This window comes from Enhydra lutris, unplaced genomic scaffold, assembly GCF_002288905.1.
Source record: "Enhydra lutris kenyoni isolate GAN:26980312 unplaced genomic scaffold, ASM228890v2 scaffoldscaffold64, whole genome shotgun sequence".
In the NCBI taxonomy this organism is placed as follows: Eukaryota; Metazoa; Chordata; class Mammalia; order Carnivora; family Mustelidae; genus Enhydra; species Enhydra lutris.
This window is the reverse complement of record NW_019154148.1, coordinates 5,467,566-5,572,479: the sequence shown is the minus strand read 5'-3', so window position 1 is coordinate 5,572,479 and position 104,914 is coordinate 5,467,566. Positions and strand designations below refer to the sequence as shown.

Here is a 104,914-nt window from a genome sequence, read left to right as displayed (position 1 = left end):
AGGAGAAGAGTCAATGAAACAAGATGGGATTGGGAGGGAGACAAACCATAAGTGACTCTTAATCTCACAAAACAAACTGAGGGTTGATGGGGGGAGGGGGGTTGGGAGAGAGGGGGTGGGATTATGGACATTGGGGAGGGTATGTGCTATGGTGAGGGCTGTGAAGTGTGTAAACCTGGCGATTCACAGACCTGTACCCCTGGGGATAAAAATATATGTTTATAAAAAATAAAATTCAAAAAAATTTTTTAAGTAAATAAATAAATAATGTTCCAAAGCTTGATGTATATCATCTCACACCATTAAAAAGAAAAAGACAGAAAAAAAAAACCTCAATTTTTCAGTGCCCTTCAACCGACAAATGGATAAGGAATATATATACACAACGGGATATTACTCAGCCATCAGAAAGGATGAATACCCACCATTTGCAACAACATGGATGGGACTGGAGGGGATTATGCGGAGTGAAATAAGTCAAGCCGAGAGAGTCAATTATCATATGGTTTCACTTACTTGTGGAACATAAGGAACAGCACAGAGGATCATAGGGGAAGGGAGGGAAAACTGAAGGGGGGTAAATCAGAGAAGGAAATGAGCCATGAGAGACTGTGGACTCCAGGAAACAGACTGAGGGTTTTAGAGGGGAGGGTTGTGCGGGAAAGGGTGAGCCTGGTGATGGGCATTAAGGAGGGCACGGATTGCATGGAACACTGGGTGTTCCATGCAAACAATGACTCATGGAACACTGCATCAAACACTAATGATGTACTGTATGATGACTGACAAAAAATAGAAAATAAACAAAAATTAAAAAATAAGAGCTGGATTTTGAAGAAGCTGTTGTTTTGATAACTCTATAGGTTTGTTAGCTTGTTGCTTTGTCTGTTTTGACAAGCTTGGAAAGAAGCACAAAATCGAATGGGAGACCTTTATTTTTTTAGATCATTTTTGATAAAAACAACGCTGGTCATCAATGGTATCCAGACCCACGGTGGCAATCACTCTGTAATGTGTATTAATATCAAGAAACTCCGCCAGACACCTAAAAGGAACCCAACACTGCATGCCAATTATTTTTCAATAAAAAATAAATAAAATTAAACTTAGAAAGTACAAATGAAAACACACAAAACCCCAAGATTTCAAAAAAAAAAAAAAACCCACAAAACCCAAGATGTCCCATAGCACGGAGAAAATCAATAGTTTGTGTTCCTCAGGGACTGGTAACCACACAGAAGTAGATTGTTAGAAGCTGTCATCTGAGGGACCTGAGGAAGGTTCCAGCAGAGATAATTTCCCTCATTTCCTCCCCTGATATTCAACCTTTGAATTTTAATTCATGGCGATCTCAAAGGCCTTTGGTTCCTTATGCAAACAGCAACAGGCCTTTCTATGGGCCTTGCCAACTATCACCTTGCCTTTCAGGAAGGATGCTTTCCAACGTAGGGTCAGGCCCCAAGGACAGAACTGGGACCAGAGGGGAGAGGAGACTTCCAGGAGGGCAAATACACATTCCTAGCCAGGCACCTCAGTGGTGTCTGGAGGCATTCCTCTTGGACCTGAAGCTGGGTAGAAAATTCCAGAATCCCGAGTAAGCTGACTGCTGAAGTGGGACTTGCCAGCTAGGATTAGGTCCACCTGAGGAGACATAGTATAAACAGGCACAGAAGGTCTTAACAGACCTCCTCCTTTGCAACCTATCAGCCTTTGGGGCCTCTACAGAATTTCAGGAACATACCCTTTTATTTTTTTTTTAAGATTTTACTTATTTATGTGTCAGAGAGAGAGAAAGACAGCACACGCAGGGAGAGCAGCAGACAGAGAGAGATGCAGACTCCCCGCTGAGCAGAGAGCCCCATGCGGGACTCGATCCCAGGACCCTGGGATCATGACCTGAGCTGAAGGCTGACGCTTAACTGACTGAGCCACCCAGGCATCCCAATAACTAAATTTGTAAAAAAAGAAAAATACCATTGACTATATTCTTGTGACTCATTCATTCTATAACTGGAAGACTGGAAGGCTGTATCTCCGAACATACTTTTTTGTTTGTTTGTTTGTTTGGAGATGCTCATGAGACAGGCAAGCAAGGGAAGAGCAGATGAGTATTTACATGTCTAAGGCTCGGGGAGAGGTCTAAGCTAGGAGCATAGATTTGGGAGAACATCAATTTATAACCAGCATGTACAAGGACGAGGCAGAACGGGATCACTAGCGAGTGAGTTTAAACAAGAAACCCAAGGACCGAGCCCGGTCGCACAGAGGAGACAGAAAAGGAATAGCCAGCGACAAAAGCAAAGCCCAGGAGAACAGGAAGCTGTGGAAAGCAAGAGAAAATGGGTTTCCCTGAGAAGGAAGCAACCCAGCCCTGAGAGGTAAAAGCAGGACCGATCCACGCTCCGTGGATCTGGCAACCTGCACCTCGAACAGTCAGGCAGCGGAAAAGAGAGGAGGTTGGAAATATACAGATCAAGAAACTCTTCGATGCAAAATTCATAATTATAAGCAGGCTATTCCTTCTCATCAACACATCGTCAACAATGAAAGTTCTCTCCTGTCAAGAATAGACTCGATAATGCTGTGAATACAATTATTAATATATGCTTTTTATTTCTTTTTGTAAGCAGATGATGCAAAATAGTGTCCCGGAGAAGACCTCCGTTTGTCAGGCACAAATCTGTAGCAGTAATACAAAAAACACCCAAACCTTGGGTAAGGCTGTAGGTCTTATGTATCCCTATTACCAACAGTAAAAAAAAAATAAAAATAAAAAAGTGATCAACTATGTTAGAGGCAAGACTAAATTATCCTTATATTCCCTCTTTAATTTATTTTTATTTTTTTAGAGAGGGAGGCAGAGAAGGGGAGAGGGAGAGAGAGAATCTCCGGCAGGCTCCACGCCCAACAAGGAGCCCCACTCCGGGCTCGACTCACGACCCAGAGATCATGACCTGAATGGAAGTCAAGAGTCAGTCGCTTAACCAGCTGAACCACCCAAGCACCCCTATATTCCCTCTTTAGAAGATAACTAAATTTTGGAAGATGAGGAAACAAAGAGCATGCAACCCAGAAACATAGGGGGAAAGTCATATAAAAGTATATCATGGGACACAATATACCACTGTTTTCCTGGATTTTGCAGTATTTACCAGCTTTTATTTTTTTAAATTTTTATTTATTTATTTGACAGAGAGAGAGAGATCACAAGTAGGCAGAGAGACAGGCAGAGAGGAAGGGGGAAGCAGGCTCCCCGCTGAGCAGAGAGCCCGACGCAGGGCTCAATCCCAGGACCCTGAGATCATGACCTGAGCTGAAGGCAGAGGCTTTAACCCACTGAGCCACCCAGGTGCCCATATTTACCAGCTTTTTGAAATTCGTAAGTTGCACCATTCATTTTCTCATCCCAAACACTTCTTTCCATGCCTACTTTTGCTTCCTAATTTGATATTCATTTTCCTACAGAGGCTACCCCACCCAAAAAAACAAAACAAGCAAACAAACAAACAAAAAAAACCTATAGAAGCTTCAGGTCCACAATGTCCACACCAGGCCTGAATGGAGGGTATGAAAGCCAGAATGGATCACGTTCAAGAAACAGGGGGGAGAACCAAGGAAATAGCAAGTATGGGAGCTCCTTAGTGGCTTGTTCTAGAAGTAAGAGTAAGGGTGGAAAAGTTCAATCAAAGAGGGGCGCGGGAAATGAGACCAGAGCGTGTTTCCCATAACTGTCTGCACATCCTCGGCTGTCCCATCTGGCGGGATTCTGTGATGGGTGAGGCAGCAGTGAGGAGCTTGGGAAACGCACCAAACACGACGGAACCACACAGAGGAACTTGTGTCTCAGCATCTCTTCCCGTGCCAGCCTTCCACTCTGCCCCCACATGGGCACCAGAGATAAAGAGAGGTTTGCATTTTTTTTAAGATGTATTTATTTATTTTAAGAGAGAGAAAGAGAGCACAAGCAGGAGGAGCAGAGGGAGAGAGAATCCCAAGCAGACTCCAGACTGAGCATGGAGCCCGACTCAGGACTCAATCTAAGGACCTTGAGATCAGGACCCTGAGATCAGGACCTGAGCCAAAGCCAAGAGCTGGGGGCTTATGTGAGGGTGCCAGCCAGGGTTTCTGAGGGAGGTTTGCATTTTAATGACCTATTCACCTATATGCTTTCCGTTAAATGACATTTGTCTTTTAGGTGGAAGAGACTGTTCAATCAAAATCCAATCGGCATACCCAGTGTGTATCACAGATACATACCTAGATTTGGTGTCTAGGGAGAGCTGGTTCCTGGTTCCTAAACAGCCCAGCTGTGTCTTCCCATGAAGGAGGGAGGGAGCTGGGGCAGCAGGGGTGGCGGGTGGGGGGTTATGGCGGGTATTTCTTCAATGAAAGCACTCCTATCATCCATGAAGTTTCTGTCCTCATGACCTAGTCACCTCCCAAAGGCTCTCCCTGCTCATCTGCTAATACCATCATCAACAATGCATCTTCGGGGGTGGGGGAAGACCACAAATTCAGTCTAGAGCAATCCCTTTCCTACATCATGCCCTCCAGCCTTAGTGAAGTCATCATCCCCCAAATAATTTTAATTTCCTACACCTCCTATGTCTTCCCCACTTCCCAAAGAGTCTCCCACACTCTGTCTCCGCCAGGGGACTCCCATGGCCAAGGTTACTGATTCATCTCGGGGGCTCTTCTCCCCATGAACTAGGAGGTAGATATCCCAGAATGCTTTATTCACGGTGTGTCCTCAGTCCCCAGCACCCACAGCTTAGCAGCGACAAGGACAGTGGTTATATTGGCAGATAGTGGATCCCTCTGAATGCTCTGTACTCTTTTTTAAAGATTTTATTTATTTATTTGACAGAGAGAGAGATCACAAGTAGGCAGAGAGGCAGGCAGAGAGAGAGGAGGAAGCTGGCTCCCCGCTGAGCAGAGAGCCCGATGTGGGGCTCGATTCCAGGACCCTGGGATCATGACCTGAGCCGAAGGCAGAGGCTTTAACCCACTGAGCCACCCAGGTGCCCCAATGCTCTGTACTTTTGAAAGGCATAGAAAACATAGTGGGTCTGTAGCCAACTTATGGACCCAGGAATCCCAACCACTGCCCAGTCCACCACCCGCACCACCAAGAGAGAAAGGGAGCTGTGTTTTGCCTTTGCCTGCTGACACAGTGTGAAAGTCTGTCAGTAGAGGGCGTGGGAGGAACACTGGCTGAGGCAGAGTTTTCTTCCAGGCTCCTCAGTGCTCCCCAGCAATCTCCTTAATGGACCCACAGATGCCAGGACTCCCTGCTCAGGGGGCATAGGGGGCAGGGGGCAGGCAGACAGCAGCAGCTCCCTGTCGGCTTCCTTGGACACCCTCTTTGGTTGGCAAGCAAGGCACCTCCTTTGGAACAGCTTCCCTGAGCACCCCCAGAAGACCTATTTCTAGCAAGTTCCACCAAGGTGGCCCTTCAATGATTTCTCCACCAGGGAATGGGTCATAGCTGCACACTCTCCGATGAGGTCTGGAACTCTGCCCAGAGACCAGACAAAGAGTGGGGTCGGGTGGGGGGCTTGGGGGCAGGGGAGTCTCTTTGATTTGCTCTCTCCTTGAGTGCTCTCTCAGCCCTGGCAGCACCGGCTGGTCCCTAGAGCTGCTTTTCCTGTATCCTTTAACATTTTCTTTAGTCCTACTAGCCAAGTTCCCTGTTACCTTGGTCCCTGGAAAGAGTTAATATTTAGGCTTAACATTTCCTTTTCAAATTACTGTCTCCTGGTCTCCTGGTTGGACCCTGACTGATAAGATGAAGCCCTTTTAACACACTCCCTCTTCCTGTTAATAAAACCCAGCTACACCTTTTGTCTGTCTTGTTTGCCAAGTTAAAAACACTGAATTCAATATCCTGAGCTTGTATACAGAATAGAACACCAACGATATTTAATACAAGGAACATAAAGATTATAAGATTATCTTCCAAGAAGGACAAAAGGTTCTAAATTCTAGAGGCAAGATTCACACAGCCATCAACCACTTATCCCAAAAGTGGAAAAAAAAAAATCCTGTGAGTCAAAACTTGTCACGGAAATGAGCGGCTACATCTAAAGGTGCCCCCATCTCCACCTTATACTTACAGAAAATTACAGTCCCTGGAACCACTCATGTTTGCTTTCCAACCAGTACCCAAAAGGGAAACAGTTACTGTTAACTGCAGGTTTCTATGATACTGTGTAACTACCATTAATTCTTTCAAGAACCCACAAACACATGGCACATCAGGGCAAGAGTCTAGCTCTTCTGGTCAAAATGTTCAACTGAGGTTCTGAGCTGGGACATGCTCCTGGCTAAGCTACATTCCAGCACTGGGGGGCGATGTCCTCATTGAGAATCTACTTGCCACGGACTCATAACCAATTGTTGCTGGTGCTCTAGTCCTCCCGATGACATCTGCCCCCTTAAAGAAAAGAATCCAAAGAGTACATAAAAGAAACTGACATGCCATTCGGAATTAACCTGGGCACTGCATGCGAAGGACCTGCTCTCCCACTGTCTTAAAAACCCCAGGAATAGTCACTTAATTAATCTGCTTTTTTACCTGCACTTTTAAAACTCGCGATTTCCCATGTGAAGGACTCTGTAAGCAAAAAACCCAAGGTCCCTATCAGCCTCTGCTGTCACTGGCCAATCACCTAACCATTGAAACAAAACTGGTTTGCTTTTTACCCCCAAGCGTGAATTTCGCCCAGGCACTGTGAATTCAAAAACTGGGAGGTAGAGTGAAGTGAAATTTCTCCCTGACTTCGTTAAATAGAATCACTCCACAGTACAGAAGGAAGTCAGGGAGTTTATTAACTAAGCTTCGTTACAGTAACTGCAAATCAAGTAAACCTACATGCCCCCATTGTTTGGGGAACACGTTCCCCTTTCTCTGGAGCAGCGGACCCTCCCTCAGGTCTAAAACTGCATAAAATACGGGTTTCTGGGCACACTACTGACCAAGGCAAGGTCGCTCTTGAGGAAACCTCTATCTTCAAGACTGATTACGACATTCATGGAAAAGGCAAAAATTCATGATACCAGGATCTACCCAGTTCTCCAGTAAAATGATTAACGTTTCTTCAGCATTTATGTTTCTGCAAAATGTGTCACTCATTTTACTGTCAAAGCAACCCGAAATTCCTGGACGTAGTAACTTGCTCAAGGTCCATTCGAGGGAAGGGAGTAGAGCTAAACCTGCCACCCAAACTCGCATGTTGATCTCTGTATTGGGCTCCCATCGGGACGTCTTAAGAGTCAGAGAATGTTCCAAGAAGAAGAGCTTTAGGGTGTCACCCTGCCCAGTGGAAAACCATGTCTTCAAATGAATTCTCATACAGAATTTTATATATATATATACATTTTTAAAGATTTTATTTATTTATTTATTTGACAGAGAGAGTGAGCGAGAGATGAGAGAGAAGCCAGGGGAGGGGCAGAGCAGGGAGCCAGATGCAGGGCTTGATTCCAGGACATCAAGATCATGACCAGAGCTGAAGGCAGATACTTAGCTGACTGAGCCACCCAGGCACCCCCAGAATTCTGTATTTTAGAAAAAATTTGGAAGGTAATGTCTTTCGTGGGGTGAAGTGAGTGGGTTGGGAGGGGAGGACTTCAGCACGGCCCCAACCTCATCACGTCCCATCCTGCTAACAGGAGCACCCTCATTCCCACATAGCAAAGTACACGCACACAGGTCCAGTTCCACTCTGATTTGAAAGATGAGGAAACTGTGGGGCCCCAGGGTGGCTTTGTTAAGCATCCAACTCTTGGTTTCGGCTCAGGTCATGATTTTGGGGTCATGAGATAGAGTCCCATGAGGGCTCTGCTCTCAACAGGGAGTCTGCTTGATAGTCTCTCTCCCTCTGCCCCTCCCCTCTATGTGCTCTCTAAATAAATAAATATTAAAAAAAAAAAAAAAAAAGAGGAGGAAACTGAAAAACAGAGAACTGCTATTCACATCCTCCAGATCCAACTTGGAGACCGAAGCCAGGGATCAGAAGGATCCCCATTCATCACTCTTTCCAGTAACACTGTATTTTAAAACACAGTAGGAGGGGCACCTGGCTGGCTCGGTCAGTAGAGCACGTGAGTCTCGATCTTGGAGTTCTAAGTTTGAGCCCCACATTGGGTGGTTATTGAAAATTTTTTTTTAATTTTTTAATTTTTAAAAATACCACCACAGTAGGGTCAAGCAAAGATGCTTCCTGTGGGTGGTGTAAAAAAACTTCTCTGGGGACACCTGGGTGGCTCAGTTGGTTAAGTGCCTTCCTCAGGCCATGGTCCCAGGGTCCCGGAATCAAGTCCCCTGTCGGGGTCCTTCCCCAGTGGGGAGCCTGCTTCTCCCTCTCCCTCTGCCTGCTGCTCCCCTGCTTGTGCTCGCTCGCTCTCTCTCTCTCTCTCCCCCCCCCTCTGGCAAATAAAATCTTTTAAAAAATTTAAAGTTAAAAAACTTCTTGGGCTGGGGGGGCACCGTTAGTTAAGCATCTGCCTTGGGTTCAGGTCATGATTCCGGGTTCCTGGGATCAAGCCCCCCATCGGGCTTCTTGCTCAGCAGGTGTCTCCTTGACTCTCTCTCTCTCTCTTCCCACCCCTGCTTGTCAGCATGCTCTCTCAAATCTTTTTTTCAAAAATATAAAAAAATAAAATAAAAGAATTAAAACTCAAAGAGGAGAGTTGAGCTCTGCTCAGGGGCTGCCTAGCTTGTTTTTCCAGAGGACAGGGATTTGGGTCTGCATCGTGGCAGTCACAGGAAACATCTACTGCATGCCAACCGCCAAGTTGGGGCAGAGTTCCCCAACTTATCTACAGAAGAGCAGTACTCAGCGCCAGGGGGTGAGGTGGGGCCAGAACTCAGCCACTGAGTATACGTGACACACAGTATGATGCCAGTTTGGGGCGCACAGCACTGGGACTCAGCATTTCTGGATGTGACAAAGTGATCATCACAGTAGTTCGTTACCAGCGGTCAGCACATGAAGTCGTTACAATATGAACTATATTCCCCAGGCTGCCTCATGCATCCCCACGTCTTATTTATTTTATAACTAAAAATTTGTATGTTTTAATCCCCTTCCCCTGTTCCACCCATCCCTGCTCCCCCTCCCCCCGCGCCTCTTCCTAAATCAACACAATGCCGCCATTGCTCACCGGGCTGGGTACCCTGCCCAGGCAGGGTCTGTGAGGAGGATGCCTTTTCTCACTCACACAAAAGCACCACATGGGCGAGCTGAGCCCTGGCGGTGAACATGAATTATACATGGCTTATCTTGTTTAATCCTCATTTAATCTCTCCCACCCTGTGGGGTGACTCCTGTCATGCCTACTTTACGGCTGAGGAAACGGTCTACTTCCAGATTACCCTTATCACACAGCCAGTGGATGTTAAAGAAGGAACCCAACTGGGACGCCTGGGTGGCTGAGTCATTAAGCGTCTGCCTCCAGCTCAGGTCATGAGGTCATGATCTCAGGGTTCTGGGATTGAGCCCCACATCTGGCTCCCTGCTCAGCAGGAAGTCTGCTTCTCCCTCTGCCTCTGCTGCTCTCCCTGCTTGTCCTCTCTCTCTGTCCCCACCTGTACCTTTCTCTCACCTGTGCTCCAAAATAAGGATATAAAAAGGAAACCAAATAAACTCGAAGACTGTCACGTTAGTTCTTTCGCTATGAAATATTACCTATGAGAAACACACATAATACAGAAGTACAGTTTAAGGAGTGAACTCAAGGGGGCGCTCCTAAAACCACCACCCCCTTGGAGAAATTTCCAGCCCTTCCGAAGACACCTCCCCTGCCATCCCTTCCCCCTCCTTTCTCCCTCATCCCTGCAGGGAACCCTCTCCCGACGTTTATGGTAATGGTTCCTCTGTATCTTTCGTAACCACATATGTATCCCTACACAACAAAGTCAAGGTTATTCAATATTCACTAGCATCTAATATGTGCTCCTCTCTGTTCTAAGCCCTTGGAAAAACAGTAATAAAGATCCTTCCCCTCATGTAGTTATGTTCTGGTAAATGCAGGTTGAATCTGGTTTTGAACTTGATACAAACGCCAGACAGACACAGAGCACCATATTTCTTTGGCCCAACGTTGTACGATTCATTTACTTTGTTGTATGTAGTCGAAGTTAATTTCCACGACTCTCTGTAGTATTTCATTGTACAAATGTTTCATTATTTTTTTTAAGATTTTATTTATTTATTTGACAGAGATCACAAGTAGGCAGAGAGGCAGGCAGAGAGAGAGGGGGAAACAGGCTCCCTGCTGAACAGAGAGCCTGATGTGGGGCTCGATCCCAGGACTTTGGGATCATGACCTGAGCCAAAGGCAGAGGCTTAACCCACTGAGTCACCCAGGTGCCCCAATGTTTCATTATTTATTTATTCTGTTCCTGAGGAAAATCTGGGTTGTTTCCAGGTCAGGACGATGAGCTTTGTTTTTTGTTTTTTTTGGTTTTTTTGAAGATTTATTTATTTATTTGAGAGAGAAAGAGCTTGCGCATGTGTGGGGGAGGAGCAGAGGGAGAGGGAGAATCTCAAGCAGACGCCCCACTGGGCACAGAGCCCCACATGGGGACTGATCCCAGGACGCGGAGATCATGACCTGAGCTGAAACCAAGAGTCAGACGCTTAACCAATTGAGCCACCCAGGCGCCCCACGATGAGCTTTCCAGTACCTGTATCCCGATGGACATGAGCATGAAATCTCTAGGACATATACCTATGAGGAGAACAGCTAGGTTGTTGGATACACAGATCTTCAGATTATTATCCACAAAAGGTTGTACCAATTTGCCCTCCCACTAGCAATGTACAAGTTCCTACTGGTCCATAGACTTGCAAATACTTTTTATTATCAGACTTTTTTTTAAGATTTTATTTATTTATTGGACAGAGAGAGAGAGCTCAAGCAGAGAGAGGCAGAGGGAGAAGGAGAAACAGAATCTCTGCAAGTAAGGAGCCCAACACGGGACTCGATCCCAGGACCCTAGGATCATGACCTCAGCCAAAGGCAGATGCTTAACCGACTAAGCCCCCCAGGTGTCCCTATTATCAGACTTCAAGTTTTTGGTCAATCTAATGTGTGATATATCAATGTTGTTTTTCCCTATCCCCAAATACGTACGGGTCTTTTGGATTTTCTCTCTCATAACATGTCTATTCAAGTCTTCCTTGCACTGACAGCAGAGGGAGTTTGGGATACAAGTGTACCCAAACCTGATCCTGAGTCTCTGTCTGATATTTTCGGAGGCTGCCAGGCTCTAAGTCTGGAGTTGCTGCCATGCAGATGTTAACGTGAGCATGGGGATCTGACCAGGCCGGGAATTTGCTGAGCACCTACTGTATGCCCATGCCAGGCAAGCTATGGAAGGAACTCATCTCAACACGTCCTTCAAGGTCACTGTTCGTAAAAGCAAGACAGCAATCTAAGAGCGACTTTCTACTACCCCATCCCATAGACTGGTCCAGTTCGAAAAATAAAATGGTTCAATGACCAGAAGAAAAAAAATCCTTTTTATCCTTCAAACATATTCTCTATTAACACAACACTTAGCACCAGACAAGAAGCGAAACAGGAGGAGGAAAAAAAAATCTTATTTCCCAAACCTACCAAGATCAAAGGAATGCCCGTGTCACTGAATAGAGCTGAGACGTAAATTCTGCTGGGTGACAGAATTGGAAAGAATCTTCTAGAGAAACTGGGGCTTTGTGAAGCTAACATTCATCGAGTACTTACATACACTAGGCAGACATTACTTCAAAACCTTACCCATTTTTGGATGAGGAATTCAGCTTTGAGGGGTCATGAAATTGTGCCAAGGTCACCCCCGGGTGGCAACATGTCTGCTGTTTGAGCTCAAGCTTCCCTCACTCCAGACAGGATCCCCAGGGGGTGGATCCAAAAAGTGGATCAAATGAAAACACAGTTGGCAAAAATCCAGGAGAGTGACTGAGGCAGGAATTAAGTGGCACTGAGTGAGGAGGGTGGAGAGAATTTACCAGAGAAGCCATCAGCCTTTACCTATAACTTATGAGGCTTCCAGAAGTGGTATAGAGATTTGCTGACAAAAGCTTCTGGTGCACTTGGGAGGAGGGATTGAAGATGGCAAATGGATGTTCTAGATAAGCTCTCTGCTACACTCTTCTTTTTTTTTTTTTTTTTAAGATTTTATTCATTCACTTGACAGAGAGAGACAGAGCGTGCACAAGCAGAGGGAACCACATGAGGAGAGAGAAAAGCTGAGCAGAGAGCTGGACATGGGGCTCGATCCCAGAACCCGGGACCATGACCTGAGCCAGACACTTAACCAACTGAGGCACCCAAGCACCCCTGCACTATTCTATCTTATAAAAGATTTGTAATAGGGGCACCTGGGTGGCTCAGTCAGCCAAGCCTCCAACTCTTGATCTCAGCTCAGGTCTTGATCCCAGGAATGTAAGGTCAAGCCCCCACATTAGGCCCTGCATTGGAGCCTACTTAAAAAAATAAAAGATTTTTTATAGCTTATCTTTTGATAAGAATCGCCTACTTGGCATGGGTTAAAAGCCCTGAGATAATGCACTTTGTGAGGTCCCACTGAGCCACACACATGTCCTTGGAATGGTCTACACCCAATTCCCGTGTGGGGGGAGGGGCTCTTCACACATCCAAGAGATTCTCTGGATAATAGCTGGGTGTCCCCCAATTCGACTCAATTTTGACACTACCCCCCAGACAAAGCATCAAATTCCAGAGCTGAAGGAGTTAAAAACAAAACAATAATGATAAAAAAAAATAAATAAAAAAATAAAAACCAGAGGCCCAAAGTGGTGTCACTTAGACCCAAGTTCCCATAATGTAATTGCATTTTTTACCTCCCCCAGAAATGTAGTCTTAATGTGCCCGAGTCAGGAATTATCTTTAACTAGTGTCAATGAGTCTGCCACTCAGGCCCTCTCCATGCCCCCAAAGAAGAGAAGAGGTCATCTGTGGGGGCAGGAGCCCCTGCTCCTCCCCCTAGAATCTTTCCCCTAGAAAGCAGCCTCACCTAGAACATTCCTTCTCTTCTGTGAATAATTTCCATGCCTCATGCTCCTTCCATAAAACCTTCCCATTCTGTGGGTGCCTGAGTGGCTCCATGAGTTAAAGCCTCTGCCTTAGGCTCAGGTCATGATCCCAGGGTCCTGGGATCAAGCCCAGCATCGGGCTCTCTGCTCAGCAGGGAGCCTGCTTCCCTTCCTCTCTCTCTTTGCCTGCTTCTGTCTACTTGTGATCTGTCAAATAAATAAATAAAAATATGTAAAAACCTTCCCATTCTGTACAGCTCCTCAGAGCTCCCCTCCACTTGCTGGGTGGGATGTCTCCCGATTTGTGAATCATTCAGTCAAGCTAATTAGATCTTCGAATGTGCTTGGCTGAATTTTTTAATTTAACAAAGGGCTCAGTCCTGGAAGGCTGCCTCCTCCCCATTTCGGAGGACCATCGCAAGTCCAGGCAGTCTCCTGTGGTTCTGACCCACTTGGCTATCCAGCAGAGATTCCCACGACCCCCTCCTTGGGATGATGAATTTGCTAGAGCAGCTCACAGAACTCAGAGAAACATTACACTTACTGGATCACAGGTTTGTTCCAAAAAGAGAGAACTCAGGAACAGCCAGATGGACGAGATGCATAGGGCATGGTACAGGGAAAGGGGCACGGAGCTTCCAAGCTCTCTGAACATGTCCCTTTCTCCAAAGTCCCATGTGTTCACCAACTTAGAAGCTCTCCAACCCCCTCCTTTTGGGTTCTTATGAATTCTTCATTACATTGACATGTTTGATTAAATCACTGGCCACTGGTGGTTTAACTCAATTTCCAGCCCTTCTTCCCTCCCTAGAGGTGGGTTGGGGAGGGGCTCAAAGTTCCAACCCTCTCATTACCTGGCTGGGTCCACTGGCAACCACCTCCCATCCTCGGGGAGAATCCCAAAGTCACCTCATTGACCTAATGGAGGGCATCTTTGGTGAGCTCTTCCCTTAGGAAGTTCCAAAGGTTTAAGAGCTCCATACCAGGACCAGGGACAAAGACCCAATGTGTACTTATCATAAACGACAATGTCACGCCACGCCAAATGGGTGGTTGTATAAATGGGGGTTGGGTCTCAGGGGTCTAGGCTGGAGACAGACTATGGAACCCTTGGCCAAGAGGTGGTTACTAAAGTCAAGTGCCAAGATGAGAAGATCTAAGGGCTGGGATAATGTGAGTTAGAGCTCCATTAGGTCGATAATGGAACTGCTGAATCCTGAAACCCTAGGAGCAAGTACAGATGGTCTAAAATTACTCAAAATTCTTTCCCAGAATGTCAGCATGAGGAAAAAAAAAAAAAAAAAGAAACGATCTAGATTCTCTAGCCTTTCTCTAAAGACTCAGCTCATCTGTGTAGAAGCGATCTGACCTGTAACACATTTCCTCACATGGGCCATCCAAGCTCCCTAGTAAAGACCAGGATGGTCAGCCTAATTTCAGGTGCTATTTTTACAGCACATATAAGTACCTACTGCTTCAGTCTGAGCTTGTCATCGGCACCCACCTCTTCTATTCATGTAAGAGCAGATTCCCCAGCTGTCTAGGTCCAAATGCATGGTCACCTGAAAGCCAAAGGTAGCCTATTGTCCTTATATCACAGGGAAGACTTAGAAAAATGACCAGTTGAAGAACAAACTGGGGAAGTGGGTGGGGGGATGGGTGAAACAGATGATGGGTACTAAGGAGGACACTTGTGATGAGCACTGGGGGTTTGACGTAAGTGATGAATCACTAAATTTTGCTCCTGAAACCAGCATTACACGTTATGTTAACTACCTAGAATTTAAAAAAAAATTTTTTTAAAAAGGCCAGTTTGGAGAAAAGAGTCAATATCATGGATCACCATAATCTAAGAATATTAAAGCCCATAAATTAAGTCTATGTCAGTGAACTACATTCCTAGATTAATTGGGAACTTATATAATGGACTCAAATAATTGAACTTTATTTCATGTATCTCTTTCATCAAAACATTTTGGACTAGGGAAGCTGGCTGACTCAGTGTGTAGAGCATGTGACTCTCGAGCTCAGGGTTCTGAGTTCAAGCCCCATGTTGGGTGCAGAGATTACTTAAAAATAAAATCTTAAAAAAAGATTTTTTGGACCATGTTCAATGTGATGATTTTTTCCTATGGCCCCTAAATCACTTATGGAGGTTAATACAGACTTTCTCATTTCCATAAATAACCTTCTCAAGTATCAAGTAACGTCAGCGGTCCAACTACTTACAAATGAACTGTGGATAGGTTGAAAACGTGAAGAGAGGTTTTTGTGTCTTTGGGCTGAATTAAAATGGATGAAGCAAAAAAAAATTTGCAGGAAGAGATTTCTCCAACAGAGCTCCGACGAGACTATTTGAGATAGGCAAGCTGAAGAGACTCCATTTTAGAGAGGTTCTATGTCCGCTGTTTTCCTGGTAGACCAGTGTACTCCTGATCCGTATTCTGCCTCTGAATAAGCCAAAGAAGCTATCAAGAAAGTTAGTCATGGTCTGAGTTTCATCCAAGGTCCCAAGCACCTGATAACACCTCAGAAGAGCCAGATGTCCAAATATGTTCCAGAACATTCCCTCCAAATTGTGGCTCGACTGGCATCAAGACCCCTACCTTCAGTAATGTACCAAATAACCCCCATTGTTCACCTGACACTCACCTGTGACCAGCACTTACCCTGACTTCCTGAAGGAATGCATTTCCTGGACCCTTTTCTAATATAAACCCCCTAACCCCGGGCTATGATAACACTTAGTCTTCTCTTGGTTCCCGAGTACCCCAGACACTGCCTATTCTCTCTCCCGCCATTAGATAAACTCCATTTTCCCTTTTCTGGTTCATGTTGGAGTTCTACCCTGGGGGAAGCCAAGGAGGCTCCTGGCTGGTCCTGTGGGACCCTCCCCTGGTTCCCCGTCCTGCCTGCCTCATAATTCACACATAAAAATCTTTTTCAAAGAGGGCTTCAACCACCTCCCTTTAGACTCAGACTTTTTTTTTTTTGGTTTTTGTTTTTTTAATTTTATTTTATTTAACCTCAGATTTTCTAATGGATTAAGGTCTTCTTTCCAGCTTATCTCTTATCTCTGCCCAAAGACCCTGCTGGTGAGGCATCCCCTGATGGGAACAAAACTCCTCGCACAAGCACTTAGGACTGTCCTGAGCCAGCAAGAACCACCCCCCCCCCCGTGACACACCCCAAGACGAGGGTCGAAGTGACCTTCACCACACACTCGCATGCACCTGACCTTTTTTTTCTTTTTTTGAAGGGGGGAGCAGAAGCAGGAGCAGCAGCAGACTCCCGGCTCAGCAGGGAACCCAATCTGAAACTCGATCTCGGATCCTGGGATCATGACCTAAGCCACCCAGGAGTCTCATGCACCTGATCTTTGTCCCACATTTTCCTTATATAAACCTTGTAGTATTCTCAGCGCTTTGCACACCGTCCTAGAGAGGTCACCCGCCGTCTTCCTCTTTTTGGTGTTGACCTCATTGCAATAAATTCCTTTGTTTCCCCACCACTCCTCTCTTTCGTCAGCAGCTAGCAGCGTTTTTCCCTTTTCTTTCTTTTTTAAGCAAGCACTATGCCCAACATGGCACTCAGAATCCCAACCGGAGATCAAGAGTCATGTGCTCTACCCAGCCAGGCGCCCCCTGGCGACACTTTCCAGAGCACTTTATATTTGAGGGAAAAGGAAAAGCATGAATTAAAACAGATTTGGGGGGGGCGCCTGGGTGGCTCAGTGGGTTAAATCCTCTGCCTTCGGCTCGGGTCGTGATCCCGGGGTCCTGGGATCGAGCCCCACGTCCAGCTCTCCGCTTGGTGGGGAGTCTGCTTCCCCCTCTCTCTCTCTGCCTGCCTCTCTGCCTACTTGTGATCTCTCTGTCAAAAAAAAAAAAAAAAAAAAAAAAAAATCTAAAAGAAAAAAACAAACAAAACAGATTTGGGGACAACATCACCAAAGTACACACATCTCTGCTACAGTAATTCTAGGTAAAAAACAAAAAAAACACAAAAGAACAAAAAAACAAAAAACCCATAACTCCATCCATTTCAGAATCCGTCATCTAGATCTGAAAATGGCCTATGAGTATTTCTTACCACCCAAAATCCTCGACAAATCACTCACATTATCAATTTCAGAGTACTGGTTTCCTTTGAAAATACTTAATATGCTGAGCCCACTAAAGAACTTGAAAAAACTGAGAATTTCTCATCTTCCCATGTCACTATACCTCCCTTTCGAAACTCCGAGCCCTGGGACGCCCGCCTGGCTCTGTCGGTGGCACAGGAGACTCCCCACCTTGGGGTCGTGAGTTTGAGCCCCACACTGGGTTCAGAGCTTATTTAAAAAACAAACCTGTGAGCCTTGAAAACCTCAAAGTCTTTCGGAGGCAGGGCAAATAATAATGGTGTGACGAAGAAAACCATTCAAGTTTTCCTTGTTGTTTTGTACGACACTGATATTTGTACACACAAGGAAACACATGCAGACACATTCCTCCTGGGAGTGGCCACTCTGAAACCCCTCTACCTTGGGTCACATTATAAAAGGAGGGGTGCTGTGTGGCTCAGTCGGTAAGCGTCTGCCTTTGGCTCAGGTCATGATCTCAGGGTCCCCACGACGTGGGGAAAACAGGCAAAAGAAAAATTAATAAAATTAATTCCCTTACTACCTACAGCCCATTGACAGGACCCTGAACAGGCAGAGTGACATTCCTCTAGGGACTCAACTGCCTTAAGGTTGACACTTTGCTTAGGGCAAAAGGCAATCCTGGCCGGACCCTCCCTGCCTCCCAGATTCTTTAAGTCTACTTTAATGTATAAAAATGCCTCTGGGAACTTCCTTTATCTCTACCACCACCCCCCCCCACCCAGGATACGTGTTGGCGATCCTCCCCCAAGCATATGACCCATTGTTATACATCTGAAGGGTCTCATGACTAAGGTTTTATTAGTTGGTAATAAATGACCTTTTCCCAACAGCAGCTTGCCCCAAGGTCCTGGAAACCTTGCTTCCAAAATTCCTTAGAGACTCACTCTACCCCTAAGCCCCTCCCAACTTGAAAGTGTATAATGGGGCACTCCTCAGGACCCCAATATAGCTCTTTCTGCCAGAGATCCTGTCCCCGTGCTTTAATAAAACCACCTTTGTGCACCAAAGACATCTCAAGAATTCTTTCTGGGCTGGGGGCTTCGAATCCCAAGGTTCTTTCCTACATCAGTGGGATGGAGCCCCGCATCCCATCGGGCTCCCTGCTCAGTGGGGAGTCAGCTTCTCCCTCCGGCCCCCCACCCCGCCTCCCGCCGCCCCCAGCCTCCCTGGCTTTAACTCCGTTTCTCTTAAATGAATAAAGAATCTTTAAAAAAAAAAAAAAAAGTATAAGACTAGAAAATCTATCCATTCAACAGTGAAATTCTATGCTGTCCTTAAAAACTTGTTTTTTTTTAATTTAATGATGGAAATGATAGTTTCCGTTGTCATTTTAAGGGGCTTAATACCCAATGAAACTGCTTTTCAGCCTCCCCCAGAAAGGTCTTACCCCATCAGTCAGTCAGGAATGTTTCAATCAATGCCTGAGAGTCTGCCATTCAGGGGGTTCCTCCCCACCCCCCCAAAAGATGATGAGGTCATCTACGTGACAAGACCTCTTGCTTTCCTCCCCTGTGGGAAAGCAGTCCTACTGGTAAAAACCCTTTTCTTCCGCTAGAAACTTTCTCAGCCAGCCTTCCTGCTATAAAAGCCTTCTATTACCCACTATCAGGCTCACCCAAACCCCCACACCCCCCTCCCCTCCAAAACCCTCATTGCAGGGAGCACTGGGTATGGTGCATAAACAATGAATCTTGAACACTGAAAAAATTAAATTAAAAATAAAAGCCTTCTATTGTTTGATAAAAGCTGCGATCCCCAAACTTACTCAGCTGGATTTTGTTCATTTTTTGTTTTTTGTTTTTTCAAGATTTTATTTGTCAGAGAGCACAAGCAGGGGGAGCAACAGACAAGGGGAGAAGCAGGCTCTCCGCTGAGCAGAGAGCCTGATGCGGGGCTTGATCCCAGAACCCTGGGAACATGACCTGAGCTGAAGGCAGAGGCGCAACCCACTGAACCACCCAGGTGCCCCAGTCTGTGACTCTTGATCTCAGGGTTTGGAGTTCAAGCCCCATCTTGGGGGTAGGAATTACTGGAAAAAAAAAAAAATTTTTTTTTTTTTTTTAATTTCACATGTTAAAGTTACAAGCAGAACTGACAACTCAAGAAATTTTACCAAGAAGATCATTTCTGGGCTACACATAGTTCCTGATCGTCAGACATGCTTTACCTGAAAGTGGAGAGATCATTTAGGGCAAACAAAATCGAAATGGGGAAACAAATTAAGGATGACAAAGTATCTTAAAACTCTCAAATCTCAAATCATATTGAATCTACTCACCATATACAATAAAAGTTCAATTTATAAGAGATTTTCCAAGACAGTGTCCTCAGCCAAGCACATACACATTACAACTCCATTACGAAAAAAACACAAAAACTTGTGTTATAAAGATCTGAAAAAAATACTCATTTTATGATCCATCATTGCAAAAATACTTTTTCTAGTTCCAAGATGGCAACGTCCTACCTGCCTTTTCCTCTTGAAAACTGTACCCCCTCCCAAAGGAAAAAACTATCCTAAAACAAAAATACATAGGAAACTGAAAAGCCGACTCCAAGCGCTACCAGTTGACCTGTGTAACCGTTAACGACACGGACATGAGAGCAGATGGAGGGGTGGTAAATGACCTGGTGGAGGAAAAGTCAAATCGGAAAGCTTGTACTGGGAAGACCCCGCAAGCTGCATTTACCCTCGCCAATCTCCAGGCAGGCTCAGAAACCACAGGGACCATGTAAGGGAAAGCAACAGAGGGTCCTAGGGCTGGTAAGCAGGAGAAATTCAATGTGCTGGGATCCAGAAGTGATAAAAACTGGGTACCTCTCCTCTCTTGGGGGCGCTAATATTTTAGAAAATGCAGACAAAAGTGAAATGTCTAAGAGCGTCAAGCAAACAACTCAAGCAGGGAAATGGGGAGTACGTTGTGTTGCGGGGCGGGAAGACACAATTTAAAGAGGAGTTACGGACACCTGAGCGTCTCCAACCCAGGAAGATCATCTTCACTGTCTACATCTCGAGAGAGCCTTTGCTGGGTGGTGGCCAGTAGGGTTTGGCCAATAAGTAGCACCAACAGATCCAGTGAAGGATGTTTCTACTCTCTCCGTGTCCTGGCACTAGTCTCAAGGGTCAGGTGAGCCCAACTCCCAGCAAGCAACCCTTCCTTAATGTCTCTCTGCCCCCAACATCTTGGAACACAATTTCCCCTTGCCTTCCTTGCTCTAGACACAGCAATGGCTTTGAGTGGTGACTCGTCTTTCCAGGGCCTCACCAGTTTCTCCAGGGTGGCTCACATCTCTAAGTAATCTTTTCCTTACCGTTTCAATGGGCCCTTCTATTGTGAAGGCTACTTCCCGCCAGAACCCAGGCTTCACCAGTTTGCCATCTCAAAGCCTTCTTGAGCTCCCTTATTCTCTACCCAGCATGCTCATCACTTAGCTCTTTGTAGGACCAGCTCATTCGGGGTGAGGTGTCAAACTTCTAAAGGGGCGTCCCTGACCACCCAGTCTAACAACCCCTTCCTCAATCACTCTTCTAGCACTTTCCTCAAAAGGAAGCTCCTAAGAGCAGGAACCTGGCTGGGCGGTCTTGGTCACCTTATAACCAGTACACAGCTCCATGTCTCAGAAAGAGCGGGAGTCGAGTCCCAGGAGAAACTTCAATTCTCAGGATGTTCATCACCATGAACAAGCTGGTGAAGTTCTTCTAAAATGAAGGCAGGCCTGTCTTGTCTTTAACATTTGGTTCTCCAGTTTCTGTAGCCATGCCAGGATTGATGGTATTCCCACACGGGACACACTCTAATCCGATGATGACCGGAGTGTGTTCAATGCCTAGGAGATAGCTCTGACTCCTCTTACTTTTCTGAAAGCAACTGCAACTATGAGAATTAAATTATACAGGATCATGGGAATAGCCTGGAATCAACTTTAAAAAAAAAAAAAAAAAAGGAAGACCCATCAAGCATGAACAACAACGTGTTGTGACCCACAACCAGAGCCCAATGACCCTAGAGTATGAATATGAACTGAAGAGTCTTCTGATCAAAATCTGATTACAGAGCAGAAAAGGAGCTGTCTCCTGACAATCTGATCAATTAGCTGAAGTAAACTAGTTTCACGTTAAGCTTTTCTAATGACCGCTTCGACAAGAATTAGAGCTAGTAAGTACATGCCCAAAAACCTTACGTAAAACCTTAGCTCTAGGGCGCCTGAGTGGCTCAGTGGGTTAAAGCCTCTGCCTTCGGCTCAGGTCATGATCTCAGGGTCCTGGGATCAAGGCCCACATCGGGCTCTCTGCTCAGCAGGGAACCTGCTTCCTCCTCTCTGCCTACTTGTGATCTCTCTCTCTCTCTCTCTCTCTCTCTGTCAAATAAATAAATAAATAAATAAATAAATAAATAAATAAATCTTAAAAAAAAAAAAAACCTTAGCTCTAAGTTAATATACTCAGCTGAACTTCTCTTATCAGTGATTTGTTTCCATTTTCCACATAAACAGACTGAGGATTCCCAGGATGTGGTCCAACAGTTACACGTATTTCAGTTTTTATTGAAAATGAAAAAATCCAGGAGAATGATTCTTATACAACTCTACAAGGTTTTATGCACCTTTCCTATTCCTCTTAAAGCTTTTAAAATGTCTACACGGTAGGGGCGCCTGGGTGGCTCAGTGGGTTAAAGCCTCTGCCTTCGGCTCAGGTCATGATCCCAGGGTCCTAGGATCGAGCCCCGCATCAGGCTCTCTGCTCAGCCGGGAGCCTGCTTCCCTTCCTCTCTCTGCCTGCCTCTCTGCCTACCTGTGATCTCTGTCAAATAAATAAATAAATAATCTAAAAAAAAAATAAAAATAAAAAAATGTCTACATGGTATGAGCTTACACAGGCTTGAGACTCAAACCTCACCGCACACAGGGCTTTAGCAGCCCGGATGCACAATGACCCACGAACACTGCGGAAATTTAGTTAGCCTACGTCGTAAAGTGCTATTCATTGGTGGGAAAAGAACAAGGCCTGCTCAATGCTGAACTTCACTGTGAGAGCTCCCACTTGCGCTGGTGACGAAAAAGCTAATTTGATGCTAGCCGCCTGAGGGACAGATTCCCATTTAAAAATATGTATTAAAAACATGGGCGCCTGGGTGGCTCAGTGGGTTAAGCCGCTGCCTTTGTCTCAGGTCATGATCTCAGGGTCCTGGGATCGAGTCCCGCATCGGGCTCTCTGCTCAGCGGGGAGCCTGCTTCCCCCCCCCCCTCTGCCTGCCTCTCTGTCTACTTGTGCTCTCTCTCTGTCAAATAAATAAAAAAAAATCTTAAAAAAAATAAATAAAAAAAATAATAAAAATATGTATTAAAAACAAACAAACAAGGAAACCAGGTAAGGCCAAAGATTTGGGTTGGTCTATCAAAATAGGTCAAGAGCATTTCAAAACCACGAGTGCTAAAGTGTACAACAGTCTAGCTTCTGAATATTTTAATGTCTAAAAAATACACAGTTTAAATAAAAAAAGCATCTAGGTAAGAGACAGCTTTTAAAAATGAACATAAAATTTCAATCAAAATATTAATTCTTCAAACAAGAGCTGTTAAAAGGGTACACAGTCACTATGATTTTTGTTATTACTCCTAAACAACCAGATTTGTCTTTTACTGACTTTTACAGATGCTTACTGCTAAACAATCGGCCACAGAAAACAACATCCAACTGACCAGTTACTTCACATTTTAGAATAATTTAATGACTTTAAAAATAAGTCGTGAACTTTCCAAACATGTAAACATAAACCAGGACAATCTAATATACAGTATCAGTGCCAAAAAGAAGAAAATCATAAAATCACAGGACACGATAGGAGGGCAAAAGAACCAATATGCTAAATATCAGTGAATCTTCACTAATATTTGTAAAAAATAAATTATTTGATATAACTCATTTCATAGAGTAAGAAAAACTGAAGACAAATTTTACATGAAGTGACAAGTTTCAAGTGTTAGCCAAGAACTTTGTGTTTCCTGCAAACAAACAAACAATGTTTAACTACACACGAAGGTGGGGCATTACAGCTAAAGGAACTCTTTAAAATATCCTTAAAAATACAATTTTTAATCTTAAAAGAAAAAAAAAGCAGTATTCATCTTGCAGGGAATATACTCTGAAAATCCGTTATACACCTCAAAATACATAATTTTCCATTTAAATATACTACCATTTCTCTGACCTTTTTAACCTATCTATACTTTTGTTCTCCTATGAAAAACATATGTAAGACACAAGCTAAGTACTAATTTCCACCCATAAGGCATCTAAAAAATATCTTAAGACATGAACATGATACAAAATGAAAAAAATCAAACACCAAAGAAATGTAGTAATAAATACTTTTGTATCCCTTCCCTCCCCCCAAAGAAAGAAATGTAAGTATCAGCAACAGGGCTGACATAAATAAATTAGATTTCCTGTTCATAAAAAAAGACAGACAATCCAGTTAGAGAGTTAACCATTTCAGAGTTAATTAACCAGGAGTGTCTTTACTCCCATGGCTTGTGAAAGGCAGGACAACAACAGGGAAGAGGCAGAACTGTTTCGGTTTTCCAACTTAAGAGGAAACACGCACAAAAACCACTGTGATCACAGACTACTTAGATGATATGTAATTAGTTACAAAGGTTAACACCAAGGCATTATTCTGCTCCCCTTTCTACCCTAAGTCACGTCAGATGCTTAAACTACATGTGCTCTTGGTATTCTAGGTATTTTGCCGTGATGGGTTCCTCCAGCTGGACTCCCCCGCTGCCCATTAAGGCAAATGCTGGGTACATGGTGTGCGAGCAGTCCACCTGGCGCTCGTAAAGGCATTTCATGTGATCCATGTCATAGAAAGCCACTCTGCCTTTGTCGTAGTCAAGGAAAATCCCTATACTCGTGGGCATGGGGAGAACTCTGTTCTCAGGCTCGTTGGCAGAAGTGGCTGACTTGGGTATGAAAAACTTCTTCATGCCGATGGTGACCAGTGTGAATGGCTGTGAGGAGTCAAAGCAGGCGTCTTCACTTCCGCTGTCATGGCCACTGTCTTGCTCGTATCTGGAACACAACGCATGGAGTCTTAGCTGGGGTGCCAAGCCACAGGCCTTCGGGGGGCCTCCAAACGGTTTCACGCAATGATATACATCGCTTTCAAATTAAACAGTACATCAAAACTTTTATTAAGACACAAATCAGTTAAAAACATGACGACTACACATGGCCATTTAGAGTGATACCACAGACTCAGCCCGAAATTCTTTGTCATGAACTATCATAAAATGTCTATATATATACCTGCAGATGAGAATAGTACTAAAACCCTATAAAATAGTTCAGGACTCTGGCCTCTCAGAACTGAAGTGGAGGAGGGGTGCCTAGCTGGCTCAGACTTTTGTTTCCGGCTCATGAGTTCAAGCCCCACACTGGGTGTAGAGATTGCTTAAAGTAAGTAATAATAACGGAAGGAAAAAACGGAAGGGAACGGTCAGATTAAATATTCATAGCACATAATCATACATAAAAAATACATATATATATAAAACCAAGATGTGTGCCCTAACACAAGGAATTGGCAAATTCAAGTAAAATACACGGGCAATGCAAAACAATGCAGGAGAAAAAGTCATGTTTCGTGGTCCTAAGAACCCTCATTCTGGACTGGGATTTCTACACGGTTCTATGAGGCAAGCAAACAAGAATGAGGGTTTTTTTCCCCCAACAAATATAGAACAGTAGCAGCTTATATAAATTTTGGATACAAAAGTCCTTCCATTTTCTTCCCGGGCAGAGTTCACTTCTTACATATTTGTGATTATGGTACATTGACACTTTTAATCGGATTTTTTCACTTCTAATATTTCTGATGTTATAAGCTTTTTAAACATTATGAATGCCAATTTTCTATCAATATTCTAGGTCTATGGCATTATGTTTAACTGACCATGTCCCAATTACTGTTTTCATCGTTTTGTCTTTTTTTTCACCCTTGAGCAAAAAGCTCTTCCTATCAACTCCAATTATTAATTTGGGATTCTGTTCACACAAGTGATCAAAAATGGACTGTGTGGGCTAGTAGACCTTATCCCATCTAAAACAACAAAACCATACAATCTCGGTTCAATCACCCATCTCTTAAGAAACTGGAAGTCTCTGATATGGAAACCCATGTCCCATCACTCAATGTTGTAAAATCCTTACAGGGGACTTTGAAGAAAATTTGTGCCCCATAACAAAAGAACGACTTCCTATCTGTTCTGAAGTATGGCCATCAGAAGGACTTCACCATGCACTTGAGTAGCACTGACCACAGAAGCAAAGCAGCAAGGTAGCGGAGATGAAAACCTTTTGAAATTTCAAAGTGCAAAGCATAGTCAAGAGGTACCCAGAACAGACTCACTTCCTCACAGCACCAAAAGGAACTGCTGAATTGCAATTCTCACTGTGGAAATACAAGACAACCCAACGCCTTTCCTCAGCCAGCCATCTACCTACAGCCAAAGCACCAGGGTCTAAGGAAAGCACTCGGACCGCGGTAAGTAAACCCAGGCAGACTTCCTGGCTTGCCTTGCACATGACAAGGCTGTTTACCTGCAGAAGGATTCTCGAGTCCTAGACCGATAAGACAACCTACCTTGGACTAACTGCATCCCGGGGAGAACGGAGCCATTCCTGCAGTTTATCACTGGAAGCAACGCCTGCCTTGACCAGGTAGGAATATGGCTCCACACGGAAGGCCCAGAAGTGCTTCCCCTTGGTAATTCCAACGTCTCCGATGATGTAGTCCAGGCTCGTGTAATAACCCACTTGGATGCGATCCGCCGCGAGCAGGAGATTAAACCCGGCTCGGCTCTCCACGCGGTCTCTCTTCAAGTTCAGCAGGAGGTGTTCATTATTGTAGCCACATTTTTCATCAAAGAGGAAACTGAAAACTGTGGAGACAGCTTGGAATTAGTCTGATGACTATGTGTTAGGGTTTCTGTAATTGGCGGTTCGATCTGGTCTTGAACCAGAAAGGACTGAAATGAGCCAAGAGAGGGGATAGTTCACACTGCCCTCGACAAACTTGGACAAACCAACGTCCTGACTGGGAGATCACCTCCAGGAGAATCTCTCCATCCAAACGTGCTCAGAAATGTCAGATGGCAGGGGCGCCTGGGTGGCTCAGTGGGTTAAAGCCTCTGCCTTCGGCTCAGGTCATGATCCCAGGGTCCTGGGATCGAGCCCCACATCAGGCTCTCTGCTCAGCAGGGAGCCTGCTTCCCTTCCTCTCTCTCTCTCTGGCTGCCTCTCTGCCTACCTGTGATCTCTGTCTGTCAAATAAATAAATAAAATTTAAAAAAAAAAAAAAGAAAGAAATGTCGGACGGCAGAAGCAAGCATTTTAAGTGTATGAGAAAACCTACCGATGGGGTTCCTTGCAACAGACAGAGCAGATCTCTTCTGAATGTTTTACACTACTAGATCTGTCCCTTTGCTCAAAATAAGGGACTGTTCATTTTCATAATTATCTGTACATGCATTCCACATTCTATAGATTTGGAAAACATTACCTATTCTACTGGGGGCTTTTCCTTATCAATCAACATGGCAGAGATGAGACACAGGGCATGATGTTTAAAAAAAAAAAAAAAAAGGCAAAGGTCTGGGGTTTAGAGAGATGAGTTTTAATTCCTGCTTAAGGATTTAAACCTTTGATTTCCTCCAATAAGGGATGGACATAATGCCACTCTTCTAAGTTTCTATCAACTCAAATATATGAAGCAGGACATTGGCTGTTAGCCCCGAAGTAGAAATGACTCAAATGTCCAACAACACAGGAATGGATAAAGAAAATGTGGTCTATCCATACAATGGAATAGTATTCCACCTGAAAAAAAAAAAGCAAGGAAATTCTGCTATGTGCTGCAACACAGATGAAGACCCAAATACACCAGGAACAGAAGGATTAGATCATTCACTTCTGTGAGGTACAGGCAAATTCACAGAGGCAGAGAGTGGAAAAGAGGTTCCCAGGCTCTGTGGGAAGAAGGAATGGCAAGTTGGTGTTTAATGAACAGAGAGTTCTGTGTGGAAAAAAATAAAGCTGTTCTAGAGCCGTGAGTGGTGGTGGCCACCCAACAGGGTAATGTACTTAGTGTCACTGATCTGTACCCTTAAAAATGGTTAAAATGGTCATTTTAAACTATATCACATACCATAATTTTTAAAAAAATGTCTACTAGCAAGCTAAAGCCATTCTCCGTTTATAGGCTGACCAATCTTCCTGGTAATGCTTACTGTCCTGCCGTGACCATTCCTGCTTCCGGTCCATCTCAAGTGTCTCCTGGTTTACAAAAAAATGTATTTGATTGGTCACCCCATTCACACGGCTTCTCTCAGAGAAAAGCAAGTCAGCTTTGGGAGCACCCAGCTGGCTCAGTTAGCAGAGCGTGTGACTCTCAATTTGGGAGTTCAAACCCCACATTGGGTGTCGATATTACTTAAAAACAAAATTAAAAGGGCGCCTGGGTGGCTCAGTGGGTTAATACCTCTGTCTTTGGCTCAAGTCATAATCTCAGGGTTCTGGGATTGAACCCACATCTCCCTCTCTCTCTGCTTGCCTCTCTGCCTGTGATCTCTGTCAAATAAATAAAATTTTTTAATTAAAAAAAAAAAAAGGAAGGTAAGTTGGAACATGTCGTTTCTTCCTTCCCTGTCCACCACATATGTTCCCCCAAAAGGGCAGCTACTTCCAGGTTTCTAATTCCACTTTCAGTCAGAGAGCAGAGAAAAGAAAGGGGAAACTACATATGGTAAAATATCACTTAGTACTTACAAATCCATCCTCAAACTCTCTTATTGGATTTTATTCAAATTCAAGATGAACAATGTTAGCCAACCCTGATCTGTATTTGAATTCTAGTATCTTTTTTTTTTAAACTGGCCACAATGGGGGGCTCCTGGGTGGCTCAGTGGGTTAAAGCCTCTGCCTTCGGCTCGGGTTATGATCCCAGGGTCCTGGGATCGAGCCCCATATCGGGCTCTCTGCTTGGCGGGGAGCCTGCTTCCTCCTCTCTCTCTGCCTGCTTCTCTGCCTACTTGTGATCTCTGTCAAGTAAATAAATAAATAAATAAAACTTTAAAAATAAATAAACTGGCCACAATGGGCATGAAAAACACGCAGTGGAGTGTACACTTTGGACAAAAGGGGAAGGAAAGACAAGGGTGTATGAAATACGGACTCGTGAGCCACTGAACTGGGGCGGGGGGCAGCGGGGTCTAAAAACCAACTGGAGGAAGCTCCAAGGCAGCGACCAACAGGCCCAAATGTTCTCCTGCTATGCACAAGAGCACAACTTTGCTCCTGGATCACTCGTCCGTGGAGATGCTGCAGGCGGCACCGGACCTGGTGATTCTCATTCTGGAAAAATCTACAGGCGCTCCATGAGCTGCAGCAGTTCTGACTCTGAAGGTGGGGGAGGGGGCTGCAAAAGGGGACCTTTTGGGGGGCAGGGGGAGGGCCAGCTTCCACTTGGTTCTAACATTTGTCCTCCAACCCCGTGCATGCAGGGAATCACGGAGTTACTGAGAAAAAAATCCGGGGGCGCCTGGGTGCCTCAGTGGGTTAAGTGTCTGCCTTCAGCTCAGGTCATGATCCCAGGGCCCTGGGATCAAGCCCCGCATCAGGCTCTCTGCTCAGCAGGGGAGCCTGCTTCCTCTCCCTCCAACCCCCCCCCAGCCCCACCCACCTCTCTACCTGCTTGTGATTTCTGTCAAATAAATAAATAAAATCTTAAAAAAAAAAAGAAAAGAAAGAAAAGAAAAGAAAAAAAAAAGAAAAAATCCGGACAAGTCAGAAGTAGCATAATCACAACAATATTTCATAACAATAATTTTTTAAAAAATCTACCTAGATCTATGTTGTAGAGATTCCTATATACTCACCAAAAATACAGAACTCTACTACTTAAAACTCGTGAGGAAGCATCTGTGCGCTTTTAATCTCAAATTAGTAGCCCTGCTCACTCGAAGTTCTTCATGTTCTCTATCTATGTCAGGCCAAATTCTAATCCTGTTCCCAGCCTACCTGGTGAAATTCAAGCATGTGGTTTCTTCCTAAACCTACCTGGGGATAGAATCAGTTTTCTAAAATTTTTTTTTTTTTTTAAACAAACGAATGCTGGTTTTAGTGTGGATCTAGACAGAGAGCTGGTGCGGTTATTTTTTATTCAGGTCTCCTCGGACTCCAAGGCTTTCTGATCCCCCACATTCACACTACCTGGAGCCGGTGGGGTATGAAGAATCAGCTCCCTGCTGCAAGGACTGCAGATGGAGCCCTTGTAGGCTCTCACTCTGAAAGCATAGTTACAATTGCTTTCCAGGTCTGAGATCACTTTGCTGGTGCCACAGACTTCTATCTCGTTCCAAGACAGCATTTCTTCATCTCTATTAATCTTCCGATACTCAAGGACGTAGCTATCCGCTTTATCCTTTTCGGGATGGTACCAGTTGATCAGAACATTGTTATACACTTTGCTCTGTTCCTCGTTGATCTCTGGCACGTCTATGCCTGAAAGCAGCAAGATACGAAACGTGGTAAAATCACGGCGTTTCACAACCTGCATGCCCCTCCGTAAAAATGATATACCGACAAATAACTTCAATCGTTTCTGCATGGTCCGAGAATTTTCCTTTTTTTCTAAGCTTTTATTTATTGGTCAGCAGGCGAGGGAGAGAGCACAACCAGGGGGAGTGGCAGGCAAAGGGAGAATAAGGCTCCCTGCTGAGCAGGGAGCCAGATGCAAACCCATCCCAGCATCCTGGGATCGAGACCAGAGCCAAAGTCAGATGCTTACCCAGGTGCCCTGGTCCAAGAATTTTCTGAATCTGTAATGCTGTGTATAAGAAAAGGACCAATTCCGGCAATGTATGACAACAGGGACAGGCCCTGTGGACATGCAAACTGAAATACGCCAGACACAGAGACCTACGCTGACCACACGATCCCACTTCTATGAGGAATCTCAAAGAGCCCAATTCACAAAATCAAAGACTGGAATGCAGACTGCGGGGGGCTGGAGGAAGGAGCAACAAGCAGTTATTAATCAAGAGGCATAAATTATCAGTCAAGCAAGACGAAGATGCTCTAGAGAGAACTCAGTACAACATCGTACTCAGAGTCAATGACGCTGTGTTCTACACTTCAAACTTGTTAGAATAACAGATCTCAAGGTATGTGCTCTTACCACAAAATTGAAAATGAAAAAGAATAAGCACAAAAGACTTTTAAAGGTATATCTAGGTTTATACTTGAAAGGAAGGAGAACGACAGAGAAGACGAAAAAAGGTTCAGTAGCAGCTTTACGTGTTACATTCATTCTGAAACACCGTAAATTCAAGTTTTTTTAACCATCTGCATTTCCATTTCCACCTACTAAGGAACAACACTGGACTTGAAATTGTTAATCTATGTCCTCCTGGAATTATTTTAATAAATACTTTTAACTCTAAGTTTGGCCAGTCTGACAAAGTTCAATGAACTTCCATGATTTTCTTCCAGATTGTGTTCCAAAGAGTTGCAAAGTGATTTAAATTAATTTTTCTTGGCATAAACATCATAGTTATTTTTTATTTAAAAAATCAGGAACTATATATAACACACTTGAAGTAACTCAAAGATAATCAGTGTAATATTTTTGTGCAGATCCTGTGCAGATTCTCCCACTGGCATCCCATGCCATGGCTGTATCAATATGTAACAATGATCAGAACTCGGTTTCCAGTTTTTCATGAAAAATACGATACAAAAGTATCGCAGCTAAACCTTCATGCAGATGCAGGATCCCTTCCATAGAAGAATTCCAGTAAGCTTAACAGCTTAGGATAAGCTAACAAAGTCTCTCTCTCTCTCTCTCTCTCACACACACACACACACACACACACACACACACACCCACACACACCACCACATTTCTATCAAATCAGAGCCTCTCCCAGAAACATACGAGCAATGCAGAAGCCCGTCTCAGTATGGAACGTTCATGCAACCGGAAGTTACAGAGCCATAATGAGATCTGTAAAGTCATTCAAAATACATTTGGTGGGGGGGGGGGGGCAAAATAACATGAGTAGTACATACCCATACCCCCCCCTTTTTTTTGAACCATAGCTTACTAAAAAACATGTGCATGCAGAAAACAATGAGACCATTGAGTAGTCAGGGGCTGGGGAATGACTTTCCCGTCACCCATCCACTACCCCCTGGTTCTTTGTCAGACACTGGTCCAACCCAAGATTGCCAACCATCAACATCCTCTTTCTAAGGACTGTTTTGGGACCCCTAGGGCGTAGAGAACCTAGTTCTCCTAAGTAAACCAGCCCATGTATGAAAAACAATTCAAGTCTACCTTCTGGAAAAAGGGAGACTACAGTACCTGAAGCAGAATTAGCATTTGAAAGAGTAACAAATATGTATTTAAAAAAAGAAGGGCCTTATAATAAAAATAAACACATATCCAGGGTGCCTGGGGATCTCAGTCAGTTGAGTGTCTGACTCTTGATTTTGGCTCAAATCATGGTCTCGGGGTCCTGGGATCAAGCCCTGCGTCGGGCTCCACACACAGCAAAAAGTCTACTTGAGGGTTCTTTCTCTCTCCCTCTCCTGTCCCCCGCCAAACCCCACTGACAAGTGCTCTAAATAAATCTTAAAAAAAAAAAAAAAAAAGATAAGCACATATCTGAAAGGAGATTCAAATAATAGATTTGAAAGAAATGAGGTCAGAGTAATCATCCTTCAGTTTTTAACTTTAAAACATTTTCTCTTTTAGGTAGGTTCCATGCCCAGTGTAAGGCTTGAACTCACAACTCTGAAGTGAAGACCTAAGTTCAAGAGCCAGATGCCCTACTGACTAAGCCACCCACCCAGGCACCCGTAGAATTTCTAACTTTTTTTTTTTTTTAAGATTTTTTTGGTTATTTATTTGACAGAGAGAGAGATCACAAGTAGGCAGAAAGGCGGGCAGAGAGAGAGAGAGGGAAGCCAGCTCCCCACTGAGCAGGGAGCTCTATGCAGGGCTCGATCCCAGGACCCTGAGATCATGACCTGAGCCAAAGGCAGAGGCCCAACCTACTGAGCCACCATGCGCCCCTAGAATTTGTAACTTTAAACAAGACAAACTTCCTTCAGGTGACTGTCCAAATCCACACATCTGTAACTACACAGTCATCAACCTGTAAGTATTCCACTGTAGGGACCGTAACTGTTCACCGTCACTAGAAGAGAGATCGTGGGGGAGACATGAACAAGGTAAGGAGGGGAAAGGAAAGGAAGACCTCCCCACTGGAGAACAACAAAACACCATCATGAGAGTGTGTTACAGCCTCAAAAATGTGGATGCCCCAGTTCTAATCCCCAGTACTTCAGAATGTGACTTTATTTGGAGAAAGAGTCTTTATAGAAGTAATTAAGTTAAAGTGAAGTCATGAAGATGGGAACTAATCCACCAGGACCAGCATGACTGGAGTCGTTATGGGCAGAAATTGAGACAGACGCGTAACGAAGACAGAGGAAGGCCGCCATCAGCAAGCCCAGGAGAGCAGCCTCAGAAGGAACCAACTCTGCCAACACCTTGACCTCCGACTCCAAGCCTCCAGAACTGAAGAAAATACCTTTCTGCTGTTCAAGGCACGCAGTCCATGCTGTTTTGTTTCAGCAGCCCTCATGAGCTGATATGGCCAGGTAAATACTTAAAACCTCTGAGTCCGTTTTCACCTGGAGACATCATTTCTAGGTTTCTGCCCTAGAGAAACTCATACAGGTGTGCACAAGTGAACATGACAAAGATGTTCAACACAGCAACAGGGAAAAAAACAAATGGTCTCTCAGTAGGGAAATGATTTCTATAATGAAATACTATGAGCAGCTAAAATACAGCTTTAAACCAGAACTCTTTGAGCATCAAACATCTTAAACTTCATTTTTTGGAAAAACAACTCACAAAAAGGATACACATGCAATCTGATGCCATTTATTCAATGTGTTGTTTTTTTTTAATTTTTATTGATTTATTTGAGAGAGCACGCACGCACACAAGCTTCAGAGGGAGGAGAGGCAGAGGAAAAGGGAGAAGCAGACTCCCCGCTGAGCAGGGAGCCGGACGCGGAACTCGAACCCAGGACCCCCAGCTCACAACCTGAGCCAAAGGCAGACGCTTCACTGATTGAGCCACCCAGGCGCCCCATACGATGTTTAAAAACCACACAAACCGAAAGAATACACTCTGTGCATTAAAAACACGGTTCTTCCAAACCGAAGAGCGGGTTTTTCCCGTGTATTGCGAATTCCCATGACAAGAGTAAGCAGCTTTGGCCATCACTGAAACTTACCGCTAGAGAAAAAGGACAATTCTCCAAGAAGTTCTGTTTGTTTCGATGTGTTCACAACATAGTCTTCAAAGGACGTCTGAGCCGCGGGTCTAAAGCTCTTCAGAGATTCCGTGGCTTTCTGTATCCTGCGGGCAGATCGTTTATACAAAAACAACTCCGTAAAAGGTCCATCAGACTAAACATGTGCGATGGGATTAGCCAAAAAAAGGCCACTCAGTGTTTGGGTCTTAAGAGTGCGGTGAGGGTGTCCGCACAGAGCACAGCATTAGGAAGCCCCGGGAGTTCCAGCTGGAACAGAGCAGCCATGAAGGCCACTGCCAAGGAGATTCTAAACTCAAACATACCTGAGGTGGAGCTGTTTGGCCGTCTGCACAAAACAGGACTGATCCGTCTCCTTAAGTACTTCTTGGGCGTAGCCCACAAGCCCATTGTTCTCTAGAAGTCCCTGGTATTCCTCCACTTGAGTCTGAAATTTGTCTAATCTTAGTTTCTTAGATGCCTCAATCGCTTTCAAAACAGATGATTTCCTCTCTTCTAGAATTTCAAAGAGCTTTTCAAAATGTGTGACTGCTTCTTCTTTGGCTCTCTCTCCATTACACTATTATAAAACAGGCACAAGGGTTATATTACCTCACCTGCTAAATCCACATGTCTTTTCTCCAAATAACCAAAATTTAATCTGGTCTGACTCTGGTATTTTCAGAACAATAGTCTGGCATTGAACGCACTGCGCAAGGAACGATCGCCAACTTTTGGTGAGACGCACTTGTAACGGCATGACACTTTTCCCCAGCTTTCATCTCCCTAGTGCACCAATCAACAATTAAATAAGGAAACAACCTTCAACATGGACACAGAGGAACCTGAGGCAGGAATTAACTGATTTACCCAAGACAATGTACCACACAATTCTGGAGTTTTTCATTGATTTCTAATTCGGGCAACGTTTGACCCTTTCTACCCTCTTCCAATTTTTTTAAGAAAACTTAAATCGCAGCATGAAACTCAGAAAAATGACATCTTTTACTAAGATATAAAAACGTAACTCTTCTCTTCAAATTAATATAACTTAATTAGAATTAAATCCTTTGTGACTTTAGGCAAATTATTTAATTTCTGTTATGTCTTGAGTTTTTCTCTTCTGAAAGCTGGGGATAAGAGGATCCACTCGGGTTTTTTTAAGATTGGTAAAGATTATTTACATAAAATGCCAACAACAAGGGCATAGACTCTGTACACAGAACGATTATACTCACTGCACACGCAGCCCTTTGTCTACTTGGTCATAAAATGGTCCTATTTGTAGAGCTTATGGAACATTTCTGAATATCCATAAATCAGAGACCAACACGATTTTGAAAATGGGACCAGCAGAGCACACACACGCATTCATCATTACAGACCCATAAGCAGCAGCCAAGAGGAAAAAAAAAAGTCTTCAAACACATTCTTAAAAGCTGACAACATATGGAAAAAGAGCATTGTGTACTTTCCAATGGCTTCTGGCCAACATTTTTAATGAAAGGCAATTTTTTGCGGACTCCCCTCTGTTTCCTAAACCCAACAGGCAGAAATTTTTGTAAAGGGTGGGCAGGAGGGAAGAAAGAAGGGGGACAGAGGTTGATGACATTTTGGTAGTATTTCAGTGATAAATTACAGCATTAAACTCAAAAGACCATTACATGTAGGTAAAAAGGGGGGATTTTTTTTCCAGCTAAGCGTAATTATAGAATAAAAGGATAGTGTCACAGTCCTCACGGAGTCAAAGTCAAGAATGCAGACCATTTCTCCCAAGTATAGGAGATTCGTGCTGATAAGCTCACAAATGTAGCTTCAGAGAAAAGGACACAAAGAAGCTAAGTACTTTCTCCAGGATCCCAAGGACTCCGCGTCTGCATGAACAGCTCATGTGAATCACCAGCTCTTGCAACCAGTCCTGGGGATCCCTTATTTCAGAGGTCAGGGCAGCACGACTGAGGACCAGGAGTGAAACAAACCTTCAATGACCCAAGATACGATCCCCTGAAGCAGCGGATGATACCGCCCTGATAGAGTGGGTCATCAGACAAAAATGAGAAAAACAAAATCATGCTTTGCAAGCACATGGATAAACAACTTACTTAGGGTGTTTAATGCAATCAGTGAGTATCAGAAAAAGAGTAAAACAAAAGCAGTGCTGGTGATCTGGTGCTAATTTGCAGAACATCTCAATTTCTTTACCCCATTTTGGAAAATGAAATTAATTTCTTGAAATAAAATTTCAAAAAAGTCTCTTACTAGCCCAGATACTTTTCTGTTTCATTGTAACTTCTTAAAAGTGATCAGGAGTAATGGCTCTTCAATTTATTTCCAACAGAGAAGAGAAATCACACGTCGTAATCAATGAAGAGTATTTTTAATTTTAAAACAACCCAGTCCTATCATCTTCTACCTCATTTTTTAAAATGCTATCAATTTTCTCCCTTTTTTTAACTGAAGTATAATATACACACAGAAAAATGTATATGTGAGTGTGGAGACAGACTAATCTTTGCAAACACACACCACATAACCTGCATCCAGATTAAGGAAAAGGAATATTACCCAGATCGCAGACACCAACCTTTCCAGACACCCATCCTTGCCCTCCCTAGCCTTTAGTGACATATGTCCTGAACTTAGTACCTTTGTTGGTACTTTTCATAAAGATCACAGAGTTCGAGCTCTTTTGCTCTGGCATCTTTCTTTCAACATTCACCCAAGATTTAGCTACACTGTTGCCCCTTTGCAGATCATCATTCTTAAGTGATTATATTCTGGGGCTCAGGGATAGCTGGGTAGTTTCCACTCCATGGCTATTAGATTCCAGCCATGAACATTCTAATGTGTGTCTTTTGGTGACCCTGTCTCAGGTATATTCTTGAGAACAGCGCATTTTAAGTCAACACCTAGTACATACTTCAAAGGCAATCTGTTAATCTCATAGAAGAGAGGTAATTGTCAAGAATTCCAAACTTTACCTGATGTTACTACTTCTGAGATCCATACGCCCAGGTCAAGGGCTAGTCATTCGTTCCCCTATGCTTCCACAGCATTTCATCACCACCTCTCCTGGGCACAGATCACACATTATAGCTTAAACCTCTGGTTTCTCTAAGCCCGGAGAAGCAGGGGCGAAACCTACCCCAACTTCGTCCTCCGAGCTCATTTACTGCCCTCCGGATGTTATGAGTGAATGAATTCCCTAGATGGAGAAATAAAAGCATGCAAACCAGCTCATCACTTACCTCTGTTTCTTTCATTAACAAGTTTAGTTCAGAAATTTGGCTCTTCACCTGGCTCTCCTTGCCAATAAGGTAATCAATATCCTTTGAAAGCTTTTCCTGTCAGAACACACCAGTAACACAAATGAGAAGTATAACAAAGGCCTTGCAGATCTACCTTCCTTCCTCTTTTATCTTTTTACACACAATTCTTTAGCCCATGAGGAACATGCAGTAAAGTCAACCCTGACCACTCTCGTTATTAACCCAGGGTACACAGTTACTGGCCTTGAGCACAGGGCCCCACGGACCTATAAGAGACAAGAAGCAGGCTGTGATGCTTAGATTAACCAAAAAGCCAGAATACATTAAGTAATACATTTTTGCTGTCTCTTCATCATTCCCAGGTCTTCCGCTTCAAGTTTCTAAGTAACCGCAAGGACGGCGATTCAAATAGGATTGTCTTCCATCAGATTTTATAATTTATTTTCTCGCCTTTGCTCTCTCTCTCTCCTTCTCTCTTTCTTTCTCTCTCTCTCTCTCTCTCTCTCTCACACACACACACACACCCACACACACACCCCCTCAAAGAGCAAGCAACTCTTCCAAAATGACCTTCACAGCCTAGCCCGGACTAGATATCCATTAAATAATTACACCTACATAATAACAAATAGATTTATACAAACACAGCTCATTAAGCTCCCAGAGCGTACTGAAGGAAGAAATTCAGTAGATACTGAAGTAATTAATACCTCCATCAGGAGATATTTATGAAGTACTTACTTTGATTGGTCTCCTTACCATAGAGGTAACATCGTTAGGTTTTGGGGAGAGCCCCAGTTTAACCCAGAGAAAAACAGTATGTATGACAAGTATATTCAAAAGCTAACAAACCAACCCTTGAAGCCCCACAGGGTACGAAGCTGTAAGAGACAAACGTATGCAGAGTCTAAGGAAGAGGGATGTCATCCAGAAAACGCCACCCCAGCCAGAGCAGTGACAAGAGGATCTGAGCACTCCTCATTCGCCACTGCTGCCCTGAAAGAGGCTGGGTATGAAAAGAGGACCAGGACCTGCAGCTAATTCAAGAAGTCAGTCTCCTGCCTGTACCATTTGCCCCTTTTCTCACTTAGACCATGTAACAGGGTAAGAGAACATATGTTGAAATTAATATGGGAGGCCCCATCTTGGATTCTCCAGAGCATCCAGCCAACAGACGCACTGAGTTTCCTTGAGGGCTCACTAGAGGGACAGAAGGACGGCCCATGAGCTAGAGGAGTAAGATTTCGGAGAGTTGAGGAGGATGGGACCAGAAAGAACCCGCAGGGAGTCAGGGACAGACATGAAATGTGTCTTGACCCAACGTTTTACAGATCAGGAAACCGAAACTCACTGACAGCAAATATCACAGCGTCAGTGCTAGCTAGAAGCTTCCTCACTGCCCAGTACGCTGACCACGATTCCGCAGGCTGTCAGGCGCTTCCTCAGCACCAAGCTGCCAATGGAGAGAAGAGCTCCTCCAGTGCCGTCCCGTCAGGCCTGTGCTGGGACCACACAGGAGGGGTGCAGGTGGTCACACTCCTTGTCGCTACAGCAGCAACATTTTCATGGACATGGGGCTTCGTGGTAAGACCGCTTACACTGGGATGCAAAACAGGCTGGAGGAGAAAGGATGACAGAATTCAGGAACCCAGTGGCAAGTCAGAGAGCACCAGGCTTCGCTCCCAGGGAGGACTGCTCAGCCACAGTCTCTAGCCAACTACAGCCTTTATCTCCCGTCCTCTCGGGCCCCTCACAACAAGGCAGTCCGGGTTAAGATGATGTGCGTGTGTCCATTTTTTCACAGGCCTCCAAAAAGTGTAAGCATCAGACACTCATCCTAGACGCTGAAAAGTGCAATGTAAGAAGACATGGCTCCTACCCTCAGCAAAGACATCTAATGGGGGAATACGTTTTAAAACCTTTAGCTACATTAGGGCCCCAGTTCTCTAGGAACTGACCAGAGGCTAACTGCTCAAGGATGCCGAATTTGCTCCAAAGGCTTCCCCTTGACCAGTGGTTCTCAAAAGCTGATGTGTATCAGGCTCCAGAGGGCTGAGAGACACCACGGAGCCCCTCAAGGAGGACAGGCTTTGCCCTCTGCAGTTTTAAACTAAGTGTTCCAGGTGATTCTAACACCCATGCAAGTTTGAGAACCACTGCATCTGGCCTTTAATCAGGTCACAGGTCAAAGGTACCCAGAGAAACATGAGTCCACAAAACGAGGGAGAAGGGAGAGAAAAAGGGAGAGAAATTCATTCAACAATCACACTGAGTATCTTTCATGGGAGCAGGCTAGGAGAATAATATATAACCAATGTTTCCTGCCCCCTTAGGGCTTATCATTTAAAAGGTGTTCTCAGCTTTGCTCCATGTCTGGAAATGTAGGATAAAATGATGGGAAGAAAAAGCATAGAAAGATACATTTTAGTCAACTTCCAAATGACTTCAGAGAACAGGGCATTATGTTCTCCACAAATTTCACATACCCCCAAACATAGAAACCGTATTAACTTCTCATTCAACAGGGACTCGTTACAGGGATGTGTACATTTTCTATTTTAAGTCCTATTTCCAGTCATTTCAATTATGATTAAAATCACAAAGCCACCCCTTAGAGAAGACATAACTGCACATGAACAAGATCACTAACCTTCTTCTAGAAATTTATGGAAATAAAGAAAGTAGGAAAAAGTCCTCAGGAAATAGTCCTCAGAAAACCATCCAACTATAAGAAAGTGGACAAGTGAAGATGAGCTAACAACCAACCCTCCTTTAAAAAAAAAAAAAAAAAGATTCATTTTTTTATTTATTTAAGAGAAAGAGAGTGTGGGTGCAAGAAAGACAATGAGTGGGGGGGAGGGGCAGAGAGCGAGGGAGAAGCAGACTCCCTGCCAAGCAGTGAGCCTGACGTGGGGCTCAATCCCAGGACCCTGGGATTATGACCTGAGCCAAAGGCAGACACTTAACCCACTGAGCCACCCAGGTGCCCCTCAACAAACCCTCCCTTAATGAGAAACTGTACTGCTATGTGGAAGCTGAGAAAGTTTTAGAAAACCCACTAACACCCACAGTTGGGAGAAGAAGGCTGCTGAGATGAGACCACAGTGAGGGAGAGACAATGAACACCCAACTGTGGGGTCTTGTTCAGGGCAAAGTAGGATTCTGAAGCCTTAGCAGTCCAAACCGGCCAGAGGAGAGTGTAAACATGGTTTCCTGTGTTGGAAGGTGGGAAGGACTCCATATTGCTGGGAAAGCGAGGTCACTAAACAAAGGCAAGTAACAGGAGATGAAACAAGGCAGGTGTCTTTCTGTCCAAGGATAAACAGGAGTGAGGTTATGTGGAAGCAAAAACAAGACTAAAAAAACATATCTCACCCCAACAGTAGAAGAGAGGACTGCCAGGAACAGATGGGCCCATTCCTCTCCATTATTCACTATTTAGGACAGTTCACCTGAAAGCGCTAGCGAAGCACTTTTCCACCAGCGGAAGGGCTCCCTCAATTCCAAGGACAGGTCAGACACTCCAACACAGTCCACTGGTATCAGAAGCCAGATCGAACAGGGGCAGACGGGAAGCCTGGCCTCAGCTTCAGCCATCTCAACAAAGAGCAGTAATGAGATGGACAAGGTCACACCACCGTGATGCTCATTTTTCTTCTGTCTTTGCAATACTTGAGTGTATAAAAATGAAAATAGTAGAGGGGCCCCTCGGTGGTGTAGCTGGTCAGGCATCCATCTCTGGGTTTCAGCTCAGGAAGTGATCTTAAGATCATGAGATCAAGCCCTGTGTCCGGCTCCACACACAGTGAGGAACCAGCTTGAATTTCTCTCTCTCTCCCTTTGCCCCTCCCCACCATGTTCTCCCTCCCAAATAAATGCATCTTTTAAAAAATGGAAATAATGTAAACTCGTATCCTGTAGCCCTCCTGCTTAAAGCCCAAAAGTAAGTAAAAAGAAAGATCTAAGGAGATCTGTTTGCTATTTTTGGCAAAGGGGTCAATCTAAAGTTTATCCTCATTAAAAAGTGAGTAAATTGAAAAACCCATGATGGGAGTCTATTGGAAGAAAAAGAGAGTCTGAAACACTAGAAGAGTTAACAATGGAGCAAAAGAGTTAACTTAAAGGGATTCTACTATCAAAGATTTATTCCAGGTTACAGAAAAAATTTTTGGACAGCTTGCGTAAGACCAAACCACTAAGAAACAAAAAAAAAAAAAAAAGAGGTGTCAAAAGTTAAATTTAGGGGCGCCTGGGTGGCTGAGTTGGTTGAGCAGCTGCCTTTGGCTCAGGTCATGATCCCGGACTTCCGGGATCGAGTCCCGCATCGGGCTCCCAGCTCCTTGGGGAGTCTGCTTCTCCCTCTGACCTTCTTCTCTCTCATGCTCTCTCTCACTCATTCTCTCTCAAATGAATAAATAAAATCTTAAAAAAAAAAAAAAGTTAAATTTAGGGGCACCTGGATGGCTCAGGCAGTTAAGCATCTGCCTTTGGCTCAGGTCATGATCCTAGGGTCCTGGGATTAAGCCCCACATCAGGCTTCCTGCTCAGCGGGGAGTCTGCTTTTCCCTCCCCCACCACCCCCGCTTGTGCTCTCTCGCCATCAATCTGTCAAATAAATAAATAAAATCTTTTTTAAAAAGTTAAATTTAATTAGCAAACAATGGTAATGCCACTGGGGGGCACAAATGAGTAACAAAGACTGGATCTACTGTCCCACCTGGAAAAAAAAAACAAAACTTGAAACCTAACAGAGTATTTGAAATGGCTCTCAAGACACTGGACATCAAGAAAGAAAGTCCTGTGAGAGGGAAACAAGACGGACCCATGTCTGTGTCCACCATCCTGTCTAGACCCAGCGTCCTCCAAGGTCAAGGGCAGAGGGGAACTCAGGGGACCAGGGTCTCCCAGGAGATGAAGAGACAAAGCTGAGAAGTCCAGGGAGACCAGAGCCTATAAAGCAAAATCCTCAAGAACAGAAAGTGCCAGAAAGAACTCTGGAGAGTGTACCAAGGGTCCCTGTGGCTTATTCAGCAGAATAATGACCAATTTCCATGTGCCAGGAAACTTTCAGCGGCCAGGGAAAGGATCACCTAAAAGGATGACAAAGAACAACTCCAGGAGCTCATACCCTGCTGGAAATAGTGCCTGTGATGCACCGAACAAATTAAACAACAAATCAAAAAAGCCTCGAAACTCAAAATCCAAAAGGCACTGAGAAGAGTAAAGGAGAAGAGAAGTCTGGTAAAATCGGCCCCAGAACTGAATGGTGCTCTGTCCTAACTGAAAGCAAGATCCAAAAGCAGCCAACTGTTCTGAGGGAAATTAATCACACGTTAGAAGAAAACTCAAGAATGTCTATAGGTCATGAAGTATCCACTGCCCAACAAGGTAAAATTTACAAAATTGACCAGCAATGACAGATGACAGAAATCAGTAGACCAGGACAATAAAACGGTTACGCCTGTAGTCCACACAGTCAAAGCAGGAGGAGGACTGAGCATGATAGACATATCAAATGCAGAAGAGAAAAGCCATGTGGTAAGTTAGAATTTGATCTAGGCCCCAAAAGGCATGTAGATACCATTAAAGGTAGAAAGGAAACTCACTAAAATGAGTGGTGGATTTATGAATGATGACCTCATTTTAAAAGAAAAAAAGAATAAAACAAACAAAAAATAGCATTATACCACTGCCTCCCTTGCTGTAGCTTATCAAACAAGCCTGAAAGTTTTCAAAGGTCTATGTATAAGGTTCCGATAGAGAGACAGGAAGTGACTCAGTTTTATGTGGTAAGGGTTCCAACCAGACCCTTACTATAAATGAAGTTTCCACTATTTCTATAGGGAAGCAACAGGAATTAAGGGCCTTAACATAGCTACCGTCCCTCAAGGTGTGGCAATCCCACACACACACTCAACATGCGTGTCATTTCCACACACACTCAACAGGTGTGGCATTCCCACACACACACTCAACAGGCCTATCTTTTAAACACTCACACATATTCAACAGATGTGGCATTTCCACACATGGACTCAACAGGCTATCTTTTACACACACGCATACACACTCAACAGGAGTGGCATTCCCACATACATATTCAATAGGTGTGCCATTTCCACACACACTCAACAGGTGTGGCATTCCCTCATACATACTCAACAGGCATATCTTTTCCACACACACACAGACACACATTCAACAGGCTTGTCATTTCCACACACACTCAACAGGAGTGCCATTTCCAAACACTCAACAGGTGTGGCATTCCCACACACACATTCAACAGGCTTGTCATTTCCACCTACACACACATACACCCTCAAAAGGGTTGTCAGTTCCACACACACTCAACAAGAGTGTCATTTCTACACACACTCAAACACAAGCGCTGGGCTCATGTGGGGATCGTCATGGAGTGGTCTTCACCCCTCCTTCTCCAGAACCAGCCCATCAGCATGACCAAGGACTGCCAAGTCAAACACGCTAATAACCTCACATTACATCACTGAGGGACCCTCTACACTGATGACTCACTGCAGTAAAACGGAACCATACTTCAGCCATGATTTTATAAAGAAAAAGCTAAAGGCATAAAGTAAAACCGACGTTGTAAAAGACTCAACACTTAGTTCCCCAAATGCACAAATCCTACCTTTAAGGTTTTGTAGGCGCTGCTCATGGTGGTCACCCGGTGATTAGAGTGATCGCCGCCCAACTTACAGAGATGGCACACCGGCCTCCGGCACAACTCACAGTACATGTTTATTCTCTCCGTCTCGTGTTCTGGGCACATTAAAATCTATTGAGTGCAGAACAAAGGTGTAATTACGGGTTTTCAGAGCTTCCAGGATACTCGAAGTCCCCAAACACAAAGACATGCTTTGCAAAGATCACTAAATAAAACCACTTAAAGGAATAAAAGTGTGAAAAAAATACAATAAAAGTGTAAAAGCATTTGGTGTTTTAGAATTACTATTTCTCAATTTGAGGGTTCAAATGGTCAGTTAAATCTGTAGATGCCACTGCCCCTAAATTTGGCAGTTAAGGTGGTGGAAATCTTACTATCAGGCTTTCTCGCTGAATCCAGCCAGCAGGGCTCTGGGGGCGCTGACCAGGCAACCCTGAATGGCGCGAGCGGTATTTGTGCGAGGTGCCACAGCAGATAACTGATGGGAACCCAGGTCCTCAACGTCCTAGTAAGACATCAGCTACGAAGGAAGGGGGCACCTGGATGGCTCAGTCCACCAAGCTTGTGAGCTGGGGGTTGTGAGCTTGAGCCACACATGGGGCAGAGAAATTACTTAAAAATAAAAAAAAAATAAAAAAATAAAAAAAAAAAGCAACCTGGTATTAAGGAGCCTTGGAACACTTTCTGATACATGGTTCCAGATGTTTGCTTTTACATATTAAACATGAACACACTGGCCAAATTTAGAACTGTTGTGGTGTTGTTGTTGTTGTTTTCCAAACTCTGTTTTTCTCATCTAAGTTGCTACCTTCTTATTTACTCTGTAAACTATCACCATAGGTGTGTCTGAAATTGTACACGAAGTAACAAGAGAAGATTATTTTAGACTAATGTGTCCATGAAATCAAAAAGCTGTCTGTGGCTCCTAGAGTTCCCATTTTCATCAATGGCTGGTTTGATAGTATCAAGACACAAAGAAACATTCAATATGAAAACAACTACACCAACCGGTAGGACCAGGAGAAAAACAACTGGAAACAAATTTAAGATCTCCAGGATGTCCAACCTCCTACATTTTCAAAACCACTACATGTACTTGTTATTACTGTTTTAATTCCAGCACAGTTAACACACAATGTTGCATTAAGTTTTCAAAACCAGTTATGTTTTAAGCATAAATATAAAATCTGGCTCTCTACAAGGATGGATGATAAGAACTCCAAGTCATAGGCAAATATTCTATAAGGGGCAACTTTGTAGAATTTTACTGTATGGCATAACACTGTAATTTAAGGAAAACAAAATTTTCCTCAATATAACGTATCCTACCTCTTCAGCTCTCTCTTACCAATCTTCTACTGTATTTGTTAAGTAGAGTTAAGTCTGCAATGTAGACTAAAAGAATTTTACTCGAGATTTCATGTGTTTTAAATTATAACAACCCAAGTCTAATATAATTCATTTAATCATCATTGGTTCTTTCATAATGGAACAGTATTAATCAATTTAATTAATCTTCTAAAAGAGGCATTAAAGCACCAAGTTGAAGTCATAAATTGTTAAGAGTCTGTGACCTGGCGTATTTAAAATGAGATAAGGAACAGAAAAGGGGATTAAAAACTCTTTGGTCAATCTACTGCCACATGGACAGTTTTGAAAACAGAGTCAAAGGGTCGAAGCCCAGATTGCTTTTGTTTAACCGACCAGCCCTGCCCCACAGAGAATGATGTCAGAGGGGTGCCCAGATGGCTCAGTCAGGAGACCACGTGACCCGTGAGCTCATGCTTAGTGAGTCTGAGCCCCACAATGGGCACAGAGCTTACTTTACAAAAAAATTTCCCATATAGATATATGATGTTAGACATATTCAGCTCACAGTTTCAAGATAACTTCAGGATAACTTCAGGCTCCACACTGACCATGGAGCTCAATGCAGGGCTCAAACTCATGACCCTGCAGTCAAGACCTGGGCTGAGATCAAGGGTCAGATGCTTAACCAACTGAGTCACCCAGGCATGCCCCATTTTTCTACTATAAATTATTGTGAGGGCAAAGTTTTATGCTCAAGAATGTAAATAGATTTTCACACACAAGTTACTAAGGTAGAAGGAATAAGAACTTTAATCAAAAGAATTTATTAGGTTTTTTCTTTCTAAATCTATATCAATCAGAAAGCAGTACAAATGAGGATATTCAAACATCATTCTGCTTTTCAATCACTGAGCAGGGCAAACAACAATGCGTAAGGGTCCTGTGAGCATTATCAGAGAGATTACTCAGAATATTTAAGAAATGCCAATTCCATTTCAGATTATTACATGAACAAGCTTCAGAACCTTAGGCTGTACTTACTGTCATTTATCCCTAGCACAAGTTTAGCTAATTGAAAGCATCAGAAAAATGCTTCCCAATCAAATGTTTTAGACAACTAGGGGCTTATCACTTAAAGCACAAAAAGCCTTTGAACTTCACACCCTTCTCAATCTCAGAGTACCTCTGAGACAACGCAGCCTTTCCTCTGTTTGCAGAGGTATCATGACGAACATTCGAACATCATGCTCCATTACTTTGGGTTGTGACATGGAGATCCAGAATTCTGCCTTCAGTCTGTGTGGAGGTGTTTAGCCACCTACGAAAGACCTCCAGATACCAGGCCTCAATTTCTTGTACAGGCTTTTTGTGTTTGTGTGTGTGCTCATTTTTTTTAACACACAGGTTTCTATGTTCATGAACACTATCTTATTTCTAGCTAGCTCTTTATAGTAAGCTCTACACTCCACGTGGGGCTTGAACTCACAATCCCAAGATCGAGTCACACACTCTACCGACCAGGCCAGCCGGGCGCCCCTCTCATACAGGTTTTTTAAGCTCTTCCCATTCTTGTTGTCAAGCTCTGGACGCGTTACAGTTCCTTTTGCAATACTAATATTCTAACACAGTCAAAACTGCTCTTACCTTGGGCCTGAAGTTGGTAGTTGGACCCACATACTCATGCTGAGCTTTCACTGTACCCCACGGGTGGTAGATTTTAAAGCACTCATTGCAGTAGCTCGCACTACAGTCCATGCAACTCTTGGTAGACTCCTGGGGTGGTGGCTTACAGAGGTCACACATGATGGCCGTGGCCGCCCTCGCTGCCTGCCGGTACCTCTCCACGATAGTTTCCAAAGTGAAATTGCGAAACAGACCACTGATTCCTCGTTCTCCGAGATCCACGTCGTGCTCACAGCCGGGGCAAGGGAAAGTGGTTGTCCTAGGGGTCAGGGAACCGCGCTTCCAGCCTGTGTGATTGGAAGTCCTTGTTTAGTTACGTCAGTAGGAAAATGAACAGAATGAAGAAGAAAGGAGTGATGATTTGGAAAGAGATCTACATACATAGCTCCTTCACCCCCCACTCTCTCCCTCCTGCCCAGAAATAATACTCAAAGTGACTCCACTGGAATCAGTATTCTAAAAAGGCTTAATGCTTGTTTTTGTATACAAAAGACAAGCCCCACTTACTAGACCCATATCAAAGAGGAAAGGAAAAGCTATAGTAAACCCCATAAAAAAGCCACATCAAACCAGATATATGGACTAAACACAGAATACAATACTACACAGGGTCACAATTTTTTAATTATATCATTAATATTTGTAGTTATTTCTGTATCTCATATCCACTAATTTGGTTTTCATTTAAGTGAATACAGCCTTGGCTGTATGAACAGATAAAATGAGTTCATATGTAAATGACAGGAGTCCCTAACCCGTGCCCCATGGATAGGCTCCAAAAAGATCCAAACAGTTCCGTACACTATTTGAAACTGTATGCAAAATTTTCCATCTATATACCTATGGTTATTTTCTAGTTCAACAACCCATAGCTTTGATCGGATTCACAAAACAGTTAAGAACCGCTGTGAGAGAGTTTCCCAGGGTAGTATTGTTTTATCTGGTAGGCTAAGTCATTCGTTAACTGAGTACAAGCTCTCAAAGAATGAAAAGCTCATCCGTAGACCTAGACTCTAGTGACTTTATGAGGGACCAACCATTTAGTATCTTCTTATGACCTGCAAAAAAGAATCATTAAAATTACTTAATTCAGTAAGCCACAAGTTGACCCAGAAAGTATTATAAACAATTTTCCAATTGTTTATAATACAGTCAATGACCATACATAGCACACTTCTGTTCAATATTACCCTGATTTTAACAGGGCAAGAAATCAAGACATGACCGTCCTTACCTACATGTTCACAGGAATCTGGGGCTGTCCCTTTAGCCTAAGTACATGCCTATCACATTCACTGCTCTCTTTCATGAATCAACCCTGTAAGGACGAGTCTTGGTTGCCCACCAAGTTAACTACCTAATTTATAAACACAAAACTTCTTCACCTAAAGCCTTCCTTCATTCTGCCAGGGATCCAGTACCAAAAAGGAATGGCTGAAGTTAGCGTACCACATTTAGAAAAGGTCTTTCAACAGCTACATTAATAGTGCCTTGGCACATTACCGTCATCACTGAACAGACGGTCTTCAAATAGGTCTGGCATGATGTCACTGAAGGTACAATTCAGCCATCAGCCCAGAATATTGTTCATCTGAAGTGACTCTACAGCATGCTAAGGGGCCCTGGGTCCCCAAAACTACTTGTGCAGAAAACATGCAGAGTATTGTTAAGATCTTCGTTTACCTTGACATTTCTAAACCTATAAAAAAAAAAAAGCATGACAAAAAAACTGCCCCATAAAAATGAGAAAACTCTACATAAAATGTATTCTTATAATAATTCTCAAAACATGCAACGCAAGTCCAAGATATTTCACAACATGGCAGGCATAGAACAAAATAAGCCGCAAAGCCACTTTTCAGACACATGCCAATAAACGTTTCATTCCATGAAAACACAAGCCGAGAATTCTGGAAGTGACAGAGTGCAGTGGTCAAGTTGAAACAAATGGAAAGTCACATTTCACTGCATGCTTCCCCACATGACCCAGATGACAGAAATCAAAATGGAGATTATTAAAAAAAAAAAATGGGTTATTACTGGTTTTATTCATTGAAGGTGGTGATCAATTTAAGGAACAGGATCAAACCAAACTAAATCACGACAACAAAGTCATGCTTTACTATATACTGGTGACACCCAGATTGTGGCCTTCAGGTTCAGAAATTTGAAAAAAAGACAGTTCGTCCCTTTTCTGTAAACCTCTTTTATTTTTGTTCCAAAAATAACGTGTAAAGCATCTCACTAGCTTAATGAGACAAAATATTAAGACAATATACCTTAGCTGTTTTTTCCTAAACAGATCTCTAAAAAAAAAGTGTCCCATTTTTCTACGAATGCCGAAGCATTTATGTTTTTTAGTTCATCTGTCTTAGACTTCCAACACTGTTTTCAAAAGCAAACGACAGAGTGTATGTTCTGGGCAATAAGGAAACAGAAGAGACCTAAGGATATTCAAGATGGTGGAACTAAGAATGAAACACAACAGAGTCAACTTTTTACTCCCTGTAGCTTTGCTGTCCACTATAGTAACCACCAGCCAAATGTCACTATCTAAATTTAATTTAAAGATTCAGTTCCTTGGTCGCACTAGCCACATTTCAAATTCTCAAGAGCCACCTGTGACCAATGACTCCCATATTCTAGAACACAGGGTCAAACAAACATTTCCATGATCACAGAATGTTCCACTGGGTGATACTACTCTATAGTATGACATAATGAGAAAGAAACGTAATGACGACTGTGGAAGGTAAGGAAGCAATGCAGGCCAAGCAATGCAACTATTACGTTAAACTGCATTTATGGGGCCAATAATATGGGGCCGAAACTGTCACCCTGCAGCATCAGTTCTTTTCCCGCATATTCCCTGACCTCAAAGACAGATTAAACAAGTGTAACTCATGATACAATTTTAAAAATGAAGACTCAGGAAAAAAATCTTCCAATTGGTTTATAGCAAATCTCCCCGCAAAATGAGCTTTCAGGCATTATTAAGTTCTGTCGTTTAAATATCAATCAAGTATTTCAAAACCGAGTCAATTCAGAACGGGTTCAACACCTCAGATAGCTCCATCCTCCCCCATATTCTGACTACAAGCTACTTCCCCTCTGTTACCTCCCAGGCAGAGGTGAGTGTCTCCCCAATTGCTGGATATTCAGGTCGGGCTTCTAGGTGCCTGGCGATGGGCTAATGCCTCTTTTAGACCAGCATGACCGCCCAATGCCTAAAAGTTACTATTACCTTCGAGTACTATGGTCATATTCAACCTGCAAACCCTTTTTCTCAACTACCATCTGAATAAAAAAATCGGAAACAAGAAATGAACGTTTTTAAAGCCAACTGCTCCTATGTTTCCTCCTATTTACTAAATCTCAACGCTGGAAATTCTCAGGGATTCGCTAAAGCCTGTGAGCGAAAGGATGACACGTGGCTTTTAGAACCATAAAGATGTGTAAACTGAGGCACACAGAGAGGAAGGTAAGGAAGACAGAAAAGGGATAACATTTCAGGTGTTTATTTTCTCCATTAAAATATAAGGTATCACCAGCATTCTACAAAAAAGTAGCCAATTTTACTTTAAAGGTCAACTGGAATATTAAAAAAAAAAAAATTCCTTTTAATAAGATAGGGTTGGTTCATCATTTGCCAGGAGTCAAATACTCTGGAAAGCCTGAAAAAGCAGTGTACATTCTTTACCCACAGACCTCAGTGTTAAAACTCAAACACTTTAGACCATTAACAGAGGAAAGACACCTTATGCACAAAACAAGTGAAGGGCATTCCTACTAAATACAAAAAAACTGCCAATGCCTTTAGGCCCATTTTTAAATGCAGAACAAAGTCCTGGCTCATTTAACCTCCCCAAGGTAGCAAGATGGCCGTGGATAGAAGCTTTGTTCCACTAAGGAAATGAAAAGGATTTTTAAGGTTATTTTTAAAAAAGCTCCCAACATGGGTATGTCAATTTTCCTCAAAAATACCTTGTCATGTGGATGGCCAAAAGGGAAGCATTCCTGATTGGAACCCCCTTTAAAAACCACCAGCCCTAAAAAAAAAACAAAAAACAAAACAAAACAAAAACCGTACCAGCCCTCGCTTGGAATTTAGTCCTGTTGACCTTTAAGTCATTCAGCCAATTTGTCCCCTTTCGAGAAAATTTTGAACACTTGACCACTGATGTTTAAGAACTTTATGATAAACAAGGTTATTAGAGTCAACTCTAATACTATGCTGCCTGCGGCCACACGAGCAATGAAGCATTATCTACCTCTCCACCCCAAAGATCTCCGTTGTGACGCTGTGAACAATGAACAGAAAGCTGGATTTAGAATTTAATTTCAAAGAGCAGATTCACAACTTGTTAACAAAAGATAAAGCAGCAACTGTGTCCTGTGCACAATTCTTGAGTTAACAGTAAGAAAATGGTTTTTTTTTCCCCCCAGCACATGTGGTTATTTATGAAACCCTCGCTGTAAAGCATTCATGGAGCAGACCTTGGCGCTCAAAATCATTGCTGGGGCAGCCCGTTAGAGGCCCAAACCCTATCTTATAGATTCGTATTTTTAAACAGTCCTATCTCCAGTAACTGTTGAAAATACACAGCCACAGCAAGCATCTTTTGTTTGATTTTTTTCTTTTCTTTTTTTTTTATACTGACATGTATCAACCTTGTAAATAAACGTTGCTAAAATGGGCTGTATCTTCCTGACAAAAAGAAACACACAGGTGACCCAAAATGCACAGTTAAGATGGCTATTTTTCTGTAACTGAATGTGTTACTGTGTTGTACACACAAACCCTACCCGCCTTTCCAGGCACCCTTTTATTGTAAAAAACCTGTCAAATCTCCCAGGCAATGATATTCAAAAAAAGGGCTGCGTGAGCCAACAGCGTCGGCCACATCTGCCATTTTCAATTTCCCAGGAGCCAGATTAATGAAAAGGAAACAAGTGAAATTAATTTTAATAACAGCTGTTATTTCTTTAACCCACTATCTCCAAAATACCATCACCTCAAAAGGTAAGAGAGTTACAAACTACTGGAGGTAGTTCCTAGTTGATCATCATTCTAAGTGTCTGGAATTCGGGGGGTGTTTATGCTACCCAGCACATCTCAGCTCAGACAAGCACATCTCAACTGCTCAAGAACCACAGTGGCTGGCTAGTGGCGACTGTTCTGGGCAGTCCTGGTCTAATCAATCCCTTTATTAAACCAGTGGCAAAACTAATTTTTAGAATTCTACTCCTCCCACACCAATTGCTCAGAATAGGACTTCCTTCCCAAGTGCGTCTAAATGAGGAAAAGTAGAAAAAGAAACCTGCCAAGAGAAAAAGGGGGGGGCGTTACTTCCCTATGAATTTCTTTTTCAATCTCTGCAAAGAAAAATCAGAGGCAAATGCCCCATACATGGAGGGCAGCGTCGTATCTGTCATGTTATCACCTCTACTCATTATTTAAAGCTGTTTTCACAAGGAGGAGGGCAATCCTAAAATCCACCTTCATTTGATAAAAGTCTCCAGGAATGATTACTACACTTAGGGCCTCCCCACCCTCTGACTGCTTTCTTTGTACTCGTTCATTTGCTCCCTATGCCCTTTTTAATGAATGACTGGGTTCTAACTATGAGGTTCCGTACAGGGTCAGGCTATATGCTTCTCAGAAGGGAGGGGCAGATTGATCTTGCTCATTCCCCTTCAGCATTTAGCAGCATCCGGCAATCAGCAGGTCAATGACATGTGTGTTGACTGAATGAATGCAAATGAACACAAGGTAAGGAACTTCAGAGTGGGAGAAGATACAGCCCCTGACATACAAGGACGGACCACCCAAGGCAGAAATCCCCTCTACGATGTCTGCAAAGGGCGGTCACTCGTCCACTGCTGAAAACAAGGACTTCAAACTTGGGCGGCCCCAACGCTGCGTCTTAGTCAAAGAAAGATGCATTTTGGCTGCCCTGTCCTGTGCTGAGCCGGCATGGAGTTTTTGAATAATTGGAACGAACTGCCAAGGTTTAAGACAGATGACACATCAAAACCACTGTCAGGGTTTTTTTTGCGGGGGGCGGGGGTGGGTTTAGTAATCTGACAATCTGGCACCTCCATACCCCTATGATAATGAAATAGTGCCAAGTGCCCCCTGCCTGGTGAGACACGGCGTCCATTGTAGTCCACAGAACCAGGCGCCGCTGTCTCTTAACAGGGGAGGCGTGGAGTCAGCTGGCTGCTGCTACCTGGGCTGCTGGTTTTCTTATGGCAGCTGACTTAGTGGGAAAATCAACTATTTACAGTCTCTGTACCGAGGAAGTACGACAAAAGAGGTTCCTGTATTTATTATGCCTGGGGCCGGCTTCCTCAATCTATCTGGTCCCTGCAGCATCATAAATCTGAGCCCGCACTGGAACACTTTACAGACAGGGGGCTAACAGTCTCATCTTAGGAAAGCCTGTCGTGTTTGCTTTCTTTTCCCCGCTGAGCCCGAGATCTGCATTCCTCCTTCACTCACTGATCTGGAACCTCTGCTGTGGAGACACCCAGTTTACTTTCTCTTTCTCTAGACAGCCTTCATGTTCTGCAGTCTCGCCCTCTCCAAATAAGAGAGTAAATATACTCTCTTATTTCCTGTAACTGCCCTTCGAAGTTTTCTAACTCCCTGCCCTCTCAGGACATGATACAACTTGACAGGGTTCTTCCTGAAGGAGAGACAGGACTTCTCAGTAATTGCATTTCTGATCTTGAAGGTGTAAAGTGCGGTGGAATGGATCTCTTGTTCTTGGGGAGGAAAAGGGCCACTATTACTGAGTAAAAGCCATCCGAGTAGGCTTTATAGAAATCTTGTAGCTGAGGTCATACAACCACCACTCCACATGTATTTACTAAACATCCACCAGGCACGATCTAGGTGAGCTCCTAAATTAATTATTCATCTGTATTTCACCCAAACTCCATAAGGATCACACATAAACACCAACCAAATGTTAAGATTAGAAGCCCACGTAAGATACAAGATTTCACAGAATTATAGAAATATTAGTACATAACTAAAAGTCCTTTGAACGCTCTGTGCTAAATGTTAATATACAAAAAGTGAATTTCCTTGGTCAACCAACTGGGGTTCTGTCCCTAACTAGCCAATGAGGATCTACCAACAGATTATCTGTTTTCTCTGGAAGGCAATTTCAAGCTATTGAAACCTGTCTTTCCCCCTCCTCCCAGTGACAGCTAGCTCTTAGCAGGGAGGGAAACCTGCAAGTGATGACTTCATAATAACCATGACCCTCTCTGACCTCATACTCCCTGCATCCATAGTCACTTAACGCTTTTTTTTTTAATATATGCTTGTAATTTTTTATACATGCAAAACAGCTTCTAAGTGATTCATGATTACCATTTAAAGAAAAATACGTGTTTTTAAAATAGTGTAATACTCTTAGATCAAATTCACTCTTATCCACTGTCTGAGGGAGCACAAAGACAAGATTCCATGTCACAGCGGGGACCAAGAGAGACAGCATTGGCTAAATGCAAATGAGGGGAAGGAGATTCTAACAGGTTTTTTTTTTTTTACATGTAAGATTAAAAATTTATTCCTATGCTACAACAGGGAGAAATAAACAGAGTGGCCTAAAGGATCAAGCTTAAAACCTCCAAGCCCAAACTGGGCAGAAATGAAGGCCTGAAGTCTGGGGCTTATGGCCACTCGTGTCCTCTCCTAATATCCCTAACATGACACTGAGATATTTCTACCCAAACCTCTGCCTCCCCTTGATCCTCACTGATGCTGTTGGCCATGAAATTCCCAGTGGCCCTCTTCCCTGGGATTTCAATTCATTTTACTCTATCTAACTCCTACAGTGGATATCCAGAAAGAAGAAAGTAATACCACCCCAACCGCAAACAATTTAAACTCTAGCTGTATAAGGTACAGGGTGGGGCGCCTGGGTGGCTCAGTGGGTTAAACCTCTGCCTTTGGCTCAGGTCATGATCTCAGGGTCCTGGGATGGAGCCCTGCATCAGGCTCTCTGCTCAGCGGGGAGCCTGCTTCCCCCCTCATCTCTGCCTGCTGTTCTTCCTACTTGTGATCTCTCTCTCTCTGTCAAATAAATAAAATCTTAAAAAAAGAAAGAAAGGTACAGTGTATGTGCTCTACATGTGGAGCTACTCCCATCACTCCAGAATTCTACCCCTACAGAATATTCTACACAATATTCAAAATCCTGATTTCAAACAATGGATTTAAAGTGGCTGGAAGAAGAAAAAATCCTCAGGTAGAACAAAATGACACCAAATAACTCATTCTCAAAAGCCTTCTATGAATAGTCATTATGGCATATTCATTTACACAGTACCATAGACAGAGGATTCCCTAGTAAGTACTTCTGTGGTCCATTATTTCATCCCTCATATAAAGGACCCCAGAGGATCAGAACACTCCCTAAGATACAGATGATTATTAAGGGGTCTAACACAAAGCTGGTGTTCAATAACCCACTTTAACTGCATACCAGGAGACAAGAAAAGCTCATTTTGACATGGGAAAAAAGGGAAGGGCTCCTTTTACAACTAGTTTTAATTTATCCACCCAGAAAGACCAACCCACATAATGGCAAAAATAATTTCCCCTCCACAGATATCCCTGAAACTCCCAGGCCCCAAGCTTCTACCACATACCTGGTCTGCTAATTCTGTCAATTTTGTCCATGCTAGGGGACGGGAGCCGAAGTCGAGGACTGCTCTGATTGGAGTTGTCCGATCCCACATCATTGAATGAGTCATCATGGGTCAGTAAGAGTTCTTTTACACACTTATGACAGAGACTGTGTTGACAAGGGAGAATCAGCGGGTGGGTGAACAGCTCCTTGCATGCTGGGCAAATGAGCTCTCTTTCGATATTCTTAATGGTAACCTTGAAGAAAAGAAATCAAATCAAAAGCTCTTAGTGGGGGGAATATACTAACACGCTTATACCTCTTGGTAAGTACGTGTGTGTACCATGCCAAAAGGAATGAAGAAACAGTGTATAATCTGAAATTCCTTTCCGGTAATGAAATTCCCAGACCACTGGCCCCCTCAACACCCACAGCCTAGAACTGAAGGGACACAGACATGGGAAACACTGAAGTCAGAGAAAAATCAGCATGAAATATGAGGGGACCGTAATATTCCACCATTACGGAGTTACTCAAATCATCGTGAACTCACTAATTTAGGACATCTGAGACATCCAAAAAGTAGATTACTTCAGTAAGAGTTAAGAAGCCAGCACACTAAGGATGAGACCATGTTCCTTCCGAGCACAGTTAACTCTGTGCCCAGACAAGAGGGGGCAAAAACTGGGTTAGCCAGAATGTTCACAGAAGCCTCCTTGAAATCTATTTACAAGCTGAATCATCAGCAATCTACATTAAATGTGACCAATTTTCATACGCTGCAACTGTAATGTAGCTAAAACGCTTGAGGTTCTCTTGCTGCCTAGCAAAGTGGTTATCTTAAAAGCACTTGATGAATATTGAAAAGGATGGAGAGAACTGGAAAGCACCATTTTAAGGGCTCTCAGTACTACCGGCTTGCATTATTTTCCAGGAGAAACACTCAGTCTCTTGTAACAACCAAAAAGGTTTGATGACCTCATACTCCTTTTACCACCCTTTCCATATGCAGTTCCCCAGCCCCCACCCCAAAAGGCAGGTGTTATGAATCTATATTCAGCCTTCTTGTAGCTTTACAGTCTGATTTTAAAGTACTCCTAACCCTGTACAATCATTTCAATTACTGGAGCTCCACAGAAAATTAGAATTGAATTAATTCACTTATTTTAATTAGATAAAAATGTATGCTCTTCTATTCCCCCTCCAGTAACACTAAGGGCTTTAATAATCCTTGACAACAGCACTACATCCAACTAGCTTTTCTCACGGTCCATGGTCTTTCCTGTGTTTCTTGCTGCATCATCCAATAAATATTTCATAGAAGCCCGCATCATCTCAGGATTTTATTAAATTTGGAAGACCGCCACGCTTCACAATTCACGGCAAAGAAAATAGAATGTTCACATCCCATCTCGTCTCACCGAGAATCTGACACCTGATTCAAAAGAAAAAATATCCTTCTGAAGGTCCAAAATAGGTTCAAAGAAAAATTCTGTTCTGAAGGTCCGAGACAGATTCCCATTTGACGGGAGGTGTACCTCCCAGAGGAAGATCCCGAGTCATTTCCACCTCTCTGGTACACAGGAGGAGAGCATACGCTTTCTAACCACAGCAGACACGAAGTAATTCTGGCCCAAAAGAAAAATGAGTTTTCATTTCAGAGCCATGTAAGAGAAAGGGAAGGCGGCGGCTCCCACAATCAGGCTGTCTCAGAATCCACGGGGTTCGACGGCAAACGAGCAACTCGGTAAGAACCGCAGATCGGAGCCTTTCCAACAAAACCCCTTGCACCCCGACAGCGGCCAGGGCCCGCCCGCCTCCCGCGCGCGAGCCGGCTTAGCCAGGGAGGAGCCTGCGCTCGCGGCGAAGGCCGGCCGGGCTGGGCCGCGCCCGCGGGGGTGCGAGCGAGACCCCAGCGCCCGCCCCACGACGCTTCGGAACAAAGGGGAGACCGGACGCGCGCCCCCAGCCGCGACAGGCGGCAGACTCCCCGAGCCGAGGCAATCCGACAGCACCGACCCCACGCAAGAGCCCCGCCCCGACGCCCCGAGGTGCTCAGGTGAGCGATAGCCGCCCCCGGTCGGCGCCCCCTCGCGGGCCCAGGGGCCCCGGGGTCCAACCCTCTGAGAGGCGGAGAGGCGGCGCCCGGATTTGCGGAACCCGGGGCGCGGAAGGCGAAGAGGAAGCTGGGCCACCACACGCCCGCCCTCGCTCCTCCGAAGAAGAGGCTCCCTCCGAATCAGGGCGGAGGAGCGCGCGCGGGGGGCCCCCGGGGAGGCGCCATGGGAGCGTGAGGCGGCGGCCCCCGTCGCCCACTCACTCACCAGCGAGTCGGAACCGTCCCCTTCCATGGTAGCCTTCTGCCAGGTGTCATCAACGGCGGGGTCCGAACAGGCGGCCGTGCGGCCCGGGCAGGGTCCGGTGGGCGGGTCCCCGCGGCGGCCGTGGAGCCTGGGCTCGGAGCTGGTGAGCCGGACCCGGCCAGCGGACCGACGCGGCGAGGAGCGGGGCGGACGAAACACTGGCGCGGAGAGCCGAGCGCGCTCCCTGCGACGGCCCCGGAATCCCGCCCCGCGGCCAGCTGCGGCGGCGGCTCCTGCGGACTGCGGCTGGGCGGGCGGCCGCGCAGAGAGAGCCGGGCGCCGACGCCGCGGAGGGGCGGGGCCTGGGCGGGGCGGCGCCGTCGCCCGGGCAACAGCGCCCACCGCACAAAAGGGGCGGGGCGGTGCGCGGCGACCGGGCGAGCGGGCTGGGCGGCGGCGCGCGCGCTAGGGTCCCGGCTCTCGCCGCCGCCGCCGCCCGCCCCGCCCCCTCCGCCGCCGCGGTCACCGCCCGCCGCCGCTGGCAGCCTCGGAGGTGCGGAAGCGAGGGGGCAGGGAAGCGGAGGGCGGTGCCGGGGCGGGACCGGGGTGGAGCGGCCCGCAGGGCTGCGGCTGACTGCGGCGCTGGCGGCCGGCCCGGCGCTGCCCCTCTGCCCGTCGTCTGGCTTTCCCTGCGCTTCGGCCAAGCATCCCCTTCAAGCCGCATTTCCTGACTCTGGACGGCCGGCGGGGCCAGGAGAGCCGCGCGCAGGGGAGGCGAGGACCGGCGCGAGACCCCGCCCGCCGCACCCCCTCCCGGGCCGGGGCTTCACCTAGCAGGTCCCCGTCTCCGCCCGGCTCTTCCTCCTCCTCCTCCTCCAGCCCAGTGCGTCGGGAGAATTTCACGTCCCTAACGGGTCCCCAACCACTCGTATTCGGTTCCTGCTTTGACACTCAGGGCGCGGCGCTGTCACGCACGACACGTTCTCGCCAGGTGGCGCGGGCTTGGGGACCCGAGCCGGCCACGCGGGAGCGCCCTCTCCGCCCCGCCCTGCCCCCTCCAGCCCGGACAGCCGCCCTGAGGTGCCCCCTTGGGGACGGAGGGCGCGGGGCCAAGGGGCGCCGCGGGTCCTGGGCTGCTGCGACACCCGCGCACCCACGCGGTGCTTGGCGGGCTCCGGGACCAGCTGCGCCAGATGCACCTGCCGCGACTCAAGCATCTTTCTTGTGTCTCGTTTCACCGCGACCCGAAAACAAATCACCAGGGACGGCTGGACGCCTAATAGGGGACCCCGCCACTGCCTTCCCCGCTGGCTGACTCCACCCTTCCCCAGAGTCGGAGAAAAGGGAGCTCTCAGCAGCCGGGGGAAGGGACCTCACAGCAGCCCAGGAATCCCGGTCAGGTGTGAAACGCTGCCCACTTTTATGTTCTACTTGGGAGACGTGTGTCGCAGGGAAAAGTTCCCACCGTCTTCCCACAGCACGGTCAGCCCGGTAGCCTCTTCTCCAACCTGGCAGTGAAGGGACCATGGCAATGGTCTTGAACGGAATGCCCTCGGTTCACCCGGGAGGTGTAGAGAGGACGTCCGTGCGCCTTGCAGAGCAAGGACTGGACTATTCTGATCCGGATTAATGCCCGCTCTGCGGCCCCACATGCTGGAGTTGAGGCTGTTTCCTCCCCACGGGTTCAGAAACATCCTAATCTAGAGGGAAATGGTAAAAATAATGCCTGCATCATTTGGTTACCTGTATTACGTACCACACCATGTTCCCATATAGTTTTTAAGAGACTCAACCATTAAAAAGCATATATCAGTCTTTGTTTTTTAAATTTATTTAATTTCATGGGTTTTTTTATTAACATAAAATGTATTATTTGTTTCCAGGGTACAAGTCTGTGATTCATCAGTCTTACACAATTTACAGCGCTCACCATAGCACATACGCTCCCCAGTGTCCATCACCCAGCCACCCCATCCCTCCCACACCCACTGCCCCTCCAGCAACCCTCAGTTTGTTCCCAAGAACAAATAGAAGACATTAAGTCTTCTACGGTTTATTTCCCTCTCTGGTTTCGTCTTGCTACATTTTTCCCCTCCCTTCTCCTGTGATCTTCTGTCTTGTTTCCCAAATTCCTCTTATCAGTGAGATCATATAACAATTGTTTCTCAGGCTGACTGACTTCATTCAGCATAATACCCTCTAGTTCATCCGCATCGTTGCAAATGGCAAGATTTCAAATTTTGATGGCTGCATAATATTCCATTGTGTGTGTATGCCACATCTTTATTCATCTGTGGATGGACTTCTAGGCTCTTTCCATAGTTTGGCTATTGTGGACATTGCTGCTATAAACATTCAGGTGCATGTGCCCCTTTGGATCACTACATTTGTATCTTTGGTATAAATACCCAGTAGTGCAATTACTGGGTTGTAGGGTAACTCTATTTTCAACTTTTTGAGGAACCTCCATGCTGTTTTCCAGAGTGGCTGCACAAGCTTGCATTCTCTCCAACAGTGTAGGAGGGTTCCCCTTTCTCCACATCCTTGCCAACGCCCATTGTCTCTTGACTTGTTAATTTTAGCCATTCTGACTGGTGTGAGGTATCTCATTGTGGTTTTGATTTGTATTTCCCTGATGCCGAGTGATGTGGAGCACTTTTTCCTGTGTCGGTTCGCCATCTGGAGGTCTTCTCTGCAGAAATGTCTGTTCAGGTCTTCTGCCCATTTCTTGATTGGATTATTTGTTCTTTGGGTGTTGAACTTGATAAGTTCTTTATCGATTTTGGATACTAGCCCTTTCTTTATCTGAAATGTTATTTGCAAATATCTTCTCCCATTCTATCTGTTGTCTTTACATGGAAAACCCAAAACACTCCACCCCAAAACTGTTAGAACTTACACAGGAATTCGGTAAAGTGTCAGGATATAAAATCAATGCACAGAAATCAACTGCATTTCTATACAACGAGACAGAAGAAAATTAAGGAGTTGATCCCATTTACAACTGCACCCAAAACCGTAAGATACCTAAATCTAACCAAAGAAGCAAAGAATCTGTACTCAAAAAACTATAAAGTCCTCATGAAAGAAATTGAGGAAGATGCAAAGAAATGGAAAAACGCTCTGTGCTCATGGATTGGAAGAACAAATATTGTGAAAATGTCTACGCTACCTAGAGCAACCTACACATTCAATGCAATCCTTATCAAAATACCATCAACTTTTTTTTTCAAAGAAATGGAACAAATAATCCTAAAATTTATATGAAACCAGAAAGGACCGCGAATAGCCCAGAATAACAATGAAAAAGAAAACCAAAGCTGACGGCATCACAATTCCAGATTTCAAGCTCTATTACAAAGCTGTCATCATCAAGAGAGTATGGTACTGGCACAGAAACAGACACACAAGTCAATGGAACAGAACAGCCCAGAAATGGACCCTCAACTCTATGGTCAACTAATCTTCCACAAAACAGGAAAGAATGTCCAGTGGAAAAAAGTCTCTTCAACAAATGGTGTTGGGAAAATTGGACAGCCACACGCAGAAGAATGAAACTGGACCATTTCTCTACTCCACACACAAAAATAAGACTCAAAATGGATGAAAGACCTCAACGTGAGACAGGAATCCATCAAAATCTTTGAGGACACAGGCAGTAACCCCTTCAACCTTGGCTGCAGCAACTTCTTCCTAGAAACATCACCAAAGGCAAGGGAAGCAAGGGCAAAAATGAACTATTGGGACTTCATCAAGATAAAAAGCTTTTGCACAGCAAAGGAAACAGTCAACAAAACCAAAAGGTATCAGTGTTTGTTTTTAATACTGGTCTTTGGGTTAAATTATTCCCCTCTGGCTGTAATCCCGCATCAGCCCACCTGAATAGCACTTTGGTCCAAAACCAACTAGTTAATTGATTAAAAGATTAGAAGGCTTCATTAACATGAGCTAAAGATTAAACTTGTATAGACAACATTTGGCTGAAAATAAATTCCAAAGCCCTCCTTCCATTATGCAAATCAGACGTCACTGAGATACCATTTTCCACCTGATTCTCCAGGTTCAAAAAGTATCTTAACACACTTGGCCAGAACGTGGGGAACTAGGCACATTCAAGCTTTTTCGCAACACTGTAGCTTGGTAGAGCTAATTGGAAGGGAAATTTTGCAAATCCTATCAAAAACTTTAAATGGTGTACCTTTGACTAAGCACTTCCACTTCTAAGAATTCTCCTACTGAAAGGCTTGCATGTGTGCACAAAAACCTGTACAAAGATCTTCTTGGCACCTTATTTATAGAAACGATCATCCATGATGTCCAACCATACCATGAAATACTGTGCAGCAGTTAAAATGAATGTACTGATGAGTAAGGATTTTTAAAACATCGTGTTAGAAAGGGTAAAAAGCCATAGATTCTCCGTGTTACCACTTTGGCCAAAAAATCATGAGACAAGCTTATTAGCTTATATAGGAAAATTAGTAAATAAAATAACTCTCCAACATAGAACACAAAAAAATAGCAATAGAGCCGGCTATAGAGAAAGGGCTGGAATCAGGTGTGGAAGACACTTTTCACTCACACTTTCTTGCATCGTGTGTACTTTATATGTGCATGTTTTCCTTCTGGAACATTTTTAATGCAATTTACATAATTAATCCATAAATGCTTTAATACATGGTCATTTAAACTCTTAACCCATGAAGTTTTAAAAGCAAAAGGGGGAGGGGCATATTGCTAGGAAGAGAGCAAAATGTGTAAATCACCATTCTTAACCATTTTGCCACCTCTAGTCATTTCTACCTCACCCTCCGCCCTCCTCCCCCACCCCTTTGGTTACGAGGGTTGGAGTCATCTCATCAACTTCTCTCAGCATGCATAAAGACCAGCTTCCCAGTTAGCAAAGATACCAAGATCTTTCCCAGTTCCTCAAGTTAAAATCTGTGGGTTTGAGTTTTTTGGTTTTGGGGAGTTTTTTGCTGATTTTTGTTTTTAATCCTCCTCTCTCCTTCCCCTATACCTCTGGCTAGTCTTCAGATCCTATCCTTTCTCATCCTTACAGCTAATTCCCCTACTCAGGTCCACTCCCCGTGCCTAGATTACAAGAACAGCCTACCAATTGGGTATTAACAGATGACTTTCCATATGGGTATCACTATCCCTGTAGCTCTATTTGCGACAGGGGCAGGGTAAGCTAAGGTCCTAGACTACAAGGAGCTTAGTGTGGGGCAATAGCAGAGAGGGCTCTACGTGCATGTGAACGACTGTATCTGAATGCTGGCATGTTGGGCAGCAAGAGACAGAAGGGGTGAACTCTGAGTAACAGAATGAGTCTCGGATAGTAAGGAGGGCCTGGAATGCCATGTTTCTCTTCTTAAGACTTGAGGAAGCTTCTGAAGGCTTTTAAGTGGGAATGATGTGAGCGATCTGTATTGTTGGGTTTCTTAAATCCTTATTCTCCCAATCTGCATTGCTAGGTACCCAGGGATATCACCCTGGGTACCTGGGTGATATCCCTGGGTACCTACCTGGTACCTATTCTTAGTTTGGAATATCCTAGCATCTCCTCTTCCAAGACTTTCTTTTTAAAAATATGGGTCAAGGGGGGTGCTTGGATGGCTCAGTGGATTAAGCCGCTGCCTTTAGCTCAGGTCATGGTCTCAGGGTCCTGGGATCGAGCCCCACATCGGGCTCTCTGCTCGGCGGGGAGCCTGCTTCCCCCTCTCTCTCTGTCTGCCTCTCTGCCTACTTGTGATCTCTCTCTCTGTCAAATAAATAAATAAATCTTTAAAAAAAATAAAACATTGGTCAAGGTTCAACACAAGGAAGTCTTACTCCACACCTGCGAGCGCTCCCGGCAGGTCCATGACCTTCAGCACGCTTGCCTACATTATCTCATGCCCTTGTTGCTTAATTGCTCCTCCCTCATCAGGGAGGCCTGAGCTGGCTTGCATCTGTCTATCTCATCAAGTCCAAAAGGTCAGGGAAGGATGTTGTCAATTTCCCCCTACTTCAACTGCCAACAACCGGCCACTCCCCCGACACACACAGACAGACAGACAGACACGCACACACGCGCACACACTCTCTCTCTCTCTCTCTCTCTCTCTCCCCCCCCCCCCCCCCCCCCCCCCGCCCATTCAGGTTTGGTAAAGGAACGGCTCACTAAGTGTTCTGTACCGGACATTTAAAATGTAAGCCTGTTACCCTTTAGGCTACCCACTATTCACTAAACTGACCTGGTCTCTTTTCATACTGACTCCTGATACCCACCAAGTGACTAAGTTCCTGGCAAAGTCAGCTCCTCCCAAGCATGATACATTATTTCAGTCTCTGCTCGGCACCACCACTGGCTCTTAATCTGTTTCGTCTGAGATCAAATAGCCAGGGTACCTTTCTGTGGGTATGTCCTCAATAAGAAGTCACAACAAGGGGACGGGGCCACATCCTCCTACATGTTGCCCCCTGCTGGGGAGTCCTAGTCATTGGACAGCCCAGGGACAAAATGAAGAGAGCCCTTGGAGTTAGGGGGAACAAGGGAGCCAGAAAGGAAATCAATCACAGGATTCCCCAGCAGATTGGCACAGGCGCTGTCTACACCCTGGGCATCAGGAGGTCAGAGGTGAAGGACAAGGAATGGCAGTTATCAGTTATTGACCCAAACCTCCAACAGTTCAAGCTTACCTGTCATAAAGTGTTTCTATGGGAACCACCTCAGGGGAGAGTCCGGCGAGGCAGTTAGTTCAGATGTCCATTGCCTCACCAAAGCCTACTCATCTTCCAGACCTAGGGCCTCCTCCCTCATTGGTCTTGTTTTCACTGATGAGCTCCCCTGACTCTGAACTCCTTGGGCATTTGGAGTCTTTCCACTCAGTTGAACATGATTACATACTCTCATTTCGTACATGAATGTTTGATGTCTTGTAAGCCTTACCTTCCCAGCCACTGAAGCTTTTTGTTTGTTTGTTTGTTTGTTTGTTTAAGAGAAAATCTGGGACACCTGGGTAGCTCAGTTGTTAAGGGTCTGCTTTTAGCTCTGGTCATGATCCCTGGGGCCTGGGATCCAGCCCTGCATTGGGTTCCCTGCTGGGCAGGAAGCCTGTTTCTCCTCTCCCACTCCCCCTGATTGCATTCCCTCTCTTGCTGTGTCTCTGTCAAATAAATAAATAAAATCTTTTTTTAAAAAAGAGAGAGAGTGAGAAATCTGATAGACATTTACTTACTAAACAGCACCATAAGACTGGTAATTTGAAATCTGATGAGAAGAACACAGTACTGCTCTAGCAGACATTTTTCTATTAATGGCAGGAATGCACTGGTTTTATCACTGGTGGCAAAGGGGTCCCTTGTCCAGCTTGAGGTGAACCACAGTGGCAATATTTAGATATTGTCTGTGGGTCCCCTTTGACTACATTATTCCTTCACTTGGGGTTGCTAGGTTTAGCAAAAACACAGGACGCCCAGATAAGTCTGAATTTCAGATACATAATGAATTTTTTTTAGTATAAGTATGCCCCACACCTGCACCCCAATGTTTATAGCAGCAATGTCTACCATAGCCCAACTATGGAAAGAGCCTAGATGCCCATCAACAGATGAATGGATAAAGAAGATGTGGGATATATATATACAATGGAATATTACGCAGCCATCAGAAAATGAAATCTTACCATTTGCAATGACATGGATGGAACTAGAGGGTATTATGCTAAGTGAAATAAGTCAATCAGAGGAAAACAATTATCATATGGTTTCACTGATTTGAGGAATTTAAGAAACAAGACAGAGGAGCAGAGGAGAAGGGAGGGAAAAATAAAACAAGATGAAATCAGAGAGGGAGACAAACCATGAGAGACTCTTAAGCACAGAAACAAACGGAGGGTTGCTGGAGGAGAGGGGGTGGAGGGATGGAGTAACAGGGTGATGGGCATTAAGAAGGGCACTGGATGGAATGAGCACTGGCTGTTCTATGCAACTGATTAATCACTGATCTCTCCCCCTGAAACTAGTAACACACTCTATGTTAACTAACTGAATTTAAATAAAATTAAATTAAATTTAAAAAGTATGCCCCATGTATTGCAAGGGACCTACTTACATTAAAACAACTATGTGCTGTTTATCTGAAATTCAAATGTAATTCTACATCCTGTATTTTATCTGGCAACTCTTTATGTCCTCTTGTTAATAATCACAGTTTGTCTCAAAACCTAACACTGTTGTCACAGCAGCTAGATGTAACAACTTTCATGCATTGAGGACCTACTGTGTGCCAATACCAGGATGAGGAACTTTAAATAAAATATTCATTTAATCCTGGCAATAACCCTGTGAGTAGGTATGATTCCCTTCAATGGGGCCATGGGCCAACCACAAGGGCTCTCCACCTCCACCCAAAGGTTAAGTAATACCCTCAAGGTCACATGACTAGATACCAAAAAGCCTTGACATTCAAACTTGGGTCTCCCTCCAGCATCCCTATTGCAATGCCTGCCCACAGGTGAAAATACATGTCATTTAGTTGCATAAAAAATATGATTTAAGCATTATTTGACTAAGTAATTTAAGATACTCTTTTTCAAATTATCTTTTTACAGTATGGTTAAAAAAAAGTCAGAGGAAAATTATATTTATGAAGCTAGCTAGTTTCAAATGATATTGCTAAAGTCTACATCTTCTGTGCGCCTTTCCTACCCCCCACCACGCACACATTTCGCCCAATCCCAAGATATAAAAAAAATATTTTAAAGAATACTTTGCAGTGGACCCAACCTTAGTATTACCACCCAGTTTAGAGTTCAGTTGTGTGAGCAACTACCTATTGAGCCCTCTGAAACAGATCATTTGGTGGTATTTTTGTTTTGGTCCCAGGAGATGCTTAAAGACTTTCCATTAGTCTAGATTTGAGGATCTTCTCAATCTAATTCGTTCAGAGTACAAGTATCTTCTTGCTTTACAGTAAATTTTGTTTGTGGAAGTTCTTGAACTTTTTATGCCCCAGAGATGTTCGAAGTTGGACGTAATAATTCACCAGAGTATGGAATCACTGCCTGTTTCTCTACCAGAGTTAAAGGAAAACTTTACAAAGACTCTTTTCATTTTGCTCAAACTATTGCACTCCTTGGAGGTGTCCAAACAGTTAACTACTGAACTATGGGGAACAAGTGCTTTCTGGCTATTTTTACATAAATATAAGTATGTTAAATTGTCTAAATATAAAGGGGTATACTAAATTTAAATTCTTCTATGTCCCTCGTCATCAAATCTTCATTGGATGATTCCAGAGGAGGGTATAATGGTGTGAAGAGAAAAGGCGAATGAAGAGAATTTAAAAAAAAAAATAAGCCAAAACCTTCTAGGGTCCAAAAGTTTGAAAACACAGCTTTCAGTAATCCTAGGTACTGACCACAGATTTGGAAAGGTCTCTTTCAGTCCAAAGAGGTGAGCTACAAAAGAAACAAAACATCCAAAAAGTATCTTCAAGAAATGGTACAAATTTCCCTGATAGGGAAAGACAAGGAAGTCCATTTAGGTTGATTTTTTAAACCACTTGAGAATTACCCTAGGCATTCATTATACTAACAGGGCATTGTCTGAGGAGCAGAAAGACCACAATGGTTGAGATCCCCCTTGGACTTTAAATATTAAAGTTCATCAGCACAATAGAGTAAAAGAAGCTGATCAAGTAGGTTGATCAAGTTTGCCATTTGGGTTTAAGGTTACGCTAAGACGAAAGGCTCACTCCCCACATTCAGAAAACACACAATAAGCTAATTTAATTTGAAATAGACACACGAGAAAACTGCGGCCACTGGGGAAGGCAGCATTTTGGAGCTGGGAGTAAAACTCCATTTTTCACTCTGTAAGACTTTCTGTAAAGTCTGGCTGTTCTGCAAAAAGCACGTGTTAATTTCGTCAAGTTTTAAAGCCCTCAGAGAAAAGTGAAAGAAGTCAGGGTGGTCTCGACTTCTAAGGACTTAGAAGGGAGGGGAGCAGAGGAGGAGGGAAGAGAGGACTGGAGGGGAGGGGCGCAGGACGATTCTGGGCTTCTGCTCTCCTAATTTAACTCGGGGGGCCTTGGCATCCTTCGAGCTGTTTCACATTATCTTTTATATTACGGCCCTGAACTATGGAAGCAGAACCTAACTTCTCAAAGGAAAATAAAGCGAGTCAGTCTCAAAGTTCTGCTACTCCCTAGCTAATACTGGGAGAGGTACTCAGCGTTCAAATCCTGGACACTCACACACACGAGGAGGGTTTTTAAAGGAGTTAGGGCGAAGGTTTGAGGAGCGTGGCCAGGGGATAAGCTGGAGCGGAAAGGGTTAGGAGGCTACTCCACATCTCTGGCCCGCACCCCATCAAAAAGGGCAGAGGGAGGAACTCAATTCTTATGGGGAGAGAGCCTACTTTCCAGCCTGAGATTTCAGAGGGACACCTGGCTTTCTCAGCTGACGATGCTCCTGTATTTGCTGCAGGTCCATCGCTGAAGCCCTAGCAAAGTGTGTCTACCCAGCGAGCCCACCAGTGAGTGCGTGTTCAGTGAGAGAAATTCCGCGGAGGAAGCCAGGTGATTCTGCAAATTGTTGTTTCATTACAATAAGTATATTGCGAACACACTGGTAATTCTGAGAGATCTGGTTTTGGTTTTGTTTACCTGATTTTATCCAAAGTTTTAAGGATTCACTAATGGTTCTGCCCTAGCTGCCCACTTAGTGTTTATGGGAAGTTCATCTGTCTGCTTAATAAAATCACCTGCGGTGAACACTGCTGATTCCTGGATCCCACCCCAGAACCATTCTCAAAGAATTTCAAGTTTTGCCTGTATGGAAGGAAACTCTTAGCCAACTAGTGCAATTCTGACTTACTTTGAAGACTGACGGCTGAACTCGCCTCCCACTTACCCCATTCCTGGCTCCAGGGAGAGTGGTCCATTTATTATGTAATCAACAAAAGGCATCCTCTTTCCTCCCCACCCCTGCCGCACCCCCCAGAGCTCCTGGACAGCCAGGGTCCTGCTGATCGCTTTAGAAGGCCTTCCTCTGAACCACCGCTTCCTTCTGGCCTTCTCCTTTCCTCGGGGTCAGTCCTCCCGAGGGTGGACCAGGTTATGGCACGCACCCCAGGCCCGGGGGTGGGGTTGTGGGGGTGGGAAGCTGCTCGGGGCGATGAGGAGCTTGGATGTGGTGGCCCGGGTGTCCCCATGCCTGTGCGATCAGCCCCTCCAGGGTCGGAAGAAAAGTGGTAAGCGGGTCCTCCACGTGTCCTTCTGGTCCCGGGGTGCAAATGGCAGGGGTGGCCCAAAGCACAACCGGCATCTTCGAAGAGCGAAAATAAGCCTTCTATTTCCGCCGAGGGTATCCCGTGTTTGCAGAACAGGAGAGCGCATTCCGGGGGGCGCATGGCTCTCCAGGACACTTGAGTCCGGGAGTGCATTAACCGCTCCCCAGCTCCGGGAGCCGCGGGAATGCCCGCCCTGAACCTAAAACCCAGCGGAGTTGGGGTTGGTGAGGTGTGAGCCTCAAGTTTCAGATGCTCACACCAGGGCTCCAGAGGCACCCTTCTTTCCGACGACCGCACGCAGGAAGTCCTTTCCTCCCGCGCCAGCACTAGCTTAAAACCCCGGGGGCACGGGGCAAACGCAGACGCCGTTTCTAGCTTTCCCGCCGGCTGCGAATCCTGGCTGAGGGCGTCCCGTGCAGCCTTCGCATTTCCCGACACCTCCCGCCCGCACACCACTTAGAAGCCTCCCTGGGGCAGTTTCTCAGACGCGGCGCGGAGGCCGGCCTCCCGCCAGGCTTTCTGTCTGCCTAGGCGCCGCGCCATCCGGACCCGCGGAGGGCGTGGTCGCGAGGCACCACAGACCGCGCCAGCCGCGGCTTCCAACCCGCTCCCGGACAGGTGCCGGGCTGAAATCCCGTTCCTTGGCATTCCCCGTCCCCTCCGAAGGCAGGCTGCTGGCTCTGTCCTGGGCCTCGGGCAGTGGCTAGGGACCTGGAAGGAGGGCTGAAAACGCCAAGGCCATGGTACCTGGGGTTCTGCCCCTGTTTACCCGGCATACGGTCACCCTGCGAGCTGAACCCGACTCCACCCGCCTGACTAATCATCCGCTATCCGAGCCCTTCTCCCCGCTTCGCGCCTGGACGCTCGAGATCACCCACTCGAAGTCACCACGCGTGGGCAGCCCTGGGGGCGTCGAAGAGTGCCCCCACGGCCACCGCCCTGCCCTCCTGTCCATCCCCGCGAGCTGAGCTCTCGTCCCTCGCCCTCCCGGGAGGCCCCCCGCAGTCGCCCAGCTCGCCAAGTCCCCTCGGCTCATTTCAGAGATGCCGCGCGGTAAAGAAAAGGCGGCCACTTTGCATCCTGCAGCTGCTGGGACGCCCTGGCTGGGAGCGCGGACCCGGGATCGGGCCCCCTCCTTCCGCGGGCGCTAGAAGGGACCGGGACGCCCACAGCGACAGGTCAGGTAGCGCCCGGGGTGGGGGCCCAGCCCGCGACGCCGCGCGCGCCCCGGCACTTACCTTGCCTCTGGCCAGCAATTCCATGATGTAGCCAAACTCACTTATCTCCTCCGACTCAGACATGGTTACGACACTTCACGGACCCTGGAAGACCCGGGTGGGTGCATCAAATGTGTTCTTTTCCCGCACCGCCCCCCCCACCCCGTCTTTGCTTTATTCTGAGTTTTGCCAAGCGCCGCTGCAGGAGGCGGTTCACGAGGAAAAGTGAACAAGCCGCGGGCTTAGCCCAGACTGCGGCTGGGTGGGCTGGAGGCCAGAGAGCGCTCCAAGGCAGCGGCGTCCGGCGTCCTGGGCTCCGGGTGCGGCGGTGGGGCCCGGCCGCTGGGTAGCGGAACAAACCAGGGCGGCGACGGCGGCGGCCGTGAAATGCACAGCAGGCGGAGTCCGCCGGCGAGGCCCCGCCTCCTCGGGGGTCGCGGCCCGCGCGCCTCCCGCCCGGGGTCGGGCGGCTGCAGAGACAAACAGCGACACAAAAGCGGGTGGGCTGCCGACCCGGGCACCACCCCCTCCGCTCCACCCCAGGAAGGGTTAAAGCGCTCCCTCCGCGGATGCCGGGGAAGGTGGCCCTCCGGAGATCCCGGCGCGAGGACCGGGGAAAAACCGCATCCCACTGTCTGGAGGTGCGAGGCCGGGTAGCCTGAATGCAGAGGAGGCAACAACAAAGGATCTGGCTGCCGGCGCCGGGGGGGAAAAAATATGCGAGGGCTCAGGAAATGGCAACGCCGCATCTCAAGTCAGCCTTCCTGAAATCCAATAGGTAACAAAGCCCAAGCCCAGAGCCTCTGAGATGAGAACAAATACAAGGATTGTATTTTTAACACTCTGAGCGAGTAAGGGCGATTGTATCTCCGTATCCTCCTGATACTCGACTTTCCCTTAATTAAAGGAAAAAAGCAAGCACCATTTCGGCCAGCAAGGCTCCTGCCCAAACACTGTCACCCTTAGGGACGACGAACTAAGTCACTTTTCCAACGACTCGGTTCATTAATTGAGTTACGCATTCGGGGCATGTCTCTCCCATTTTCTACTTCTTTTTCAAATAGCAGCTCCCCTAGGAGGCTGCCGCCGTAAGGGTCTGTACGTCTTCTCCCTGCTCCATTCATACCTGACAACCTTAGCTTCCCTTGAAAAGAAAACTTGGGGGGCACCTGGGTGGCTCAGTGAGTTAAGCCTCTGCCTTCCGCTCAGGTCATGGTGTCAGGGTCCTGGGATGGAGCCCCACATTGGGCTCTCTGCTCCGCGGAGAGCCTGCTCTCTCTGCCTGCCTCTCTGCCTGCTTGTGATCTTTCTGTGTCAAATAAATAAATAAAATCTTTTTAAAAGAAGAAAGAAAGAAAGAAAAGAAAAGACAAAACTTGGCTTCACGAGTCTGCCCCAGGCCTATTACCCCACTGTAGGCTGTCTCTTATCTCTCTCGAAAAGGAGGAAAGTGATAAGGGCTTGAGATACTCCCCCCCCCCCAAAAAAAAAACAGACAAAATCTGCCAGCCATCATTGGGTGAGACATGAATAGGAGACTGACTGCAGAAGCAAAAGTGCGCTCCTTCCTGGGTTGGCAGAGGCAGACGCTGGGCCCAGCACCGGTGGGCAGGATGGTGTATGCAAATGAGCCATTGTGTGGACACACAGCAGTCTGGGACACTTGATAAGACACAGGGGCTTTTCTTTCCCCTTTTGCCTCTTTTTTCCTGGGTCATTTTCCAATTTCTCTCTTCTGGCTCAGCTGTGTAACAATTTCCTCCATGCACATCTCCTCAGAGCTCTAGTAATGTTGGTCTTGACTGTTCACCTCCCAGACCTTTGCTATTTCTTCCTTGTGTTCCATTCTTCTAAGAGTGGCTGGCAGATAGCCTCAGAGCAAAGGCAAAGCAGCAGAAGATAAGGTGCGGGATATTCCTAGCTGGGGCTCAGTGGGACGTAAGACACCATCATAATACTTCCTGCTTGGAAGCTTCTTGTCCTTTTCAAGTTCTGTAGAACCTCCTGTGTGCTCCTTGCCTCTAGAAGAAAACTAGGAGCACTGAGAGTTGAAATTAGGCTGGTAGCATTTATGAATGGCTTCTTCCCTAATATTAGCAATAGCAGAGAGATGACCAGAAAGAAATACTGCTCTCGAAGTGAAAGTTCTTCATGCCCAGAATGGATGGTGGCACATGATAAAAACCAGCGTTAGAACTGAACTAATCTTAATGTCTGCTCTACAAGTGAGAAGGAGGAAAGAGACGAAGAGGGCATACAAGCGCCATGTTCCCTCTTAAAAAGCTTTCCCTCACACCCCATCCCATGACTTCCGCCTGTCCCTCGTGAGAACTGGGTCATATGTCCAGCCCTAGCTTTAAGGAAGGCTAGGATGGTAATGATTTCACTCTGGGAACAGGTAAACAAAATCAAGGACTTATTAGTGAAGAAGAAACAGATATTGGGGAGGAAACTGTTAGTTCCTGCTGTCTCTCAGGTAAGTCCCTTCGACTTTCTGAGCTTCGGTTTTCTCTGCTGTCAAATGACTCGTTTTGAACCAACTGGTCTCCAACCCATCCTGCTCTTAATGCTGGGATCTCTGATCTAAGAATCCCTGTGCCATCTGGCAACACTAGCTGCCACTCTTTTCCCTGAAACAGTTGCTATTATAAAAGTTCTGTCCACCAGATCATTCGCTATGAGGAGATATTTCAGGGAAAACATCCCTCTCAGTTTCCTGGATTCCTGCCCAAGACCAAGACCAAGGGGGTTAGGGGGTTAGGGGGTTAGGGTGATGGGGGTAGGGGCAAGGGTCTTTGAATCGCTTGCTACCGTGGGCCCAAACCAACCTGCCCTTGAGAATTCAGAAGTTACAACCTGGGAGGTACTCAGATACCTGGTGGCATTTACCCCTCTGGATGGTCGACAGCAGGGGAGGCACTGTGGAGCATTAAAGAGCTTTCAAAGATGCCAGGCATACAAAATGAAGACCACACTGAAATCACTCCTGAAATTCTATGCGTGGACTTCAAAGGCACAGGGACAGTCAACAGGTACTAAGCACAAACCTGCTTTATCACTTCTTTTCTAAGAACAAGTGAAGGTTAATACCATACACACTGGTATCAGTTAAGGCTCTTTCCCCCAAAGGAACTAAAATTAAGGAAAAGGTTAATTCACAGTTCTCAAATAGAATACAACTCACAGGACAGATGCTGCTACCTGAGAGAAAGACGTTTAACAGAGGGATCATGTGATGTGTGAAGTTTTCGAGCACGGAGAAGACAAGACGGGCAGTATGAAAGGGTCCCTTGCTGGGGGAAACCCTCCTCTAATTGCCAACTTCCACCTAATGGAGAAGTTTTCAATTCAACTGCTCCATGGCCAGGCCAATTATCAAAAAAAATAAGTCTAACTCAAAGAGATACACAGTCTTGACTTCATTCTCATCCACAATGCTCTATTTCTCCTTCTGATGGGAAACAACATAACACCTAATAGTTTTAACAAATACCAACAGAATACATGTTTCAAGTTTGTTAAGACTGTGGACACAAGTATCTGAAAGCTTAGAAGCAGAAATCTATAAGGATGACCAGTTGGCAGTTTAACCGTGAGAGGCTAGAATAAGAAATCTACGAAGGTCTTGGTTTTCATAAGCCCTCATATTAAAAAAAAAAAAAAAGTTTTAGGACACCTGGGTGGCTCAGTCAGTTAAGTGTCTGCCTTTGGCTCAGGTCATGATCCTGGGGTTCTGGGATCAAGTCCCATATCTGCAGAGGAACCTGCTTCTCCCTCTGCCCCTTCCCCCTGCTCATGCTCTCTCTCCCTCTCTCTCCCTCTCTCTCAAATAAATAAAATCTTTTTAAAAAGTCTTTATTTCAGTGGCCTCTTTAATACCCATCCCCCATCTAGCCCATCTTCCACTTAACCAACCTCCATCGACCCTGTTTGTTCTCCATCATTAAGAGGCACTTATGGCTTATTTCCTCCCTCTCTCCTTTTTTTCTTTTGTCCCTTAGGAATGTTTTCTAAATTACCTTTGGCATTTCTTCACAAGGGTCCATGGGTTATTTAGAAATATGTTGCTTGGTTTCCAAATAATTCTGAATTTCTAAATATTTTAGATTTCCCACATTTCTGTATTGATTTCTAATCTAATTCTGTTTTGAAAAACCATGCCTTACATGGTTTCAGTGTTTTTATTTTAAAGATTTATTTATTCCAGAGATTGAGAGAGAGAGAGAGAGAGAGAGATGAGCGGGGGGAAGGGCAAAGGGTGAGGGAGACAAGCAGACTCCCAGGATCCAGGAGCCCAACACGGGGCTCCACCCCAAGACCCCGAGATCATAACCTGCGCTAAAACCAAAATTTGGACCCTCAACCAACAGAGCCACCAACGCAAATCTGATTTCAGTGTTTTTAAAATATATTGAGGTTTTTTTAGCAGTCTACCATGGGAGTTAGCAAATTTTTTCTTAATGGGTGAGATATCAGTTAAACATTTTACACTTGCAGCCCTACAGTCTTTTTGACTTCTTACCGCTGCAGTTACAGGATGTCAGCTGCCATCAGTAGGTAAACCAGTGGGTGAGGTCACTTTCCCATCAACATTTTTTTTTTTAAGATTTTATTTATTTATTTGACAGACAGAGATCACAAGTAGGCAGAGAAGCAGACAGATAGAGAGAGGTGGAAGCAGGCTCCCCGCAGAGCACAGAGCCCGATGTGGGGCTCGATCCCAGGACACTAGGACCATGACCTGAGCCGAAGGCAGAGGCTTTAACCCACTGAGCCACCCAGGTGCCCCCCCATCGACATTTCTTTACAAAAACAGGCAGCTTAAGGACCACATGAAATGATTTCAACATCATCAGCCATTGGGGAAATACAAATGAAAACTGCAATTGATTCCACCTCATGTACTTATTAGGAGGGCTGTAATTGAAACAAATAAAAATGGGGGAAAAAAGTGCCTGGCGATGATTTGGAGCAACTGGAACCCATGGTGAGTGGAAATGTGAAATGGAGGAGCCCTCCTGGGAAACAGTTTAGGGGTCCCTCCGAAAATTAAATACTGAATTATCGTATAACCCAGCAATCCCATTTCTATGCGTATAACCCAAAGCATTGAAAACAGGGACTCAGATACTTAAAAAAGCAAACAAACAAAAACAAAACCCAAATACTTATTCACAAACGTTCACTGCTGCGTTGTTTTTTTTTTACAATAATCAAAACATAAAACAACCCAAGCGTTGATCATAGGTGAATGGTAAACAAAATGTGGCATACACATAGAATGGAATATTACTTGGTTATAAAGTGGGAATGAACTCCTGATAAATGCTACAGTATGAGTGGACCCTGAAAACATTATGCCAAGTGAAATACGATGGACACAGAAGCACAAATATTGTATGATTTCACATATATGAGACTAGGCCAATTCATAGGGTTACAAAGTCAGAGGCGCTGGAGGGAGCGGGGAATAAGGAGTTACTCTTTAATGGGGACAGAGTTTATGTCGGGGATGATGAAAAAGTTTTGGGTGTGGCTAATGGTGATGGTTGTTCATTATGAATGTAATTAATGACACTGAATTGTACGCTTAAAAATGGTCTTAAGAGGGCGCCTGGGTGGCTCAGTGGGTTAAAGCCTCTGCGTTCGGCTTGGGTCACGATCCCAGGGTCCTGGGATCGAGTCCCGCATCGGGCTCTCCTTCCTCTCTTTCCCCTGCCTCTCTGCCTAATTGTGATCTCTGTCTAATAAATAAATAAATAAATGTATGTATGTATGTATGTTTTAAATATTTAGGTGGCTGGCTCTGGGGCTATAGCTTATTGACCCCCACCTAGAATATCATCTAGTTGAGGCAATATTCCACATATGCCTCCAAAGAATGTGTGTTCTGCAGCTGGTAGAGTGTTCATGGATCTGTTACATGAAGTTGGCTTCTTTTGTCTTTGTTCTGCTGTTCCTCCTTTCCTGTATTCTTTTGTGTCCCATTCTTCTGGTGATTTTTAAAATTTTTATTTCTTACTAGTTACTGTATGAATTTAATATAAATATTAACTGATCACAGGGCGCCTGCATGGCTCAGTCGGTTAAGCATCTGTCTCCTGGTTTCAGTTCAGTCATGCTCTCAGGTTGGTAGGATCAGGCCCGCGACAGGATCCACACTCAGTGGGCAGTCTGCTTGGGACTCTCTCCCTCCCTCTCCCCCCTCTCAAATAAGTAAATAAATCTTTAAAAAAATATATTAACTGATCACAATCTACACTAGATTAATACTGACTTAAATTCTGGTAAAACATAGTAACTTTACAGTATGGTTCTAACCCTCCTCCCTTAAATATCACTTATCACATCTATATATGTTATATACCCAACAGAACAGTGTTACAAGTATCACTTACAAAACCTAACAAAAGACTCTGTGTTCTTTAAAGAAATTAAGAGAAGAGAAACAATTAGTTTACTCACAAGTTTATAACTTCCAGTGCTTATCATTTCTTGTTATCTGTAAGTATTTCCTTTTACCCCGAAGACTGCCTGTAGCATGACTTGTAAGACAGCTATTAGCCATGAACGCCTTCAATCTCTTAGTGAAGCTGTAAATCCAAAATAATCCCAATAAAAATCTTAAGAATCATCCAAAGCAATGGCATTTACATGGATATTGCTACGATGTTGGAAAGCTATGAATTTCTTTTTCTTTTTCTTTTTTCTTTCCTTCTTTTTTTTTTTTTTTGGAAGGCTATGAATTTTTTTCTGTTATCTTGCTTTTGGTTACCTTATTGTGTTCTCTAGTTATTTCGAATAGTTGGTTAGTTGATTCTCCTGAAATTCTTTAAAAAGACAATAGTACTTCCTGAATATATCTCTAGGTCATTTTTTTCTATTCTTTGATAATATTTAGAGGTTTTTTTTCCCTTGTCTTATTTTGTTAGAACTTTCAGCATAACGTTGGGTAATGAAGTGGTGACATCCTTTCTTGTCTTATTTCTGACTTTAATGGAAACAATTCTCTGTAGCTGAAGATTTGTTGGCTTAAGGATTTTGGATTGATATTCTGTATTAGGTTAAAAGGGTTCTTTCTATTCCTAGTAAATGCTGAAAAAATTTTGTATTACGTATGCTGAATTTTATCAAATGTTTTCTGGGACATCTATTTACATGAATACAGGGTTTCCATTTTTAATCTAGTAATAGAGTTAATTACATCAGTCTAGTTTTTCAATATGGAACCTCTCCTGGCATAAATCCTGCTTGGTTAGCATATAGAATTCTATTAACACATTACTGAATCTGATGTACTAACATGTTCTTCAGCATTTTTGCTTTAATGTTCACATTCATCGCATTAATCACTTTCTGGTAGCCTAGGGCTCTTCCTGTTCATTGTATCTGCCCTTTCTAAGCCAGGAGCACATTTGAAGTAATTCCCATCTTTAGGTAGTAGACTTTCTCTGTTAATAAGATTGCATCTGCTTGGCATATTTCAGGGACTCCTTCTAATAATTTCTGGCCCCCTCAGGGTATCTGTTTCTGTTTTCTTGTACTGTTATGAATTTAAAAAATAATAACCCCTGCTATTTCCAGGAATTTGGGATGGGAGGGACAGATGCCTTTGTATGGGCTCTACTTTTCATCTTCTCTAAAATCTAAGAATGACACCATTTGTAGGCTCTTGCTGAAACCTGATTATTTCTAGTACTCTCTTGATTGATTTAAATATTGTCAGAAAACTTGGCATGCCTACCTAACATTTCCATCTCTTCTAATAATGTGCTTTTTTATTTACTCTCATAAAATGTTGACTATTAGGAAGAAAGGTAGTTACCTTTTTTTTTTTTTTTAAGATTTTATTTGTTTACTTGAGAGACACAGAGAGAGCAACAGACAGCACAAGTGGGAAGGAGAGGGAGAAGCAGGGTCCCCACTGAATAGGGAGCCCTATGTGGACTCCATCCCAAGATCTTGGGATCATGACCTGAGCTGAACGCAGATGTTACTGACTGAGCCACCCAAGCGCCCCAGAAAGGTAGTACCTTGACCAAAGTTGTCTGTAATGGCTATATCACCATATGCCTTTCCTAGATGGCTTTCAATACTGATTTGGGACAAATCCTTAGAATTTCTTCTTGTAATGATCCAGTTTGGTCAGCTACCAATTTTTTTCTCCTCTATATTAGAGTTGGATTTTTTTTTTTTAATGAAGTGCTGATTATCTCAGCAGCATTAAGAATGGTATTCTTAAAAAAAAAAAAAAAAGAATGGTATTCTTGGGGTGCCTAGCTGGCTCACTCAGAGAAACATGCGACTCTTGATTTCAGAGTTGTGAGTTCAAGCCCCACATTAGGTGTAGACATTACCTGAAAAAAAAAAAAAATCTTAAAAAACAAAAAAACAAAACAAAACAGAACTATTTTCAAGTCCCTTTTCCCTGAGGTGAAAAGGATATTATATCTTCTAATATTTTTTTTTTTTTCCCAGAAGTTTATCACACCTAATCTTTGGCCCAAAGAGTGGGGCAAACTGCCTTGGGATTGTCTGTTTAAGGGCAAAGGATGAATCCTCATCTTAGAGTTCCCAAATGGCAAAGCTGGAACTGTGTGCACATATCCTAAATTCACCCTCAATCTCAGATGGCAGTAAGTACAACTTCACCCAGGGGGAAGCCTAGAATGGCCCACCCATGCTATCTGGGGAGCCAACGACTCCCTCCCACATGCTGGTGGGCACCCGGCCTCCATTGCCTGAATCCTGATACACCGACAACACTCACTCCCTAACCAAGACTAAGCACCTACTGTGTGCCTGGCAGTGTTCTGGCCACGTGGGCTCAGCAGTGAACATGGTAAACAAGGTTCTTAAGACTGCAAATGCCCTCTTGTTTTGAAAGCTTCAATTTCGTATTAGACTTTTGGAGGCTGAGGTAATGTGATCTGATCAGGGAGGGCAGAACCTTTTTTTCCTACAGGCTCCACTGCGAAACGAGACACCATTTCTCTCCTAGGAAATGAGATATGTGAAGAGATCGTTGGTTTGTTTGTCATGAGATATGGCAGACCTCAACTGGATAACCAGTCTTCTCTTGACCAAGGTCCTGACCAGTAGTAACCCACCCCTCCCCGCCACGCATCCACGTTGCAGCGTCATGCTTTGGGGGAGCAGGTGGCCACTTCTGGAGGTACAGGGAAGGTGAGGTTGAGAGAGGAAACTGCCTCTGATCAATACAGCTGCAGCATTGTCATAAATAATTTAGACACATACTCCGTTTTTAGTTTCTTTGTTCTGCTTCTCTCATCGTGTGGTGTGACTACCACAAAAGTGTACTCTTTGCGAGGCTGAAGAACTTTTCCCGGCACCTCAGTCATCTTCCTGGGGCAAAGATCCACTTTGTGTCAGTCCTTCAGCTTCATAGCCCAGCATCGATGTTTCTACCATCCTGAAGGCTCTCAGGTGCGTTGCTGCTTTGAGATGTCATGAGCCAGAGATGGTGCTGGTAATGAGCTAAATGGAGGTCTCTGGGATCTCTTCCTGGTGTCCTTCATTTGTTTTAGAAGGTGATTTTGCTCTGTGAGTGTTGGGGGAGGGAAGATACGGGGAGGAAGGAGGAGGAATGATTTATAGGATCCCAGATTCTGATCTGGTATTGTTTTTGATGGCAGTGAGATGAGGAGACAGGGTATATGAAGAGGTATCAATCAGTATAGGATTGACCCCTAATTATCAGACAAGGAGTTGACCGGCTCTGGCAAAAGATGACAAGGCATGTCTCTTGTTCTAATTTTGCCACCAACGTATATATTAAAAATCTCCTTATTGTCCTGGGGTTCCTCAACGAAGAGCACAGTTCCTACCTCTGTTATTTTGAAATGAGGAATATGAACACCACGATACAGGCTGATTTGTGGGTTGAAGTATTTGCTGGGGCTCAAGCTTGCTGTTCTGTCATAGGGGAGGGAAATAGCCGGGAAGGAATTTGCAGAGTAGAAACAAATGCTAAGGAAGGGACACGATAAAAATAACACTGACTTTGAGGAGCAGGAAGGACAACATTTTGGCCAAGAGGGAGGCACATTTTCAGCTCTCTCCAAACTATAAGCCAAGGCAAGGGGAGGAGCTACGGTATAGATTTAAAATAATGTATCACCTTTGTCTGGGTAAGATCAAGGGCACCACAGGGAAAGCACGTTGAGAAGTATATTTATGAACCTGTTGGCTGCATTCGTGTATCTGCCATACTGACTCCCTTTCAACGGAAAGGGAGTCCAATGCCCACACGTTTAGATAGGTCTCTAACTGGTACACCAAAGCTCCTCGCGCTCTGAGGCTCCTCCCACAGCCCACGCAGGCTGTGCCCTGGCAAACAAAAGGGGAACAATTCAACGGTCTGAAGGGCTTGTCTAGGGTCAGGAGGTAATCAGAATTTGCAACCAACTGAAGACAACTTAGGACATCGCAGCCATGGCCTGAGGCTCTGACTCTGAACTCATGTCTCTTAATTTACTGAGACATGCACAATTCTGAATTCTATCAGGGGAAACATTTTTATAATATTTTCCATCATAATGGAGTCTTCTGCTCTGATTTTCTTCCTAATACATTTGTGGAATGCAGGAGTAATATTTATAAATATTTCCTTAGAGAAGCAATACGACTACATTAATATAAATGAGAAGAACGTTTTCTGCAAATATATCCATTGTAGAGTTACACCAGCTTGCTAGAGAGAAAGCACTGTATTTCATAAAGGCATTTCAGAGCATATCATTTGCTCTTACAAAAGAAAATCGTTCACTGAAAAGAAATAAATGAAAAAAATTTAAAAAAGAAAAGAATGTTAAAGAACAACAACAAAAAGTAGTTAATATTTATCTTCCTGAATACTTATGTACAAAGATTCCTAATACGCTTTGCTATGTGTAATGTATACTTAGTTGAAATATTTGTACCTCATGATTCCAAAAACAGAGTTTAAAGGTTTTTTTCGTAATGTCACAAATTTGGTTTATCTGTATGAAAAGGCATACTTTATTATTTCTTTTAAAGATTTTATTTATTTATTTGACAGACAGAGATCACAAGTAGGCAGAGAGAGACAGAGAAGCAGGCTCCCCGCCGAGAAGAGAGCCCGATGCGGGACTCGATCCCAGGACCCTGGGATCATGACCTGAGCTGAAGGCAGAGGCTTTAACCCACTGAGCCACCAGGCGCCCTGAAAAGGCATACTTTAAAAAAAAATTTAACCATAAAACCATAAAAGCTGTCATTGAAAAACTTTAATTATTTTAAGATTTTTATTTATTTATTTGAAAGAGAGAGAGAGAGCAAGCACAAGTGGGGCGGGGAGGGGAGCTGCAGAGGAAGAAGGAGAACCAGACCCCTTGTTAAGCAGGGAGTGCGATGTGCGGCTCAATCCCAGGACCCTGAGATCATGACCTGAGCCAGACACAGATGCTTAACTGACTGAGCCACCCAGGCACCCTGAGAAACAAACTTTAAACCACCTGTTACATACTAATCCATTATTTTGTTAACGATGATAGGACAACGATCATCACATATAAAGCATCCAACACATGTATTTCTTCAAGGAACAAATGACTTTATCTACAACTGGAGGAACTGAGGTCAGATGAAAGGTTTGGACCATTTATCAAGTATTGTATCAAATCTGATTATGAAATCCTCTAAACAGCTAATTCAAATATTCTTTTCCTTTCTTTCCTTGAAAGACAAATGAAAGCTTTGATACTGGACATTTACTCTTTGAAAGGGAAATCTGAGAGTAATGTCTCGAGGAAAAAAAAAAAGTCTTCAGATTAAAATTTCAGAATAAAAAGGGAAGTGGGGGTGGGTCAGTCAAAGGAGTGGCCAACTCCTGATTTCTGCTCAGGTCATGATCTCAGGGTCTAGAGATCAAGCCCCAGGTTGGTCTGGGCTCCACACTCAGCAGGGAATCTGCTTCAGACTCTCTCTCTCCCTCTGCCCCTCCCCTGCTCTTTCTCTCTCTCAAATAAATAAATAAATCTTTAACAAAATTTTCAGAATAACAATATGAAAGAAAATTATTTTGTGGAAATACCACTCTGTCTTGCTTTTAATCTTAATTGTTAAGAGCCTACACAACATGTAAATACTATGAGATTACAAAAGTTTATTCATAAAAAAAAATCTCATTCATTATAACTCTAAACTGGGGACAAGGGGAAACTGGAAATCTTAGTAAATTTTCGACTTTTTTCTTCTAATGTGGACATCGCCTTTGTTTGATTTTCTAAGTGACTGCCACAAGTGGGAAATAAAAACGGTAACTCAGCCCTTTCTTCACCTGCCAACCGACACCACTGTTCCAGTGTAAAAAATTATATTTTACGATACACATGTCTGAAATTTTTTCTCTCCCCCCTTTTTTGGTTACAGAACCTTGATGAAGGTGCCTATCTAAAAAAACAAAACAAATTTCCCAGCATTATTTGCAAGTAGGTATGGCCAGTGAGATGTCAACGGAAGTTGTTAGGTGAGGCTCCTGGAAAGTCCTTTTGGCTGCTTCTTCCCTCCCTTTTTGAAGATTTTATTTATTTATTTGACAGACAGAGATCACAAGCAGGCAGAGAGGCAGGCAGAGAGAGAGGAAGGGAAGCCGGCTCCCCGCTGAGCAGAGAGCCCGATGCGGGGCTCCATCCCAGAACCCTGAGATCATGACCTGAGCCGAAGGCATAGGCTTTAACCCACTGAGCCACCCAGGTGCCCCTCTTTTTTTTTTTTTTTTTAAGACTTTGTTTACTTATTTATTTGATAGAGAGAGAGACAGTGAGAGAGGGAACAGGTGCAGGGGGAAAGGGAGAAGCAGGCCTCCTGCTGAGAAGGGAGCCCGATGCAGGGCTCGATCCCAGGACCCTGGGACCAGGACCTGAGTTGAAGGCAAACGCTTAATGACTAGGCCACCCAGGCGCGCACCCCCTTTTTAACAAATATTTTACTTTATTGTAATTTTTTTAAGTAAACGCAACAGCTAATGAGGGGCTTGAACTCAGAACCCTGAGGTCAAGAGTCACATCTTCCACAAAGCAGCCAGCCCTGGAGCCCCTACTTCCCTCTCTTCTGACTGACACACCCATCTGATGTCTGGCATTCTAGGGAATCCCCAGCGTGGACTCCTGAGGAGAGCCAGAGGATAGAAGTCATGCTCCAGGATGACCAGAGAAGAAAGAGGGATGAACCTAAGTCTCTAAGAATGGCGGGGCTGCCATTGCAGCCTTGCAAATCACTGACGCACAACATTATATTGGTTTCAGGTGTACAATGCAGCGATTCGACATCTTTAGACATTACGCTACGCTCCCAAGGATCGTGACCATGTGCCACTGTGTGACGCCATTGCAACACCATGGACTGTCTTATCTATGCTGCACCTTTCATCCTCATGACTTATTCAACCTGGAAACCTGTACTGCCTACTCCCATTCACCCATTTAAACCCTGTTATTTGAATTTTTATTTTCATTTGCAACTAAACCTAGTCCCTGCCGAATGAGCCACTGGGTAGGTCTTTGACCTTCAGCAATTCATTTAACTTCTCCATGGCTTGGCTGACTCCTCTGTGCAAATAGGAGTCTTATAATAGAACGGGGCTCAGAGGGGTGCCTGGGTGGCTCAGTGGGTTAAACCTCTGCCTTCAGCTCAGGTCATGATCTCAGGGTTCTAGGATGGAGCCCCGCATAGGGCTCTCTGCTCAGCGGGGAGCCTGCTTCCCTTCCTCTCTCTCTGCCTGCCTCTCTGCCTACCTGTGATCTCTGTCAAATAAATAAATAAAATCTTTTAAAAAAAAATAAAGTAGAGTAGACATCAAAATTTGTTTGCGTCAGGGTAGTGACTTGTTAAAAAAAAAAAAAAAAAAAAAAAACCTCAAAAAACCCCCCAAAACAAAAAACCTACTGGGACTGCAAAATAAAAGGCTTCTGCATAGCAAACGAAACAAGCAACAAGACAGAAAGACCACCTACCAGATGGGAGAAGATATCTGCGAATGATAGATCTGATAAGGGGTTAGTATCCAGAATACATAAATACCTTACACAATGCAACACCAAAAAAACGCAAATAATCTGATCAAAAAATGGGCAGAAGACATGAACAGACATTTCTCCAAAGAAGACATCCAGATGGCCAACAGACATGAAAAGAACTCAACAGCAATCATCATCAGGGAAATGCATATCAAAACCACAGAGAGCCACCACCTCACACCTGTCAGAACGGCTAAAATCGAAAACACAAGAAACAAGCATTGGCAAGAACATGGAGAAGAGGGAACCCTCCTACACTGCTGGTGGGAACACAGACCGGGGTAGCCACTCTGGGAAAACAGTATGGAGGATCCTCAAAAAACGGAAACTAGAACTATCACATGATCCAGTAATTCCACTCCTGGGTTTGTCCAAAGAATAAGAAAACACTTAATCTAAAGGATGTATGCACCCCCTGTGTTTACTGCAGCATCATTTACGATAACCAAAATATGGAAGCCACCTGAGAGTCCATCGATAGAAGAATGGATAGAGAAGAGGTGGTATCTATATACAGAGAGATATAGATATAGGGATTTACACAATGGAATATTACTCATCCATAAAAAGAATGAAATGTTGCTATTTGCAACAACATGAATGGATCTAGGGAGTATGATGCTGAGTAAAATAAGTAAGAGAAAGACACCATACGATTTCACTCATACATGGAGTTTAAGAAACAAAACGAATGACCAAAGCAAAAAAGAGACAAAAAACTGACTCTTAACCATTGAGAACAAACTGGTGGTTACCAGAGGGCATGGGGAGGGGGAGAGGATGGGAGGATGGGGAAGACAGGTGCAGGGGATTAAAAGCACACGTACCATGATGAGCCCTGAGTCACGTACAGAACTGTCGATTCACTATACTGTACACCTGAAATTGTGTAATACTGTTAATTAACAAGGTGAACTAATTCATCATGCTAATTACACTGGAAATTAAAGAATAAATTAAGAAATTATATACCCAAACAAATAAGTAAATAGTGGCACAGATGATACGGAGTGACTTTCAGAAACCACAGCTCCTCTCCTTACCAAAGCTCTAGGATGGAGTGAAGGCTGGAGATTGTTTGCATTGGTAGGTCGGTTCGCTGGTGGCTCAGGGGCTGACGTCCAAGTTCACTGTTGCAGTAAGGGCCAGGTGGCTTGGTTCCATTTCACGGCCCTACACAGTGCAGCGTACTCAGCCCTGGTTAACTGCCCTCTGAACATAATTCCAAGTTTAAAGCATGTAGGAGGGGACATGAGGAAATCTAACCCGGCCATGCTCTGGAGAAACCCTAACCCTCTGTCTCTTTCATCTGCCAGAAGGTGTGCAGGTGGGTGTAAGTAGAGACTTTTTTTTTTTTTTTTTTTTAAGAGAGCGGCTTCCTCTTTTCCAGAAATCTGAATTTTGTTTTTTTCAGCTAGTTTATTTAGAAGACTTCTGGGCCTTAGAGTTCGAACTTTAGGATGACTGCCAAATTATTTCCATTCTGATCATCAGGTCATAATGATGATAATGGTTACTATGTAATGAGTGCTCACTATGGGTCATGCACTATTTTAAGAAATTATGGATGGGGAGAACAAAGGCCAAAGAAATGTAGATATAAATTAAGTTTCCTTACAACTTTGCAGCCAGCCCATGGACAAACAGTTGAGACGGGCAGAACAGGACATTCCTCGGGGAGTTCAAAATTGCCTTCTTGCTGATGCTCTGCTGGAGGCAAAAGGCAACCTTAGCTGGACAGTAGCCCAGCCTCCAGGGTCCTGCAGAAGTTTTCTTTAACTTATGACAATCCTGTTGGAAACTTCCTTTATCTCTACCCCAAGTTTAAAAGCATAGCATCAGTCGCTCCTTACAAACAAAGCACAGCTCTTTCACGGGTCCTATACCCGTGCTTTAATAAAACCACCTTTTGGCATGGAAAATCCTTTCTAGAGCCCCTGCTCCCGGCCCCCACATGCCATCAACTGGGTCTCTGCGGAATTTGCTGAGGCGTGTATGTCCTGTTACGTGCCCCCTGCAGAGACACTAACGGTGGGATGACTCGGCCCAAAGTCCCTGGGGAGAGGTGGCATCAGAGCCAGGAGAGGGCCCGGGCTCTTCATCACCTTGTGGGAGCTGTCATATTCATAACCTCCCCACGTCCTGCCTTTCTTCTTCAGGCCTTAGGAACTGCCAAGGAAGTAGGGATGGTTCTTGGACCAGGTGCGTCTCTGACAGGGGCCATACTTTCATCACTTGTTGCTTGCTCTGTTTCCAGGGTCTTACTGCTCACAAGAGATGATAAAATCCTTCAGGCTTAGTGTCTTCCGCCAGGCCAGGCAACCACAAGAACAGGTCTGCCTCTATGCCAGAGGCCTCCTGCCATTGCTTGGTCCTTCAGCTAAGCTCACTGTCCAAAGCCCACAAGGGCCTCTGGTCTGTGGCTCTAAGGAGAAATCGTTTTCAGAGGGAGCCACTCCTGCTAGGGATATCCAGCTATGTGAGAATGACTCCCCAGGATACCTACTAGAATCAAACCTCATTTCCTTGGTCCTATCAGGCACTCTCAAGGCAATAACAGCTTTTTGTGGGGGTGGGGAAGGTGGAGGAAATATAGGGGGTGGTGGGGAGTTGGGACTGACACAGGATTTTTAAGAAGGAGAAAGGGATAAAAAATGGACTTCTGTGATCTGCCTCCCCAAACCCATAATCCATCTAATATGAAGAAAAATGTTAGACACAGGCATTCTACAAAATACCTGATCAGCGTTCCTCAAAACCATCAAAGTCGTCAGGAACAAGGCAAGTCTGGAAACTGTCCCAACCAAGAGGAGACATGATTAACTAAGTGTAAGATGTTGTCCTTTGTGGGACCCTGGAACAGAAAAAAGGACACTGGGTAAAACCCAAGGAGATCAGAATATAGTTAATAATAATGCACTGAGGGGCGCCTGGGTGGCTCAGTCGGTTAAGCGTCCACCTTCAGCTCAGGTGATGATCCTGGGGTTCTGGAATCAAGTCCCACATTGGGCTCCCTGCTCATCAGGGAGCCTGTTTCTCCCTCTCCCACTCCCCCTGCTTGTATTCCCTCTCTCGCTGTCTCTGTCAAACAAATACATAAAATCTTAAAAAGAATAATAGTAATAAAGTACTGAGACTGGTTAATTAATTGTAGCAAATTACCACACTAATGTCAGATGTTAATAATAGGGAAACTGAGGTGCCTGGCTGGCTCCATTGGTACAGTGTGTGACTCTCCATCTTGCGGTTGTGAGTTCAAGTCCCACAGTGGATGTAGAGATTACTTAAAAATCAAATCTTAAAAAAAAAAAAAAAAAATAGGTGAGGGGCGCCTGGGTGGCTCAGTGGGTTAAGCCTCTGCCTTTGGCTCAGGTCATGATCCCACGGTCCTGGGATCAAATCCCGCATCGGGGCTCCTTGCACAGCAGGGAGCCTGCTTCTCCCCCTCCCTTGGCCGGCTGTTCCCCCTGCCTGCACGCACACTCTCTCTGTCAAATGAAAAAATAAAATCTCTTGTTTTATACATTTTTTTAAAGATTTTATTTATTTATTTGACAGAGAGAGGGATCACAAGTAGGCAAAGAAGCAGGCAGAGAGAGAGAGAGAGAGAGAGAGAGGAGGAAGCAGGCCCCCCGCTGAGCAGAGAGCCCGATGATGCGGGGCCTCGATCCCAGGACTCTGAGATCATGACCTGAGCCAAAGGCAGAGGCTTTAACCCACTGAGCCACCCAGGCGCCCCAAATAAATAAATAAAGTCTTTTAAAATTAAAAAAGAAAAAAGTAATTTCAATACAAGAGGGGAAGCGCCTTGGCCCACGCATGAATAAGCCTGGAGGGAGAGGGGAGAAAAGGTCCCTGCAGACAGCAGCCCCTCACCTTGCTGGGGGCAGGGGCGGGGGAGGGGGGGCGGACACCTCAGCCTGAGGAGCAGGTGAATCCCCTTTAGAGGAAAAGGTGTTTCTTGGTTCTGTAGGGGCTCTGCTGCATCTGATTTCTTACAGTTTCACTTGGTGGTGGGACGGGCTGGGCACTAAAGCCCATGTTCTTTTTCTTTTTTTTTGCCCTTCCAGATCCATTTAAAAAATAATAATAATAATGTTCAGTTAGCCAACACACAGTACATCATTGGCTTTTGATGTAGTGTTCAGTGATTCATTAGTTGCTTATAACACCCAGTGCTCATCACATCAGGTGCCCTCCTTAATACTCAACACCCAGTTACCCCATCCCCACCCAACCCCCCCACTCTGCAACCCTCAGTTTGCTTCCTGGAGTCCAGAGTCTCTCATGGTTTGTCTCCCTCTCTGATTTCTTCCCCTTCAGTTTTCCCTCCCTTCCCACTGCGCTCCTCCATGCTACTCCTTACGTTCCCCATATGAGCGAAACCACAGGATAATTGTCTTTCTCTGCTTGAGTTATTTTGCTTAGCGTAGCATTAAGTCTGACATTCAGTGGCCCAGGTCCTGTGAGAAGGCGAGAAGGCTTTGGTATTCACACAGAGCCAAATCACGCTCCGCATAACAGTTTACTCCTGTGTCTCTGAGGTGTGAAGGGAGAAGCGAGATTTTTCTTCGCAGGGGTTCCTGGTCTGTCTGAGAAATATGTTGGTGCTCCTGGGATAGGACAGCCCGGAATTTTCTGTGTATGCTTTTGGGGACAGATTAGCTAGACGGAACAAGGGAGATGAGTGCTATTTTCTTATACCCTGTGATAGTAAAGCATAGCCCTTTCTCCTTTACACTGTGAACCAGGTCTGGAAGACACTCTCTGGCCCCCCCTAGGTCCCTATGGGAGGTAAAAGGAGCCACCTTTACTCATTGGGCCTCTCCACCTCAGGTCAGAGCTCCGTATAAGCCCATTCTGCACATGTGAGAGATTTTTTTCTTTCTTTTTAATAGTAAGTCTCTGCATTAAAATAAGCAATTTTCTAAACTGGGGATTCTTCATCAGTCATCTGTGCCAAGTTTTATTCTGCACATTTTGAAATTACTTCCTCCCTTTCCATGTTTTCTGAGGGCTGGTGGGCGGCCCCCCCTGTTGGGTCCTCTTCTCTCTCTGCTTGGAGACCTTGCCGTCACCACCCCGACCCCTTCTCCCTCTCAAAGTGGGTGCCCACATCATCTCCTGACAGAGTCCACATCCTTCCCCTTCCCGCCCACTTTCCTAAACTCAGGAGAGGAAAGAAACTCTTTCTGCCTGGCTTTATTCAGCACATGGTGTGGTCTCCCATTCTGGAATTCCTTGGTAAATTATGCCAATAATTGTCCAGCTATGGGGGGAAACTGGTCTTCTGTGACATCTTCCTTTTGTGGATCTCCCCAACACAAGGAATGGTGTATCCAGCTGAGGTATCCAGATGAAGATTTAGAAAGCGGTGTGTGGGGCACCTGGGTGGCTCAGTGCTTAAGCCTCTGCCTTAGGCTCAGGTCATGATCTCAGGGTCCTGGGATCGAGTCCCGCATCGGGCTCTCTGCTCAGCAGGGAGCCTGCCTCCTCCTGTCTCTCTCTGCCTGCCTCTCTGCCTAGTTGTGATCTGTCTGTCCAAAAAAAAAAAAAAAAAAAATCTTTAGAAAGCGGTGTGTGGAGAAGCCCAGCTGAGGATGTGTGCAGAGATAAGTTTACAATTACTGAGGATGAAAAAGGACGTAATAGGAGAACATGATTTTTTTGAGAATGTGATTTTTTAAGGTGGATACAGATCGACTATCATAAGGACTTCTTAGTATCTTTACAGAAAGAAAACCAGGATCAATATTTAGGCTTAGGTTTTTTTAAAAAAAAATAAGCACTGAATGGTGATTGGTAGGGCTCCTATCAGAAGATGTTTTTGTTCTGCAACTTATTTAGATGAGATTTAACTTCTCCTTGCAATACCTTTATTACAGTTAAAATATATTCAGTCTTGAAAAGTGAGGGCCATAATTTTACATCTGGCTTGAGGGATAAGAAATGGGTGTACATGTTATTTTGCATTTTGTGAAACTGGCTACAAATCAGAGGGGTACAAACAGAATTATCTTTAACTGATTTATATGTATCATACGCAACGCTATGGCCTTTAGAGGAGATGGTTTTCTAGAAGACACGGGCAGCAAGATTCCCTGATTGATGGATCCAATAAGCATGACTTTTTCACCTACCATGTGCTGTGGTACCTCCCAGAAATTCAGAGATGAGTAAATCCGAGCTGCTGACACCAAGAGCTCACGGTCTGCTTGAGAAAATAGATAATAAACAGATGATTATTGTCTAATATGATGTGTTCTGTAACAGTCACAGAGACTGTGGGAACAGCAAGTGGAAGGAAGACTTTATAAGGGACCAGTGTCCTGCTCTGCCTAATTCAGTTGAGGCTGGTGACGCCTGACTTTTAAATTGACAGCTGAGGGGCACTTGGGTGGCTCAGTGGGTTAAGCCTCTGCCTTCGGCTCAGGTCGTGATCTCAGGGTCCTGGGATCGAGTCCCGCATTGGGCTCTCTGCTCAGCAGGAAGCCTGCTTCCCTCTCTCTCTGCCTGCCTCTCCGCCTACTTGTGACCTCTCTGTCAAATAAATAAATAAAATCTTTAAAAATAAAAATAAAAAAAAATAAAAATAAATACATAAATTGACAGCTGAAGCGTGAGCAAGTGTTGAGAAGGGCGGGGAAGCATGTTCTAGGCAGAGAACCCACCGTGCAAAGAAGAGCGTGCAGAGTGCCTTCCGGCGATACCAACACTTCCCTGTGATCCGGCTGGGGAGGAGGAATGACCAAAGGCGAGGTTGGGAAGGTCCGTAGGGCCTAGCTCTCCTTATATAGGGCCTGACAGAGCACGCAAAAAAGGCAGACATTAGACATTACCCTGTAGACCAACACTTCTCCAACTTCAGTGTCCACAAGTTTCCTTTAAGGAGCTATTTTAAAATGATGGTGGAAAAGTAAAAATAAAAATAAAACGACACTCTGTGGGGGGTGCCTGGGTGGCTCTGTCAGTTGGGCTGCCAACTTCTGATTTTAGGTCAGGTCATGATTTCAGGGCCTTGGGATCCAGCCCCACACTGAGCCCTGCATCAAGTTTCACACTCAGCAGGGAATTGGCTTCAGGATTCTCTCTCCCTCTCCCCCTGCTTGCTCTCTCTCACTCTCTCTCAAATGAATAGATGATTAAAAAAAAAAAATAAAGATAAATGAAATGACATTTGATGGGTCTGAGTGTCCCGTCTCTAACGAGCCCCAGGTACTCTACAATCAGACGGCCTGCAGGCCTCACTGAGGGAGCAAATCATTACAGACTCCAGCACCAGGAATGGACTCCTTGTGTGTGCTAAGCTCTGATACCTTCTGCCCTTGAGAGGAGGGGTGCGCAGTGGGACCTGGGCCACCACATCCTCTGGGCTGTGCCCACAAGCTGCGTCCTGGGTTTATGGCAGGTGCACTGCAAGTCATATTTTCCATGCATTCTGCGATGGGCAGGAAAGTGAGAAAGAGTGCCGGTTCGAATAAGCAGGTGCACACTATCGGAGCCATAACCTAGCTTTCTGCTATTCAGAACCCCCAGTGCTGCAACACCTCCTGTTGCCCAAAGCCGCTGACAGGGGCTGTTGGCATGTGTGGCCCACAGCCTCCTCTCCTTCAGCATTCAGTGTTTGGAGACTGAAATCCCAACTCCTAATCATCTCTGCCAGTGGCGCTGAGTTCATCCCGGCCTGTGGTGGTTTTCATAGCGGCCCCTGTTGCCCCTCAAAGTGGCAAGACCCTGTCATGTGGTGGCGGCCAAGGAATGATGGACGGAAAACACAGAATCTCATTCTGGAACCTCCCAGTTCTTAGTGCTTCATTATTATAGTTACGGCTTTATATGTCATTTTAAGTCATTTCTTTTTTTTCTTTTCTTTCTTTCTTTTTTTAAAGAGTTTATTTGAGAGAGAGTGAGCAAGCGCACAAGCAGGGAAGAGGGAGAGAGAGAAGCAGGCTCCCTGCCGACCAGAGAGCCTGATGCCGGACTCAATCCCAGGACTCTGAGATCTTGACCTGAGCTGCAAGCAGATGCTTAACCGACTGAGCCACCCCAGCGTCCTTTAAGTCATTTCTTTGTCCATTCTCAAAACAGAACCAAGATGATTAGGTTGGCCATTTCTCCTACTGAAGTAGTAGATATCCCTCTGGCATAGGAAAATGCCAGTCTATGTCAAATGAATGCCAATGTGAATTTCTGCTGAGGTCGTTGGTCTTTGGGTCACTGTTGTGATAAAGTGTGTATAGTTGGTTATGTTTTCCAGGTCTATTTCTAGAAAAGAAATGGAGGGAGGTCTTTTTTTTTTAAGATTTTATTTATTAGAGAGAGACAGAGAGCAGGGGGAGAGGGAGAGAGAAAATCCCAACCAGACTCTGCACTGAGTGCAGGGCCCAACCTGGGACTCGATCTCACAACCCTGAGATCATGACCCGAGCTGAAATCAAGAGTCGGACGCTTAACCTACTGAGCCACCTCAGTCAGCACCTCCCCGACCTTCTTAAAAAAGATTTTCTTTTTAAGTAATCTCTATACCCAATGTGGGCTCTGAACTCACAACCCCAAGATCAAGAGTCACAAACTCTTGCGACTGAGCCCGCCAGGGGCCCTGGGGGCCTTCTTGTCCACACTGACTTCTGCCCTGTCCTGCTTACAACTTTTCTGACATGCTTGTTTACCTTTTCTAAAACAAACAAACAAAAAAAAACCAACAAAAACAAACAAACAAAAAAAAAAAACAGAGAAGACAGAGGCGTGTTGCTGTGTGGAAAGCATGGGGACATTTGAAGCAGCCACTGGTTGTGCTGGTTTGGGTAGAAACACTCACTTTCCTCCAAGTGTATCTCATCTCCAGTCTCCTCCTGTTCTGTGCGTTTCAGGGGAAGAGATGAAAGTCCTTCCCTCTCCTGTGTCTGCACCCACACTGCTACGTTATCGAGTCTGCTGGTGAGGAAAGAAGCCTCTGAAATCACAAATTCCCCTTAAGTCATAGTGTTTTTAGCTGTGTCTCCGGCTGATGATTTCTGCACTCTCTTCCAACCGCAGCGAACCATAAGCGAAAGGAGATACGATATTACAAAATAAGAAGGAACAGGAGGGAAAACATTTGTTTTTAACACAAGCAAGCCTCTTCCTTGATGCCCCTCCCACCACCCTCTCTCTGTCCCCAAATACACTGTTGCAGAACTGTGGGGGGAAAGCACGGCCCAGAGATAAGTCATCTTTGCTCTCAACATTGAATAGAGAACCTGCTTTATGTTATTATATATTTATGAGCAGGGAAGAGGCATATTCATGTCTCATAAATATGACAAACATTCAACAGCTAGAACCCACTTTGTAATCTTCTAGGATTTAAATGCAACCTCGTTTTAATAAACTGGAATGAGTTTCATGGGCTCCTCTAGACTCTACAGTAATGCAAGTCTGTTCCCCTTGAAGGAACAGGAGCCGAAATCATTTGGTTTAGAGCTCTGTCACGCTGTCCCCTATCTCCTCTCCTCCTGGTGGGTAAGACGCTTAAGAGCCCTGTTTCCTGAAACTCTATTTGTCTGTTCACATATTAAGTACACCTTCCATTTAGACATGCTTCCTACCCTTGCCGGTTTCATCCTTTAGGTGTTCAGAGATAAAAGAGAAGTGCCTGGGTGGCTGGGTGGCTCAGTAGGTTAAGCGTCTGCCTTCAGTTCAGGTCATGATCCTAGGGTCTTCGGATCAAGCTCTGCGTTGGGCTGCCTGCTGGGCAGGGGAGCCTGCTTCTCCCTCTCCCTCTGCTGCTCCCCCTGCTTGTGCTCTCTCACTCTGTCAAATAAATTAATAAATAGAATCTTTAAAAAAAAAAGAGAGAGAGAGAGAGAGAGAAGTGTTTTCTGTTGACAAATAACTTAGAGTCAACCTCCAGCGTGAAATGTTTTCAATAACAGCTTCTTCCTTTTCCAGTGGTGGACACAGCCTAGACCAATGAGGCCTGAAGTGGAAAATCGAAAGCTGAGCTTTTTTTTTTTCTTCCTCCCTCCCTCCTTTACTCTCTCTCTTTTATTCTTTCTTTTTTCAAATCTCCAGGCTTCCTACTATTGATGCCCCTTCCAGAAAAGGGATCCTTTTGCCAGAAACTTAACAGCCTCCTAAAGCCACAGTTCCCGACCAATATTTTAAGAGACAATGCATTTATGAGCTTGAGGTCACCTTAAGGCCATACACTCTCCTTGTTAGAGGGAACCTTTTGAATTATTTAATATAATAATAGTGATCCTAAACCCGGCTTCTCATCAAAATTGCCCACAGAGCTTAAAGATTTTTTTTTTAATTTATTTGACAGACTGAGATCACAAGTCAGCAGAAAGGCAGGCAGAGAGAGAGGGAGAAGCAGGCTCCCTGCTGAGCAGAGAGCCTGATGCGGGGCTCGATCCCAGGACTCCCAGGACCCTGAGATCATGACCCCTGAGATCATGACCCGAGACAAGGCAGAGGCCCAACCCACTGAGCCACCCAGGTGCCCCCACAGAGCTTAAAAAAACGAAAAGATTCTTGTCTCTACTGTAGTTTTCTGAATAAAAAGCTTTGGAGGTAAGTCCCACTAGTTTTTTTATTTTTAATTATTATTATTTTTTTTTTTTAGATTTTATTTTTAAGTAGTCTCCACACCCAACATGGGGCTCAAACTCACAATCCCAAGATCAAGAATTTCATGCTCCACCAACGGAACCAGCCAGGCACACCCCACTATAGTCTATTTTTTTTTTTTTTCAAGATTTTATTTATTTGAGAAAGAGAGAGAGAGGACAAGCCAGGGAGGGGTAAAGGCAGAAGGAGAAGCAGGCACCCCACTGAGCAGGGAGCCCAATATGGAGCTTGATCCCAGGACCCTGAGGTCATCCCAAGGTGAAGGCAGATGTTTAACCAAATGAGCCACGTAGGCACCACCCCCCATCTTTCCTTTTTTAAAGATTTACTTATTTAAGAGAGAGACAGCATGTAGGAGCACATGAGGGAGGGAAGGGCAAAAGGAGAGGGAGTGAGAGTCCCAAGTGGACTTACCTCTGAGCACGGGGCCCATCAGGCCCATCAGGACCTGATCCCAGACCTGAGATGGAGACCAGAGCAGGAACCAAGAGTCAGATACCCAACCAACTGCACCACCCAGGAACCTTCGCCCCCCACCCCACAGTCTTTTTAAAGAAAAGTTCTGGAGATGCCTGGGTGGCTTGGTCGGTTAAATGTCTGCCTTCAGCTAGGTCATGATCTCAGGGTCCTGGGATGGAGTCCTGCATCAGGCTCCCTGCTCAGTGGGGAGTCTGCTTCTCCCTCTGCCCTTCCCCCCACTTGTGTGTGCTCTCTAATAAGTAAATAAAATGTTAAAAAAAATAAAGCAAAGTTTGTAATTTGTCAACCCAAATTCAGTATACGTCTCTAAAATAAGAGAAAATTTTTATATAAGAAGCCATTGTCACAACAAATGAAATTTAAAAATTCTTTAATATTCTCTAAGATCTAGTTCACAACCAAATTTCCCTAAACCATCTAAGAACATCTTTTATTTTTTTTTTATTTTTTTTTAAGATTTTTATTTATTTATTTGACAGAGAGAGAACACAAGTAGGCAGAGAGCAGGCAGAGAGAGAGGAAGGGAAGCAGGCTCCCCGCCGAGCAGAGAGCCCGGCGCGGGGCTCAATCCCAGGACCCGGGATCATGACCTGAGCCGAAGGCAGAGGCTTAAACCACTGAGCCACCCAGGCGCCCCTAAGAACATCTTTTAAAAGTTAATTTGTACAGGGCCGCCTGGGGGTGCTCAGCCAGGTAGGTGTCTGACTCTTGATTTCAGCTCAGGTCATGATGTCAGGGTCGTGAGATAGAGCCCTGAGTCAGGCTCTGGGCTAAGCATGGAATCTGATGGAGGTTCTCTCTCTCTCTCCCTCTCTCCTTGCTCTTGTTTGTTTGTTTTTTTCTCTCTCTCTCTCAAATAAATAAACCTTTAAAAAAAAAAAAGTTTGTACAAATTAAGACCCAAACAAACCCCACGTGTTGCCTTTGCTTGCTCTGTCTCTTGTATTTTCTTTTAATCTAGAGCTGCCGACCTCATCCCTGACCCCCCATATTTTTTATGCTACTCACCTGAAGAAACCAGGCTTGTCTTGAGGATGGCCTGTCTTCTGGGTGTGGCTGATGACTTCTGTGTGGGGCCATTTTACTTTCCCCTTGGAGAGGTTAGATCTAGTAGACTGGTGAAGATTTAGTCTCACCTTCTGGGATTAGCGATACTTCACAGATAAGACTCTTACTTCTCAGAGCATTTCATCGGGAGGCAGGCGATGTCAGCTTGTCCTCTCCGAGGCCGAGGACTGGGGGATCTGGCACTGGCCCTTCCACTGTCAGGTTCTCCACCAACTTCTTTCCCACTGGCTTTGACACTTGCTGCCTAGACCGCGTTAGCCTTGGCAGAACAGTTCTTTTTTATCCGCACCGTTCTTCCTCCATTATGAGCTGAGCATTTTTCTGACAAAGGGAACTTCCCCTCACCCCTTAGGATAATATGTTTGCTCTCCTTAGGATAATATGTTTGCTCTGAAAACGCAGTCTCAATGCTTGCTTTTTAGGGACATGGGTTAATAAAGACAAGCGTGTGCTTGTTTCCGCATGAAACACCGCCCCGTCCTGCCCAAATGCCCTCTGCCAGTGGGTCTCGCCGTGCCCCCCCAGCCTGCGGACCTGTGCTCCATCTCTGCTTTCCCACCGAGCCTCCCCTTCTCCAGCACCAGGGGACTTACTGGGGCTTCCCCAGCCGCGCTTCCTGCAGCTCCCCGTGTCCAGGTTCTGTAGGTTTCTCACACAGCTATTCACAGGTGAACTCCATCATTGCACAGGTGTTCTGGGGTGTGTGTGCTTGCTGGTGGAGCGGGAGTGCGGTTAAGCAGGGGAGTGTGGTTAAGACTGACCTAAATCCTCTCCTGCTCCCTCTAAAGCCACCTGACATAAACGCCTCATAAATACAAAGAGAGCAAACGACAGGCAAATCTCCTTCCAGGCAAGTCCTCCAGGCCTCACCTGCTTACTCACGGCCTTGCCTCAAGATTGTGAGTTCAAGCCCCCTGAAATGACAAATAGCTATTTTTCCCCCTGCCCCTCTCCCCTCCCCCCAAAACCTGATCTTCCCACCTCTGACCTTTTGAATGTGGGGTGGCTTGGACGGATGGCGGCGTCCTGAAAGTACAGAGCTCGCTGACGTCGCCTCTCCCCTGCATTCTAGCCAATGCCAAAAAATCTTAATGCATTTGACTCGGCATTTCCTGTTCCCCCAGAGGCACTCATTTGCCTTGAAAGGTTTAGAGTATTTCCGCATGGAGAAAGGGAAGAAAGGCGCAGCTATTGAGGTTATAGCAAAACGAGATTCCTAAAGCCAGGCTTTTGTCACATAGGAGAGGATTTCCCAGATTTCCTACAAGTCCAATGAACAAACACAATAAGTCAGCTGCAGAGAGGACCCGGGAGGGGGCTAATTCTGGGACCCCGGGCCCTGGGATGGTGTGGAAGGCAGGGGCAGAGGATTGGAGGGGAGGTGTCAGGATGCCCAAGGACCTCACATGCATGAACGGTGGGGGGGGGGGGGGCGCTGGTGGTCTGCCAGTCCCGCACTGAGATCAAACCCCCCACACTTTAGGGGACCCCATCCCAACCCTCTGTAAGATGAGGAACTAGTGGGGCCCCTTTCTAGATCCTGGTGCTCCTGACTGAACCCACCCACTTCCCGGCTCCTTTCCCTGAAAGGGTGACGACATGAAGCGGGAGGCTGGGGACAGGTAAGCAAAGATGGCCTGACTCAGACCGTGTGGCGTCTCAGATAGAGTGTGTGCAGACGGGCGAGGAGCTGCTCCTACACCTCCTCTAGGAGGAGAAAGCTGGGCACCTGGACGGCTTAGTGGGTAGGGCATGCAATTCTTGATCTTGAGATGGAGGGTTCAAGCTCCACGCTAGGCAGAGTTTGCTTAAAAAATAAACAGAAAAAAAAGAGGAGAAAGCTGATGCTTAGTTTGTGGATCTCCCCAGGGACCGCAGGAAGCCAGGACTGGCCAACCAGCACCCCAGGGAGACAGCTTTGCACGCGGCGAACTCTGTTCTAGGTCCGTGACCACCAGATCACGGCCTAGGGTGGAAAATGAAGTTAATCATGGATTTGTGTTATTTACAGTTATTTGTATGACCTGCTGTTTTTCCACATCTGTCATAAGGTGTATTTGTCAACCAGGAAGAACATCGTAGTTCTCTAGGTTGATGTGTAACTCTTAGATACTTACACGTGGGGTAATGGGGTTACCTTGGGACCTGCTTCTCTCCAGGCACAGCCTCCAAGATGCTGAGTCCTAGAAGAACCATACTTTCCTTCGCTCTACGTCCAGCACCAAAGTGAGAGGGGAGGTAGCTAGATAATAGGAAATGGGGACAGAGATTTGGGCATACAGACTGGCCTGAGAGCAAAGAGGCCACAGTGCTGAGACAGTGTTATCAGAGGCAAATGGCAGTGACCCACCTGGAATGGACACACTAGACCAGCAGACATTCAGTGGGCGCCAGGTGAGGGACGGGATCAGAATGGCAACCTATAGGAGAGATGCCATCAAGCTCCAGGAGGCACATACATCCGGACAGCAAGGAGGGGAAGCAGCCCCTGATGTCAGCTGAGACTGAAAACTGTCAGCTGATGAATTTAAATGGCTCCACTCCTGGGCCTGCCCCACCCTGAGGGCCAAAGTTTTCCACAAATGAAGACTGGGTCCATTTGAGAAAATGTTTTCTTTGCACATCCGAGCATTAACTGCCTTTGCAGCCCTGCTACCACACACAAAGAAAGCATCAACTTTTTGGGCTGGGAGTAAAGACCACATTGCTGAGCACACACTGAGCTGACTCTATCTTTTTTGGGGAGCTTGGCTGGCTCAGTCAGAGGAGCATGCAACTCTTGATCTCAGGGTCGTGAGTTGGAGCCCGTTGGGTGTACAGATTACTTAAATAAATTAAACTTAAAAAAACAAAACTGTCTTTTAAAAATGATATTTGCAATAACTTATGGGGTTCTCATTTGCTTCTCCTGCCCAAGCTGCTTTTTCCACATCAGTGGCTGGTTCTCAAACTTGACAGTACAGCAGAAGCACTCGGAGGGCTTGCTAAAAACACAGATGGCTGCTCTCCCCATCCCACTCCCCCCACTCCTGAAGCAATAGGCTGAAAGTGGGACCAGAGGATTTGCATTTCTAAAAGCTCCTAGATGATGGATGCCAAAGCTCCTGACTGCCAGCCAGATACTTCAAAGACTATTGCTAAAAGCCTACGCTAATGGAGAAACATTATTCTGATTTCACTCCTACAGACATGAAACAATTAGCCTTGACTCCTACAGCACAAATCAACCTCGCCCAGACTTAGCAGGGCTTGTTTGTTACACGTGGTTTTTATCAACAAGGGAATGTCAATTTTCTCAGTATGCAGAATGGGAAAACTTTAAGACTGATAACATCCAGTGTTGCAGAGGATATGAGGAAGAGGTATCCCAATCTCCTGCTGATGAGCTTCTGAATGGCTAGCCTCTTTTTGGATCCAATTTAACAATAACTACCGATATTTTTTTTTTTTTTTTTTTTTTTTGGTGCCACAACCTGGCAACTACCAATACTTTTTAAGCACACATCCTCTAATCCAGAAATTGCCTGGTAGAAATCCCACAGAAAAAAAAATATATATGTATGATGTTCACAGCAACACTTGTAAGTTGGAAATAATCAAATGTCCCTGAATAAGAAATGTTAACATCAGTACCAAGAGTCATAAAAGTAAAAGGTATTACCTGAACGATGCTTCTTCTATGCATGCCTCTATAACTTTACCACTGAGTAATTTTCTATATTTATGTTCTGTAGCAGAAAAGAAGATACTCTGTAGCAGAATATCGCTTGTGGATATTCTCGCGTGGAAGTCAACTGCTGAAATTCAAATGCAAGATGAAAATCCATTAACATTCGAGCAAGCGACTTCTGTCCTTTATCAAATTGATTCTTTTAGTGATTTTCCTTCGCTCCTCAGAGAGTTCATAAGGCCCTACCAATCTCCCTGGCTTGCATATCTAGGATTACAGGAAAGCAAAAGGGGCTTGGAGTTCCTCTAGTGAATTTTACATGCCTTTCGTGTTCCCGCAGATACTTTTTTAAAAACTTTTTGAAATGTTTAGGAACTCACAGTAGGTTGTGAGTGAACTATGAGGACGACTCCGGCACATCAGTGGTGTAGAACGGCAGGGCCTCATGTCAGTTCAGGGAATCCCATGTGCAATTTTAACGGCAACTCTTAGTCAAAGCCTTGGGAGCCTCAGTGAAAAGTTTCTAGAACTGAACATCCGGAAAAACCTGACAGCGGGCAAGGGGACACATACCTCAGTCAAAGGAACGTCACTGCGGGAGAGAATATCTGTACTGGAGACGGAAAGCGCCGCCACTAACTATACATATGTTAGAAAACATCTCTCTGTCTTGCATGTCTCTATTTATACATAGATATGTATGTTCTACAGATAGAGACATTCTTATCTAAGAATATGGTACCTATATGATCTTGCATGAGAGCTTTTGTCTTTGGGCCTCAGATTTATAGTTTGTAAAATCAGAGTGAGGAATGAAGCCACTAAGGTCTTTTCCAATGGCACAAGTCTGAATCACATGATGGTGTTTTATTATTTGAAGATTATTTTCTGTTATTTAAAATCTCAGTGTCAAGGTAGAAGCATGTCCCAGTACAATCTTTGAAAACAACGTCTTTTTCGGAAAAGCTGTCAGAATTTAAAATGTGCGTACTCTTTGCCCAGCCATTCCACATCCATAAACTTAGCTCAAAGAGTCACCCAAGTAGGTGATGATACATTTTTAAGGATCTTACGACATTTTTGTAATCGTGAGAAACGATACTAATCATGATACATTTATGCAACATAATGCTAGTAATACTACTACTATTACACAACAGTTGAAAACAAAGTATGGATATTGAAAGACATTCTTAATGTATCACTGAATGGAAACAATCTGCAATACTTAATACATAGGATCTCATGTTTGTATGGCAACTCATGTAATTCTTTATGTACACATGTAATGCTGGAATGACTACTATTTAAATACAGTTGTATAAACATACATGTGTACGGAACAAGAGGAAAAGACTGAGGATTCATACAACAGTGGTTATTAACTTCCAGAATGATAGGATGGGAGTAGGATGGGGTGAGGACTACCACTTTTTTGTATTTTTTTTAATTAAAAGAAAAAAAAATGTTCATTGTAAAAAAAAAATGTTCAAAAGGAAGGAAGCTATAAATTCTTTAACAATGTATGCAGATATCTGAGTAATCAATCATTGGTCATTCCCATGTGATTTATTTTAAAGTAAGTTCATTTTCTCAGGATGCCTGGTTGGCTTAGTGGGTAAAGCATGCAACTCTTGATCTTGGGGTTTTGAGCTTGAGCCCCACACTGGGTGTAGAGATTACTTAAAAATAGAATTTTTTTAAAAATTAAGAAAAAAAGTTCATCTTCTGAGTTGAGACTCTGCCTTTACAGTATGGCTACCATTATTGGGTCTATTCCTGGAATTTCTCCTCTGTCCTGCCTATTCATGTGCCAGTACCAAACTTTTAATTATGGAGGATTTAATAAGAGTGTTTTTATGTTTTAATGTCTGGTAGGGCTAGTCCCTCTCATTCTTTTCAGTTTCCATAGCTTTTCTAGCATGTTCTTTCAAATAGAAGCAAACATGATCATTTTTACTGGGATTTCATGCTGAATCTTCTTAAGAATAGGATACATATTTTGTTGTTAAAGTCTAATTTTCAAGCAAGAGTTTATTTTTTAAAAGTTTTCCTCATAAGGGAACCTGGCTGGCTCAGTCGGGAGAAAATGTGACTCTTGACCTCAGGTTCATGAGTTTGAGCCCCACGTTGGGCGTAGAGATTGAAAAAATGAACTTTAAAAAAGGTTTACACGTACGTTTCTTTTTGTAATCGCAAAAGGGGTCTTCTCTCTTCAAGGGCATCTTCTAACTAGGTTTGTATATATACAAAGTCTTTTATCCTTTTTAGTAAACATTTTTATTGAACTGTAACTATACATACAGAAAAGTGCACAAATCCTAAGTATACAGCTTGAGAAGTAGTCATAAAATGAATGCACCTATGTAACCAGCACCATAGAAGCTGCCTCTACTCTCCTCGGCCTTGCTGAAGAAAGAAGCCAGATGAAAAATACTGTATATGATTCCACTTATGTAAAGTTTAAAAACAGACAAAACCGATGGTGACTTCGTCATGATAGTGCTTACCTTGGGCGAGCGGGGTAGTGACTGAAAGACGATGCTGATTTTTACCATCTATAGATACGTTTTGCCTGTTTTGAACTTCATTGAAATGGAGTCAGTTACATACACTCTTTTGTATCTGGTGAGTGCTGACGCTTAAATGCAAGTAGGATATTTGAATGTTTATTTGTAATTGCTACTTTAGTCAAGTTCTCTTACAGTTATTCAACAAATTTCTTCAGGTTTTCCAGATATGTGTACCTGCAAATGCTTCCTCCTTTCCATGAAATTCACGTGGCTTTGTTTTGTCAAATAGCACTGGCTAAAACCAATACAATGTTAAGTAGTAGACAGAGATAGAGGTATGTCTTGTTTCACTTCGTGGAAAGCCTCTTTTGTTTCGATGTTGAGATGCCGGCATTTGGACAGAGGTACAATGTGAACGACTTACTCATCGGTTTCTGTTTTTTGAGTACATTCAGCATGGACTGAAGTCTCAATTCTGCCAAATGCCTCTTCTGAAAAATGGAGAGTTTCTCCTTAACTCTTTTAATATGATGGATACTAGTGGATTGTCTACTACCAAATTATCCTTGCATTCCTATAACAAACCCAATGTTGTCATTTACTACTTCTTTAAAGTGCTGTTGGAGTGTTTGCTAATGCAAACACACAATGCATATTTTGAGTGGTCTATAACTTCCTCTTTGGTACAATCTTTTGTCAAGTTTTAGAAACGCTATCATACTCACTTTATAAAATCAATTCAGAAGTCTTAAAAAAATTTTTTGGCACTTCTGGTTCAAGATTCTTTTTCTAGCTTCTGGAATTGTATCAACAACATTGTATTAAAGGTTTAGCAGAAATCCCTTGAAATAATCAAGGCCTTAAAATTTTCTGGTAAGGAGTCCTTTATTAGTTCCTTCTATGGTAATTGGTTTAAATTTCTGTGTCTATGAGGGTAAACCCCAGCAATCTGCATTTTTCTAGGCCAGTTATTTTTCTAATTTATTATATAAAATTAGTCTTGTAACTTTGAAAAATTTCCTGTTTTATTTCTCCCGTTGTCATTTCAATGTGTTTTTCTGCGTCCTCCCTTTTTTCTTGAATGGGTTAGCTGGTGGTTTGTCTATTTAAATTCACTCCCTCTCTCCCTTATTACAATTTCCTCCTTCTGTTTCCTTCTGCTTTGCTTTATTCCTCCAGTTTTTAAGGCTTGGTTGTATGATTTTCAGCTTCTCCCATTTTTAATGATAGAGTTCTAAACACTATACATTTCCTGTCATAAATGCTTTTTTTTAAACAAAGATTGAGGCCTGCATCAGCCTTGTGGTCGTATCTTTCTGGTGTGCTCTCCCCGTCTTCGGGGATGCTGCCTTGCTTGTTCTCTTATTTCTTCTAACTTCTGGATGAGATTTGATTGTAATCCTCACAGTTTTGTTTTGGTTTTTTCTTTGGAAGAGATTTTTCCTGTACTTTTTGGGAGGGGTGTGCTCTACGAGGACTTTTCTTAGCTCCACTGCCCTGAAGCTCCCTTTTCATTTCCACAAAGTGACAGGACATCGCTACTGACCTTCCTTCCCAACGTTTACCAGGACTTCTCTTTCCTTTGCCCTATCGTACCTGTCCTGTCAGGCTGAAATCCTAATTCTAGCAGTTTCTCCTCAGGGCTAGGCTTTGTCTCATCAGCTGTGAAACATGTACAGCACTGGGCACACTCATCAGACCTGGCTACATTGCCATGACGCTCCCCTGCAAATGGAACTTGTTGAAGCCTGCCCAGTTCCAGCTTCTGTTGACTGGCCCCTGCCAGTTGGCTGAAAAATGGGGGCGGGGGGGGGGCTGTCAGAACACAGCTGCCTATGCTCCCCATCCCCACACACACATGATGAAACTGTGTCAGCCAGTGGTCTGTCCTTCCTTACTTGTGCTTTGAAGTTCATGGGGACAACGGTCATCTAGTTTTGTAGAACCGGTTCTGGGGCTACACTGATTACTCTGTATTCTGGCTGGAAGATTCAGAAGTACACTGTTGCCATGATCGTCCCCGAGCTTAACCCCTGTGGGATCTCTATTACTGAAGAGAGATTTTAGTAACAATCATTTTATGATGGTTAGGATAGAAATTTTAATTAGGAATTTACTGTATTTCAGGTCCTATGTGCCAAGTGCTTTGTATTTCATCCTTGAATAACCTCAGGAGTTGGGCCCCCCTCCCTGACTTTATGGATGAGAAAGTTAGGGCCCAAGATCACACTGCGCGACTTGCAGATCTGGGATTTAAACCTAAGTCACAGACCCCAGAGCACCTCCTTACATAAGAGACTCTCGAGTATCATCAGATCCGACCATTTCCAAACTAGGGACCACTGTAAGCAAAACCTCTATGTGAACTGAAATTAAGTATTAACTATTTAAAGATCTAACAACAATGTATACATATTACAGGTCAAATCTAAAAACACTGTAGATGATGAATACTTGAACTGTGTTGTATGATCTGATTAATCTTATTTTCATGCAAATGC

General features: G+C 44.6%; 1 protein-coding gene across 3 annotated transcripts; it reads right to left on the bottom strand.

Annotated features, from left to right (window-relative positions):
* Positions 1 to 22,763: 22,763 nt before the first annotated feature.
* On the bottom strand, positions 22,764 to 70,099 carry LOC111158905 (tripartite motif containing 36). 3 transcript variants are annotated; one of them, XM_022521226.1, is made up of 10 exons: positions 70,030 to 70,099; positions 55,231 to 55,465; positions 46,522 to 46,847; positions 43,531 to 43,677; positions 36,855 to 36,950; positions 33,933 to 34,186; positions 33,589 to 33,713; positions 29,483 to 29,773; positions 25,857 to 26,154; positions 22,764 to 24,283 (listed from the first exon to the last, which is right to left on the bottom strand). In XM_022521226.1, exons 1-10 carry the CDS (start codon positions 70,090 to 70,092, stop codon positions 23,929 to 23,931), a joined length of 2,190 nt encoding a protein of 729 aa, XP_022376934.1. In that variant the 5' UTR covers positions 70,093 to 70,099; the 3' UTR covers positions 22,764 to 23,928. The 3 variants fall into 3 exon arrangements, with proteins under 3 accessions (XP_022376934.1, XP_022376935.1, XP_022376936.1); XM_022521227.1 differs by lacking the exon at positions 70,030 to 70,099 and adding an exon at positions 57,533 to 57,756; XM_022521228.1 differs by lacking the exon at positions 70,030 to 70,099 and adding an exon at positions 56,630 to 56,684.
* Between the last annotated feature and the right edge of the window lie 34,815 nt (positions 70,100 to 104,914).

Bases quoted from the DNA above. Each gene is read 5' to 3' on its own strand.
- LOC111158905 (XM_022521226.1), bottom strand. From the start codon at position 70,092: ATGTCTGAGTCGGAGGAGATAAGTGAGTTTGGCTACATCATGGAATTG. The intron at 33,714-33,932 runs GTATGTTTGAGT...ATCTGCCCGCAG, and splicing joins GCCAAACAGCTCCACCTCAG to GATACAGAAAGCCACGGAAT. The intron at 29,774-33,588 runs GTAAGTTTCAGT...TGCTGCTTTCAG, and splicing joins ATTGTCCTTTTTCTCTAGCG to GCATAGACGTGCCAGAGATC.